Source organism: Heterodontus francisci, chromosome 28, assembly GCF_036365525.1.
Source record: "Heterodontus francisci isolate sHetFra1 chromosome 28, sHetFra1.hap1, whole genome shotgun sequence".
Taxonomy (NCBI): domain Eukaryota; kingdom Metazoa; phylum Chordata; class Chondrichthyes; order Heterodontiformes; family Heterodontidae; genus Heterodontus; species Heterodontus francisci.
In genome coordinates, this window is record NC_090398.1 from 12,917,249 (window position 1) to 13,061,427 (window position 144,179).

At 49.3% G+C, this 144,179-nt stretch overlaps 1 protein-coding gene across 1 annotated transcript; it reads left to right on the top strand.

Annotated features, from left to right (window-relative positions):
- Window positions 1–771: 771 nt before the first annotated feature.
- LOC137385098 (AMP deaminase 3-like) lies at window positions 772–116,269 on the top strand. The gene is made up of 14 exons (XM_068059863.1): window positions 772–1,034; window positions 13,762–13,837; window positions 74,311–74,476; window positions 86,936–87,149; window positions 88,112–88,241; window positions 89,198–89,392; window positions 90,089–90,220; window positions 91,626–91,789; window positions 102,039–102,165; window positions 104,851–105,011; window positions 106,246–106,366; window positions 107,367–107,540; window positions 108,356–108,466; window positions 114,328–116,269. The coding sequence occupies exons 2-14, from the start codon at window positions 13,784–13,786 to the stop codon at window positions 114,478–114,480; spliced, it is 1,902 nt and encodes a 633-aa protein (XP_067915964.1). The 5' UTR covers window positions 772–1,034; window positions 13,762–13,783; the 3' UTR covers window positions 114,481–116,269.
- The last annotated feature ends 27,910 nt before the right edge of the window (window positions 116,270–144,179 follow it).

Below are 144,179 nucleotides of genomic sequence, written 5' to 3' on the forward strand. Positions count from 1 at the left end.
CTCGCGACATGCAGGGATTGCCGCAGTAAAGTTCAGCTGGCCCTCGGCCGGTGGTCGAGTTTGTCGCTGATCATCCAGTCCGTCTGTGATGCCCTCAAGAAGGGAGGGCAGGGCGCGGGCATGAAACTGGTTGAGAGGCACCGGTTTAAAGCATTCCTCTGTGGGTTGCTGGGGGAGTGGAGGGCCAGGTGCACTTCCGCTCCCTCCTCACAGTGAGGTGTTGGTGCTGGGTTTCAAAGTACCTTTGAAATGAAGATAACCATAGCCAGCCTCAACATCAACGGCAGCGGGGGGTCTCACCGCAGATTTCACAATCTCTCAGTCCTCAGGGAAGGGAGATACGCGGTGAGCTTTCTGCAGGAAACCCACACCATTCCGGGAGATGAAGCCACCTGGCTCCTGGAGTGGCAGGGTGGGGTCGACATGAGTCACCTGGAGTGCATCATCGATGCCGAGAATGGCATTTTAGTTTGAGTTTTTGCTTTATTAATTTGAATTTAATAAATATATTTTACAAAATGCTCATAAGGGAGGCCTGAGGAATAAAGGCCGCCTTGACGAATGGGGGGAAAAACAGTGTAAATCTCCCTCTACACTGTCCCATCAAACTCTCAATGTTTGGAGAATTGTTTGTATTTCTAAGACAGTTCAGGCATGACAAGTGCGGGGCCTCTTCGCTCATTTGTAAGTCAGCTTTCTTACAATGATCCTTCAGTTCTGTCTGAGTGCCAGCTTAATGCTTTATTTGGACTGCATGTCATAAACAGCTCAGACCCAGCCCTGCTCGCGACTCTCTCTCTTCCTGGTCAGGTTGTGGCTATTTGATCAGTGCTGCCGGTGACTCCCCCTGCTTCTTTTGTGTGTGGTTCCAGAGACTGGGCAAACCTGTGGGGTTTCCGCAGAATAAGTGACTGTCTGGAGGACGACACTTCTCCCCTTCCCAGGACGGAGTGAGCGAGAAAGAAAAACCCATCACCACCAGCAGCAGCTTCTCGGCTATCCTCAATTCACTTCCCTACAGAATCAGCTCACCGGTGAGTTCAGGCAATGACAGAGTGACAGAGAGACAGACAGATAGACAGAATGAGGCAGAGGGTGTGTGTGTGTGTGTCAGTGCATGTGAGATAGAGTCAGAGAGAGAGGGAAAGACAGAGAAATGAGGATTTCCTTGTCACATGGGGTTCAAGTGATCCCCGAAAGCCCATTGAAAATCCTCACTGATAAACCCTTGTGAACCCCATTCAAAAACCTCCCCGTCATCAGTCGTTATGTGAATAGCAGGGACTGAGGGAGAGGGGAAGGGCAGGGGAGGGGGCGGAGATTCCCAAACTCATCGCCAGTTTTCAATATTCTCTTGCAAACATGTCTGACTAAATTTGTTTGGAATTTCTGGAGAGGTTCCTGTTAATGAAGCAAGTCCTTCGAAATCGAAGGAATGACTGGATATTAATGTCAGGAATTTCAAGAATTCTTCCCACATTGAATGCAGGAACAGGAAGAGGCCCATTCACACCCCTAGAGCCTGTTACACAGGAACAGGAGGAGGCCATTCACACCCCTAGAGCCTGTTACACAGGAACAGGAGGAGGCCCATTCACACCCCTCGAGCCTGTTACACAGGAACAGGAGGAGGCTCATTCAGCCCCCTCGAGCCTGTTACACAGGAACAGGAGGAGGCCCATTCACACCCCTCGAGCCTGTTACACAGGAACAGGAGGAGGCCATTCAGCCCCTCGAGCCTGTTACCCAGGAACAGGAGGAGGCCCATTCAGCCCCCTCGAGCCTGTTACACAGAAACAGGAGGAGGCCATTCACACCCCTACAGCCTGTTACACAGGAATAGGAAGTAGGCCATTCTGCCCTTGGAACACACAGCAGGAAATGCCTAGGCCCAATCCCGGCCTGTGCTGAGGCATCTGCTTGCAGGTGATCGAGGGGGAGTTGGTCTCAGTACCCAGAAAATAGGGGCAGGATTAAAAGCCACAGGCAAGGTTTCTGGTCCTGACAGCAACAGTAAATCTTGGCTTGTAAGTGTGTCACTGAGTGAGCAGAGGATCGCAATGGGCTTTCATTCATCCCTGGCTTGAAAACTGCATGAATCTTCAGTGCTAGCATCATGAGAGGGCTGCCTGGTGACTCAGATCCTCAGCTTGACTGTTCCAATAATCACCTGGCTGGCTTCACATCTTACAGCCCTCCCTAACTTTCAGCTGATCCAAAATACTGTGTCCCGTGCCCTAACACTCATCATGACTTGTTCATCCTTTACATTGGCTCATGGTGAAGCAGTGCCTCGACTTGAAAATTTACATCCTCGCTCTCAATTCCCTCCAATGGCCTCGCCCCTCCCTATCTCCCTACCTCCATCCCCTACAACCCTCCCTATCTCTGCAACCTCCTCCAGTCCCAACAACCCTCCCGATCTCTGTAACCTCCTCCAGATCCTACAACCATCCCGATCTCTGTAACCTCCTCCAGCCCCTACAAACCTCCCGATCTCTGTAACTTCCTCCAGCCCCTTCAACCCTCCCTATCTCTGTAACCTCCTCCAGCTCCGACAACCCTCCCAACCGATGTAACAACCTCCAGTCCCTAGAACCCTCCCTATCTCTGTAACCTCCTCCAGCTCCTACAACCCTCCCTATCTATGTAACATCCTCCATTCCTTACAAACCTCCCTTTCTATGTAACATCCTCCATTCCCTACAAACCTCCCTATCTCTGTTACCACCTCCAGCCCCTACAACCCTCCCTATCTCTGGAACCTCCTCCAGCTCCTACAACCCTCCCTATCTATGTTACCACCTCCAGCCCCTACAACCCTCCCTATCTCTGGAACCTCCTCCAGTCCCGACAACCCTCCCTATCTATGAAACATCCTCCAGTCCCTCCAATCCCTCCAACCCTCCCTATCTCTGTCACCTCCTCCAGCTCCTACAACCCTCCCTATCTATGTAACCTCCTCCAACCACTTCAACCATCCCTATCTCTGTAACCTCCTCCAGCTCCCACAACCCTCCCTATCTCTGTAACCTCCTCCAGCTCCTACAACCCTCCCTATCTCTGTAACCTCCTCCAGCCCCTACAACACTCCCTATCTCTGTAACCTCCTCCAGCCCCTTCAACCCTCCCTATCTCTGTAACCTCCTCCAGCTCCCACAACCCTCCCTATCTCTGTAACCTCCTCCAGCCCCGACAACCCTCCCTATCTCTGTAACCTCCTCCAGCCCCTTCAACCCTCCCTATCTCTGTAACCTCCTCCAGCTCCCACAGCCCTCCCTATCTCTGTAACCTCCTCCAGCCCCGACAACCCTCCCTATCTCTGTAACCTCCTCCAGCCCCGACAACCCTCCCTATCTCTGTAACCTCCTCCAGCTCCCACAACCCTCCCTATATCTGTAACCTCCTCCAGCCCCGACAACCCTCCCTATCTCTGTAACCTCCTCCAGCTCCCACAACCCTCCCTATCTCTGTAACCTCCTCCAGCCCCTTCAACCCTCCCTATCTCTGTAACCTCCTCCAGCCCCGACAACACTCCCTATCTCTGCAACCTCCTCCAGCCCCTTCAACCCTCCCTATCTCTGTAACCTCCTCCAGCTCCCACAACCCTCCCTATCTCTGTAACCTCCTCCAGCCCCTTCAACCCTCCCTATCTCTGTGACCTCCTCCAGCCCCTACAACCCTCCCTATATCTGTAACCTCCTCCAGCCCCGACAACCCTCTCCATCTCAGTAACCTCCTTCAGCCGCTACAACCCTCCCTATCTCTGTAGCCTCCTCCAGCCCCTACAACCCTCCCTATCTCTGCAAACTCCTCCAGCCCCGACAACACTCACTATCTCTGTAACCTCCTCTAGACCCTATAACCCTCCCTAACTCTGTAACCTCCACCAGCCCTTCAACCCTCCCTATTTCTGTAAACTCCTCCAGCCCCTTCAACACTCCCTATCTCTGTAATCTCCTCCAGCCCCTACAACACTCCCTATCTCTGTAACCTCCTCCAGCCCCTACAACACTCCTTGTCTCTGTATCCTCCTCCAGCCCCTGAAACCCTCCCTATCTCTGTAACCTCCTCCAGCTCCTACAACCCTCCCTATCTATGTAACATCCTCCATTCCCTACAAACCTCCCTATCTCTGTAACATCCTCCATCCCCTTCAACACTCTCTATCTTTGTAACGTCCACCAGCCCCTACAACACTCCCTATCTCTGTAACCTCCTCCAGCTCCTACAACCCTCCCTATCTCTGTAACATCCTCCATCCCCTTCAACCCTCCCTATCTTTGTAACGTCCACCAGCCCCTACATCACTCCCTATCTCTGTAACCTCCTCCAGTCCCTACAACACTCCCTATCTCTGTAACCTCCTCCAGCCCCTAAAACCCTCCCTATCTCAGTAAACTCCTCTAGTCCCTACAACCCTCCCTATCTCTGTAACCTCCTCCAGCCCCTTCAACACTCCCTATCTCTGTAACCTCCTCCAGCCCCTACAACCCTCCCTATCTCTGTAACCTCCCCCTGCCCCACCAACCCTCCCTATCTCTGTAACCTCCTCCAGTCTTCACAACCCTCCCGATCTCCATAACCTCCTCCAGCTCCCACAACCCTCCCTATCTCTGTAACCTCCTCCAGCCCCGACAACCCTCTCCATCTCAGTAACCTCCTCCAGCCCCTACAGCCCTCCCTATCTCTGTGACCTCCTCCAGCCCCTACAACCCTCCCTATATCTGTAACCTCCTCCAGCCCCTACAACCGTCCCTATCTCTGCAACCTCCTCCAGCCCCGACAACACTCCCCATATCTGTAACCTCCTTCAGCCGCTACAACCCTCCCTATCTGTGTCGCCTCCTCCAGCCCCTACAACCCTCCCTATCTCTGCAAACTCCTCCAGCCCCGACAACACTCCCTATCTCTGTGACCTCCTCTAGACCCTATAACCCTCCCTATCTCTGTAACCTCCTCCAGCCCCTACAACCCTCCCTCTATATGTAACCTCCTCCAGCCCCTACAACTCTCCCTATCTCTGTAACCTCCTACAGCCCCTACAACCCACCCTATCTATGTAACATCCTCCAGCCCCTACAACCCTCCCTATCTCTGTAACCTCCTCCAGCCCCTTCAACACTCCCTATCTCTGTAATCTCCTCCAGCCCCTACAACACTCCCTATCTCTGTAACCTCCTCCAGCCCCTACAACACTCCTTATCTCTGTAACCTCCTCCAACCACTTCAACCCTCCCTATCTCTGTCACCTCCTCCAGCTGCTACAACCCTCCCTGTCTATGTAACATCCTCCATTCCCTACAAACCTCCCTATCTATGTAACATCAACCATTCCCTACAAACCTCCCTATCTCTGTAACCTCCTCCAGCCCCTACAACACTCCCTATCTCTGTAACTTCCACCAGCCCCTACAACACTCTGTATCTCTGTAACCTCCTCCAGCCCCTAAAACCCTCCTTATCTCAGTAAACTCCTCTAGTCCCTACAACCCTCCCTATCTCTGTAACCTCCTCCAGCCCCTTCAACACTCCCTATATCTGTAACATCCTCCAGTCTATACAACCCTCCCTATCTCTGCAACGTCCTCCAGCCCCTACAACCCTCCCTATCTCTGTAACCTCCCCCAGCCCCACCAACCCTCCCTATCTCTGTAACCTCCTCCAGTCTTCACAACCCTCCCGATCTCCATAACCTCCTCCAGCTCCCACAACCCTCCCTCTCTCTGTAACCTCCTCCAGCCCCGACAACCCTCTCCATCTCAGTAACCTCCTCCAGCCCCTACAGTCCTCCCTATCTCTGTGACCTCCTCCAGCCCCGACAACCCTCCCTATATCTGTAACCTCCTCCAGTCCCTACAACCCTCCCTATCTCTGTAACCTCCTCCAGTCCCTATAACCCTCCCTATCTCTGTAACCTCCTCCAGCCCCTTCAACACTCACTATCTCTGTAACCTCCTCCAGCCCCTACAACCCTCCCTATCTCTGTAACCTCCTCCATCCCCTGCAACCCTCCCTATCTCTGTACCCTTCTCCAGCCCCTTCAACACTCCCTATCTCTGTAACCTCCTCCAGCCCCTACAACCCTCCCTATCTCTGTAACCTCCTCTAGTCCCTAAAACCCTCCCTATCTCTGTAACCTCCTCTAGTCCCTACAACCCTCCCTATCACTGTACCCTCCTCCAGCCCCTGCAACCCTCCCTATCTCTGTAACCTCCTCCAGCCCCTAAAACCCTCCCTATCTCTGTAACCTCCTCTAGTCCCTACAACCCTCCCTATCACTGTACCCTCCTCCAGCCCCTGCAACCCTCCCTATCTCTGTAACCTCCTCCAGCCCCTACAACCCTCCCTATCTCTGCAAACTCCTCCAGCCCTGACAACACTCACTATCTCTGTAACCTCCTCCAGCCTCTACAAACCTCCCTATTTCTGTAAACTCCTCCAGCCCCTACAACACTCGCTTCTCTGTAACCTCCTCTAGACCCTTTAACCCTCCCTATTTCTGTAAACTCCTCCAGCCCCTACAACCCTCCCTATCTCTGCAACCTCCTCCAGCCCTTGCAACCCTCCCTATTTCTGTTATCTCCTCCAGCCCCTACACTCCTCCCTATCTCTGTAACCTCCTCCAGTCGCTGCAACCCTCCCTATCTCTGTAACCTCCTCCAGCTCCGACAACACTCCCTATCTCTGTAACCTCCTCCAGCCCCTGAAACCCCACCTATCTCTGTAATCTCCTCCAGCCCCTACAACCCTCCCTATCTCTGTAATCTCCTCCAGCCCCGACAACCCTCACTATCTCTGCAAACACCTCCAGCCGTCACAATACTCACTATCTCTGTAACTCCTCCAGCCTTTACAATCGTCTCGATCTCTGTAACTGCCTCCAGTCCTTACAGTTCTCCCTATCCCTGCAACCTCCTCCAGCCCCAGAATATTCCCTATCTCTGTAACCTCCTCCAGCCCCGACAACACTCACTATCTCTGTAACCTCCTCCAGCCCCTGCAACAATTACTATCTCTGCAACGACCTCGGGCCTCCACAACCCTCCCTATCTCTGTAACCTCCTCCTGACCCTTCAACCCTCCCTATCTCTGTAACCTCCTCCAGCCCCTACAACCCTCGCTATCTCTGTAACCTCCACCAGCCCCTACAACTCTCCCTATCTCTGCAACCTCCTCCAGCCCCTACAACCCTCCCTATCTCTGTAATCTCCTCCAGCCCCTACAACCCTCCCTATCTCTGTAATCTCCTCCAGCCCCTACAACCCTCCCTATCTCTGTAATCTCCTCCAGCCCCTACAACTCTCCCTATCTCTGTAACCTCCTCTAGACCCTTTAACCCTCCCTATTTCTGCAACCTCCTCCAGCCCCTACAACCCTCCCTATCTCTGTAGCCTCCTCCAGCCCCTACAACCCGCCCTATCTCTGCAAACTCCTCCAGCCCCGACAACACTCACTATCTCTGTAACCTCCTCTAGAACCTATAACCCTCCCTATTTCTGTAACCTCCTCCAGCTCCCACAACCCTCCCTATCTCTGTAGCCTCCTCCAGCCCCTACAACCCGCCCTATCTCTGCAAACTCCTCCAGCCCCGACAACACTCCCTATCTCTGTAACCTCCTCCAGCCCCTTCAACGCTCCCTATCTCTGTAACCTCCTCCAGCTCCCACAACCCTCGCTATCTCTGTAACCTCCTCCAGCCCCGACAACCCTCTCCATCTCAGTAAGCTCCTCCAGCCCCTACAACCCTCCCTATCTCTGTAACCTCCTCTAGACCGTTTAACCCTCCCTATTTCTGTAACCTCCTCCAGCCCCTACAACCCTCCCTATCTCTGTAACCTCCTCCAGCCCCTACAACCCTCCCTATTTCTGTAAACTTCTCCAGCCCCTACAACACTCGCTTCTCTGTAACCTCCTCCAGCCCCGACAACCGTCCCTATCTCTGTAACCTCCTCCAGCCCCTACAAACCCTCCCTATCTCTGCAACCTCCTCCAGCCCTTGCAACCCTCCCTATTTCTGTCATCTCCTCCAGCCCCTACAACCCACCCTATCTCTGTAGCCTCCTCCAGCCCCTACAACCCTCCTGATTTCTGCAAACACCTCCAGCCCCGACAACACTCACTATCTCTGTAATTTCCTCCAGCCCCTACAACCCTCACTATCTCTGCAAACACCTCCAGCCCTCACAATACTCACTATCTCTGTAACTCCTCCAGCCTTTACAATCGTCCTGATCTCTGTAACTGCCTCCAGTCCTTACAACTCTCCCTATCCCTGCAACCTCCTCCAGCCCCAGAACATTCCCTATCTCTGTAACCTCCTCCAGCCCCTACAACACTCACTATCTCTGTAACCTCCTCCAGCCCCTGCAACAATTACTATCTCTGCAACGACCTCGAGCCTCTACAACCCTCCCTATCTCTGTAACCTCCTCCAGACCCTTCAACTCTCCCTATCTCTGTAACCTCCTCCAGCCCCTACAACCCTCCCTATCTCTGTAACCTCCACCAGCCCCTACAACTCTCCCTATCTCTGTAACCTCCTCCAGCCCCGACAACCCTCCCTATCTCTGTAACCTCCTCCAGCCCCGACAACCCTCCCTATTTCTGTAATCTCCTCCAGCCCCTACAACCCTCCCTATCTCTGCAACCTCCTCCAGCCCCTACAACCCTCCCCATCTCTGAATCTCCTCCAGCCCCTACAACCCTCCCTATCTCTGTAATCTCCTCCAGCCCCGACAACCATCCCTATATCTGCAACCTCCTCCAGCCCCTACAACCCTCCCTATCTCTGTAATCTCCTCCAGCCCCTACAACCCTCCCTATCTCTGTAATCTCCTCCAGCCACTACAACCCTCCCTATCTCTGTAATCTCCTCCAGCCCCTACAACCCTCCCTATCTCTGTAATCTCCTCCAGCCCCGACAACCATCCCTATATCTGCAACCTCTTCCAGCCCCTACAACACTCCCTATCTCTGTAATCTCCTCCAGCCCCGACAACCCTCCCTATCTCTGCAACCTCCTCCAGCCCCTACAATCCTCTGAGATCTCTGCACTCCTCCAATTCTGGCCTCTTGCCCATCCCCCGGATTTTAATCGCTCCACCATTGGCGGCCGTGCATTCAGCTGCCTGGGCCCAAAGATCTGGAATTGACTCCCTAAACCTCTCCACCTCTTCCTTTTGAAGCTCTTTTAAAAACCTCCATCTTTAAACAGGCTTTTGTTCACCGGCCCTAAGATCTACTTTTATGGCTCGGGTTGTATTTTGTGTTTTGATAATAGTTCCTGTGAAGCAGATTGGGACATTTTACTGTGTTGAAGGCATTTTACAAATGCAAGTATTTGTTGCTGTTCGAGAGATAATTGACCTGAGCTTCCTCCCCTGGGTTGAGTACAAATACGTGACAAAGCAAGAACCAAATGATTTGGGACATGATCTGAGAAGCTGTGTCCCTTTAAGGAGATTGGCAGCCTGGGGCAGCAACTTTTATGTTTCTGCAGCAACCGTTTCCTGAATTGCCAAACTGTGACTTTCGGAGTATGATGCTGTGGAGATAAGCTCACTGCTTATAGTTGCAGGAACCGCTGAATATTTTAAATAGGCGGGGCTAATTGCGGGGAGAGAACTGGGCACCAAAATACAGCTGACACTCCCCGATGTCTGTGCAGAGGGAGCGCTTGCTGTCGGAGGGTCAGTAGTGAGGGAGTGCCGCACTATTGGAGTGTCAGTACTGAGGGAGTGCTGCACTGTTGGAGGGTCAGTCCTGAAGTAGTGCTGCACTGTTGAAGGGTCAGTACTGAGGGAGTGCTGCACTGTCGAAGGGTCAGTACTGAGGGAGTGCTGCACTGTCGAAGGGTCAGTACTGAGGGAGCGCTGCATTGTCGGAGGGTCAATACTGAGGGAGCGCTGCATTGTCGGAGGGTCAATACTGAGGGAGCGCTGCATTGTCGGAGGGTCAATACTGAGGGAGCGCTGCATTGTCGGAGGGTCAATACTGAGGGAGCGCTGCACTGTCAGAGGGTCAGTACTGAAGGAGTGCTGCTCTGTCGAAGGGTCAGTACTGAGGGAGTGCTGCACTGTTGGAGGGTCAGTCCTGAAGTAGTGCTGCACTGTTGAAGGGTCAGTACTGAGGGAGTGCTGCACTGTTGAAGGGTCAGTACTGAGGGAGCGCTGCATTGTCGGAGGGTCAATACTGAGGGAGCGCTGCATTGTCGGAGGGTCAATACTGAGGGAGCGCTGCATTGTCGGAGGGTCAATACTGAGGGAGCGCTGCACTGTCAGAGGGTTAGTACTGAGGGAGTGCTGCTCTGTTGAAGGGTCAGTACTGAGGGAGTGCTGCTCTGTCGAAGGGTCAGTACTGAGGGAGTGCTGCACTGTTGGAGGGTCAGTACTGAAGTAGTGCTGCACTGTTGAAGGGTCAGTACTGAGGGCGTGCTGCACTGTTGAAGGGTCAGTACTGAGGGAGTGCTGCATTGTCGGATGGTCAGTACTGAGGGAGCGCTGCATTGTCGGAGGGTCAATACTGAGGGAGCGCTGCACTGTCAGAGGATCAGTACTGAGGGAGTGCTGCTCTGTTGAAGGGTTAGTACTGAGGGAGTGCTGCACTGTCGGAGGGTCAGTACTGAGGGAGTGCTGCTCTGTCGAAGGGTCAGTCCTGAGGGAGTGCTGCACTGTCGGAGGGTCAGTACTGAGGAAGCATTGCACTGTCAGAGGATCAGTACTGAGGGAGTGCTGCACTGTCAGAGCATCAGTACTGAGGGAGTGCTGCACTATCGAAGTGTCAGTGCTGAGGGAGTGCTGCACTGCACTGTCAGAGGATCAGTACTGAGGGAGTGCTGCTCTGTTGAAGGGTTAGTACTGAGGGAGTGCTGCACTGTCGGAGGGTCAGTACTGAGGGAGTGCTGCTCTGTCGAAGGGTCAGTACTGAGGGAGTGCTGCACTGTCGGAGGGTCAGTACTGAGGGACCCCCAACATCATCAAAAGCCTGTCCAGCTGGGAGAAATTCAGCAAAACCTGAAGAAGGAGTTCTGCTGTGAATTCCACACTTCAAGTTGTTGCAGTAATGAATTGAAAGTGACCACTGCCTCCAGTCTGAAATCTCAACCACCAGAAAACTACAAAGGCCCAGGCCTGCAACTTCAAAAGAAAAATTGACCTCGGAGAAAATCCAACAGATTTACCGTGAAGCTCAAAGATCTACCTTATTTCAGACCACTTACCCTGTTCCTCTGTCTGTCTCTTCTTGGGTGTTTGTGTGAGAGAGTGAATGTGTGCATGGCTGCAGTTGTGACAATTTTGGGAATGAATATTGCTCAATAAATTGTTAATCTTTTGTTTAACACCTGCAAGGAAACCTGTCGCTCTTTATTTGACAAATAAAACACAAAGGGGTTGAAAAGTAAATAACAAAAGCACTTGCTGCAATCAGTAGGGGGTTATACAGTGGGAACAACCGACAGCCGTCATCACTAGGCTGTAAACAGTCTGGAAACTAACTGAGGAATATGGGAGCTGAACATCTAGATTACCAGATAACCGGGAGAGAGTAACAGGCTGGAATCTAATCGAGTGGTTCGGGGGGTTCTGATACAGAATAACAGATACCCAGGAGTGAATTACAGACTGGAATCTAACAGAGGGGTTCGGGGGGTTTATATATAGAATGACAGATACCCGGGAGTGAATTACAGACTGGAATACAATAAAGGGGTTCGGGGGGTTTATATATAGAATGACAGATACCCGGGAGTGAGTTACAGACAGGAATCTAATAGAGGGGTTCGGGGGGTTTATATATAGAATGACAGATACCCAGGAGTGAATTACAGACTGGAATCTAACAGAGGGGTTCGGGGGGTTTATATATAGAATGACAGATACCCGGGAGTGAGTTACAGACAGGAATCTAATAGAGGGGTTCGGGGGGTTTATATATAGAATGACAGATACCCGGGAGTGAGTTACAGACAGGAATCTAATAGAGGGGTTCGGGGGGTTTATATATAGAATGACAGATACCCGGGAGTGAATTACAGACAGGAATCTAACAGAGGGGTTCGGGGGGTTTATATATAGAATGACAGATACCCGGGAGTGAGTTACAGACTGGAATGTAATAGAGGGGTTCGGGAGGTTTATATATGGAATGACAGATACCCAGGAGTGAATTACAGACTGGAATCTAATAGAGGGGTTCGGGAGGTTGATATATAGAATGACAGATACCCGGGAGTGAGTTACAGACAGGAATCTAATAGAGGGGTTCGGGGGGTTTATATATAGAATGACAGATACCCGGGAGTGAGTTACAGACAGGAATCTAATAGAGGGGTTCGGGGGGTTTATATATAGAATGACAGATACCCGGGAGTGAGTTACAGACAGGAATCTAATAGAGGGGTTCGGGTGGTTTATATATAGAATGACAGATACCCGGGAGTGAGTTACAGACTGGAATCTAATCGAAGGGTTTGGGAGGGTTACTATATGGAATAACAGATACACGTGAGTGAGTTACAGACTGGAATCTAATCGAGGGGTTCGGGGATTTATATACAGAATAACAGGTACCCAGGAGTGAGTTACAGACTGGAATCTAATAGAGGGGTTCGGAGATTTATATACAGAATAACAGGTACCCAGGAGTGAGTTACAGACTGGAATACAATCGAGGGGTTCTGGGGGTTTATATATAGAATAACAGATACCCGGGAGTGAGTTACAGACTGGAATCTAATCGAAGGGTTCGGGGGGTTTATATATAGAATGACAGATACCCGGGAGTGAGTTACAGACTGGAATCTAATAGAGAGGTTTGGGGGGTTTATATATAGAATAACAGATACCCAGGAGTGAGTTACAGACTGGAATCTAATCGAGTGGTTCGGGGGGTTTATATATAGAATGACAGATACCTGGGAGTGAGTTACAGACTGGAATCTAATCGAGGAGTTCGGGGGGGTTTATATACAGAATAACAGGTACCCGGGAGCGGGTTACAGACTGGAATCTAATCGAGGGGTTCGGGGGGTTTATATATAGAATGACAGATACCCAGGAGTGAGTTACAGACTGGAATCTAATTGAGGGGTTCGGGGATTTATATACAGAATAACAGATACCCGGGAGTGTGTTACAGACTGGAATCTAATCGAGGGGTTCGAGGGGTTTATATATAGAATGACAGATACCCAGGAGTGAGTTACAGACTGGAATCTAATTGAGGGGTTCGGGGATTGATATACAGAATAACAGGTACCCGGGAGTGAGTTACAGACTGGAATCTAATCGAGGGCTTCGGGGGGGTTTATATACAGAATAACAGGTACCCAGGAGTGAATTACAGACTGGAATCTAATAGAGGAGTTCGGGGGATTTATATATAGAATGACAGATACCCAGGAGTGAGTTACAGACTGGAATCTAATAGAGGGGTTCGGGGGGTTTATATATAGAATGACAGATACCCAGGAGTGAGTTACAGACTGGAATCTAATTGAGGGGTTCGGGGATTGATATACAGAATAACAGGTACCCGGGAGTGAGTTACAGACTGGAATCTAATCGAGGGCTTCGGGGGGGTTTATATACAGAATAACAGGTACCCAGGAGTGAATTACAGACTGGAATCTAATAGAGGAGTTCGGGGGATTTATATATAGAATGACAGATACCCAGGAGTGAGTTACAGACTGGAATCTAATCGAGGGTGAAGAATAAGCACAGTGTTGCACTAATTTTAATAATTATTTTTCTATAGGAGCTTAGGACATCAGGCAGCGATGTCAGAAATGGATTATCATCATATAATTGTGACTGACGATACTGCAGCTGGGGTAAGAATATTAATATTTAACAGCAATCTCACAGTAAAAGGTATATTCCTCCAGATTGGAATCTTTCACATTGAAATCACAATTAAAGGAGAGTTCTTTCCCACTCGACCTCACACACACACACTCAAATCACTATTAAAGGAGTGTTCCTTCACACCGGGGCTCACACACACACTGAAATCACTATTAAAGGAGTGTTCCTTCACACCTGGGCTTACACACACACTGAAATCACGATTAAAGGAGTGTTCATTCAAACACGGGCTCAAACAAACACTGAGTTCAAAATAAAACAAGTGTTCTTTCACACTCAGGCTCACAAACACACTGAGATCACTATTAAAGGAGTGTTCCTTCACTCCTGGGCTCACACACACACACTCAAATCACTATTAAAGGAGTGTTCCTTCACACCTGGGCTTACACACACACTGAAATCACGATTAAAGGAGTGTTCCTTCACACCCGGGCTCAAACATACACTGAGTTCAAAATAAAACAAATGTTCTTTCACACTCGGGCTCACACACACACTGAGATCACTATAAATGGAGTGTTCCTTCACACCCAGGCTCTCACACACACACTCAAATCACTATTAAAGGAGTGTTCCTTCACACCCGGGCTCACACACACACTGAAATCACTATAAATGGAGTGTTCCTTCACACCTGGGCTCAGACACACATTGAGATCACCAATAAAGGAGACTCCCTTCACTCCCGGGCTCACACACACTGAAATCACTATAAATGGAGTGTTCCTTCACACCTGGGCTCACATACACATTGAGATCACTATTAAAGGCGTGTTCCATCACACCCGGGCTCACACACATACTGAAATCACTATTAAAGGAGAGTCCCTTCACTCCCGGGCTCACACACACTGAAATCACTATAAATGGAGTGTCCTTACACACCTGGGCTCGCACACACATTGAGATCACTATGAAAGGGGTGTTTCTTCACACCTGGGCTCACAAACACACTGAAATGACTATTAAAGGAGTGTTCCTTCACACCCGGGCTCACACACACACTGAAATCACTATTAAAGGGGTGTTCCTTCTCATCGGGCTCACACACACACTGAAATTACTATTAAAGTCGTGTTCCTTCACACCCGGGCTCACACACACACTGAAATCACTATTAAAGGAGTGTTCCTTCAAACCCGGGCTCACACACACACTGAAATTAATATTAAAGGAGTGTTCCTTCACACCAGGGCTCACACACACACTGAAATCACTATTAAAGGAGTGTTCCTTCACACCCGGGCTCACACACACACTGAAATCACGATTAAAGGAGTGTTCCTTCGCACCCGGGCTCACACACACACTGAAATCACTATTAAAGGAGTGTTCCTTCACACCTGGGCTCACACACACTGAAATCCCGATAAATGGAGTGTCCCTTCACACCTGGGCTCACACACACTGAAATCACTAGAAATGGAGTGTCCCTTCACACCTGGGCTCACACACACATTGAGATCACTATTAAAGGCGTGTTCCTTCACATCCAGGCTCACACACACACTGAAATCACTATTAAAGGAGTGTTCCTTCACACCCGGGCTCACACACACTGAAATCACTATTAAAGGAGTGTTCCTTCACACGCGGGATCAAACACACACTGAAATCACTATAAATAGAGTGTCCCTTCACACCTGGGCTCACACACACATTGAGATCACTATTAAAGGAGTGTCCCTTCACACCCGGGCTCACACACACTGAAATCACTATAAATGGAGTGTCCCTTCACACCTGGGTTAACACACACATTGAGATCACTATTAAAGGCGTGTTCCTTCACACCCGGGCTCACACACACACTGAAATCACTATTAAAGGAGTATTCCTTCACACCCGGGCTCACACACACACTAAATCACTATTAAAGGAGTGTTCCTTCACACCGGGCTCACACACACACTGAAATCACTATTAAAGGAGTGTTCCTTCACATCGGGCTCACACACACAATGAAATCACGATTAAAGGAGTGTTCCTTCACACCCGGGCTCACACACACACTGAAATCATGATGAAAGGAGTGTTCCTTCACACCTGGGCTCACACACACACTGAAATCACTATTAAAGGAGTGTCCCTTCACACCCGGGCTCACACACACACTGAAATCACTATTAAAGGAGTGTTCCTTCACACCCGGGCTCACACACACACTAAATCACTATTAAAGGAGTGTTCCTTCACACCCGGGCTCACACACACTGAAATCCCTATAAATGGAGTGTCCCTTCACACCTGGGCTCACACACACATTGAGATCACTATTAAAGGCATGTTCCTTCACACTGGGGCTCACACACACACTGAAATCACTATTATAGGAGTGTTCCTTCACACCTGGGCTCACACACACACTGAAAACACTATAAATGGAGTGTCCCTTCACACCTGGGCTCACACACACACTGAAATCACTATAAAGGAGTGTTCCTTCACACCCGGGCTCACACACACACTGAAATCACTATTAAAGGAGTGTTCCTTCACATCGGGCTCACACACACACTGAAATCACTATTAGAGGAGTGTTCCTTCACACCCGGGCTCACACACACACTGAAATCACTATTAGAGGAGTGTCCCTTCACACCTGGGCTCGCACACACATTGAGATCACTATTAAAGGAGTGTTCCTTCACACCAGGGCTCACACACACACTGAAATCACTATTAAAGGAGTGTTCCTTCAAACCCGGGCTCACACACACACTGAAATTAATATTAAAGGAGTGTTCCTTCACACCAGGGTTCACACACACACTGAAATCACTATTAAAGGAGTGTTCCTTCACACCCAGGCTCACACACACACTGAAATCACTATTAAAGGAGTGTTCCTTCACACCCGGGCTCACACACACACTGAAATCACTATTAAAGGGGTGTTCCTTCACATCGGGCTCACACACACACTGAAATTACTATTAAAGTCGTGTTCCTTCACACCCGGGCTCACACACACACCAAATCACTATTAAAGGAGTGTTCCTTCAAACCCGGGCTCACACACACACTGAAATTAATATTAAAGGAGTGTTCCTTCACACCAGGGCTCACACACACACTGAAATCACTATTAAAGGAGTATTCCTTCACACCCGGGCTCACACACACACTAAATCACTATTAAAGGAGTGTTCCTTCACACCCGGGCTCACACACACACTGAAATCACTATAAATGGAGTGTTCCTTCACACCTGGGCTCACATACACATTGAGATCACTATTAAAGCCGTGTTCCATCACACCTGGGCTTACACACACACTGAAATCCCTATAAATGGAGTGTCCTTTCACACCCGGGCTGACAAACACTGAAATCCCTATAATTTTAGTGTCCCTTCACACCTGGGATCACACACACACACTCAAATCACTCTTAAAGGAGTGTTCCTTCACACCAGGGCTCACACACACACTGAAATCACTTTTAAAGGAGTGTTCATTCAAACACGGGCTCAAACATACACTGAGTTCAAAATAAAACAAATGTTCTTTCACACTCGGGCTCACACACACACTGAGATCACTATAAATGGAGTGTTCCTTCACACCCAGGCTCTCACACACACACTCAAATCACTATTAAAGGAGTGTTCCTTCACACCCGGGCTCACACACACACTGAAATCACTATAAATGGAGTGTTCCTTCACACCTGGGCTCAGACACACATTGAGATCACTAATAAAGGAGTGTTCCTTCACACCCGGGCTCACACACACTGAAATCACTATAAATGGAGTGTTCCTTCACACCTGGGCTCACATACACATTGAGATCACTATTAAAGGCGTGTTCCATCACACCCGGGCTCACACACATACTGAAATCACTATTAAAGGAGAGTCCCTTCACTCCCGGGCTCACACACACTGAAATCACTATAAATGGAGTGTCCCTTCACACCTGGGCTCGCACACACATTGAGATCACTATTAAAGGGGTGTTTCTTCACACCTGGGCTCACAAACACACTGAAATCACTATTAAAGGAGTGTTCCTTCACACACGGGCTCACACACACACTGAAATCACTATTAAAGGGGTGTTCCTTCACATCGGACTCACACACACACTGAAATTACTATTAAAGTCGTGTTCCTTCACACCCGGGCTCACACACACACCAAATCACTATTAAAGGAGTGTGCCTTCAAACCCGGGCTCACACACACACTGAAATTAATATTAAAGGAGTGTTCCTTCACACCAGGGCTCACACACACACTGAAATCACTATTAAAGGAGTGTTCCTTCACACCCGGGCTCACACACACACTGAAATCACGATTAAAGGAGTGTTCCTTCGCACCCGGGCTCACACACACACTGAAATCACTATTAAAGGAGTGTTCCTTCACACCTGGGCTCACACACACTGAAATCCCGATAAATGGAGTGTCCCTTCACACCTGGGCTCACACACACTGAAATCACTAGAAATGGAGTGTCCCTTCACACCTGGGCTCACACACACATTGAGATCACTATTAAAGGTGTGTTCCTTCACATCCAGGCTCACACACACACTGAAATCACTATTAAAGGAGGGTTCCTTCACACCCGGGCTCACACACACTGAAATCACTATTAAAGGAGTGTTCCTTCACACGCGGGATCAAACACACACTGAAATCACTATAAATGGAGTGTCCCTTCACACCTGGGCTCACACACACATTGAGATCACTATTAAAGGAGTGTCCCTTCACACCCGGGCTCACACACACTGAAATCACTATAAATGGAGTGTCCCTTCACACCTGGGTTAACACACACATTGAGATCACTATTAAAGGCGTGTTCCTTCACACCCGGGCTCACACACACACTGAAATCACTATTAAAGGAGTATTCCTTCACACCCGGGCTCACACACACACTAAATCACTATTAAAGGAGTGTTCCTTCATACCCGGGCTCACACACACACTGAAATCACTATTAAAGGAGTGTTCCTTCACATCGGGCTCACACACACAATGAAATCACGATTAAAGGAGTGTTCCTTCACACCCGGGCTCACACACACACTGAAATCATGATGAAAGGAGTGTTCCTTCACACCTGGGCTCACACACACACTGAAATCACTATTAAAGGAGTGTCCCTTCACACCCGGGCTCACACACACACTGAAATCACTATTAAAGGAGTGTTCCTTCACACCCGGGCTCACACACACACTAAATCACTATTAAAGGAGTGTTCCTTCACACCCGGGCTCACACACACTGAAATTCCTATAAATGGAGTGTCCCTTCACACCTGGGCTCACACACACATTGAGATCACTATTAAAGGCATGTTCCTTCACACTGGGGCTCACACACACACTGAAATCACTATTATAGGAGTGTTCCTTCACACCTGGGCTCACACACACACTAAATCACTATTAAAGTAGTGTTCCTTCACACCCGGGCTCAAACACACACTGAAAACACTATAAATGGAGTGTCCCTTCACACCTGGGCTCACACACACACTGAAATCACTATAAAGGAGTGTTCCTTCACACCCGGGCTCACACACACACTGAAATCACTATTAAAGGAGTGTTCCTTCACATCGGGCTCACACACACACTGAAATCACTATTAGAGGAGTGTTCCTTCACACCCGGGCTCACACACACACTGAAATCACTATTAGAGGAGTGTCCCTTCACACCTGGGCTCGCACACACATTGAGATCACTATTAAAGGAGTGTTCCTTCACACCAGGGCTCACACACACACTGAAATCACTATTAAAGGAGTGTTCCTTCAAACCCGGGCTCACACACACACTGAAATTAATATTAAAGGAGTGTTCCTTCACACCAGGGTTCACACACACACTGAAATCACTATTAAAGGAGTGTTCCTTCACACCCGGGCTCACACACACACTGAAATCACTATTAAAGGAGTGTTCCTTCACACCCGGGCTCACACACACACTGAAATCACTATTAAAGGGGTGTTCCTTCACATCGGGCTCACACACACACTGAAATTACAATTAAAGTCGTGTTCCTTCACACCCGGGCTCACACACACACCAAATCACTATTAAAGGAGTGTTCCTTCAAACCCGGGCTCACACACACACTGAAATTAATATTAAAGGAGTGTTCCTTCACACCAGGGCTCACACACACACTGAAATCACTATTAAAGGAGTATTCCTTCACACCCGGGCTCACACACACACTAAATCACTATTAAAGGAGTGTTCCTTCACACCCGGGCTCACACACACACTGAAATCACTATAAATGGAGTGTTCCTTCACACCTGGGCTCACATACACATTGAGATCACTATTAAAGCCGTGTTCCATCACACCTGGGCTTACACACACACTGAAATCCCTATAAATGGAGTGTCCTTTCACACCCGGGCTGACAAACACTGAAATCCCTATAATTTTAGTGTCCCTTCACACCTGGGATCACACACACACACTCAAATCACTCTTAAAGGAGTGTTCCTTCACACCAGGGCTCACACACACACTGAAATCACTTTTAAAGGAGTGTTCATTCAAACACGGGCTCAAACATACACTGAGTTCAAAATAAAACAAATGTTCTTTCACACTCGGGCTCACACACACACTGAGATCACTATAAATGGAGTTGTCCTTCACACCCAGGCTCTCACACACACACTCAAATCACTATTAAAGGAGTGTTCCTTCACACCCGGGCTCACACACACACTGAAATCACTATAAATGGAGTGTTCCTTCACACCTGGGCTCAGACACACATTGAGATCACTAATAAAGGAGTGTTCCTTCACACCCGGGCTCACACACACTGAAATCACTATAAATGGAGTGTTCCTTCACACCTGGGCTCACATACACATTGAGATCACTATTAAAGGCGTGTTCCATCACACCCGGGCTCACACACATACTGAAATCACTATTAAAGGAGAGTCCCTTCACTCCCGGGCTCACACACATTGAGATCACTATTAAAGGGGTGTTTCTTCACACCTGGGCTCACTAACACACTGAAATCACTATTAAAGGAGTGTTCCTTCACACCCGGGCTCACACACACACTGAAATCACTATTAAAGGGGTGTTCCTTCACATCGGGCTCACACACACACTGAAATTACTATTAAAGTCGTGTTCCTTCACACCCGGGCTCACACACACACCAAATCACTATTAAAGGAGTGTTCCTTCAAACCCGGGCTCACACACACACTGAAATTAATATTAAAGGAGTGTTCCTTCACACCAGGGCTCACACACACACTGAAATCACTATTAAAGGAGTGTTCCTTCACACCCGGGCTCACACACACACTGAAATCACTATTAAAGGAGTGTTCCTTCACACCTGGGCTCACACACACTGAAATCCCGATAAATGGAGTGTCCCTTCACACCTGGGCTCACACACACTGAAATCACTAGAAATGGAGTGTCCCTTCACACCTGGGCTCACACACACATTGAGATCACTATTAAAGGAGTGTTCCTTCACACCCGGGCTCACACACACACTGAAATCACGATTAAAGGAGTGTTCCTTCACACCAGGGCTCACACACACACTGAAATCACTATTAAAGGAGTGTTCCTTCACACCCGGGCTCACACACACACTGAAATCACGATTAAAGGAGTGTTCCTTCGCACCCGGGCTCACACACACACTGAAATCACTATTAAAGGAGTGTTCCTTCACACCTGGGCTCACACACACTGAAATCCCGATAAATGGAGTGTCCCTTCACACCTGGGCTCACACACACTGAAATCACTAGAAATGGAGTGTCCCTTCACACCTGGGCTCACACACACATTGAGATCACTATTAAAGGTGTGTTCCTTCACATCCAGGCTCACACACACACTGAAATCACTATTAAAGGAGTGTTCCTTCACACCCGGGCTCACACACACTGAAATCACTATTAAAGGAGTGTTCCTTCACACGCGGGATCAAACACACACTGAAATCACTATAAATGGAGTGTCCCTTCACACCTGGGCTCACACACACATTGAGATCACTATTAAAGGAGTGTCCCTTCACACCCGGGCTCACACACACTGAAATCACTATAAATGGAGTGTCCCTTCACACCTGGGTTAACACACACATTGAGATCACTATTAAAGGCGTGTTCCTTCACACCCGGGCTCACACACACACTGAAATCACTATTAAAGGAGTATTCCTTCACACCCGGGCTCACACACACACTAAATCACTATTAAAGGAGTGTTCCTTCATACCCGGGCTCACACACACACTGAAATCACTATTAAAGGAGTGTTCCTTCACATCGGGCTCACACACACAATGAAATCACGATTAAAGGAGTGTTCCTTCACACCCGGGCTCACACACACACTGAAATCATGATGAAAGGAGTGTTCCTTCACACCTGGGCTCACACACACACTGAAATCACTATTAAAGGAGTGTCCCTTCACACCTGGGCTCACACACACATTGAGATCACTATTAAAGGTGTGTTCCTTCACATCCAGGCTCACACACACACTGAAATCACTATTAAAGGAGTGTTCCTTCACACCCGGGCTCACACACACTGAAATCACTATTAAAGGAGTGTTCCTTCACACGCGGGATCAAACACACACTGAAATCACTATAAATGGAGTGTCCCTTCACACCTGGGCTCACACACACATTGAGATCACTATTAAAGGAGTGTCCCTTCACACCCGGGCTCACACACACTGAAATCCCTATAAATGGAGTGTCCCTTCACACCTGGGCTCACACACACATTGAGATCACTATTAAAGGCATGTTCCTTCACACTGGGGCTCACACACACACTGAAATCACTATTCTCGAGTGTTCCTTCACACCTGGGCTCACACACACACTAAATCACTATTAAAGTAGTGTTCCTTCACACCCGGGCTCAAACACACACTGAAAACACTATAAATGGAGTGTCCCTTCACACCTGGGCTCACACACACTGAAATCACTATAAAGGAGTGTTCCTTCACACCCGGGCTCACACACACACTGAAATCACTATTAAAGGAGTGTTCCTACACATCGGGCTCACACACACACTGAAATCACTATTAGAGGAGTGTTCCTTCACACCCGGGCTCACACACACACTGAAATCACTATTAAAGGAGTGTTCCTTCACACCCGGGCTCACACACACACTGAAATTACTATTAAAGGAGTGTTCCTTCACACCCGGGCTCACACACACACTAAATCACTATTAAAGGAGTGTTCCTTCACACCCGGGCTCACACACACACTCAAATTACTATTAAAGGAGTGTTCCTTCACACCCAGGCTCACACACACACTGAAATCACGATTAAAGGAGTGTTCCTTCACACCCGGACTCACACACACACTGAAATAACTATTCAAGAAGTGTCCCTCCACACCTGGGCTCACACACACTGAAATCCCTATAAATGGAGTGTTCCTTCACACCCGGGCTCACACACACACTGAAATCACTATTAGAGGAGTGTTCCTTCACACCTGGGCTCACACACACACTGAAATCACTATTAAAGGAGTGTTCCTTCACACCCGGGCTCACACACACACTAAATCACTATTAAAGGAGTGTTCCTTCACACCCGGGCTCACACACACACTGAAATTACTATTAAAGGAGTGTCCCTTCACACCCGGGCTCACACACACACTGAAATCACTATTAAAGGAGTGTTCCTTCACACCCAGGCTCACACACACACTGAAATAACTATTAAAGAAGTGTCCCTCCACACCTGGGCTCACACACACTGAAATCCCTATAAATGGAGTGTTCGTTCACACCCGGGCTCACACACACACTGAAATCACTATTAAAGGAGTGTTCCTTCACATCGGGCTCACACACACACTGAAATCACTATTAGAGGAGTGTTCCTTCACACCCGGGCTCACACACACACTGAAATCACTATTAAAGGAGTGTTCCTTCACACCCGGGCTCACACACACACTGAAATCACTATTAAAGGAGTGTTCCTTCATACCCGGGCTCACACACACACTAAATCACTATTAAAACAGTTTTCCTTCACTCCCGGGCTCACACACACTCTGAAATTACTATTAAAGGAGTGTCCCTTCACACCCGGGCTCACACACACACTGAAATCACTATTAAAGGAGTGTTCCTTCACACCTGGGCTCACACACACAATAAATCACTATTAAAGTAGTGTTCCTTCACACCCGGGCTCACACACACACCGAAATCACTATTAAAGGAGTGTTCCTTCACATCCGGGCTCACACACACTCTGAAATCACTATTAAAGGAGAATTCCTTCACACCCGGGCTCACACACACGCTAAATCACTATTAAAGGAGTGTTCCTTCACACCCGGGCTCACACACACACTGAAATTACTATTAAAGGAGTGTTCCTTCACACCCAGGCTCACACACACACTGAAATCACGATTAAAGGAGTGTTCCTTCACACCCGGTCTCACACACACACTGAAAGAACTATTAAAGAGGTGTCCCTCCACACCTGGGTTGAACACACACTGAAATCCCGATAAATGGAGTGTCCCTTCACACCTGGGCTCACACACACTGAAATCACTATAAATGGAGAGTCCCTTCACACCTGGGCTCACACACACATTGAGATCACTATTAAAGGCATGTTCCTTCACACTGGGGCTCACACACACACTGAAATCACTATTCTGGAGTGTTCCTTCACACCTGGGCTCACACACACACTAAATCACTATTCAAGTAGTGTTCCTTCACACCCGGGCTCAAACACACACTGAAAACACTATAAATGGAGTGTCCCTTCACACCTGGGCTCACGCACACTGAAATCACTATAAAGGAGTGTTCCTTCACACCCGGGCTCACACACACACTGAAATCACTATTAAAGGAGTGTTCCTACACATCGGGCTCACACACACACTGAAATCACTATTAGAGGAGTGTTCCTTCACACCCGGGCTCACACACACACTGAAATCACTATTAAAGGAGTCTTCCTTCACACCCGGGCTCACACACACACTGAAATTACTATTAAAGGAGTGTTCCTTCACACCAGGGCTCACACACACACTAAATCACTATTAAAGGAGTGTTCCTTCACACCGGGGCTCACACACACACTCAAATTACTATTAAAGGAGTGTTCCTTCACACCCAGGCTCACACACACACTGAAATCACGATTAAAGGAGTGTTCCTTCACACCCGGACTCACACACACACTGAAATAACTATTCAAGAAGTGTCCCTCCACACCTGGGCTCACACACACTGAAATCCCTATAAATGGAGTGTTCCTTCACACCCGGGCTCACACACACACTGAAATCACTATTAGAGGAGTGTTCCTTCACACCTGGGCTCACACACACACTGAAATCACTATTAAAGGAGTGTTCCTTCATACCCGGGCTCACACACACACTAAATCACTATTAAAGGAGTGTTCCTTCACACCCGGGCTCACACACACACTGAAATTACTATTAAAGGAGTGTCCCTTCACACCCGGGCTCACACACACACTGAAATCACTATTAAAGGAGTGTTCCTTCACACCCAGGCTCACACACACACTGAAATAACTATTAGAGGAGTGTCCCTCCACACCTGGGCTCACACACACTGAAATCCCTATAAATGGAGTGTTCCTTCACACCCGGGCTCACACACACACTGAAATCACTATTAAAGGAGTGTTCCTTCACATCGGGCTCACACACACACTGAAATCACTATTAGAGGAGTGTTCCTTCACACCCGGGCTCACACACACACTGAAATCACTATTAAAGGAGTGTTCCTTCACACCCGGGCTCACACACACACTGAAATCACTATTAAAGGAGTGTTCCTTCATACCCGGGCTCACACACACACTAAATCACTATTAAAGGAGTGTTCCTTCACTCCCGGGCTCACACACACTCTGAAATTACTATTAAAGGAGTGTCCCTTCACACCCGGGCTCACACACACACTGAAATCACTATTAAAGGAGTGTTCCTTCACACCTGGGCTCACACACACACTAAATCACTATTAAAGTAGTGTTCCTTCACACCCGGGCTCACACACACACTGAAAACACTATAAATGGAGTGTCCCTTCACACCTGGGCTCACACACACTGAAATCACTATAAAGGAGTGTTCCTTCACACCCGGGCTCACACACACACCGAAATCACTATTAAAGGAGTGTTCCTTCACATCCGGGCTCACACACACTCTGAAATCACTATTAAAGGAGAATTCCTTCACACCCGGGCTCACACACACACTAAATCACTATTAAAGGAGTGTTCCTTCACACCCGGGCTCACACACACACTGAAATTACTATTAAAGGAGTGTTCCTTCACACCCAGGCTCACACACACACTGAAATCACGATTAAAGGAGTGTTCCTTCACACCCGGTCTCACACACACACTGAAATAACTATTAAAGAGGTGTCCCTCCACACCTGGGTTGAACACACACTGAAATCACTATAAATGGAGAGTCCCTTCACACCTGGGCTCACACACACATTGAGATCACTATTAAAGGCGTGTTCCTTCACACCCGGGCTCACACACACACTGAAATCACGATTAAAGGAGTGTTCCATCACACCCGGGCTCTCACACACAATGAAATCACTATAAATGGAGTGTTCCTTCACACCCGGGCTCACACACACACTAAATCACTATTAAAGGAGTGTTCCTTCACACCCGGGCTCTCACACACACTGAAATCACTATAAATGGAGTGTTCCTTCACACCCGGGCTCACACACACACTAAATCACTATTAAAGGAGTGTTCCTTCACACCCGGGCTCTCACACACACTGAAATCACTATTAAAGGAGTGTTCCTTCACACCCGGGCTCACACACACAATGAAATCACTATTAAACGGGTGTTCCTTCACACCCGGGCTCACACACACACTGAAATCACGATTAAAGGAGTGTTCCTTCTCACCCGGGCTCACACACATACTGAAATCACTATTAAAGGAGTATTCCTCCACACCCAGGCTCACACACACACTGAAATCACGATTAAAGGAGTGTTCCTTCACACCCGGTCTCACACACACACTGAAATAACTATTAAAGAGGTGTCCCTCCACACCTGGGTTCACACACACTGAAATCCCTATAAATGGAGTGTCCCTTCACACCTGGGCTCACACACACTGAAATCACTATAAATGGAGAGTCCCTTCACACCTGGGCTCACACACACATTGAGATCACTATTAAAGGCGTGTTCCTTCACACCCGGGCTCACACACACTGATATCACTATAAATGGAGTGTTCCTTCACACCCGGGCTCACACACACACTAAATCACTATTAAAGGAGTGTTCCTTCACACCCGGGCTCTCACACACACTGAAATCACTATTAAAGGAGTGTTCCTTCACACCCGGGCTCACACACACAATGAAATCACTATTAAACGGGTGTTCCTTCACACCCGGGCTCACACACACACACTGAAATCACGATTAAAGGAGTGTTCCTTCTCACCCGGGCTCACACACATACTGAAATCACTATTAAAGGAGTATTCCTCCACACCCGGGCTCACACACATACTGAAATCACTATTAAAGGAGTGTTCCTTCACACCCGGGCTCTCACACACACTGAAATCACTATTAAAGGAGTGTTCCTTCACACCCGGGCTCACACACATACTGAAATCACTATTAAAGGAGTGTTCCTTCACACCCGTGCTCACACACATACTGAAATCACTATTTAAGGAGTATTCCTCCACACCCGGGCTCACACACATACTGAAATCACTATTTAAGGAGTATTCCTCCACACCCGGGCTCTCACACATACTGAAATCACTATTAAAGGAGTTTTCCATCACACCCGTGCTCATACACACACTGAAATCACTATTAAAGGGGTGTTCCTTCACACCCGGGCTCACACACATACTGAAATCACGATTAAAGGAGTGTTCCTTCACACCCGGGCTCACACACACACTGAAATCACTATTAAACGGGTGTTCCTTCACACCCGGGCTCATACACACACTGAAATCACTATTAAAGGGGTGTTCCTTCACACCCGGGCTCACACACATACTGAAATCACTATTAAAGGGGTGTTCCTTCACACTCGGGCTCACACACATACTGAAATCACTATTAAAGTGGTGTTCCTTCACACCCGGGCTCACACACACACTGAAATCACTATTAAAGGAGTGTTCCTTCACACCCGGGCTCTCACACACACTGAAATCACTATTAAAGGAGTGTTCCTTCACCCCCGGGCTCACACACACAATGAAATCACTATTAAAGGGGTGTTCCTTCACACCCGGGCTCACACACACACTGAAATCACGATTAAAGGAGTGTTCCTTCACACCCAGGCTCACACACATACTGAAATCACTATTAAAGGAGTATTCCTTCACATCCGGGCTCACACACGCAGTGAAATCACTATTAAAGGAGAGTTCCTCCACACCCGGGCTCACACACATACTGAAATCACTATTAAAGGAGTTTTCCATCACACCCGTGCTCAGACACACACTGAAATCACTATGAAAGGGGTGTTCCTTCACACCCGGGCTCACACACATACTGAAATCACTATTAAAGTGGTGTTCCTTCACAACCGGGCTCTCACACACACTGAAATCACTATTACAGGAGTGTTCCTTCACAACCAGGCTCTCACACACACTGAAATCACTATTACAGGAGTGTTCCTTCACACCGGGGCTCACACACACAATGAAATCACTATTAAAGATGTGTTCCTTCACACCCGGGATCACACACACACTGAAATCACGATTAAAGGAGTATTCCTTCACACCCGGGCTCACACACACTGAAATCACTAATTAAGGTGTTTTCCATCACACCCGTGCTCATACACACATTGTAGTCACTATTAAAGGACTGTTCCTTCACACCCGGGCTCACACACACACAGAAATCACTATTAAAGGAGTGTTCCTTCACACCCGATCTCACACACACTGAAATCACTTTTAATGGAGTGTTCCTTAACACCCGGGCTCGCACACACACTGAAATCACTATTAAAGGAGTGTTCCTTCACACCCGGGCTCACACACACTCTGAAATCACTATTAAAGAAGTGTTCCTTCACACCCGGGCTCACACACACTGAAATCTCTATTAAAGGAGTGTTCCTTCACACCCGGGCTCTCAGACACACTGAAATTGTTTTAAAGGAGTGTTCCTTCACACCCGGGCTTACACACACACTGAAATCACTATTGAAGGAGTGTTCCTTCACACCCGGGCTCACACACACACTGAAATCACGATTAAAGGAGTGTTCCTTCACACCCGGGCTCTCACACACACTGAAATTGCTATTAAAGGAGTGTTCCTTCACACCCGGGCTCTCACACACACTGAAATCACCATTAAAGGACTGTTCCTTCACACCCGGGCTCACACACTCACTGAAATCCCTATAAATGGACTGTCCCTTCACACGCGGGCTCTCAGACACACTGAAATCACTATTAAAGGAGTGTTCCTTCACACCCGGGCTCACACACACACACTGAAATCCCTATAAATGGAGTGTCCCTTCACACCCGGGCTCTCACACACACTGAAATCACTATTAAAGGAGTGTTCCTTCACACCCGGGCTCTCACACACACTGAAATCACGATTAAAGGAGTGTTCCTTCACACCCGGGCTCACAAACACACTGAAATAACTATTAAAGGGGTGTTCCTTCACACCTGGGCTCACACACAAACACTGCAATTGCTATTAAAGGAGTGTTCCTTCACACCCGGGCTCACATACTCACTGAAATCACGATTAAAGGAGTATTCCGTCACACCAGGACTCTCACACACACTGAAATCACTATTAAAGGAGTGTTCCTTCACACCCGGGCTCTCAGACACACCGAGATCACTATTAAAGGATTGTTCCTTCACACCCGGGCTCACACACACACTGAAATCCCTATAAATGGACTGTCCCTTCACACCCGGGCTCTCACACACACTGAAATTGCTATTAAAGGAGTGTTCCTTCACACCCGGGCTCACACACACACTGAAATCACTTTTAATGGAGTGTTCCTTAACACCCGGGCTCGCACACACACTGAAATCACTATTAAAGGAGTGTTCCTTCACACCCGGGCTCACACACACTCTGAAATCACTATTAAAGAAGTGTTCCTTCACACCCGGGCTCACACACACTGAAATCTCTATTAAAGGAGTGTTCCTTCACACCCGGGCTCTCAGACACACTGAAATTGTTTTAAAGGAGTGTTCCTTCACACCCGGGCTTACACACACACTGAAATCACTATTAAAGGAGTGTTCCTTCACACCCGTGCTCACACACACACTGAAATCACGATTAAAGGAGTGTTCCTTCACACCCGGGCTCTCACACACACTGAAATTGCTATTAAAGGAGTGTTCCTTCACACCCGGGCTCTCACACACACTGAAATCACCATTAAAGGACTGTTCCTTCACACCCGGGCTCACACACTCACTGAAATCCCTATAAATGGACTGTCCCTTCACACGCGGGCTCTCAGACACACTGAAATCACTATTAAAGGAGTGTTCCTTCACACCCGGGCTCACACACACACACTGAAATCCCTATAAATGGAGTGTCCCTTCACACCCGGGCTCTCACACACACTGAAATCACTATTAAAGGAGTGTTCCTTCACACCCGGGCTCTCACACACACTGAAATCACGATTAAAGGAGTGTTCCTTCACACCCGGGCTCACAAACACACTGAAATAACTATTAAAGGGGTGTTCCTTCACACCTGGGCTCACACACAAACACTGCAATTGCTATTAAAGGAGTGTTCCTTCACACCCGGGCTCACATACTCACTGAAATCACGATTAAAGGAGTATTCCGTCACACCAGGACTCTCACACACACTGAAATCACTATTAAAGGAGTGTTCCTTCACACCCGGGCTCTCAGACACACCGAGATCACTATTAAAGGATTGTTCCTTCACACCCGGGCTCACACACACACTGAAATCCCTATAAATGGACTGTCCCTTCACACCCGGGCTCTCACACACACTGAAATTGCTATTAAAGGAGTGTTCCTTCACACCCGGGCTCACACACACACTAAAATCACTATGAAAGGAGTATTCCTTCACACCCGGGCTCACACACACACTGAAATTGCTATTAAAGGAGTGTTCCTTCACACCCGATCTCACACACACTGAAATCACTTTTAATGGAGTGTTCCTTAACACCCGGGCTCGCACACACACTGAAATCACTATTAAAGGAGTGTTCCTTCACACCCGGGCTCACACACACTCTGAAATCACTATTAAAGAAGTGTTTCTTCACACCCGGGCTCACACACACTGAAATCTCTATTAAAGGAGTGTTCCTTCACACCCGGGCTCTCAGACACACTGAAATTGTTTTAAAGGAGTGTTCCTTCACACCCGGGCTTACACACACACTGAAATCACTATTAAAGGAGTGTTCCTTCACACCCGGGCTCACACACACACTGAAATCACGATTAAAGGAGTGTTCCTTCACACCCGGGCTCTCACACACACTGAAATTGCTATTAAAGGAGTGTTCCTTCACACCCGGGCTCTCACACACACTGAAATCACCATTAAAGGACTGTTCCTTCACACCCGGGCTCACACACTCACTGAAATCCCTATAAATGGACTGTCCCTTCACACGCGGGCTCTCAGACACACTGAAATCACTATTAAAGGAGTGTTCCTTCACACCCGGGCTCACACACACACACTGAAATCCCTATAAATGGAGTGTCCTTCACACCCGGGCTCTCACACACACTGAAATCACTATTAAAGGAGTGTTCCTTCACACCCGGGCTCTCACACACACTGAAATCACGATTAAAGGAGTGTTCCTTCACACCCGGGCTCACAAACACACTGAAATAACTATTAAAGGGGTGTTCCTTCACACCTGGGCTCACACACAAACACTGCAATTGCTATTAAAGGAGTGTTCCTTCACACCCGGGCTCACATACTCACTGAAATCACGATTAAAGGAGTATTCCGTCACACCAGGACTCTCACACACACTGAAATCACTATTAAAGGAGTGTTCCTTCACACCCGGGCTCTCAGACACACCGAGATCACTATTAAAGGATTGTTCCTTCACACCCGGGCTCACACACACACTGAAATCCCTATAAATGGACTGTCCCTTCACACCCGGGCTCTCACACACACTGAAATTGCTATTAAAGGAGTGTTCCTTCACACCCGGGCTCACACACACACTGAAATCACGATTAAAGGAGTGTTCCTTCACACCTGGGATCACACACACACTGAAATCACGATTAAAGGAGTGTTCCTTCACACCCGGGCTCACATACTCACTGAAATCACGATTAAAGGAGTATTCCGTCACACCCGGGCTCCCACACACGCTGAAATCACTATTAAAGGAGTGTTCCTTCACACCCGGGCTCTCACACACACTGAAATTGCTATTAAAGGAGTGTTCCTTCACACCTGGGCTCTCACACACACTGAAATCACTATTAAAGGAGTGTTCCTTCACACCCGGGCTCACACACACACTGAAATCACTATAAATGGACTGTCCCTTCACACCCGGGCTCTCACACACACTGAAATTGCTATTAAAGGAGTGTTCCTTCACACCCGGGCTCACACACACACTGAAATCACTATGAAAGGAGTATTCCTTCACACCCGGGCTCACACACACACTGAAATTGCTATTAAAGGAGTGTTCCTTCACACCCGGGCTCACACACACACTGAAATCACTATTAAAGGAGTGTTCCTTCACACCTGGGCTCACACACACACTGAAATCACGATTAAAGGAGTGTTCCTTCACACCCGGGCTCTCACACACACTGAAATTGCTATTAAAGGAGTGTTCCTTCACACCCGGGCTCTCTCACACACTGCAATCATAATTAAAGGAGTATTCCTTCACACCCGGGCTCACACACACACTGAAATCACTATTTAAGGAGTATTCCTTCACATCCGGGCTCACACACACACTGAAATCACTATTAAAGGAGTTTTCCATCACACCCGGGCTCACACACACTGAAATCCCTATAAATGGACTGTCCCTTCACACGCGGGCTCTCAGACTCACTGAAATCACTATTAAAGGAGTGTTCCTTCACACCCGGGCTCACACACACATTGAAATCCCTATAAATGGAGTGTCCCTTCACACCCGGGCTCTCACACACACTGAAATCACTATGAAAGGAGTGTTCCTTCACACCCGGGCTCCCACACACACTGAAATCACGATTAAAGGAGTGTTCCTTCACACCAGGGCTCTCACACACACTGAAATCACCATTAAAGGACTGTTCCTTCACACCCGGGCTCACACACACACTGAAATCACTATTAAAGGAGTATTCCTTCACACCCGGGCTCACACACACACTGAAATCACTATTTAAGGAGTATTCCTTCACATCCGGGCTCACACACACACTGAAATCACTATTAAAGGAGTGTTCCTTCACACCCGGGCTCACACACACACTGAAATTGCTATTAAAGGAGTGTTCCTTCACACCCGGGCTCACACACACACTGAAATCACTATTAAAGGACTGTTCCTTCACACCCGGGCTCACACACACACTGAAATCACCATTAAAGGACTGTTCCTTCACACCCGGGCTCACACACACACTGAAATCCCTATAAATGGACTGTCCCTTCACACGCGGGCTCTCACACATACTGAAATCACTATTAAAGTGGTGTTCCTTCACACCCGGGCTCTCACACACACTGAAATCACTATTAAAGGAGTGTTCCTTCACACCCGGGCTCTCACACACAATGAAATCACTATAAATGTAGTGTTCCTTCACACCCGGGCTCACACACACACTAAATCCCTATAAATGGAGTGTCCCTTCACACGCGGGCTCTCAGACACACTGAAATCACGATTAAAGGAGTGTTCCTTCTCAACCGGGCTCACACACACACTGAAATCACTATTAAAGGAGTATTCCTCCACACCCGGGCTCACACACATACTGAAATCACTATTAAAGGAGTGTTCCTTCACACCCGGGCTCTCACACACAATGAAATCACTATAAATGTAGTGTTCCTTCACACCCGGGCTCACACACACACTAAATCCCTATAAATGGAGTGTCCCTTCACACGCGGGCTCTCAGACACACTGAAATCACGATTAAAGGAGTGTTCCTTCTCAACCGGGCTCACACACACACTGAAATCACTATTAAAGGGGTGTTCCTTCACACCCGGGCTCACACACATACTGAAATCACTATTAAAGGGGTGTTCCTTCACACCCGGGCTCACACACATACTGAAATCACTATTAAAGTGGTGTTCCTTCACACCCGGGCTCTCACACACACTGAAATCACTATTAAAGGGGTGTTCCTTCACACCCGGGCTCACACACATACTGAAATCACTATTAAAGTGGTGTTCCTTCACACCCGGGCTCTCACACACAATGAAATCACTATAAATGGAGTGTTCCTTCACACCCGGGCTCACACACACACTGAAATCCCTATAAATGGAGTGTCCCTTCACACGCGGGCTCTCACACACACTGAAATCACCATTAAAGGACTGTTCCTTCACACCCGGGCTCACACACACACTGAAATCCCTATAAATGGACTGTCACTTCACACGCGGGCTCTCAGACACACTGAAATCACGATTAAAGGAGTGTTCCTTCTCACCCGGGCTCACACACATACTGAAATCACTATTAAAGGAGTATTCCTCCACACCCGAGCTCACACACATACTGAAATCACTATTAAAGGAGTTTTCCATCACACCCGGGCTCTCACACACACTGAAATCACTATTAAAGGAGTGTTCCTTCACACCCGGGCTCACACACATACTGAAATCACTATTAAAGGGGTGTTCCTTCACACCCGGGCTCTCACACACACTGAAATTGCTATTAAAGGAGTGTTCCTTCACACCCGGGCTCTCACACACACTGAAATCATAATTCAAGGAGTATTCCTTCACACCCGGGCTCACACACACACTGAAATCCCTATAAATGGAGTTTCCCTTCACACCCGGGCTCTCACACACACTGAAATCACTATTAAAGGAGTGTTCCTTCACACCCGGGCTCCCACACACACTGAAATCACGATTAAAGGAGTGTTCCTTCACACCCGGGCTCACATACTCACTGAAATCACGATTAAAGGAGTATTCCGTCACACCCGGGCTCTCACACACACTGAAATTGCTATTAAAGGAGTGTTCCTTCACACCCGGGCTCACACACACGCTGAAATCACTATTAAAGGAGTGTTCCTTCACACCCGGGCTCTCACACACACTGAAATCACTATTAAAGGAGTGTTCCTTCACACCCGGTCTCACATACTCACTGAAATCACAATTAAAAGAGTATTCCGTCACACCCGGGCTCTCACACACACTGAAATTGCTATTAAAGGAGTGTTCCTTCACACCCGGGCTCACATACACAGTGAAATCACTATTAAAGGAGTGTTCCTTCACACCAGGGCTCTCACACACACTGAAATCACTATTAAAGGAGTGTTCCTTCACACCCGGGCTCACACACACACTGAAATCACTATTAAAGGAGTATTCCTACACACCCGGGCTCACACACACACTGAAATCACTATTAAAGGAGTATTCCTTCACATCCGGGCTCACACACACACTGAAATCACTATTAAAGGAGTTTTCCATCACACCCGGGCTCACACACACTGAAATCACTATTAAAGAAGTGTTCCTTCACACCCGATCTCACACACACTGAAATCACTATAAATGGAGTGTTCCTTCACACCTGGGCTCACACACACACTGAAATCACTATTAAAGGAGTGTTCCTTCACACCCAATCTCACACACACTGAAATCACTTTTAATGGTGTGTTCCTTCACACCTGGGCTCACACACACACTGAAATCACTATTAAAGGAGTGTTCCTTCACACCCGGGCTCACACACACACTGAAATCGCTATTAAAGGAGTGTTCCTTCAGACCTGGGCTCACACACACACTGAAATCACTATTAAAGGAGTGTTCCTTCACACCCGGGCTCACACACACTGAAATCACTATTAAAGGAGAGTTCCTTCACCTCCGGGCTCACACACACTGAAATCACTATTACAGGAGTGTTCCTTCACACCCGATCTCACACACACACACTGAAATCACTATTAAAGGAGTGTTCCTTCACCTCCGGGCTCACACACACACTGAAATCACTATTAAAGGAGTGTTCCTTCACACCTGGGCTCACACACACACTGAAATCACTATTAAAGGCGTGTTCCTTCACACCTGGGCTCACACACACACTGAAATCACGATTAAAGGAGTGTTCCTTCACCTCCGGGCTCACACACACTGAAATCACTATTAAAGGAGTGTTCCTTCACACCCAGGCTCACACACACTGAAATCACTATTAAATGAGTATTCCTTCCCACCCGGGCTCACACACACTGAAATCACTATTAAAGGAGTATTCCTTCACACCCAGGCTCACACATACACTGAAATCCCTATTAAAGGAGTTTTCCTTCACACCCGGGCTCACACACACATTGAAATCACTATTAAACGGGTGTTCCTTCACACCCGGGCTCACACACACACTGAAATCACGATTAAAGGAGTGTTCCTTCACACCCGGGCTCACACACATACTGAAATCACTATTAAAGGAGTATTCCTTCACATCCGGGCTCACACACACACTGAAATCACTATTAAAGGAGAGTTCCTCCACACCCGGGCTCACACACACACTGAAATCACTATTAAAGGAGTGTTCCTTCAGACCTGGGCTCACACACACACTGAAATCACTATTAAAGGAGTGTTCCTTCACACCCGGGCTCACACACACTGAAATCACTATTAAAGGAGAGTTCCTTCACCTCCGGGCTCACACACACTGAAATCACTATTACAGGAGTGTTCCTTCACACCCGATCTCACACACACACACTGAAATCTCTATTAAAGGAGTGTTCCTTCACCTTCGGGCTCACACACACACTGAAATCACTATTAAAGGAGTGTTCCTTCACACCTGGGCTCACACACACACTGAAATCACTATTAAAGGCGTGTTCCTTCACACCTGGGCTCACACACACACTGAAATCACGATTAAAGGAGTGTTCCTTCACCTCCGGGCTCACATACACACTGAAATCACTATTAAAGGAGTGTTCCTTCACACCCAGGCTCACACACACTGAAATCACTATTAAAGGGGTATTCCTTCCCACCCGGGCTCACACACACTGAAATCACTATTAAAGGAGTATTCCTTCACACCCAGGCTCACACATACACTGAAATCCCTATTAAAGGAGTTTTCCTTCACACCCGGGCTCACACACACAATGAAATCACTATTAAACGGGTGTTCCTTCACACCCGGGCTCACACACACACTGAAATCACGATTAAAGGAGTGTTCCTTCACACCCGGGCTCACACACACACTGAAATCACTATTAAAGGAGAGTTCCTCCACACCCGGGCTCACACACACACTGAAATCACAATTAAAGGAGTGTTCCTTCACAACCGGGCTCACACACACACTGAAATCCCTATAAATGGACTGTCCCTTCACACGCGGGCTCTCACACACACTGAAATCACCATTAAAGGACTGTTCCTTCACACCCGGGCTCACACACACACTGAAATCCCTATAAATGGACTGTCCCTTCACACGCGGGCTCTCAGACACACTGAAATCACGATTAAAGGAGTGTTCCTTCTCACCCGGGCTCACACACATACTGAAATCACTATTAAAGGAGTATTCCTCCACACCCGGGCTCACACACATACTGAAATCACTATTAAAGGAGTTTTCCATCACACCCGGGCTCTCACACACACTGAAATTGCTATTAAAGGAGTGTTCCTTCACACCCGGGCTCTCACACACACTGAAATCACCATTAAAGGACTGTTCCTTCACACCCGGGCTAACACACACACTGAAATCCCTATAAATGGACTGTCCCTTCACACGCGGGCTCTCAGACACACTGGAATCACTATTAAAGGAGTGTTCCTTCACATCCGGGCTCACACACACACACTGAAATCCCTATAAATGGAGTGTCCCTTCACACGCGGGCTCTCACACACACTGAAATCACTATTAAAGGGGTGTTCCTTCACCCCCGGGCTCACACACATACTGAAATCACTATTAAAGGGGTGTTCCTTCACACCCGGGCTCACACACATACTGAAATCACTATTAAAGTGGTGTTCCTTCACACCCGGGCTCTCACACACACTGAAATCACTATTAAAGGAGTGTTCCTTCACACCCGGGCTCTCACACACACTGAAATAACTATTAAAGAGGTGTCCCTCCACACCCGGGCTCTCACACACACTGAAATCACGATTAAAGGAGTATTCCGTCACACCCGGGCTCTCACACACACTGAAATTGCTATTAATGGAGTGTCCCTTCACACCTGGGCTCACACACACTGAAATCACTATAAATGGAGAGTCCCTTCACACCTGGGCTCACACACACATTGAGATCACTATTAAAGGCGTGTTCCTTCACACCTGGGCTCACACACACACTGAAATCACGACTAAAGGAGTGTTCCTTCACACCCGGGCTCTCACACACAATGAAATCACTATAAATGGAGTGTTCCTTCACACCCGGGCTCACACACACACTGAAATCCCTATAAATGGAGTGTCCCTTCACACGCGGGCTCTCACACACACTGAAATCACCATTAAAGGACTGTTCCTTCACACCCGGGCTCACACACACACTGAAATCCCTATAAATGGACTGTCCCTTCACACGCGGGCTCTCAGACACACTGAAATCACGATTAAAGGAGTGTTCCTTCTCACCCGGGCTCACACACATACTGAAATCACTATTAAAGGAGTTTTCCATCACACCCGTGCTCATACACACACTGAAATCACTATTAAAGGGGTGTTCCTTCACACCCGGGCTCACACACATACTGAAATCACTAGTAAAGGGGTGTTCCTTCACACCCGGGCTCACACACATACTGAAATCACTATTAAAGGGGTGTTCCTTCACACCCGGGCTCACACACATACTGAAATCACTATTAAAGGGGTGTTCCTTCACACCCGAGCTCACACACACACTGAAATCACTATTAAAGGGGTGTTCCTTCACACCCGGGCTCACACACATACTGAAATCACTATTAAAGGGGTGTTCCTTCACACCCGGGCTCTCACACACACTGAAATTGCTATTAAAGGAGTGTTCCTTCACACCCGGGCTGTCACACACACTGAAATCATAATTCAAGGAGTATTCCTTCACACCCGGGCTCACACACATACTGAAATCCCTATAAATGGAGTTTCCCTTCACACCCGGGCTCTCACACACACTGAAATCACTATTAAAGGAGTGTTCCTTCACACCCGGGCTCCCACACACATTGAAATCACGATTAAAGGAGTGTTCCTTCACACCCGGGCTCACATACTCACTGAAATCACGATTAAAGGAGTATTCCGTCACACCCGGGCTCTCACACACACTGAAATTGCTATTAAAGGAGTGTTCCTTCACACCCGGGCTCACACACACGCTGAAATCACTATTAAAGGAGTGTTCCTTCACACCCGGGCTCTCACACACACTGAAATTGCTATTAAAGGAGTGTTCCTTCACACCCGGGCTCTCACACACACTGAAATGACTATTAAAGGAGTGTTCCTTCACACCCGGTCTCACATACTCACTGAAATCACAATTAAAAGAGTATTCCGTCACACCCGGGCTCTCACACACACTGAAATTGCTATTAAAGGAGTGTTCCTTCACACCCGGGCTCACATACACAGTGAAATCACTATTAAAGGAGTGTTCCTTCACACCCGGGCTCACACACACACTGAAATCACTATTAAAGGAGTATTCCTTCACACCCGGGCTCACACACACACTGAAATCACTATTAAAGGAGTATTCCTTCACATCCGGGCTCACACACACACTGAAATCACTATTAAAGGAGTTTTCCATCACACCCGGGCTCACACACACTGAAATCACTATTAAAGAAGTGTTCCTTCACACCCGATCTCACACACACTGAAATCACTATAAATGGAGTGTTCCTTCACACCTGGGCTCACACACACACTGAAATCACTATTAAAGGAGTGTTCCTTCACACCCGATCTCACACACACTGAAATCACTTTTAATGGTGTGTTCCTTCACACCTGGGCTCACACACACACTGAAATCACTATTAAAGGAGTGTTCCTTCACACCCGGGCTCACACACACACTGAAATCGCTATTAAAGGAGTGTTCCTTCAGACCTGGGCTCACACACACACTGAAATCACTATTAAAGGAGTGTTCCTTCACACCCGGGCTCACACACACTGAAATCACTATTAAAGGAGAGTTCCTTCACCTCCGGGCTCACACACACTGAAATCACTATTACAGGAGTGTTCCTTCACACCCGATCTCACACACACACACTGAAATCACTATTAAAGGAGTGTTCCTTCACCTCCGGGCTCACACACACACTGAAATCACTATTAAAGGAGTGTTCCTTCACACCTGGGCTCACACACACACTGAAATCACTATTAAAGGCGTGTTCCTTCACACCTGGGCTCACACACACACTGAAATCACGATTGAAGGAGTGTTCCTTCACCTCCGGGCTCACACACACTGAAATCACTATTAAAGGAGTGTTCCTTCACACCCAGGCTCACACACACTGAAATCACTATTAAATGAGTATTCCTTCCCACCAGGGCTCACACACACTGAAATCACTATTAAATGAGTATTCCTTCACACCCAGGCTCACACATACACTGAAATCCCTATTAAAGGAGTTTTCCTTCACACCCGGGCTCACACACACATTGAAATCACTATTAAACGGGTGTTCCTTCACACCCGGGCTCACACACACACTGAAATCACGATTAAAGGAGTGTTCCTTCACACCCGGGCTCACACACATACTGAAATCACTATTAAAGGAGTATTCCTTCACATCCGGGCTCACACACACACTGAAATCACTATTAAAGGAGAGTTCCTCCACACCCGGGCTCACACACACACTGAAATCACTATTAAAGGAGTGTTCCTTCAGACCTGGGCTCACACACACACTGAAATCACTATTAAAGGAGTGTTCCTTCACACCCGGGCTCACACACACTGAAATCACTATTAAAGGAGAGTTCCTTCACCTCCGGGCTCACACACACTGAAATCACTATTACAGGAGTGTTCCTTCACACCCGATCTCACACACACACACTGAAATCACTATTAAAGGAGTGTTCCTTCACCTTCGGGCTCACACACACACTGAAATCACTATTAAAGGAGTGTTCCTTCACACCTGGGCTCACACACACACTGAAATCACTATTAAAGGCGTGTTCCTTCACACCTGGGCTCACACACACACTGAAATCACGATTAAAGGAGTGTTCCTTCACCTCCGGGCTCACACACACTGAAATCACTATTAAAGGAGTGTTCCTTCACACCCAGGCTCACACACACTGAAATCACTATTAAATGAGTATTCCTTCCCACCCGGGCTCACACACACTGAAATCACTATTAAAGGAGTATTCCTTCACACCCAGGCTCACACATACACTGAAATCACTATTAAAGGAGTTTTCCTTCACACCCGGGCTCACACACACAATGAAATCACTATTAAACGGGTGTTCCTTCACACCCGGGCTCACACACACACTGAAATCACGATTAAAGGAGTGTTCCTTCACACCCGGGCTCACACACATACTGAAATCACTATTAAAGGAGTATTCCTTCACATCCGGGCTCACACACACACTGAAATCACTATTAAAGGAGAGTTCCTCCACACCCGGGCTCACACACACACTGAAATCACTATTAAAGGAGTGTTCCTTCACAACCGGGCTCACACACACTGAAATCACTAATAAGGGAGTTTTCCATCACACCCGTGCTAATACACACATTGAAGTCACTATTAAAGGACTGTTCCTTCACACCCGGGCTCACACACGCACTGAAATCACTATTAAAGGAGTGTTCCTTCACACCCGATCTCACACACACTGAAATCACTTTTAATGGAGTGTTCCTTCACACCCGGGCTCACACACACTCTGAAATCACTATTAAAGAAGTGTTCCTTCACACCCGGGCTCACATACACTGAAATCACTACTAAAGGAGTGTTCCTTCACACCCGGGCTCTCAGACACACCGAGATCACTATTAAAGGAGTGTTCCTTCACACCCGGGCTCACACACACACTGAAATCCCTATAAATGGACTGTCCCTTCACACCCGGGCTCTCACACACACTGACATTGCTATTAAAGGAGTGTTCCTTCACACCCGGGCTCACACACACACTGAAATCACTATGAAAGGAGTATTCCTTCACACCCGGGCTCACACACACACTGAAATTGCTATTAAAGGAGTGTTCCTTCACACCCGGGCTCACACACACACTGAAATCACTATTAAAGGAGTGTTCCTTCACACCTGGGCTCTCACACACACTGAAATCACGATTAAAGGAGTGTTCCTTCACACCCGGGCTCTCACACACACTGAAATTGCTATTAAAGGAGTGTTCCTTCACACCCGGGCTCACACACACACTGAAATCCCTATAAATGGAGTGTCCCTTCACACCCGGGCTCTCACACACACTGAAATCACTATTAAAGGAGTGTTCCTTCACACCCGGGCTCCCACACACACTGAAATCACGATTAAAGGAGTGTTCCTTCACACCCGGGCTCACACACACACTGAAATCACTATTAATGGAGTGTTCCGTCACACCCGGGCTCACATACACACTGAAATCACTATTAAAGGAGTGTTCCTTCACACCCGGGCTCACACACAAACTGAAATTGCTATTAAAGGAGTGTTCCTTCACACCCGGGCTCACACACACGCTGAAATAACTATTAAAGGAGTGTTCCTTCACACCCGGGCTCACACACACACTGAAATCACTATTAAAGGAGTGTTCCTTCACACCCGGGCTCTCACACACACTGAAATTGCTATTAAAGGAGTGTTCCTTCACACCAGGGCTCTCACACACACTGAAATCACTATTAAAGGAGTGTTCCTTCACACCCGGGCTCACACACACACTGAAATCACGATTAAAGGAGTATTCCTTCACACCCGGGCTCACACACACACTGAAATCACTATTCAAGGAGTATTCCTTCACATCCGGGCTCACACACACACACTGAAATCACTATTAAAGGAGTTTTCCATCACACCCGGGCTCACACACACTGAAATCACTATTAAAGGAGTGTTCCTTCACACCCGATCTCACACACACTGAAATCACTATAAATGGAGTGTTCCTTCACACCTGGGCTCACACACACTGAAATCACTATTAAAGGAGTGTTCCTTCACACCCGATCTCACACACACTGAAATCACTTTTAATGGTGTGTTCCTTCACACCTGGGCTCACACACACACTGAAATCACTATTAAAGGAGTGTTCCTTCACACCCGGGCTCACACACACACTGAAATCACTATTAAAGGAGTGTTCCTTCACACCCGGGCTCACACACACTGAAATCACTATTACAGGAGTGTTCCTTCACACCCGATCTCACACACACACACTGAAATCACTATTAAAGGAGTGTTCCTTCACCTCCAGGCTCACACACACACTGAAATCACTATTAAAGGAGTGTTCCTTCACACCTGGGCTCACACACACACTGAAATCACTATTAAAGACGTGTTCCTTCACACCCGGGCTCACACACATACTGAAATCACTATTAAAGGAGTATTCCTTCACATCCGGGCTCACACACACACTGAAATCACTATTCAAGGAGAGTTCCTCCACACCCGGGCTCACACACACACTGAAATCACTATTAAAGGAGTGTTCCTTCACACCCGGGCTCACACACACTGAAATCACTCTTACAGGAGTGTTCCTTCACACCCGATCTCACACACACACACTGAAATCACTATTAAAGGAGTGTTCCTTCACCTCCAGGCTCACACACACACTGAAATCACTATTAAAGGAGTGTTCCTTCACACCTGGGCTCACACACACACTGAAATCACTATTAAAGACGTGTTCCTTCACACCCGGGCTCACACACATACTGAAATCACTATTAAAGGAGTATTCCTTCACATCCGGGCTCACACACACACTGAAATCACTATTAAAGGAGAGTTCCTCCACACCCGGGCTCACACACACACTGAAATCACTATTAAAGGAGTGTTCCTTCACAACCGGGCTCACACACACTGAAATCACTAATAAAGGAGTTTTCCATCACACCCGTGCTCATACACACATTGAAGTCACTATTAAAGGACTGTTCCTTCACACCCGGGCTCACACACGCACTGAAATCACTATTAAAGGAGTGTTCCTTCACACCCGATCTCACACACACTGAAATCACTTTTAATGGAGTGTTCCTTCACACCCGGGCTCACACACACTCTGAAATCACTATTAAAGAAGTGTTCCTTCACACCCGGGCTCACATACACTGAAATCACTACTAAAGGAGTGTTCCTTCACACCCGGGCTCTCAGACACACCGAGATCACGATTAAAGGAGTGTTCCTTCACACCCGGGCTCACACACACACTGAAATCCCTATAAATGGACTGTCCCTTCACACCCGGGCTCTCACACACACTGAAATTGCTATTAAAGGAGTGTTCCTTCACACCCGGGCTCACACACACACTGAAATCACAATGAAAGCAGTATTCCTTCACACCCGGGCTCACACACACACTGAAATTGCTATTAAAGGAGTGTTCCTTCACACCCGGGCTCACACACACACTGAAATCACTATTAAAGGAGTGTTCCTTCACACCTGGGCTCTCACACACACTGAAATCACGATTAAAGGAGTGTTCCTTCACACCCGGGCTCTCACACACACTGAAATTGCTATTAAAGGAGTGTTCCTTCACACCCGGGCTCACACACACACTGAAATCCCTATAAATGGAGTGTCCCTTCACACCCGGGTTTTCACACACACTGAAATCACTATTAAAGGAGTGTTCCTTCACACCCGGGCTCCCACACACACTGAAATCACGATTAAAGGAGTGTTCCTTCACACCCGGGCTCACACACACACTGAAATCACTATTAAAGGAGTGTTCCTTCACACCCGGGCTCACATACACACTGAAATCACTATTAAAGGAGTGTTCCTTCACACCCGGGCTCACACACAAACTGAAATTGCTATTAAAGGAGTGTTCCTTCACACCCGGGCTCACACACACGCTGAAATAACTATTAAAGGAGTGTTCCTTCACACCCGGGCTCACACACACACTGAAATCACTATTAAAGGAGTGTTCCTTCACACCCGGGCTCTCACACACACTGAAATTGCTATTAAAGGAGTGTTCCTTCACACCAGGGCTCTCACACACACTGAAATCACTATTAAAGGAGTGTTCCTTCACACCCGGGCTCACACACACACTGAAATCACGATTAAAGGAGTATTCCTTCACACCCGGGCCAACACACACACTGAAATCACTATTCAAGGAGTATTCCTTCACATCCGGGCTCACACACACACACTGAAATCACTATTAAAGGAGTTTTCCATCACACCCGGGCTCACACACACTGAAATCACTATGAAAGGAGTGTTCCTTCACACCCGATCTCACACACACTGAAATCACTATAAATGGAGTGTTCCTTCACACCTGGGCTCACACACACTGAAATCACTATTAAAGGAGTGTTCCTTCACACCCGGGCTCTCAGACACACCGAGATCACTATTAAAGGAGTGTTCCTTCACACCCGGGCTCACACACACACTGAAATCCCTATAAATGGACTGTCCCTTCACACCCGGGCTCTCACACACACTGACATTGCTATTAAAGGAGTGTTCCTTCACACCCGGGCTCACACACACACTGAAATCACTATGAAAGGAGTATTCCTTCACACCCGGGCTCACACACACACTGAAATTGCTATTAAAGGAGTGTTCCTTCACACCCGGGCTCACACACACACTGAAATCACTATTAAAGGAGTGTTCCTTCACACCTGGGCTCTCACACACACTGAAATCACGATTAAAGGAGTGTTCCTTCACACCCGGGCTCTCACACACACTGAAATTGCTATTAAAGGAGTGTTCCTTCACACCCGGGCTCACACACACACTGAAATCCCTATAAATGGAGTGTCCCTTCACACCCGGGCTCTCACACACACTGAAATCACTATTAAAGGAGTGTTCCTTCACACCCGGGCTCCCACACACACTGAAATCACGATTAAAGGAGTGTTCCTTCACACCCGGGCTCACACACACACTGAAATCACTATTAAAGGAGTGTTCCTTCACACCCGGGCTCACATACACACTGAAATCACTATTAAAGGAGTGTTCCTTCACACCCGGGCTCACACACAAACTGAAATTGCTATTAAAGGAGTGTTCCTTCACACCCGGGCTCACACACACGCTGAAATAACTATTAAAGGAGTGTTCCTTCACACCCGGGCTCACACACACACTGAAATCACTATTAAAGGAGTGTTCCTTCACACCCGGGCTCTCACACACACTGAAATTGCTATTAAAGGAGTGTTCCTTCACACCAGGGCTCTCACACACACTGAAATCACTATTAAAGGAGTGTTCCTTCACACCCGGGCTCACACACACACTGAAATCACGATTAAAGGAGTATTCCTTCACACCCGGGCTCACACACACACTGAAATCACTATTCAAGGAGTATTCCTTCACATCCGGGCTCACACACACACACTGAAATCACTATTAAAGGAGTTTTCCATCACACCCGGGCTCACACACACTGAAATCACTATTAAAGGAGTGTTCCTTCACACCCGATCTCACACACACTGAAATCACTATAAATGGAGTGTTCCTTCACACCTGGGCTCACACACACTGAAATCACTATTAAAGGAGTGTTCCTTCACACCCGATCTCACACACACTGAAATCACTTTTAATGGTGTGTTCCTTCACACCTGGGCTCACACACACACTGAAATCACTATTAAAGGAGTGTTCCTTCACACCCGGGCTCACACACACACTGAAATCACTATTAAAGGAGTGTTCCTTCACACCCGGGCTCACACACACTGAAATCACTATTACAGGAGTGTTCCTTCACACCCGATCTCACACACACACACTGAAATCACTATTAAAGGAGTGTTCCTTCACCTCCAGGCTCACACACACACTGAAATCACTATTAAAGGAGTGTTCCTTCACACCTGGGCTCACACACACACTGAAATCACTATTAAAGACGTGTTCCTTCACACCCGGGCTCACACACATACTGAAATCACTATTAAAGGAGTATTCCTTCACATCCGGGCTCACACACACACTGAAATCACTATTCAAGGAGAGTTCCTCCACACCCGGGCTCACACACACACTGAAATCACTATTAAAGGAGTGTTCCTTCACACCCGGGCTCACACACACTGAAATCACTATTACAGGAGTGTTCCTTCACACCCGATCTCACACACACACACTGAAATCACTATTAAAGGAGTGTTCCTTCACCTCCAGGCTCACACACACACTGAAATCACTATTAAAGGAGTGTTCCTTCACACCTGGGCTCACACACACACTGAAATCACTATTAAAGACGTGTTCCTTCACACCCGGGCTCACACACATACTGAAATCACTATTAAAGGAGTATTCCTTCACATCCGGGCTCACACACACACTGAAATCACTATTAAAGGAGAGTTCCTCCACACCCGGGCTCACACACACACTGAAATCACTATTAAAGGAGTGTTCCTTCACAACCTGGCTCACACACACTGAAATCACTAATAAAGGAGTTTTCCATCACACCCGTGCTCATACACACATTGAAGTCACTATTAAAGGACTGTTCCTTCACACCCGGGCTCACACACGCACTGAAATCACTATTAAAGGAGTGTTCCTTCACACCCGATCTCACACACACTGAAATCACTTTTAATGGAGTGTTCCTTCACACCCGGGCTCACACACACTCTGAAATCACTATTAAAGAAGTGTTCCTTCACACCCGGGCTCACATACACTGAAATCACTACTAAAGGAGTGTTCCTTCACACCCGGGCTCTCAGACACACCGAGATCACGATTAAAGGAGTGTTCCTTCACACCCGGGCTCACACACACACTGAAATCCCTATAAATGGACTGTCCCTTCACACCCGAGCTCTCACACACACTGAAATTGCTATTAAAGGAGTGTTCCTTCACACCAGGGCTCTCACACACACTGAAATCACTATTAAAGGAGTGTTCCTTCACACCCGGGCTCACACACACACTGAAATCACGATTAAAGGAGTATTCCTTCACACCCGGGCCAACACACACACTGAAATCACTATTCAAGGAGTATTCCTTCACATCCGGGCTCACACACACACACTGAAATCACTATTAAAGGAGTTTTCCATCACACCCGGGCTCACACACACTGAAATCACTATGAAAGGAGTGTTCCTTCACACCCGATCTCACACACACTGAAATCACTATAAATGGAGTGTTCCTTCACACCTGGGCTCACACACACTGAAATCACTATTAAAGGAGTGTTCCTTCACACCCGGGCTCTCAGACACACCGAGATCACTATTAAAGGAGTGTTCCTTCACACCCGGGCTCACACACACACTGAAATCCCTATAAATGGACTGTCCCTTCACACCCGGGCTCTCACACACACTGACATTGCTATTAAAGGAGTGTTCCTTCACACCCGGGCTCACACACACACTGAAATCACTATGAAAGGAGTATTCCTTCACACCCGGGCTCACACACACACTGAAATTGCTATTAAAGGAGTGTTCCTTCACACCCGGGCTCACACACACACTGAAATCACTATTAAAGGAGTGTTCCTTCACACCTGGGCTCTCACACACACTGAAATCACGATTAAAGGAGTGTTCCTTCACACCCGGGCTCTCACACACACTGAAATTGCTATTAAAGGAGTGTTCCTTCACACCCGGGCTCACACACACACTGAAATCCCTATAAATGGAGTGTCCCTTCACACCCGGGCTCTCACACACACTGAAATCACTATTAAAGGAGTGTTCCTTCACACCCGGGCTCCCACACACACTGAAATCACGATTAAAGGAGTGTTCCTTCACACCCGGGCTCACACACACACTGAAATCACTATTAAAGGAGTGTTCCTTCACACCCGGGCTCACATACACACTGAAATCACTATTAAAGGAGTGTTCCTTCACACCCGGGCTCACACACAAACTGAAATTGCTATTAAAGGAGTGTTCCTTCACACCCGGGCTCACACACACGCTGAAATAACTATTAAAGGAGTGTTCCTTCACACCCGGGCTCACACACACACTGAAATCACTATTAAAGGAGTGTTCCTTCACACCCGGGCTCTCACACACACTGAAATTGCTATTAAAGGAGTGTTCCTTCACACCAGGGCTCTCACACACACTGAAATCACTATTAAAGGAGTGTTCCTTCACACCCGGGCTCACACACACACTGAAATCACGATTAAAGGAGTATTCCTTCACACCCGGGCTCACACACACACTGAAATCACTATTCAAGGAGTATTCCTTCACATCCGGGCTCACACACACACACTGAAATCACTATTAAAGGAGTTTTCCATCACACCCGGGCTCACACACACTGAAATCACTATTAAAGGAGTGTTCCTTCACACCCGATCTCACACACACTGAAATCACTATAAATGGAGTGTTCCTTCACACCTGGGCTCACACACACTGAAATCACTATTAAAGGAGTGTTCCTTCACACCCGATCTCACACACACTGAAATCACTTTTAATGGTGTGTTCCTTCACACCTGGGCTCACACACACACTGAAATCACTATTAAAGGAGTGTTCCTTCACACCCGGGCTCACACACACACTGAAATCACTATTAAAGGAGTGTTCCTTCACACCCGGGCTCACACACACTGAAATCACTATTACAGGAGTGTTCCTTCACACCCGATCTCACACACACACACTGAAATCACTATTAAAGGAGTGTTCCTTCACCTCCAGGCTCACACACACACTGAAATCACTATTAAAGGAGTGTTCCTTCACACCTGGGCTCACACACACACTGAAATCACTATTAAAGACGTGTTCCTTCACACCCGGGCTCACACACATACTGAAATCACTATTAAAGGAGTATTCCTTCACATCCGGGCTCACACACACACTGAAATCACTATTCAAGGAGAGTTCCTCCACACCCGGGCTCACACACACACTGAAATCACTATTAAAGGAGTGTTCCTTCACACCCGGGCTCACACACACTGAAATCACTATTACAGGAGTGTTCCTTCACACCCGATCTCACACACACACACTGAAATCACTATTAAAGGAGTGTTCCTTCACCTCCAGGCTCACACACACACTGAAATCACTATTAAAGGAGTGTTCCTTCACACCTGGGCTCACACACACACTGAAATCACTATTAAAGACGTGTTCCTTCACACCCGGGCTCACACACATACTGAAATCACTATTAAAGGAGTATTCCTTCACATCCGGGCTCACACACACACTGAAATCACTATTAAAGGAGAGTTCCTCCACACCCGGGCTCACACACACACTGAAATCACTATTAAAGGAGTGTTCCTTCACAACCTGGCTCACACACACTGAAATCACTAATAAAGGAGTTTTCCATCACACCCGTGCTCATACACACATTGAAGTCACTATTAAAGGACTGTTCCTTCACACCCGGGCTCACACACGCACTGAAATCACTATTAAAGGAGTGTTCCTTCACACCCGATCTCACACACACTGAAATCACTTTTAATGGAGTGTTCCTTCACACCCGGGCTCACACACACTCTGAAATCACTATTAAAGAAGTGTTCCTTCACACCCGGGCTCACATACACTGAAATCACTACTAAAGGAGTGTTCCTTCACACCCGGGCTCTCAGACACACCGAGATCACGATTAAAGGAGTGTTCCTTCACACCCGGGCTCACACACACACTGAAATCCCTATAAATGGACTGTCCCTTCACACCCGAGCTCTCACACACACTGAAATTGCTATTAAAGGAGTGTTCCTTCACACCCGGGCTCACACACACACTGAAATCACAATGAAAGGAGTATTCCTTCACACCCGGGCTCACACACACACTGAAATTGCTATTAAAGGAGTGTTCCTTCACACCCGGGCTCACACACACACTGAAATCACTATTAAAGGAGTGTTCCTTCACACCTGGGCTCTCACACACACTGAAATCACGATTAAAGGAGTGTTCCTTCACACCCGGGCTCTCACACACACTGAAATTGCTATTAATGGAGTGTTCCTTCACACCCGGGCTCACACACACACTGAAATCCCTATAAATGGAGTGTCCCTTCACACCCGGGCTCTCACACACACTGAAATCACTATTAAAGGAGTGTTCCTTCACACCCGGGCTCCCACACACACTGAAATCATGATTGAAGGAGAGTTCCTTCACACCCGGGCTCACACACACACTGAAATCACTATTAAAGGAGTGTTCCTTCACACCCGGGCTCACATACACACTGAAATCACTCTTAAAGGAGTGTTCCTTCACACCCGGGCTCACACACAAACTGAAATTGCTATTAAAGGAGTGTTCCTTCACACCCGGGCTCACACACATGCTGAAATAACTATTAAAGGAGTGTTCCTTCACACCCGGGCTCACACACACACTGAAATCACTATTAAAGGAGTGTTCCTTCACACCCGGGCTCTCACACACACTGAAATTGCTATTAAAGGAGTGTTCCTTCACACCAGGGCTCTCACACACACTGAAATCACTATTAAAGGAGTGTTCCTTCACACCCGGGCTCACACACACACTGAAATCACGATGAAAGGAGTATTCCTTCACACCCGGGCTCACACACACACTGAAATCTCTATTCAAGGAGTATTCCTTCACATCCGGGCTCACACACACACACTGAAATCACTATTAAAGGAGTTTTCCATCACACCCGGGCTCACACACACTGAAATCACTATGAAAGGAGTGTTCCTTCACACCCGATCTCACACACACTGAAATCACTATAAATGGAGTGTTCCTTCACACCTGGGCTCACACACACTGAAATCACTATTAAAGGAGTGTTCCTTCACACCCGATCTCACACACACTGAAATCACTTTTAATGGTGTGTTCCTTCACACCTGGGCTCACACACATACTGAAATCACTATTAAAGGAGTGTTCCTTCACACCCGGGCTCACACACACACTGAAATCACTATTAAAGGAGTGTTCCTTCAGATTTGGGCTCACACACACACTGAAATCACTATTAAAGGAGTGTTCCTTCACACCCGGGCTCACACACACTGAAATCACGATTACAGGAGTGTTCCTTCACACCCGATCTCACACACACACACTGAAATCACTATTAAAGGAGTGTTCCTTCACCTCCAGGCTCACACACACACTGAAATCACTATTAAAGGAGTGTTCCTTCACACCTGGGCTCACACACACACTGAAATCACTATTAAAGAAGTGTTCCTTCACACCTGGGCTCACACACACACTGAAATCACGATTAAAGGAGTGTTCCTTCACCTCCGGGCTCACACACACTGAAATCACTATTAAAGGAGTGTTCCTTCACACCCAGGCTCACACACACTGAAATCACTATTAAATGAGTATTCCTTCCCACCCGGGCTCACACACACTGAAATCACTATTAAAGGAGTATTCCTTCACACCCAGGCTCACACATACACTGAAATCCCTATTAAAGGAGTTTTCCTTCACACCCGGGCTCACACACACAATGAAATCACTATTAAACGGGTGTTCCTTCACACCCGGGCTCACACACACACTGAAATCACGATTAAAGGAGTGTTCCTTCACACCCGGGCTCACACACATACTGAAATCACTATTAAAGGAGTATTCCTTCACATCCGGGCTCACACACACACTGAAATCACTATTAAAGGAGAGTTCCTCCACACCCGGGCTCACACACACACTGAAATCACTATTAAAGGAGTGTTCCTTCACAACCGGGCTCGCACACACTGAAATCACTAATAAAGGAGTTTTCCATCACACCCGTGCTCATACACACATTGAAGTCACTATTAAAGGACTGTTCCTTCACACCCGGGCTCACACACACACTGAAATCACTATTAAAGGAGTGTTCCTTCACACCCGATCTCACACACACTGAAATCACTTTTAATGGAGTGTTCCTTCACACCCGGGCTCACACACACTCTGAAATCACTATTAAAGAAGTGTTCCTTCACACCCGGGCTCACACACACTGAAATCACTATTAAAGGAGTGTTCCTTCACACCCGGGCTCTCAGACACACCGAGATCACTATTAAAGGAGTGTTCCTTCACATGCGGGCTCGCACACACACTGAAATCCCTATAAATGGACTGTCCCTTCACACCCGGGCTCTCACACACATTGAAATTGCTATTAAAGGAGTGTTCCTTCACACCCGGGCTCACACACACACTGAAATCACTATGAAAGGAGTATTCCTTCACACCCGGGCTCACACACACACTGAAATTGCTATTAAAGGAGTGTTCCTTCACACCCGGGCTCACACACACACTGAAATCACTATTAAAGGAGTGTTCCTTCACACCCGGGCTCACATACACACTGAAATCACTATTAAAGGAGTGTTCCTTCACACCCGGGCTCACACACAAACTGAAATTGCTATTAAAGGAGTGTTCCTTCACACCCGGGCTCACACACACGCTGAAATAACTATTAAAGGAGTGTTCCTTCACACCCGGGCTCACACACACACTGAAATCACTATTAAAGGAGTGTTCCTTCACACCCGGGCTCTCACACACACTGAAATTGCTATTAAAGGAGTGTTCCTTCACACCAGGGCTCTCACACACACTGAAATCACTATTAAAGGAGTGTTCCTTCACACCCGGGCTCACACACACACTGAAATCACGATTAAAGGAGTATTCCTTCACACCCGGGCTCACACACACACTGAAATCACTATTCAAGGAGTATTCCTTCACATCCGGGCTCACACACACACACTGAAATCACTATTAAAGGAGTTTTCCATCACACCCGGGCTCACACACACTGAAATCACTATTAAAGGAGTGTTCCTTCACACCCGATCTCACACACACTGAAATCACTATAAATGGAGTGTTCCTTCACACCTGGGCTCACACACACTGAAATCACTATTAAAGGAGTGTTCCTTCACACCCGATCTCACACACACTGAAATCACTTTTAATGGTGTGTTCCTTCACACCTGGGCTCACACACACACTGAAATCACTATTAAAGGAGTGTTCCTTCACACCCGGGCTCACACACACACTGAAATCACTATTAAAGGAGTGTTCCTTCACACCCGGGCTCACACACACTGAAATCACTATTACAGGAGTGTTCCTTCACACCCGATCTCACACACACACACTGAAATCACTATTAAAGGAGTGTTCCTTCACCTCCAGGCTCACACACACACTGAAATCACTATTAAAGGAGTGTTCCTTCACACCTGGGCTCACACACACACTGAAATCACTATTAAAGACGTGTTCCTTCACACCCGGGCTCACACACATACTGAAATCACTATTAAAGGAGTATTCCTTCACATCCGGGCTCACACACACACTGAAATCACTATTCAAGGAGAGTTCCTCCACACCCGGGCTCACACACACACTGAAATCACTATTAAAGGAGTGTTCCTTCACACCCGGGCTCACACACACTGAAATCACTATTACAGGAGTGTTCCTTCACACCCGATCTCACACACACACACTGAAATCACTATTAAAGGAGTGTTCCTTCACCTCCAGGCTCACACACACACTGAAATCACTATTAAAGGAGTGTTCCTTCACACCTGGGCTCACACACACACTGAAATCACTATTAAAGACGTGTTCCTTCACACCCGGGCTCACACACATACTGAAATCACTATTAAAGGAGTATTCCTTCACATCCGGGCTCACACACACACTGAAATCACTATTAAAGGAGAGTTCCTCCACACCCGGGCTCACACACACACTGAAATCACTATTAAAGGAGTGTTCCTTCACAACCTGGCTCACACACACTGAAATCACTAATAAAGGAGTTTTCCATCACACCCGTGCTCATACACACATTGAAGTCACTATTAAAGGACTGTTCCTTCACACCCGGGCTCACACACGCACTGAAATCACTATTAAAGGAGTGTTCCTTCACACCCGATCTCACACACACTGAAATCACTTTTAATGGAGTGTTCCTTCACACCCGGGCTCACACACACTCTGAAATCACTATTAAAGAAGTGTTCCTTCACACCCGGGCTCACATACACTGAAATCACTACTAAAGGAGTGTTCCTTCACACCCGGGCTCTCAGACACACCGAGATCACGATTAAAGGAGTGTTCCTTCACACCCGGGCTCACACACACACTGAAATCCCTATAAATGGACTGTCCCTTCACACCCGAGCTCTCACACACACTGAAATTGCTATTAAAGGAGTGTTCCTTCACACCCGGGCTCACACACACACTGAAATCACAATGAAAGGAGTATTCCTTCACACCCGGGCTCACACACACACTGAAATTGCTATTAAAGGAGTGTTCCTTCACACCCGGGCTCACACACACACTGAAATCACTATTAAAGGAGTGTTCCTTCACACCTGGGCTCTCACACACACTGAAATCACGATTAAAGGAGTGTTCCTTCACACCCGGGCTCTCACACACACTGAAATTGCTATTAATGGAGTGTTCCTTCACACCCGGGCTCACACACACACTGAAATCCCTATAAATGGAGTGTCCCTTCACACCCGGGCTCTCACACACACTGAAATCACTATTAAAGGAGTGTTCCTTCACACCCGGGCTCCCACACACACTGAAATCATGATTGAAGGAGAGTTCCTTCACACCCGGGCTCACACACACACTGAAATCACTATTAAAGGAGTGTTCCTTCACACCCGGGCTCACATACACACTGAAATCACTCTTAAAGGAGTGTTCCTTCACACCCGGGCTCACACACAAACTGAAATTGCTATTAAAGGAGTGTTCCTTCACACCCGGGCTCACACACATGCTGAAATAACTATTAAAGGAGTGTTCCTTCACACCCGGGCTCACACACACACTGAAATCACTATTAAAGGAGTGTTCCTTCACACCCGGGCTCTCACACACACTGAAATTGCTATTAAAGGAGTGTTCCTTCACACCAGGGCTCTCACACACACTGAAATCACTATTAAAGGAGTGTTCCTTCACACCCGGGCTCACACACACACTGAAATCACGATGAAAGGAGTATTCCTTCACACCCGGGCTCACACACACACTGAAATCTCTATTCAAGGAGTATTCCTTCACATCCGGGCTCACACACACACACTGAAATCACTATTAAAGGAGTTTTCCATCACACCCGGGCTCACACACACTGAAATCACTATGAAAGGAGTGTTCCTTCACACCCGATCTCACACACACTGAAATCACTATAAATGGAGTGTTCCTTCACACCTGGGCTCACACACACTGAAATCACTATTAAAGGAGTGTTCCTTCACACCCGATCTCACACACACTGAAATCACTTTTAATGGTGTGTTCCTTCACACCTGGGCTCACACACATACTGAAATCACTATTAAAGGAGTGTTCCTTCACACCCGGGCTCACACACACACTGAAATCACTATTAAAGGAGTGTTCCTTCAGATTTGGGCTCACACACACACTGAAATCACTATTAAAGGAGTGTTCCTTCACACCCGGGCTCACACACACTGAAATCACGATTACAGGAGTGTTCCTTCACACCCGATCTCACACACACACACTGAAATCACTATTAAAGGAGTGTTCCTTCACCTCCAGGCTCACACACACACTGAAATCACTATTAAAGGAGTGTTCCTTCACACCTGGGCTCACACACACACTGAAATCACTATTAAAGAAGTGTTCCTTCACACCTGGGCTCACACACACACTGAAATCACGATTAAAGGAGTGTTCCTTCACCTCCGGGCTCACACACACTGAAATCACTATTAAAGGAGTGTTCCTTCACACCCAGGCTCACACACACTGAAATCACTATTAAATGAGTATTCCTTCCCACCCGGGCTCACACACACTGAAATCACTATTAAAGGAGTATTCCTTCACACCCAGGCTCACACATACACTGAAATCCCTATTAAAGGAGTTTTCCTTCACACCCGGGCTCACACACACAATGAAATCACTATTAAACGGGTGTTCCTTCACACCCGGGCTCACACACACACTGAAATCACGATTAAAGGAGTGTTCCTTCACACCCGGGCTCACACACATACTGAAATCACTATTAAAGGAGTATTCCTTCACATCCGGGCTCACACACACACTGAAATCACTATTAAAGGAGAGTTCCTCCACACCCGGGCTCACACACACACTGAAATCACTATTAAAGGAGTGTTCCTTCACAACCGGGCTCGCACACACTGAAATCACTAATAAAGGAGTTTTCCATCACACCCGTGCTCATACACACATTGAAGTCACTATTAAAGGACTGTTCCTTCACACCCGGGCTCACACACACACTGAAATCACTATTAAAGGAGTGTTCCTTCACACCCGATCTCACACACACTGAAATCACTTTTAATGGAGTGTTCCTTCACACCCGGGCTCACACACACTCTGAAATCACTATTAAAGAAGTGTTCCTTCACACCCGGGCTCACACACACTGAAATCACTATTAAAGGAGTGTTCCTTCACACCCGGGCTCTCAGACACACCGAGATCACTATTAAAGGAGTGTTCCTTCACATGCGGGCTCGCACACACACTGAAATCCCTATAAATGGACTGTCCCTTCACACCCGGGCTCTCACACACATTGAAATTGCTATTAAAGGAGTGTTCCTTCACACCCGGGCTCACACACACACTGAAATCACTATGAAAGGAGTATTCCTTCACACCCGGGCTCACACACACACTGAAATTGCTATTAAAGGAGTGTTCCTTCACACCCGGGCTCACACACACACTGAAATCACTATTAAAGGAGTGTTCCTTCACACCTGGGCTCTCACACACACTGAAATCACGATTAAAGGAGTGTTCCTTCACACCCGGGCTCCCACACACACTGAAATTGCTATTGAAGGAGTGTTCCTTCACACCCGGGCTCACACACACACTGAAATCCCTATAAATGGACTGTCCCTTCACACCCGGGCTCTCACACACACTGAAATCACGATTAAAGGAGTGTTCCTTCACACCCGGGCTCCCACACACACTGAAATCACGATTAAAGGAGTGTTCCTTCACACCCGGGCTCACACACACACTGAAATCACTATTAAAGGAGTGTTCCTTCACACCCGGGCTCACACACACACTGCAATTGCTATTAAAGGAGTGTTCCTTCACACCCGGTCTCACATACTCACTGAAATCACGATTAAAGGAGTATTCCGTCACACCCGGGCTCTCACACAAACTGAAATTGCTATTAAAGGAGTGTTCCTTCACTCCCGGGCTCACACACACGCTGAAATAACTATTAAAGGAGTGTTCCTTCACACCCGGGCTCACACACACACTGAAATCACTATTAAAGGAGTGTTCCTTCACACCCGGGATCTCACACACACTGAAATTGCTATTAAAGGAGTGTTCCTTCACACCAGGGCTCTCACACACACTGAAATCACTATTAAAGGAGTGTTCCTTCACACCCGGGCTCACACACACACTGAAATCACGATTAAAGGAGTATTCCTTCACACCCGGGCTCACACACACACTGAAATCACTATTCAAGGAGTATTCCTTCACATCCGGGCTCACGCACACACACTGAAATCACTATTAAAGGAGTTTTCCATCACACCCGGGCTCACACACACTGAAATCACTATTAAAGGAGTGTTCCTTCACACCCGATCTCACACACACTGAAATCACTATAAATGGAGTGTTCCTTCACACCTGGGCTCACACACACACTGAAATCACTATTAAAGGAGTGTTCCTTCACACCCGATCTCACACACACTGAAATCACTTTTAATGGTGTGTTCCTTCAGACCTGGGCTCACACACACACTGAAATCACTATTAAAGGAGTGTTCCTTCACACCCGGGCTCACACACACACTGAAATCACTATTAAAGGAGTGTTCCTTCAGACCTGGGCTCACACACACACTGAAATCACTATTAAAGGAGTGTTCCTTCACACCCGGGCTCACACACACACTGAAATCACTATTAAAGGAGTGTTCCTTCAGACCTGGGCTCACACACACACTGAAATCACTATTAAAGGAGTGTTCCTTCACACCCGGGCTCACACACACTGAAATCACTATTAAAGGAGTGTTCCTTCACAACCTGGCTCACACACACTGAAATCACTAATAAAGGAGTTTTCCATCACACCCGTGCTCATACACACATTGAAGTCACTATTAAAGGACTGTTCCTTCACACCCGGGCTCACACACGCACTGAAATCACTATTAAAGGAGTGTTCCTTCACACCCGATCTCACACACACTGAAATCACTTTTAATGGAGTGTTCCTTCACACCCGGGCTCACACACACTCTGAAATCACTATTAAAGAAGTGTTCCTTCACACCCGGGCTCACATACACTGAAATCACTACTAAAGGAGTGTTCCTTCACACCCGGGCTCTCAGACACACCGAGATCACGATTAAAGGAGTGTTCCTTCACACCCGGGCTCACACACACACTGAAATCCCTATAAATGGACTGTCCCTTCACACCCGAGCTCTCACACACACTGAAATTGCTATTAAAGGAGTGTTCCTTCACACCCGGGCTCACACACACACTGAAATCACAATGAAAGGAGTATTCCTTCACACCCGGGCTCACACACACACTGAAATTGCTATTAAAGGAGTGTTCCTTCACACCCGGGCTCACACACACACTGAAATCACTATTAAAGGAGTGTTCCTTCACACCTGGGCTCTCACACACACTGAAATCACGATTAAAGGAGTGTTCCTTCACACCCGGGCTCTCACACACACTGAAATTGCTATTAAAGGAGTGTTCCTTCACACCCGGGCTCACACACACACTGAAATCCCTATAAATGGAGTGTCCCTTCACACCCGGGCTCTCACACACACTGAAATCACTATTAAAGGAGTGTTCCTTCACACCCGGGCTCCCACACACACTGAAATCATGATTGAAGGAGAGTTCCTTCACACCCGGGCTCACACACACACTGAAATCACTATTAAAGGAGTGTTCCTTCACACCCGGGCTCACATACACACTGAAATCACTCTTAAAGGAGTGTTCCTTCACACCCGGGCTCACACACAAACTGAAATTGCTATTAAAGGAGTGTTCCTTCACACCCGGGCTCACACACATGCTGAAATAACTATTAAAGGAGTGTTCCTTCACACCCGGGCTCACACACACACTGAAATCACTATTAAAGGAGTGTTCCTTCACACCCGGGCTCTCACACACACTGAAATTGCTATTAAAGGAGTGTTCCTTCACACCAGGGCTCTCACACACACTGAAATCACTATTAAAGGAGTGTTCCTTCACACCCGGGCTCACACACACACTGAAATCACGATGAAAGGAGTATTCCTTCACACCCGGGCTCACACACACACTGAAATCTCTATTCAAGGAGTATTCCTTCACATCCGGGCTCACACACACACACTGAAATCACTATTAAAGGAGTTTTCCATCACACCCGGGCTCACACACACTGAAATCACTATGAAAGGAGTGTTCCTTCACACCCGATCTCACACACACTGAAATCACTATAAATGGAGTGTTCCTTCACACCTGGGCTCACACACACTGAAATCACTATTAAAGGAGTGTTCCTTCACACCCGATCTCACACACACTGAAATCACTTTTAATGGTGTGTTCCTTCACACCTGGGCTCACACACACACTGAAATCACTATTAAAGGAGTGTTCCTTCACACCCGGGCTCACACACACACTGAAATCACTATTAAAGGAGTGTTCCTTCAGATTTGGGCTCACACACACACTGAAATCACTATTAAAGGAGTGTTCCTTCACACCCGGGCTCACACACACTGAAATCACGATTACAGGAGTGTTCCTTCACACCCGATCTCACACACACACACTGAAATCACTATTAAAGGAGTGTTCCTTCACCTCCAGGCTCACACACACACTGAAATCACTATTAAAGGAGTGTTCCTTCACACCTGGGCTCACACACACACTGAAATCACTATTAAAGAAGTGTTCCTTCACACCTGGGCTCACACACACACTGAAATCACGATTAAAGGAGTGTTCCTTCACCTCCGGGCTCACACACACTGAAATCACTATTAAAGGAGTGTTCCTTCACACCCAGGCTCACACACACTGAAATCACTATTAAATGAGTATTCCTTCCCACCCGGGCTCACACACACTGAAATCACTATTAAAGGAGTATTCCTTCACACCCAGGCTCACACATACACTGAAATCCCTATTAAAGGAGTTTTCCTTCACACCCGGGCTCACACACACAATGAAATCACTATTAAACGGGTGTTCCTTCACACCCGGGCTCACACACACACTGAAATCACGATTAAAGGAGTGTTCCTTCACACCCGGGCTCACACACATACTGAAATCACTATTAAAGGAGTATTCCTTCACATCCGGGCTCACACACACACTGAAATCACTATTAAAGGAGAGTTCCTCCACACCCGGGCTCACACACACACTGAAATCACTATTAAAGGAGTGTTCCTTCACAACCGGGCTCGCACACACTGAAATCACTAATAAAGGAGTTTTCCATCACACCCGTGCTCATACACACATTGAAGTCACTATTAAAGGACTGTTCCTTCACACCCGGGCTCACACACACACTGAAATCACTATTAAAGGAGTGTTCCTTCACACCCGATCTCACACACACTGAAATCACTTTTAATGGAGTGTTCCTTCACACCCGGGCTCACACACACTCTGAAATCACTATTAAAGAAGTGTTCCTTCACACCCGGGCTCACACACACTGAAATCACTATTAAAGGAGTGTTCCTTCACACCCGGGCTCTCAGACACACCGAGATCACTATTAAAGGAGTGTTCCTTCACATGCGGGCTCACACACACACTGAAATCCCTATAAATGGACTGTCCCTTCACACCCGGGCTCTCACACACATTGAAATTGCTATTAAAGGAGTGTTCCTTCACACCCGGGCTCACACACACACTGAAATCACTATGAAAGGAGTATTCCTTCACACCCGGGCTCACACACACACTGAAATTGCTATTAAAGGAGTGTTCCTTCACACCCGGGCTCACACACACACTGAAATCACTATTAAAGGAGTGTTCCTTCACACCTGGGCTCTCACACACACTGAAATCACGATTAAAGGAGTGTTCCTTCACACCCGGGCTCCCACACACACTGAAATTGCTATTAAAGGAGTGTTCCTTCACACCCGGGCTCACACACACACTGAAATCCCTATAAATGGACTGTCCCTTCACACCCGGGCTCTCACACACACTGAAATCACGATTAAAGGAGTGTTCCTTCACACCCGGGCTCACACACACACTGAAATCACTATTAAAGGAGTGTTCCTTCACACCCGGGCTCACACACACACTGCAATTGCTATTAAAGGAGTGTTCCTTCACACCCGGGCTCACACACACACTGCAATTGCTATTAAAGGAGTGTGCCTTCACACCCGGTCTCACATACTCACTGAAATCACGATTAAAGGAGTATTCCGTCACACCCGGGCTCTCACACAAACTGAAATTGCTATTAAAGGAGTGTTCCTTCACTCCCGGGCTCACACACACGCTGAAATAACTATTAAAGGAGTGTTCCTTCACACCCGGGCTCACACACACACTGAAATCACTATTAAAGGAGTGTTCCTTCACACCCGGGATCTCACACACACTGAAATTGCTATTAAAGGAGTGTTCCTTCACACCAGGGCTCTCACACACACTGAAATCACTATTAAAGGAGTGTTCCTTCACACCCGGGCTCACACACACACTGAAATCACGATTAAAGGAGTATTCCTTCACACCCGGGCTCACACACACACTGAAATCACTATTCAAGGAGTATTCCTTCACATCCGGGCTCACGCACACACACTGAAATCACTATTAAAGGAGTTTTCCATCACACCCGGGCTCACACACACTGAAATCACTATTAAAGGAGTGTTCCTTCACACCCGATCTCACACACACTGAAATCACTATAAATGGAGTGTTCCTTCACACCTGGGCTCACACACACACTGAAATCACTATTAAAGGAGTGTTCCTTCACACCCGATCTCACACACACTGAAATCACTTTTAATGGTGTGTTCCTTCAGACCTGGGCTCACACACACACTGAAATCACTATTAAAGGAGTGTTCCTTCACACCCGGGCTCACACACACACTGAAATCACTATTAAAGGAGTGTTCCTTCAGACCTGGGCTCACACACACACTGAAATCACTATTAAAGGAGTGTTCCTTCACACCCGGGCTCACACACACACTGAAATCACTATTAAAGGAGTGTTCCTTCAGACCTGGGCTCACACACACACTGAAATCACTATTAAAGGAGTGTTCCTTCACACCCGGGCTCACACACACTGAAATCACTATTAAAAGAGAGTTCCTTCACCTCCGGGCTCACACACACTGAAATCACTATTACAGGAGTGTTCCTTCACACCCGATCTCACACACACACACTGAAATCACTATTAAAGGAGTGTTCCTTCACCTCCGGGCTCACACACACACTGAAATCACTATTAAAGGAGTGTTCCTTCACACCCGGGCTCACACACACACTGAAATCACTATTAAAGGCGTGTTCCTTCACACCTGGGCTCACACACACACTGAAATCACGATTAAAGGAGTGTTCCTTCACCACCGGGCTCACACACACTGAAATCACTATTAAAGGAGTGTTCCTTCACACCCAGGCTCACACACACTGAAATCACTATTAAATGAGTATTCCTTCCCACCCGGGCTCACACACACTGAAATCACTATTGAAGGAGTGTTCCTTCACACCCAGGCTCACACATACACTGAAATCCCTATTAAAGGAGTTTTCCTTCACACCCGGGCTCACACACACTGAAATCACTATTAAAGGAGTGTTCCTTCACACCCGGGCTCACACACACACTGAAATCACTATTACAGGGGTGTTCCTTCACACCCCATCTCACACACACACTGAAATCACTATAAATGGAGTGTTCCTTCACCTCCGAGCTCACACACACACTGAAATCACTATTGAAGGAGTGTTCCTTCACACCCGGGCTCACACACACACTGAAATCACGATTAAAGGCGTGTTCCTTCACACCTGGTCTCACACACACACTGAAATCACTATAAAAGTAGTGTTCCTTCACCTCCGGGCTCACACACACTGAAATCACTATTAAAGGAGTGTTCCTTCACACCCAGGCTCACACACACTGAAATCCCTATTCAAGGAGTTTTCCTTCACCTCCGGGCTCACACACACTGAAATCACTATTAAAGGAGTGTTCCTTCACACCCGGGCTCACACACACACTGAAATCACTATTAAAGGAGTGTTCCTTCACACCCGATCTCACACACATACTGAGATCACTATTAAAGGAGTGTTCCTTCACACCCGGGCTCACACACACACTTAAAGACCTATAAATGGACTGTCCCTTCACACCCGGGCTCTCACACACACTGAAATTGCTATTAAAGGAGTGTTCCTTCACACCCGGGCTCACACACACACTGAAATCACTATGAAAGGAGTATTCCTTCACACCCGGGCTCACACACACACTGAAATCGCTATTAAAGGAGTGTTCCTTCACACCCGGGCTCTCACACACACTGAAATTGCTATTAAAGGAGTGTTCCTTCACACCAGGGCTCTCACACACACTGAAATCACTATTAAAGGAGTGTTCCTTCACACCCGGGCTCACACACACACACTGAAATCACTATTCAAGGAGTATTCCTTCACATCCGGGCTCACACACACACACTGAAATCACTATTAAAGGAGTTTTCCATCACACCCGGGCTCACACACACTGAAATCACTATTAAAGGAGTGTTCCTTCACACCCGATCTCACACACACTGAAATCACTATAAATGGAGTGTTCCTTCACACCTGGGCTCACACACACACTGAAATCACTATTAAAGGAGTGTTCCTCCACACCCGATCTCACACACACTGAAATCACTTTTAATGGTGTGTTCCTTCACACCTGGCCTCACACACACACTGAAATCACTATTAAAGGAGTGATCCTTCACACCCGGGCTCACACACACACTGAAATCACTATTAAAGGAGTGTTCCTTCACACCTGGCCTCACACACACACTGAAATCACTATTAAAGGAGTGTTCCTTCACGCCCGGGCTCACACACACACTGAAATCACTATTAAAGGAGTGTTCCTTCAGACCTGGGCTCACACACACACTGAAATCACTATTAAAGGAGTGTTCCTTCACACCCGGGCTCACACACACTGAAATCACTATTAAAAGAGAGTTCCTTCACCTCCGGGCTCACACACACTGAAATCACTATTACAGGAGTGTTCCTTCACACCCGATCTCACACACACACACTGAAATCACTATTAAAGGAGTGTTCCTTCACCTCCGGGCTCACACACACACTGAAATCACTATTAAAGGAGTGTTCCTTCACACCCGGGCTCACACACACACTGAAATCACTATTAAAGGCGTGTTCCTTCACACCTGGGCTCACACACACACTGAAATCACGATTAAAGGAGTGTTCCTTCACCTCCGGGCTCACACACACTGAAATCACTATTAAATGAGTATTCCTTCCCACCTGGGCTCACACACACTGAAATCACTATTAAAGGAGTGTTCCTTCACACCCAGGCTCACACATACACTGAAATCCCTATTAAAGGAGTTTTCCTTCACACCCGGGCTCACACACACTGAAATCACTATTAAAGGAGTGTTCCCTCACACCCGGGCTCACACACACACTGAAATCACTATTACAGGAGTGTTCCTTCACACCCCATCTCACACACACACACTGAAATCACTATAAATGGAGTGTTCCTTCACCTCCGAGCTCACACATACACTGAAATCACTATTGAAGGAGTGTTCCTTCACACCCGGGCTCACACACACACTGAAATCACTATTAAAGGCGTGTTCCTTCACACCTGGTCTCACACACACAATTAAATCACTATAAAAGGAGTGTTCCTTCACCTCCAGGCTCACACACACTGAAATCACTATTAAAGGAGTGTTCCTTCACACCCAGGCTCACACACACTGAAATCTCTATTAAAGGAGTGTTCCTTCACACCCTTGCTCACACACACACTGAAATCACTATTAAAGGAGTGTTCCTTCACACCCGATCTCACACACATACTGAGATCACTATTAAAGGAGTGTTCCTTCACACCCGGGCTCACACACACACTTAAATCACTATTAAAGGAGTGTTCCTTCACACCCGATCTCACACACACTGAAATCACTTTTAATCGAGTGTTCCTTCACACCCGGGCTCACACACACACCGAGATCACTATTAAAGAAGTGTTCCTTCACACCCGGGCTCACACACACACTGAAATCACTATTAAAGGAGTGTTCCTTCACACCCGGGCTCACACACACTGAAATCACTTTTAATGGAGTGTTCCTTCACACCTGGGCTCACACACACACTGAAATCACTATTAAAGGAGTGTTCCTTCACACCCGATCTCACACACACTGAAATCACTTTTAATGGAGTGTTCCTTCACACCCGGGCTCACACACACACTGAAATCACTATTAAAGGAGTGTTCCTTCACACCCGGGCTCACACACACACTGAAATCTCTATTAAAGGAGTGTTCCTTCACACCCGGGCTCACACACACACTGAAATCACTATTAAAGGAGTGTTCCTTCACACCCGGGCTCACACACACTGAAATCCCTATTAAAGGAGAGTTCCTTCACCTCCGGGCTCACACACACTGAAATCACTATTACAGGAGTGTTCCTTCACACCCGATCTCACACACACACACTCAAATCACTATTAAAGGAGTGTTCCTTCACACCCGGGCTCACACACACACTGAAATCACTATTAAAGGCGTGTTCCATCACACCTGGGCTCACACACACACTGAAATCACTATAAAAGGGGTGTTCCTTCACCTCCGGGCTCACACACACTGAAATCACTATTAAAGGAGTGTTCCTTCACACCCAGGCGCACACACACTGAAATCACTATTAAAGGAGTGTTCCTTCACACCCGATCTCACACACACTGAAATCACGATTAAAGGAGTGTTCCTTCACACCCGGGCTCACACACATACTGAAATCACTATTAAAGGAGTATTCCTTCACACCCGGGCTCACACACACACACTGAAATCACTATTAAAGGAGTATTCCTTCACATCCGGGCTCACACACACACTGAAATCACTATTAAAGGAGTTTTCCATCACACCCGGGCTCACAGACACTGAAATCCCTATTAAAGGAGAGTTCCTTCACCTCCGGGCTCACACACACTGAAATCACTATTACCGGAGTGTTCCTTCACACCCGATCTCACACACACACACTCAAATCACTATTAAAGGAGTGTTCCTTCACACCCGGGCTCACACACACACTGAAATCACTATTAAAGGCGTGTTCCATCACACCTGGGCTCACACACACACTGAAATCACTATAAAAGGGGTGTTCCTTCACCTCCGGGCTCACACACACTGAAATCACTATTACAGGAGTGTTCCTTCACACCCAGGCGCGCACACACTGAAATCACTATTAAAGGAGTGTTCCTACACACCCGATCTCACACACACTGAAATCACGATTAAAGGAGTGTTCCTTCACACCCGGGCTCACACACATACTGAAATCACTATTAAAGGAGTCTTCCTTCACATCCGGGCTCACACACACACTGAAATCACTATTAAAGGAGTTTTCAATCACACCCGGGCTCACACACACTGAAATCACTATTAAAGGAGTGTTCCTTCACACCCGATCTCACACACACTGAAATCACGATTAAAGGAGTGTTCCTTCACACCCGGGCTCACACACATACTGAAATCACTATTAAAGGAGTATTCCTTCACATCCGGGCTCACACACACACTGAAATCACTATTAAAGGAGTTTTCCATCACACCCGGGCTCACAGACACTGAAATCCCTATTAAAGGAGAGTTCCTTCACCTCCGGGCTCACACACACTGAAATCACTATTACCGGAGTGTTCCTTCACACCCGATCTCACACACACACACTCAAATCACTATTAAAGGAGTGTTCCTTCACACCCGGGCTCACACACACACTGAAATCACTATTAAAGGCGTGTTCCATCACACCTGGGCTCACACACACACTGAAATCACTATAAAAGGGGTGTTCCTTCACCTCCGGGCTCACACACACTGAAATCACTATTACAGGAGTGTTCCTTCACACCCAGGCGCACACACACTGAAATCACTATTAAAGGAGTGTTCCTTCACACCCGATCTCACACACACTGAAATCACGATTAAAGGAGTGTTCCTTCACACCCGGGCTCACACACATACTGAAATCACTATTAAAGGAGTATTCCTTCACATCCGGGCTCACACACACACTGAAATCACTATTAAAGGAGTTTTCAATCACACCCGGGCTCACACACACTGAAATCACTATTAAAGGAGTGTTCCTTCACACCCGATCTCACACACACTGAAATCACTTTTAATGGTGTGTTCCTTCACACCTGGGCTCACACACACACTGAAATCACTATTAAAGGAGTGTTCCTTCACACCCGGGCTCACACACACACTGAAATCACTATTAAAGGAGCGTTCCTTCAGACCTGGGCTCACACACACACTGAAATCACTATTAAAGGAGTGTTCCTTCACACCCGGGCTCACACACACTGAAATCACTATTAAAGGAGAGTTCCTTCACCTTCGGGCTCACACACACTGAAATCACTATTAAAGGAGTGTTCCTTCACACCCGGGCTCACACACACTGAAATCACTATTAAAGGAGAGTTCCTTCACCTCCGGGCTCACACACACTGAAATCACTATTACAGGAGTGTTCCTTCACCTCCGGGCTCACACACACACTGAAATCACTATTAAAGGAGTGTTCCTTCACACCCGGGCTCACACACACACTGAAATCACTATTAAAGGCGTGTTCCTTCACCTCCGGGCTCACACACACACTGAAATCACTATTAAAGGAGTGTTCCTTCACACCCGGGCTCACACACACACTGAAATCACGATTAAAGGAGTGTTCCTTCACCTCCGGGCTCACACACACTGAAATCACTATTAAAGGAGTGTTCCTTCACACCCAGGCTCACACACACTGAAATCACTATTAAATGAGTATTCCTTCCCACCCGGGCTCACACACACTGAAATCACTATTAAAGGAGTGTTCCTTCACACCCAGGCTCACACATACACTGAAATCCCTATTAAAGGAGTTTTCCTTCACACCCGGGCTCACACACACTGAAATCACTATTAAAGGAGTGTTCCTTCACACCCGGGCTCACACACACACTGAAATCACTATTACAGGAGTGTTCCTTCACACCCCATCTCACACACACACACTGAAATCACTATAAATGGAGTGTTCCTTCACCTCCGAGCTCACACATACACTGAAATCACTATTGAAGGAGTGTTCCTTCACACCCGGGCTCACACACACACTGAAATCACTATTAAAGGCGTGTTCCTTCACACCTGGTCTCACACACACAATTAAATCACTATAAAAGGAGTGTTCCTTCACCTCCAGGCTCACACACACTGAAATCACTATTAAAGGAGTGTTCCTTCACACCCAGGCTCACACACACTGAAATCTCTATTAAAGGAGTGTTCCTTCACACCCGGGCTCACACACACACTGAAATCACTATTAAAGGAGTGTTCCTTCACACCCGATCTCACACACATACTGAGATCACTATTAAAGGAGTGTTCCTTCACACCCGGGCTCACACACACACTTAAATCACTATTAAAGGAGTGTTCCTTCACACCCGATCTCACACACACTGAAATCACTTTTAATCGAGTGTTCCTTCACACCCGGGCTCACACACACACCGAGATCACTATTAAAGAAGTGTTCCTTCACACCCGGGCTCACACACACACTGAAATCACTATTAAAGGAGTGTTCCTTCACACCCGGGCTCACACACACTGAAATCACTTTTAATGGAGTGTTCCTTCACACCTGGGCTCACACACACACTGAAATCACTATTAAAGGAGTGTTCCTTCACACCCGATCTCACACACACTGAAATCACTTTTAATGGAGTGTTCCTTCACACCCGGGCTCACACACACACTGAAATCACTATTAAAGGAGTGTTCCTTCACACCCGGGCTCACACACACACTGAAATCTCTATTAAAGGAGTGTTCCTTCACACCCGGGCTCACACACACACTGAAATCACTATTAAAGGAGTGTTCCTTCACACCCGGGCTCACACACACTGAAATCCCTATTAAAGGAGAGTTCCTTCACCTCCGGGCTCACACACACTGAAATCACTATTACAGGAGTGTTCCTTCACACCCGATCTCACACACACACACTCAAATCACTATTAAAGGAGTGTTCCTTCACACCCGGGCTCACACACACACTGAAATCACTATTAAAGGCGTGTTCCATCACACCTGGGCTCACACACACACTGAAATCACTATAAAAGGGGTGTTCCTTCACCTCCGGGCTCACACACACTGAAATCACTATTACAGGAGTGTTCCTTCACACCCAGGCGCACACACACTGAAATCACTATTAAAGGAGTGTTCCTACACACCCGATCTCACACACACTGAAATCACGATTAAAGGAGTGTTCCTTCACACCCGGGCTCACACACATACTGAAATCACTATTAAAGGAGTCTTCCTTCACATCCGGGCTCACACACACACTGAAATCACTATTAAAGGAGTTTTCAATCACACCCGGGCTCACACACACTGAAATCACTATTAAAGGAGTGTTCCTTCACACCCGATCTCACACACACTGAAATCACGATTAAAGGAGTGTTCCTTCACACCCGGGCTCACACACATACTGAAATCGCTATTAAAGGAGTATTCCTTCACATCCGGGCTCACACACACACTGAAATCACTATTAAAGGAGTTTTCCATCACACCCGGGCTCACAGACACTGAAATCCCTATTAAAGGAGAGTTCCTTCACCTCCGGGCTCACACACACTGAAATCACTATTACCGGAGTGTTCCTTCACACCCGATCTCACACACACACACTCAAATCACTATTAAAGGAGTGTTCCTTCACACCCGGGCTCACACACACACTGAAATCACTATTAAAGGCGTGTTCCATCACACCTGGGCTCACACACACACTGAAATCACTATAAAAGGGGTGTTCCTTCACCTCCGGGCTCACACACACTGAAATCACTATTACAGGAGTGTTCCTTCACACCCAGGCGCACACACACTGAAATCACTATTAAAGGAGTGTTCCTTCACACCCGATCTCACACACACTGAAATCACGATTAAAGGAGTGTTCCTTCACACCCGGGCTCACACACATACTGAAATCACTATTAAAGGAGTATTCCTTCACATCCGGGCTCACACACACACTGAAATCACTATTAAAGGAGTTTTCAATCACACCCGGGCTCACACACACTGAAATCACTATTAAAGGAGTGTTCCTTCACACCCGATCTCACACACACTGAAATCACTTTTAATGGTGTGTTCCTTCACACCTGGGCTCACACACACACTGAAATCACTATTAAAGGAGTGTTCCTTCACACCCGGGCTCACACACACACTGAAATCACTATTAAAGGAGCGTTCCTTCAGACCTGGGCTCACACACACACTGAAATCACTATTAAAGGAGTGTTCCTTCACACCCGGGCTCACACACACTGAAATCACTATTAAAGGAGAGTTCCTTCACCTTCGGGCTCACACACACTGAAATCACTATTAAAGGAGTGTTCCTTCACACCCGGGCTCACACACACTGAAATCACTATTAAAGGAGAGTTCCTTCACCTCCGGGCTCACACACACTGAAATCACTATTACAGGAGTGTTCCTTCACCTCCGGGCTCACACACACACTGAAATCACTATTAAAGGAGTGTTCCTTCACACCCGGGCTCACACACACACTGAAATCACTATTAAAGGCGTGTTCCTTCACCTCCGGGCTCACACACACACTGAAATCACTATTAAAGGAGTGTTCCTTCACACCCGGGCTCACACACACACTGAAATCACTATTAAAGGCGTGTTCCTTCACACCTGGGCTCACACACACACTGAAATCACGATTAAAGGAGTGTTCCTTCACCTCCGGGCTCACACACACTGAAATCACTATTAAAGGAGTGTTCCTTCACACCCAGGCTCACACACACTGAAATCACTATTAAATGAGTATTCCTTCCCACCCGGGCTCACTCACACTGAAATCACTATTAAAGGAGTGTTCCTTCACACCCAGGCTCACACATACACTGAAATCCCTATTAAAGGAGTTTTCCTTCACACCCGGGCTCACACACACTGAAATCACTATTAAAGGAGTGTTCCTTCACACCCGGGCTCACGCACACAATGAAATCACTATTACAGGAGTGTTCCTTCACACCCCATCTCACACACACACACTGAAATCACTATAAATGGAGTGTTCCTTCACCTCCGGGCTCACACACACACTGAAATCACTATAAATGGAATGTTCCTTCACACCCGGGCTCACACACACACTGAAATCACTATTAAAGGAGTGTTCCTTCACACCTGGTCTCACACACACACTGAAATCACTATAAAAGGAGTGTTCCTTCACACCCAGGCTCACACACACTGAAATCCCTATTCAAGGAGTTTTCCTTCACCTCCGGGCTCACACACACTGAAATCACTATTAAAGGAGTGTTCCTTCACACCCAGGCTCACACACACTGAAATCCCTATTCAAGGAGTTTTCCTTCACCTCCGGGCTCACACACACTGAAATCACTATTAAAGGAGTGTTCCTTCACACCCGGGCTCACACACACACTTAAATCACTATTAAAGGAGTGTTCCTTCACACTCATCCTTCCGTGCACTTAATTTCTCTTTATCTATCTGTGATTCTCTCTCCCCCTTTTTCGCTTCACTATCTCTCCTTTCTTCTGTCTGGTGATCGCATTCTCTCCCCTGCTCTTCCCCTTCTTCTCCCCTCTTTCATTCCTTCCTCTTCTCCCTCACTCTTTTTCCCCTCACTTTCTCTTTCCCTTTCTCTCCCATTCTCAATGTCCGCTCTTTGACCATCTGTCTCTCTCTGCACCCTCTCTCTTTCCCTACGCTCCTCTCTCTGCCTGACTGTCCCTGCACTCTCTCTGTCCGCCTTCAACACACTCTCTTTACTGCTCTCTCCTCTTTTCTCTGTGTCTGTCCACCTCCGTTCTCTCTGTAACTCTCTCTCACCCTCCCTCCCTCACTCACCTCCGACTCTCCGCCTGTCTCTCCTTTTTATGTCTCTCTCTCCCCACCACCCCCCCCCAACCACTTGCTCTCTCTCCCCTCTGTCTATATCTCTGTCTCTCTTTCTCCCCACCTTCTCTCTGTACTTCTCTCCCTCTCTGACCGTCCCATTCACCCCCACTTTCCCAGGTGGCCTCCTCTGAGTTGAAACCCATCCTGCAGAAGTTGCTGACGGCTTTGGAGATCCGAGAAAAGTATATGCACCGTTCCCTGCAGAGATTTCCCCGCAACACGGCACAGATTCTCAGATCAGTGAATGGGCAGCGGTGGACGGAACAGGAGGACGTACAGCCAGGTAGGAAGGGAGTGTGCTGGACTGAAGCCTCAGTAAACGATGAACTTTTTTTCCCCAGAAATATGCTTTATTCATAAAAATCTGTCAAAATTGCATTACAAAACAGTTCAAAACAGCACCAAGTTGACATTCCAAAAAGTGCAAAAGGAATCAGTTTTCTTGGATACAGGAGTGAGTTGCCTCACAACCCTTCCATTCCATTTTACATGCCATGTACATTTGACAGCAAACCCATATCTGGTGTATACAGCCCGAGGGGTTTCCCATGGATCCAGCCCCTCAGTTCAGCATGGTGGGGGGACCTTACACAGTGGTCTTTCCCCATTGAGCCTTTGCTGCGGCTGCCCCAAGCTTTAGTGCGTCCCTCAGCACATAGTCCTGGACCTTGGAATGTGCCAGTCTGCAACATTCGGTGGTGGACAACTCTTTGCGCTGGAAGACCAGCAAGTTTCGGGCAGACCAAAGAGTGTCTTTCACCGAATTGATAGTCCTCCAGCAGCAGTTGATGTTTGTCTCGGTGTGTGTCCCTGGGAACAGCCCGTAGAGCACAGACTCCTGTGTTACAGAGCTGCTTGGGATGAACCTCGACAAAAACCACTGCATCTCTTTCCACACCTGCTTTGCGAAGGCACATTCCAGAAGGAGGTGGGAAACCGTCTCTTCCCCACCACAGCCACCGCGGGGGCATTGCGCGGAGGGGGTGAGACTTCGGGCGTGCAGGAAGGATCTGACGGGGAGGGCTCTTCTCACCACCAGCCAAGCTACATCTTGGTGCTTGTTTGAAAGTTCTGGTGATGAGGCATTCCGCCAAATGACTTAGGCAGTCTGCTCGGGGAACCATCCGACAGGATCCACCGTCTCCTTTTCCTGTAGGGCCTTGAGGACATTCCGTGCAGACCACTGCCTGATGGACCGGTGGTCAAAGGTGTTTTCCCGTAGAAACTTCCCATGAAGGATAGGTGGTACGGCACGGCCCAACTGTATGGAGCGTTCCGCGGCAATGTGCCCAGGCCCATCCTTCGCAACACCGGGGACAGATAGAACCTCAGCATGTAGTGACACTTGGAGTTTGCATACTGGAGCTCTACACACAGCTTGATGCAGCCGCACACGAAGGTGGTCATCAGGATGAGGATGACGTTGGGTACATTTTTCCCGCCCTTGTCCAGGGATTTGAACATCGTGTCCCTCCGGACCCGATCGATTTTAAATCTCCAGATGAAGCGGAAAAAGGCTCGGGTGACTGCCACAGCACAGGAGTGGGGTATGGGCCAGACCTGCGCCACGTAGAGCAACAACGTGAGTGCCTCGCACCTGATGACCAGGTTCTTACCCACAATGGAGAGAGATCGCTGCCCCCACATGCCCAACTTTTGTTGTACCTTGGATACTCGCTCCTCCCATGTTTTGGTGCACGCCCCGGCCCTTCCGAACCATATCCCCAGCACCTTCAGGTAATCTGACCTGACTGTGAAGGGGACAAAGGATCGGTCAGCCCAGTTCCCAAAGAACATGGCCTCACTCTTACTGTGGTTAACTTTGGCTCCCGAGGCCAGTTCGAACTTGTCGCAGATGCTCATCTGTCTGCGCACGGACAGCGGATCCGAGCAGAAGACGGTGACGTCATCCATGTACAGGGAGGTTTTAACCTGAGTGCCTCCACTGCCTGGGATTGTCACCCCTCTTATGCTCGCATCCTTCCTAATAGACTCAGCAAAGGGTTCAATACAGCAAACAAACAAGACCGGGGAGAGAGGACAGCCCTGTCTGACTCCAGATTTGATCGGGAAACTTTCCGATTCCCACCCGTTGATTGAGACTGCGCTACTGATGTTTGTGTAGAGCAGTTGGATCCAATTGCAGATTCCCTCCCCAAACCCCATTTTGGAAAGCACGTCCATCATGTAGGTGTGCAATATCCTGTCAAAAGCCTTCTCCTGGTCCAGGCTGATGAGGCAGGTGTCCACCCTCCTGTCCCATACATAGGCGATCGTATCCCTGAGTAGTGCGAGACTTTCAGAGATCTTTCTGCCGGGTACAGTGCAGGTCTGGTCAGGGTGAATCGCCAACTCCAGAGCAGACTTGACCCGACTGGCGATGACTTTGGACAGAATCTTGTGGTCAACATTGAGCAGTGAGACGGGCCGCCAATTTCTGATTTCCACCCTCTCCCCCTTCCGTTTCTGATGAGGGCGATGATGCAGGTCTGGGCCGACCCAGTCCCGCAGAGCCGAATATAACTCAACCGGTAAGCCGTCGCTTCTGGGACCTCTCCTCGTCTCAAAGGACCTGACGGCGTTTGTCAGCTCATCCAGAGCTGGCGTTTGTCCAGTCTCTATCGGTGAACTGTCGCCACAGCAGACAGATCCAAACTAAAGCTGAGCTGCGATCGCTCGATGCTGATACTTAGTATAAAGTGGGGACATCCTGTCAAGGTAATGTAGAGGGAGCTTTACTCTGTATCTAAACCCATGCTGTACCTGCCCTGAGAGTGTTTGATGGAGACAGTGCAGAGGGAGCTTTACTCTGTATCTAAACCCTTTTTTTTTTTTCTTTTCTTCTTTATTAAAAACAGAAATAAACAAAAACTCAAATTAAAATGCCATTCTCGGCGTCGACAATGCACTCCAGTCCATGCGGTGCCCACCGGTCACGGAAGGCCTCAAGCGTACCGACGGACACCGCATGCTCCTTCTCCAGGGACACCCGGGCACGAACGTAACCGCGGAAGAGGGGCAGGCAATCGGGGAGGACGGAACCCCCGACGGCCCGCAGCCTGGACCTGTGAATTGCCACCTTGGCCAGGCCCAGGAGCAGACCGACGAGGAGATCCTCCTCCCGGCCCAAGCCCCTCCGCACCGGGTGCCCAAAGATCAGGAGCGTGGGACCGAAGTGCAGCCAGAATCTGAGGAGCAGCCCCTTCAAATACTCAAAGAGGGGCTGCAACCTCGCACACTCCGTGTAAACGTGGAACACGGACTCGTCCAGGCCGCAGAAAGTACAGGCGGCCTGGGAGTCCGTGAACCTACTTAAAAGTCTATTGCACGGGACTGCTCTGTGCAGCACCCTCCACCCCAGGTCCCCGATGGAAAGGGGGAAGACTCCCGCGTAGAGAGACCTCCATCGGGGTTTCCCCTCGCCGCCAGATGGCAACGCGGACCGCCAGGGCGTGTCCGGCCGGCTGACGAGGGCGAGGAAGTGGAGAGTGTGCAGGAGCAGCCCGTACAGGAAACCCCTCCACGCCGATTGGAATGGCACGGAGGGCATTTCCGAGAGGCGGCTCAGGTTGTGCGGGACCGGCTCCCGAGGAGGGTTTCGGGGCCTGGGTCCGATGAGCAGTTCCGGCCGAGCGGGGGTCAGCTCGGCCGGGATCGCTCCGCACTCCCGAGCCCCCTCGCCACCCGCAGTGAGGGGCGTCCCGGGGGTTTCGGCTACTCCTCCGCCCGCCGGACCATCCCCGGAGTCGGCCGCCCGGACAGCCGAGGCGCTCTCCTCCGCCGGCGGGGGAGCGCCCTGACTGGAGGCGACCATGTTCCAGACTCGGAAAAGATCCCGGTAAAAGACAGGCAACTCCCTCAGAGAGGCACGGCTAACGGACTCCACCGGGAGCTGCGTGTCGTCTTGAAGGCAGTGACACTGGCGGAAAAAATACGTCGCCAGCGCACACCATCTGGGAGGACGCTCGACGTACAGGTATCTCTGCAGGGTCCGACGGCGGAGAGTCGCAGCCTGGGTGCGGACGCACACCAGCGATTGACCGCCCTCCTCAATCGGGAGACTCAGGACCGCGGCAGAGACCCAGTGTTTCCTCTTGCCCCAGAAGAAATCGACGAGTTTCTTCTGGATCTTGGTGACAAATACAGGGGGCGGGGAAAAGTGACCAACCGGTACCACAACATGGAGGCCACCAGTTGGTTTATGACCAACGCTCGGCCCCTGTAGGAAAGCACTCGGAGCAGTCCTGTCCAGCGCCCCAGCCGAGCGGTGACTTTCGCCTCCAACTCCTGCCAGTTTGCCGGCCAGGCTTCCTCAGCGGGGCTAAAGTGGACTCCCAGATAGAGGAGGTGCGTGGTGCTCCACGCAAAAGGTGTCATCTCCTCCGGCAGGGAGTCCACCTGCCACTGACCAACCAGGAGTCCGGAACATTTCTCCCAATTGATCCTCGCGGAGGACACGGCAGAAAAAGTCTGCTGGCAGTCGCGCATCCTCCGCAAGTCAACGGGATCTGTGATTGCGAGGAGCACGTCGTCGGCGTAAGCCGAGAGGACGACCCGCATGGCTGGCTCGCGCAGGGCCAATCCCGTCAACCTCCTGCGAAGCAGGCACAGGAAGGGCTCCACGCAGATGGTATACAATTGGCCGGACATGGGGCATCCCTGACGCACTCCTCTCCCAAAGCGAAGGGGCGCCATCAAGGACCCGTTAACTTTGACTAGACACTCTGCGGCGGCGTATAAAAGTCGGACCCGGGCCACAAAGGTAATCGTGATCCACCCTGTCGAACGCCTTCTCCTGATCGAGGGAGAGAAAGGCGACCGACTGACCAGTCCTCTGGGAAAGATGGATCAGGTCCTGGACCAGGTGGATGTTGTCCTGGATGGACCGGCCCGTGACCGTGTAGGACTGGTCGGAGTGGATCATGTGGGCCAGCACGGAGCCCAGGCGGGTAGACATAGCCCGGGCAAAGATCTTTTAATCTGTGCTGAGGAGGGAGACCGGACGCCAGTATTTAAGCAGGCAGAGATTGCCCCTCTTCGGCAGCAGGACGATGACCGCCCTGCGCCACGAGAGGGGCATCTCCCCGGTCGCCAGGCTTTCCCCCAGGACCCGCGCGTAATCGTCCCCCAGGACGTGCCAGAACGCCCTGAGGAACTCCACGGTCAACCCATCCAGCCCTGGGGATTTGCCCCTCGAAAGCTGGTGGAGGGCGCCAGTCAGCTCCGCCAACGTGAGCGGAGCCTCCAATCCTTCGACGCCCTCCGGGCTGACCTGCGGCAGGTCCTCCCACAAAACTCTGCGCGCATCCTCGCTGTACGGATCCGGAGAGAACAACGCACTGTAATACGTCCGGACCAGGAGGCCCATTCCCTCCGGATCCGTGATGGAGGATCCGTCGTCAGCTAGCAGCTCAACGAACGTCTTACAGACCCCCCGCCATTTTTCCAGCGAGTAGAAGAAGGGTGAGGCGCGATCCAAATCTTCCAGGATCTGGATCAGCGACCTCACGTACGCGCCTCGGGACCCTATGAGCTGCAGGTCGCTCAGCGCGCCATTCTTCTCTTTGTACGCCTGCCACAGGGCCGGGTCCACGACGGCATGACCGAGGCGGGACTCCAAGTCGAGCACCTCCCTCTCAAGGCGCCCGATCTCGGCTTCCCGCCTCTTGGTCGACCCCTTCGCGTACTCCTGACAGAGGACGCGGATGTGAGTCTTGCCCACATCCCACCATAGCCTCAAGGAGGGGAAGCCCCCCTGCTTCCTTCTCCAGTCGGCCCAGAATCGACAGAACGAGTCCCGGAATCGCTCGTCCTCCAGCGGCCGGTTGTTAAAGTGCCAGTATGCAGACCCCGCCCGCGTGCGGAGCGGAGTGAACTCCGCCCACACCAGGTGGTGGTCCGAGCACGGCACCAGCCGCATGGAGGCCGCCGAGACGCGGGAGATGTACGCCTGCGAAATGTAGAGGCGGTCGATTCGCGACCCCCCTCCTCCAGACCTCCACGTGAAGGCGCTGGAGTCGGGATGGAGATTCCGCCAGACGTCCACCAAGTTAAGGGAGCTGATCAGTCCCCTCAACTTCTCTACCGACGCTTGGCCGCGCTGGGGACCGGAGCGATCCCCCACCTCGAGGGTGCAGTTAAAATCCCCCCCGAGGATGATGCACTCGCCGTTATTGATGGAGCTCAAGAGAGCGGACACTTCTTCAAAGAATCGCGCTTGCAACGCGCCGGGCCTGGGCGCGTACACGTTCACAAAGTGGAGCGGCACGCTACCCAGGCGAACGGCGAGGTGGAGCAAGCGGCCCGGCACTAGCTCCTTGACCCCCAAGATCTCCGGCTGAAAAGTCGGGGCCAACAAGATAGCCACCCCACTAGAAATAGGGGTGAGGTGACTCATGTAGACCCCACCCTGCCAATCCAGGAGCCAGGTGGCTTCGTCTCCTGGAACGGTGTGGGTTTCCTGCAGAAAGCTCACCACATATCTCCCTTCCCTGAGGACTGAGAGATTGTGAAATCTGCGGTGAGCCCCTTTGCTGCCATTGATGTTGAGGCTGGCTATGGTTATCTTCATGTCAAAGGTACTTAAAACCCGTCACAAACACCTCACTGTGAGGAGGGAGTGGAAGTGCACCTGGCCTTCCACTCCCCCAGCAACCCATTGAGGAACACATTAAAACGGCGCCTCTCAACCAGTTTCATGTCCGCGCGCTTGCCCGCTATCTTAAGGGCGGCACGGACGGACTGTATGATCAGCGCCAGATTCGACCAACGGCCGAGGGCTAGCTGAACTTTATTGCGGCAACCCCTGCAAGCCGCGAGGAAATCCCGGAGTTCCGCCGTGGGGATGAGAGGAGATTCGGTGGGAGGCACGAGGGACTCCACCACCTCACTGGCGATGGAATCAAGATCATCCTCCGTGCCCCGCACCGAATCCCCATCCTCCTCCGGGTCGTCACCACCAGCGGCCGACACATCCACCACACACTGTGGGGCGGACGTCCCGGCCGCGCCAGCTGGTCCCACCTCCGTCACGATCCCACCCCCAGGATCGATGGCGGAGGAGTCCTCTCTGGGTTCTATTGTGAAACTGGAGCCTGTCGGCACCAGCGGTTCAGGACCCCCCTCCACCTCCGTCCCCAGGCCAATGAGTGGTCCAGGGGAGACAGATGTTCCGGACTCCGGGAAACCAGCCGGAGCCGAGACTGGAGGCGGAGGGAGGAGGCTATCTCCCGCTCCGCCAGCACCCACAGGCCCAGCAGATGGGGCAGCATTCTCAGTTATAACTGGGTCGGGTGTCTCCTGGTTGGTGGTGGACTCCGGCTGGGAGGCCCGACCCTCTGGGGCCTCGCCCTCCCCTTCATTCAGGGCACCCGACCCAGTAGCAGTGGCAGAATGGGCGGCGTCCCCAGGCTCCCCCACAAGCAGGGCCCCACTTGCTCCTTCAGGAGTCCTTCAGGAGGGCCTTGCCCTCCCCTCCATCCTGAGGAATAGAGTGCTCCTGCCCGGACTTTGGTGGCGATAGGGGAAACCTGGGGACCCAAAAGAGGAGACAGCTCCCCTCCAACAGATGGGCCCTGCGCCTCAGGGCCCCTTGTTACCTCTGTGGAGGGGTGCCTTCTCCTCTTTTTCCCAGTTGTGTGCGGTGGCTCAGAGACTTCCATATCATCAGAGGCCTCCACCTCCACACTCTCCTTTTTTTTATTCACCCTGGGCCTGAGCCCAGCCCTGGGGCAAGTTGACTTCCCTAGATCGGGCCTTGGGCTGAGCTCAGACTCGGGTAGTGTCACGGTGTCCAGGGGACGCGCCTCTCGATGTTTATTTCTCCTCCGTGCCTTCCTTCCACTTGGACGGTCACCCCACTCCCTGCCGGAGGCCGTGAAAACCACAGCCTCCGGTACCGACTGAATGGTATCTGGTGGTGGTGTAGGGGGGGTGGGAGGAGGTGCAGCGTCGCCACCCTGGGCTGCCGAGTTGGAGTTGGCAGCCGGGAGGTTGGGGCAGTTCTTACAAACATGCCCCACCCCCTTACAGACATGGCACCGCACCCCGTCCAAGGTCCAGAAGACGCGGTAGGCCGTCCCCTGGAATTCTACATTAAAGTGGCCCTCTGTCACCTCGTCCCGCGCCAGCTGCATGAATAACTGGCGGCGGAAGGAGTACACGTGTCGGAGGCTGTTCTCCCGAAGACCGAGCGGGACTGGGGTGAGCCCCGTCTTTACCTCCCCCAGATGGTGCAGGGCAGGTGGGGAAGGAGGAGCTCACCAGGAATGAAGGGCGGGACATTGGATAGAATGAGCCTTTGCGCAGTGGCCTCCAGGGGGTCCACTGGCAGAAAGGTCCCGCCCACGGTGAGCCCCTTGCTCAGAGCCAGGGACACCGCCCGCTCGGTCCTCAGGAACAACACTGCCTTCCCATACATTTTAGAGGCAGCAACAATGGCCGAAGGGCCGACAACCTCGGCCGTTGCTTTCACGCATGCCTCGATAGTCATGTTCGGGTGGACGTAGCTCTTGACCCCATGCTTCGATGTTAATAAAGCAAACGGTGACGGGGCAACAGGTGCAGCTGCAGCAGCCGCAGCAGCATATGAACGGGAAGGCCCCGCCACCGGCGAAGAGGGGCTTGCCATGGGGTCGCAGAGCTACGCCCACCCCCAAGAAACAAAGCACACAACAGTTTTCTTTAACACAAACAATATGATGGGGGAGGTGGGGATGGGAGTACAGGAGGATAGGGTTGAAAAGGACAAGGAGAGGAGAGGATAGGTGGCCGAGTGATGGAATAGAGAGAACAGCTGCGAGGATGTTACAGTTCACTTGGTGGTCACTTGGTGGTTGGAGCACCTTCCTGCAGAGTCTACAGTTCAATCTTCCAGTTAGGGGAGGGCTCTTCGCCCGGGTCGGCTAGAGCCGCCCGGTTCTCTCCCTTTTCTGTTGTTGTATTAAGCTAGTCTTCAGCCGGGCAGCTCCAGCCGTCCCGAGCCACACAGTTGGGGGTGGGGAGGGAGCCCCTTCTGTGCAGGATGGCAGATAAACACAAGACCAAATACAAGGGCTCCCTATAGAATTTGGCAGCCCCACCCCTGGATCTTCCGGTGCCTCCTCCCTCCCCCAACAGTCCAAACAACCAACAGTTCTCTGGTGCTCCAACACCCACCTCTCCAAAATGACTTGCAGGTCTTCTTAATCGTTGAAAAAGTGCAACAGTTCCTCAGTAAATGCAGCTGTCTCCACTCTATAGTCACCTCTTTGCAGTTATTCCACTCTCCACTCTGCAATTGCTGCAACACAGGTGCAGCTGCTCCCCCTGATTGCTGGCAGGAAGTGCTCCAAATTGACCAGCCAATCCCCGTTTTTTTTTTTAAATAACTTTATTAAAACCAGATAAATAAACAAAAAACTCAAATTAAAATGCCATTCTCGGCGTCGACAATGCACTCCAGTCCCTGCGGTGCCCACCGGTCGCGGAAGGCCTCAAGCGTACCGGCGGACACCGCATGCTCCTTTTCCAGGGACACCCGGGCGCGAACGTAACCGCGGAAGAGGGGCAGGCAATTGGGGAGGACGGACCCCCCGACGGCCCGCAACCTGGACCTGTGAATTGCCACCTTGGCCAGGCCCAGGAGCAGACCGACGAGGAGATCCTCCTCCCGGCCCAAGCCCCTCCGCACCGGGTGCCCAAAGATCAGGAGCGTGGGACTGAAGTGCAGCCAGAATTTGAGGAGCAGCCCCTTCAGATACTCAAATAGGGGCTGCAACCTCGCACACTCCATATAAATGTGGAACACGGACTCGTGCAGGCTGCAGAAAGTACAGGTGGCCTGGGAGTCCGTGAACCTACTTAAAAGCCTATTGCACGGGACTGCTCTGTGCAGCACCCTCCACCCCAGGTCCCCGATGTAAAGGGGGAAGACTCCCGCGTAGAGAGACCTCCATCGGGGTTTCCCCTCGCCGCCAGATCGCAACGCGGACCGTCAGGGCGTGTCCGGCCGGCTGACGAGGGCGAGGAAGTGGAGAGTGTGCAGGAGCAGCCCGTACAGGAAACCCCTCCGCGCCGATTGGAATGGCACGGAGGGCATTTCCGAGAGGCGGCTCGGGTTGTGTGGGACCGGCTCCCGAGGAGGGTTTCGGGGCCTGGGTCCGATGAGCAGTTCCGGCCGAGCGGGGGTCAGCTCGGCCGGGATCGCTCCGCACTCCCCGTGCTGTACCTGCCCTCGGAGTGTTTGATGGGGACAGTGTCGAGGGAGCTTTACTCTGTATCTAACCCCGTTTTTTTTTTTTTGTTTTTTTTTTCTTATTTCTATTTTTTTTTTTCATTTTCTTTTTTTTTAGTTTTTTTTTCTTATTTCTATTTTTTTTTTCATTTTCTTTTTTTCCCCTTTTTTTTTGCTTTACTCTGTGTCTATCCCGTGCTGTACCTGCCCTGGGAGTATTTGATGGGACAGTGTAGAGGGAGCTTTACTCTGTGTCTATCCCGTGCTGTACCTGCCCTGGGAGTATTTGATGGGGACAGTGTATAGGGAGTTTTACTCTGTATCTAACCCGTGCTGTACCTGTCCTGGGAGTATTTGATGGGGACAGTGTCGAGGGAGCTTTACTCTGTATCTAACCCCATGCTGTACCTGTCCTGGGAGTGTTTGATGGGACAGTGTAGAGGGAGCTTTACTCTGTGTCTATCCCGTGCTGTACCTGCCCTGGGAGTATTTGATGGGGACAGTGTATAGGGAGTTTTACTCTGTATCTAACCCGTGCTGTACCTGTCCTGGGAGTATTTGATGGGGACAGTGTCGAGGGAGCTTTACTCTGTATCTAACCCCATGCTGTACCTGTCCTGGGAGTGTTTGATGGGGACAGTGTGGAGGGAGATTTACTCTGTATCTAACCCCGTTTTTTTTTTTCTTTCTTTTTTTTTTAGGTGGCCTTTATACCCCAGGCCCCTTTTATATAATCTATGTCGAGGGGGCCTTTATTCCTCAGGCCCCCTTTATATACATAATTTTAAAATAACTTTGTTAAAACCAGATAAATAAACAAAACTCAAATTAAAATGCCATTCTCGGCGTCGACGATGCACTCCAGTCCTTGCGGTGCCCACCGGTCGCGGAAGGCCTCAAGCGTACCGGCGGACACCGCAATGTATCTAACCCCGTTTTTTTTTTTGTTTTTTTCTTTTCTTTTTTTTTTGTTTCAAAATCTTCGTCTGTCTCCGTCTCCCTGCAGCAGTTTCACAGCCTCCAACTCACAGTCCACAATCAGTAGTCAGCTTAGACTCGTTGTGCACCCAACAGTCAGTGATCCCAATTAGACAGCAGTCAACCCCCGTGCTGTACCCCCCCTGGGAGTGTTTGATGGGGACAGTGTAGAGGGAGCTTTCTTCTTTGGCCTCCTTGTCTCGAGAGACAATGGGTAAGCGCCTGGAGGTGGTCAGTGGTTTGTGAAACAGTGCCTGGAGTGGCTATAAAGGCCAATTCTAGAGTGACAGACTCTTCCACAGGTGCTGCAGATAAAATTGGTTGTCGGGGCTGTTGCACAGTTGGCTCTCCCCTTGCACTTCTGTCTTTTTTCCTCCCGACTGCTAAGTCTCTTCGACTCGCCACTCTTTAGCCCCGCCTTTATGGCTGCCCGCCAGCTCTGGCGATCGCTGGCAACTGACTCCCACGACTTGTGATCAATGTCACAGGACTTCATGTCGCGTTTGCAGATGTCTTTAAAGCGGAGACATGGACGGCCGGTGGGTCTTATACCAGTGGCGAGCTCGCTGTACAATGTGTCCTTGGGGATCCTGCCATCTTCCATGCAGCTTTACTCTGTATCTAACCCGGTTTTTTTTTTGTTTTTACACTTTGCAAACAGCTGCTATGTTGCTGCAGCCCTGTTGATGTCGCTGGTGAGCTATTAGACTCAGCACTGCCACCAGCAGGATCCATGTGGTATTGTAACCTTGATTCCATTGAAAGCCACAAACCACCCCTCCCCTCACCTCCCATTCATCCTGCATTGTAAGATAGGCTGTTATTCCCTGTGTCAAGAGGAATAAAATGTAATAACCATATGCCAAGGTGGCATGCAACCTGGACATGAACCCAGGCTCAAAAGTCTTCTCCCTCTGCTGGCTTTACTCTGTATCAAACTTGTGCTGTACCTGCCCTGGGAGTGTTGGATGGGGACAGTGTAGAGTGAGCTTTACTCTGTAGCTAACCCCCTTTGTTTTGAAGGTGGCCTTTATACCCCAGGCCCCTTTTATGTATGTTATGTCAAGGGGGCCTTTATTCATCAGGCCCCCTTTTTTTTTAAAAGAAAGGTTCTCCGCAGTGTCCTGGGCCGAATATTTATCCCTCAGCCAACATTTGTTCGATAAAAAAGGAAGCTCCACATGATTTGCATCACTATCACGTTGCTTTCTTGTGGGATCTTGCTGTGCGAAAATTGGACTTTGGCGTTTCCTAAATTACAAAAGTGGCTACCCTTTTTGAAAAGAAGTCATTAATTGGCCGTGAAGAGTTTTGGGGATGAGTTCTTGAAAGGTGCTTTGCGAATGGGAGTGGGTTTTCTTCATTCTCTGTGTCAGAGGGGTTGTGAAGCCTCTGCAGGGGAATAGCCCGGTGTTGATCGCTGCATGGCAGGGCCACCAACAGCTATGAGGCCCGGGCCTTGGGGAGTGAAGGGGCCTCCGCGCGAGACCTTAAGAAGGTTTCCGTCAGCCCAGCCTCGATCTGATCTGCTGCTTTCCCTTCTCTTCTTAGATTTCACTTGCTATCCTGCAGACATGTCCCAGGCCCTGAGTGAGGAGGGCATCCCTGCGGACCTCCCCTCCAGGCTAGAGATGAGGAACGGCATCCTCACCCTGCTGGACTGTGCTGGGAATCTCTACACCCCGGAGTCCCTCCGCTACCCCGATCATTCGGAGTACACAGAGGACCTGAAGACTGTCCTACAGATTATCTCAAACGGACCATTGTAAGCAGCTCCTGAACGGCACTGGATGCACGAAGAGGATTAATCCTCACTGCCAGATCCTAACTGTCCAGTGTAATTCACACAACAGCTGTATTATTCTCTATCTCTTCTTCTGCATGCTATTTATCTCTCCCTCTTCCTCTCCCTCCTCACTCTTCCCCTCTCACTCTCCACTCCATCTCTCTTTCTTTCCACCCTTTCCCTATTTCTCTCCCTCCTCACTCTCTTTCTTTCCACCCTTTCCCTCTTTCTCTCCCTCCTCACTCTCTTTTTCCACTCTGTATCTCCCCCTCTCTCTCTCCATCCTCACTCTCACTCCACTCTGTATCTCCCCCCTCTTTCTCTCCCTCCTCACTCTCTCTCTCTCACTCTCTTTCCACTCTGTATCTCCCCCTCTCTCTTTCTCTCCCTCCTCACTCTCTTTCCACTCTGTATCTCACCTATCTCCCTCTTTCTCTCCCTCCTCACTCTCTCTCTCTCACTCTCTTTCCACTCTGTATCTCCCCCTCTCTCTCTCCATCCTCACTCTCACTCCACTCTGTATCTCCCCTCTCCCTCTTTCTCTCCCTCCTCACCCTCGCTCTCTGCTCTCTCTCTCTTTCCACTCTGTATCTCCCTCTCTCCCTCTTTCTCTTTTACCTCATTCTTCCTCTGTCTCTCCACTATCTCTCTCTGACTCCCTTTTGCCCTTCTCTCCCTCCTCCTCTCACTGTCTATCATTCACTCGCTTCTCTCCCCCACTGTCTCTCACTCCCACTGTCTCTTCCTCTCCCTTTCCTTCCCATTTAACGCCCTCTTGAATGTGGATTTCTTTCCCAATTGCAAGAGCTATTGTAACCAGAGCTGCAGATTCTCTCTCTCGCTCTTCCTTCTCTTTCTCCCTCTTTATTCCTCTGTCTCCTTCTCTCCCTCTCCTTCCCATGTAATACCCTGTCTAATGTGGATTTCATTTTCAATTCCAGGAAGACCTATTGTAACATGAGACTGAAGATTCTCAACTCGAAGTTCCACCTCCATCTGCTGGTCAATGAGAAGAAGGAGTTTGTTGATCTGCAGGCTGCCTCGCACAGTGACTTTTACAATGTGGGCAAGGTGGGGGCATGAGCAGCGGGGTCAAGGGTGGTGGAGTCAAAGGTCGGGCAAGAGTGGGGGACCCATGGTGCTGAAGAAAGGTTGATGGCTCGAGGTTGGGGATCAAGGCTGGGGGCCAAGGATGGTGTAGTCGAAGTTGGGGATCGAGGTTGGGATCAAGGCTGCGGGTCAAGTTTGGGGGTCAAGGTTGGTGGGTCTAGGTCGAGGGCCAAGCTTGGGGGTCAAGGTTGGTGGGTCGAGGTTGGTGGGTCAAGGTTGGTGGGTCCAGGTTGGGGGGTCCAGGTTGGTGGGTCGAGGTTGGTGGGTCGAGGTTGGTGGGTCGAGGTTGGTGGGTCGAGGTTGGTGGGTCGAGGTTGGGGATCAAAGTTGGCGGTAAAGGAAATAAAACACTGGAGAGATGTAAAACGGATTATTCTCGGTCTGCCTGTCTCTCTCTCTCTCCCTGTCTCTATCCCTCTGTCTCTGTCTGTCTGTCTGACTCTGGCTTTCTCTCTCTGTCTCCTACTCTTGCTTTCTGCCCCTGACTCTCTCTTTCTCTGGCCCTGTCTCTCTCTCCCTCTCTTTGTCTCAGTCTCATTGACTCTCTCAGTATCTCTCTCTCTCTGCCTTCCCTCTCTCTCTGTCCCTTTCTCTCTCTCTCCGTCTCCCTCTTCTCTTTCTGTCTCTTTGTCCCTGTCTCAGTGACTCTCTCTGTCTCTCTCTCATTGACTCTCCCTCTCTCTGTCCCTAGCACTCTCTCTCGCCAACTCTCTCTCTCTTTCTGTCGCTGTCTCACTGTCTCTCTCGTTCTCACTAACACTCTCAGTCTTGTATCTCTCTCTATCTCTCTCAGTCTCATTGACTCTCTGTCTCATTGACTCTCTCTCAGTCTGTCTCTGTCTCAGTCTCAGACTCACTTGTTCTCTCTCACTTTCTCTGTGCCCCACTGCTAATGCTCCTTCTCCTGTACTGTACAGGTAGACACACACATCCATGCCGCAGCCTGCATGAACCAGAACATGCTCCTGCAGTTCATTCGCAAGACGTACAAACGGGATTCGGAGCGCGTGGTGCGGGAGAACGGCGGCAAGAAGTTAACACTCCGCGAGCTCTTTCAATGCCTCAATCTTAATCCAGACAACATGGATATTGATGCCCTCAACGTGCACGCAGTAAGTGTGGGGGTGAAATATCAACCTGAGCTAACCATCATAGGCCAGGAAAGGCCCAGGCTCCAATCCCGGCCTAGTGCTGGATTAGCCTGATCACTCCTTGTGTGGTACTGAGCCCCATATACATAGAGCAAGAAAGGCCCAGGCTTCAATCCCGGCCGAGTGCTGGATTAGCCTGATCACTCCTTGTGTGGTACTGAGCCCCACATACGTAGAGCAGGAAAGGCCCAGGCTCCAATCCCGGCCTAGTGCTGGATTAGCCTGATCACTCCTTATGTGGTACTGAGCCCCACATACATAGAGCAGGAAAGGCCCAGGCTCCAATCCAGGCCTAGTGCTGGATTAGCCTGATCACTCCTTGTGTGGTACTGAGCCCCACATACATAGAGCAGGAAAGGCCCAGGCTTCAATCCCGGCCTAGTGCTGGATTAGCCTGATCACTCCTTGTGTGGTACTGAGCCCCACATACATAGAGCAGGAAAGGCCCAGGCTTCAATCCCGGCCTAGTGCTGGATTAGCCTGATCACTCCTTGTGTGGTACTGAGCCCCATATACATAGAGCAGGAAAGGCCCAGGATCCAATCCCGGCCTGTGCTGTGCTGGTGACGAACTGTAGTTTCGATGTAAAGCTTCCTGGTTTTGATCTTTGATTGCTTCTTTATTGTGACTAACAAGTTTCTGATTTCCTTCTTCTAGGACCGTGAAACCTTTCAGAGATTTGACAGGTTCAATGAGAAGTACAATCCAGTTGGAGCCAATGAACTTCGAATCTTGTATCTCAAAACCAACAACTTCATCAGGGGTGAATACTTCGCAGCATTGGTAAAGGTAGGACTGGGGGTCAGAAACAAAAGTTAGTGTACAGATATCTCCCTGAGAGAGAGGGACTGAGAGACACCAGTCAGTGTACAGATATCACCCTGAGAGAGAGGGGACTGAGAGACACCAGTCAGTGTACAGATATCTCCCTGAGAGAGAGGGGACTTAGAGACACCAGTCAGTGTACAGATATCTCCCTGAGAGACAGGGGACTGAGAGACACTAGTCAGTGTACAGACATCTCCCTGAGAGAGAGGGGACTGAGAGACACCAGTCAGTGTACAGATATCTCCCTGAGAGAGAGGGGACTGAGAGACACCAGTCAGTGTACAGATATCACCCTGAGAGAGAGAGAGTGAGAGACACCAGTCAGTGTACAGATATCACCCTGAGAGAGAGAGACTGAGAGACACCAGTCAGTGTACAGATAGCTCCCTGAGAGAGAGGGGACTGAGAGACACCAGTCAGTGTACAGATATCTCCCTGAGAGAGAGGGGACTGAGAGACACCAGTCAGTGTACAGATATCACCCTGAGAGAGAGGGGACTGAGAGACACCAGTCAGTGTACAGATATCACCCTGAGAGAGAGGGGACTGAGAGACACCAGTCAGTGTACAGATATCTCCCTGAGAGAGAGGGGACTGAGAGACACCAGTCAGTGTACAGATATCACCCTGAGAGAGAGGGGACTGAGAGACACCAGTCAGTGTACAGGTATCTCCCTGAGAGAGAGGGGACTGAGAGACACCAGTCAGTGTGCAGGTATCTCCCTGAGAGAGAGGGGACTGAGAGACACCAGTCAGTGTATAGACATCTCCCTGAGAGAGAGGGGACTTAGAGACACCAGTCAGTGTACAGATATCTCCCTGAGAGAGAGGGGACTGAGAGACACGAGTCAGTGTACAGATATCTCCCTGAGAGAGAGGGGACTGAGAGACACCAGTCAGTGTACAGATATCTCCCTGAGAGAGAGGGGACTGAGAGACATGAGTCAGTGTACAGATATCACCCTGAGAGAGAGGGGACTTAGAGACACCAGTCAGTGTACAGATATCTCCCTGAGAGAGAGGGGACAGAGAGACACCAGTCAGTGTACAGATATCTCCCTGAGAGAGAGGGGACTGAGAGACACCAGTCAGTGTACAGGTATCTCCCTGAGAGAGAGGGGACTGAGAGACACCAGTCAGTGTGCAGGTATCTCCCTGAGAGAGAGGGGACTGAGAGACACCAGTCAGTGTATAGACATCTCCCTGAGAGAGAGGGGACTTAGAGACACCAGTCAGTGTACAGGTATCTCCCTGAGAGAGAGGGGACTGAGAGACACCAGTCAGTGTACAGATATCTCCCTGAGGGGACTCTGGGGCTCTGCTATGTGAACAACTCTATGATTTAAACTGTTTCTTGTGCCGCCAGGAATTCGTCGTTTCCCTCGACGATGCGTCCAATCAGTTTGCAGAGTTGCGGCTGTCAATTTATGGCAGCGGGCCCAATGAATGGAAGGATCTTGCCGACTGGTTCTTTGATCACAAAGTCTGCTCTCCAAAGGTCCGCTGGATGATTCAAGTGCCCCGGATCTAGTGAGTGAAACTTTGGAATGACAGGTTAGGGAAAAGCATCCAGCTGGTCAGAGAGAGACAACTCAAGATAGATAGGCAGGAAGAGGAGGGAGGGAGAGACAGAGGGAGAGAGAGCGAGAGAAAGTGAGTTCGCTAGAGTGGGGCATGCAAAAAGATAGGAATTGGGAAATACTGATAGAGACGGGAATTGATAGAGGGATAGAGAGTGAGACAGGTTTGGGAGAAATGAGGATCGGGCAGGAGAGAGAGAGACCGAGGGAAGGCGAACGAGGAGGTCGAGCTATTTTGTCATTGAGACACTGAGAGTGAGTGAAATAAAAAGCGACAGAGAGACAGTAGGAGAGAGTCAAATAGGGACAGACAACAGGTGAAAGAGACAGAGAGAGATAGAGAGAGAAATAGATGAAGATACACAAGAGAGAGACAATCAGCGAGACTCAGGAAGAGATACAAAGAGAGTCAGAGAAAGAGAGAGAGAGACAGGGAGAGAGTCAAAGAGAGCGAAAGAGACAAATAGGAGGACTTAGACAGATAGAAAGAGAGAGAGGAAGATACAGAGAGAGAGGGGGAGGCATAGAGAGAAAGAGACAGAGAGGAAGATATGGAGAGAAAGAGACAGAGAGAGTAAGAGGGAAGGATAGGCAGAGAGCGAGAGAGTCAGAGAGAGAGGAAGATACAGAGAGGGAGACAGAAAGAGCTAGAGTGACAGAGAGAGAAGGAGGCACAAGCAGAGAGAAACAGAGAAAGAGAAACAGAGAGAAAGACACAAACGGAGGCAAGAAAGAGAGAGACAGAAAAGAGAGAGACACAAAGAAAAAGAGAGACCCAGAGACAGAGGGAGAGACTGAGAGACAGAGACAGAGAGAAACAGTGAGTGAAAGAGGGAAAAACAGAGAGAGACAGTCTCTGTCTATGTCCCCCTCTTTATCTCTCTGTCTCTCTTTGACTCTATCTCTGTCTGTCGCTCTCTCTTTCTCTGACTCTCTCTGTCCCTCTTCCTGAGTCTCTCTGGTTGTCTCTCTCTTGTGTATCTTCAGACAGAGACAGAGAGAGAGAGAGACAGGGAGAGAAACAGGAAGAGACAAAGCGAGACAGAGAGGCAGACATTGATCGCAAAATTGACTGATAGAGAGGGAGAGAGAGACAGAGAAACAGAGAGAGAGAGATACACAGAGATACAGAGAGACAGACACATACAGAGAGAGAGAGACAGAGAGACAGACACATACAGAGACAGAGAGAGAGACAGAGAGACCGAGAGAGAGAGAGAGACAGAGAAAGATTGATACACAGAGATACAGAGAGATAGACAGAGAGAGAGAGAGAGAGAGACAGATACATACAGAGACAGAGAGAGAGACATACAGAGAGAGACATACAGAGAGAGAGGCAGAGACAGAGAGAGAGGCAGCGAGAGACATACACAGAGACAGAGAGACACAGAGACAGAGAGACAGAGAGAGAGAGAGAGACAGACACATACAGACACAGACACATACAGAGACATAGAGAGAGAGACAGAGAGAGAGACATACAGAGACAGAGACAGAGAGAGGGACATACAGAGAGAGAGACAGAGAGAGGGACATACAGAGAGAGAGACATACAGAGAGAGACACATACAGAGAGGCAGAGAGAGAGAGAGGCAGCGAGAGACACATACACAGAGAGAGAGCGAGAGACAGAGAGAGATAGAGAGAGAGAGAGAGAGAGAGAGACAGAAAGAGAGAGAGACATACAGAGAGAGAGAGAGAGAGAGACAGAGAGAGAGAGAGACAGAGAGAGCGAGAGAGATTGATTGCAAAATTGACAGATTGAGAGAGACCGAGAGAGACACAGAGAGAGAGACAGAGAGAGAGAGAGACAGAGACATAGAGAGAGAGGGAGACAGAGAGAGTGAGAGAGTGAGAGAGGCAGAGAGGGAGAGAGGCAGAGAGGGAGAGAGAGAGGCAGAGGCAGAGAGGGAGAGAGACAGAGAGAGAGAAAAGGACATTGTTGCAAAATTAACCGATTGCGAGAAAGGCAGTGACGGAAAGTGACAGAGAGTGACAGAGAGAGAGAGACATAGCAAGAGAGAGACATAGCGAGAGAGAGAGACATAGATATAGATAGATCACAAAACTGGCAGATTGAGAGAGAAGTAGTGATGGAGAAAGAGAGACAGAGAGAGAGACATCGACAGATTGCAAACTTGACAGATTGGGAGAAGGGCGGGCAGCGATGGAGAGAAAGAGAGAGAGAAAGAGAATACACAAGGAAAAGAGAGCACATGAGGATCAGCGATAGTGCGGGAGAGGGACAGAAAGGTAGAAAGTAACAAAGCCTGAGAGGGCGAAAAGGAAATGCACGAAAACAAAGAGAATAGTGAAAATACAAACAACAGACAGACAGAAGAAGAAATATTCAAAGAATAGCAAAGAGAGACAGAGATGTGTGAGCACGAGGCAGAGAAAACAAAACATTTGCATGTGTTAAAGACAGAGTGGGGAGACTGAATGTAAACTGAAGCTAGTATCAAGAGAATTTTACTCTGTATCTAACCCCGTTTTTTAAAAAATAACTTTACTAAGACGAGAAATAAACAAAAACTCAAATTAAAATGCCATTCTCGGCGTCGACAATGCACTCCAGTCCCTGTGGTGCCCACCGGTCGCGGAAGGCCTCAAGCGTACCGGCGGACACCGCATGCTCCTTCTCCAGGGACACCCGGGCGCGAACGTAACCGCGGAAGAGGGGCAGGCAATCGGGGAGGACGGAACCCCCGACGGTCTGCAACCTGGACCTGTGAATTGCCACCTTGGCCAGGCCCAGGAGCAGACCGACGAGGAGATCCTCCTCCCGGCCCAAGCCCCTCCGCACCGGGTGCCCAAAGATCAGGAGCGTGGGACTGAAGTGCAGCCAGAATTTGAGGAGCAGCCCCTTCAGATACTCAAATAGGGGCTGCAACCTCGCACACTCCGTGTAAACGTGGAACACGGACTCGTCCAGGCCGCAGAAAGTACAGGCGGCCTGGGAGTCCGTGAACCTACTTAAAAGTCTATTGCACGGGACTGCTCTGTGCAGCACCCTCCACCCCAGGTCCCCGATGGAAAGGGGGAAGACTCCCGCGTAGAGAGACCTCCATCGGGGTTTCCCCTCGCCGCCAGATGGCAACGCGGACCGCCAGGGCGTGTCCGGCCGGCCGACGAGGGCGAGGAAGTGGAGAGTGTGCAGGAGCAGCCCGTACAGGAAACCCCTCTGCGCCGATTGGAATGGCACGGAGGGCATTTCCGAGAGGCAGCTCGGGTTGTGCGTGACCGGCTCCTGAGGAGGGTTTCAGGGCCTGGGTCCGATGAGCAGTTCCGGCCGAGCAGGGGTCAGCTCCGCCGGGATCGCTCCGCACTCCCGAGCCCCCTCGCCACCCGCAGTGAGGGGCGTCCCGGGAGGTTCGGCTACTCCTCCGCCCGCCGGACCGTCCCCAGAGAAGGCCGCCCGGGCAGCCGAGGCGCTGTCCTCCGCCGGCGGGGGAACGCCCTGACTGGAGTAACCATGTTCCAGACTCGTAATAGATCCCGGTAAAAGACAGGCAATTCCCTCAGAGAGGCGCATCTAACGGACTCCATCGGGAGCTGTGTGTCGTCTTGAAGGCAGTGACACTGGCGGAAAAAATACGTCGCCAGCGCACACCATCAAGGAGGACGCTCGACGTACAGGTATCTCTGCAGGGTCCGAAGGCGGAGAGTCGCAGCCTGGGTGCGGACGCACACCAGCGACTGGCCGCCCTCCTCAATTGGGAGACTCTGGACTGCGGCAGAGACCCAGTGTTTCCTCTTGCCCCAGAAGAAATTGACGAGTCTCTTCTGGATCTTGCTGGCAAATGCAGGGGGCGGGGCCAAAGTGACCAACTGGTTCCACAACATGGAGGCCACCAGTTGGTTTATGACTAGCGTTCGGCCCCTGTAGGAAAGCACTCGGAGCAGTCCTGTCCAGCGCCCCAGTCGAGCGGTGACTTTCGCCTCCAACTCCTGCCAGTTTGCCGGCCAGGCTTCCTCAGTGGCGCTAAGATGGACTCCCAGATAGAGGAGGTGCGTGGTGCTCCACGCAAAAGGTGTTACCTCCTCCGGCAGGGAGTCCACCCGCCACTGACCCAGTAGGAGACCGGAACATTTCTCCCAATTGATCCTCACGGAGGACACGGCAGAAAAAGTCTGCTGGTAGTCGCGCATCATCCGCAAGTCAACGGGATCTGTGACCGCAAGGAGCACGTTATCGGCGTCAGCCGAGAGGACGACCCGCATGGCCGGCTCGTGCAGAGCCAATCCCGTCAACCTCCTGCGAAGCAGGCACAGGAAGGGCTCCACACAGATGATATACAATTGGCCGGACATGGGGCATCGCTGACGCATTCCTCTCCCAAAGCAAAGGGGCGCCGTCAAGGACCTGCTAACTTTGACCAGACACTCTGCGGCGGCGTATAAAAGTCAGACCTGGGCCACAAAATGCGGCCCGAGTCCGAAAGCGCGCAGAGTCCCGAAAAGGTATTCGTCATCCATCCTGTCCAACGCCTTCTCCTGATCGAGGGAGAGAAAGGTGACCGACAGACCAGTCCTCTGGGAAAGATGGATCAGGTCCCAGACCACGTGGATGTTGTCCTCGATGGACTGACCTGGGATTGTGTTGGACTGGTCGGGGTGGATAATGTGGGCCAGCAGGAAGCCCAGGTTGGTAGTCATAGCCCGGGCAAAAATCTTGTAATCTGTGCTGAGGAGGGAGAACGGATGACAGTTTTTAAGCAGGTGGAGATCGCCCCTCTTCGGCAACAGGACGATGACTGCCCTATGCCACGAGAGGGGCATCTCTCCGGCCACCAGGTTTTCCCCCAGGACCCACGCGTAATTGTCCCCCAGGACGTCCCAGAATGCCCTGAGGAACTCCACGGTCAGCTCGTCCAGCCCTGGGGATTTGCCCCTCGAGAGCTACTGGAGGGTGCTGGTCAGCTCCTCCAACGTGAGCGGAGCCTCCAATCCTTCGGCGCCCACCGGGCTGTACTTCGGCAAGTCCTCCCACAAAACTCTGCGCGCGTCCTCGCTGGATGGATCCGGAAAGAATAACGCACTGTAATAGGTACGGACCAAGAGGCCCATTCCCTCCGGATCCGTGATGGAGGATCCGTCGTCGGCCAGCAGCTCGACGAGCTGCTTACCCCGCCATTTTTCCAGTGAGTAGAAGAAGGGTGAGCCGCGGTCCAAATCTTCCAGGATCTGGATCCGTGACCTCACGTCTGCGCCTCGGGACCCTATGAGCTGCAGGTCCCTCAGCGCGCCCTTCTCTTTATACGCCTGCCACAGGGCCGGGTCCGTGACGGCATGACCAAGGTAGGACTCCAAGTCGAGCACCTCCCTCTCTCGGCGCCCGATCTTGGCTTCCCACCTCTTGGTCGACCCCTTCGCGCACTCCTGACAGAAGACGCGGATGTGAGTCTTGCCCACATCCCACCATAGCCTCAAGGAGGGGTAGCCCCCCTGCTTCCTTCTCCAGTCGGCCCAGAATCGACAGAACGAGTCCCGGAATCGCTCGTCCTCCAGCGGCCGGTTGTTAAAGTGCCAGTACGCGGACCCTGCCCGCCTGCGGAGCGCAATAAACTCCGCCCACACCAGGTGGTGGTCCGAGCACGGCACCAGCCGCATGTAGGCCGCCGAGATGCGGGAAATGTATGCCTGCGAAAAGTAGAGGCGGTCGATTCGGGACCCTCCTCCTCCAGACTTCCACGTGAAGGTGCTGGATTCAGGATGGAGATTCCGCCAGACGCCCACCAGGTTGAGGGAGCTGATCAGTTCCCTCAACTTCTCCACCGACGCTTGGCTGCGCTGGAGACCGGAGCGATCCTCCACCTCGAGGGCACAGTTAAAATCCGCCCCCCGAGGATGCACTCGCCGCTATCGATGGAGCTCAAGAGAGCGGACACTTCTTCAAAGAAGCGCGCTTGCATTGCGCTGGGCCTGGGTGCGTACACGTTCACAAAGTGCAACGGCACGTTACCCAGGCGAACAACGAGATGGAGCAAGCGGCCCGGCACAAGCTCTTTGACCCCCCCCCGCCCAAGATCTCCGACTGAAAAGCCGGGGCCAACAAGATAGCCACCCCACTAGAAAGAGGGGTGAGGTGACTCATGTAGACCCACCATGCCACTCCAGGAGCCAGGTGGCTTCATCTCCCAGAATGGTGTGGGTTTCCTGCAGAAAGCTCACCGCATATCTCCCTTCCCTGAGGACTGAGAGATTGTGAAATCTGCGGTGAGACCCCCTGCTGCCATTGATGTTTTGGCTGGCTATGGTTATCTTCATGTCAAAGGTACTTAAAACCCGTCACCAACACCTCACTGTGAGGAGGGAGTGGAAGTGCACCTGGCCTTCCACTCCCCCAGCAACCCATTGAGGAACGCATTAAATTGGTGCCTCTCAACCAGTTTAACACCCGCACCCTTGCCCGCTTTCTTGAGGGTGGCACGGATGGACTGGATGATCAGCGCCAGATTCGACCAACGGCCAAGGGCCAGCTGAACTTTATTGCAGCAACCCCCGCAAGCTGCGAGGAAATCCCAGAGTTCCACTGTGGGGATGAGAGGAGACTCGGTGGGAGGCACGAGGAACTCCACCACCTCACTGGCGATGGAATCAAGATCGTCCTCTGTGCCCCACACCGAGCCCCATCCTCCTTCGGGTCGTCACCGCCAGCGGCCGACACACCCACCACACACTGTGGGGCGGACGTCCTGGCCATGCCAGCTGGTCCCGCCTCCGTCACGATCCCACCCCCAGGATCGATGGCAGAGGAGTCCTCTCTGGGTTCTAAGATGGAACTGGAGCCTGTGGGCGCCAGCAGTTCAGGACCCCCCTCCACCTCCGTCCCCAGGCCAATGAGCGGTCCAGGGGAGACGGACGTTCCCGGCTCCGGAAATCCAGCCGGAGCCGAGACGGGAGGCTGGGAGATGAGGCCATCTCCTGCCCCGCCAGCACCCACAGACCCAGCAGATGGGGCAGCACTTTCAGTTATAACTGGATCTGCTGTCTCCTGGTTGGTGGTGGATTTTGGCTGGGAGGGCAAACCCTTTGGGGCCTCACCCTCCCCTCCAGTCAGGGCACCCAACCCAGTGGCAGAATGGGAGGCATCTCCAGGCTCCCCCACCTCAAGCAGGGCTCCACCTGCTCCCCCAGGAAGGGCCACATGTACAGGGGCCTCCCCCTCCCCTCCATCCTGAGGGGTAGGGAGCTCCTGCCCAGACTTTGCAGCCTTGATGGTGGTGGTGGCAGTGGGAACCTGGGAACCCGAACCAGGAGACAGCTCCCCTCCAACAGATGGACCCTGCAACTCAGGGCCCTGTGTTACCTCTGTGAAGGGGTGCCTTCTCCTCTTTTCCCAGTTGGGCGCGGAGGCTCTGAGACCTCCATGTCATCAGAGGCTTCCGCCTCCGCACCCTCCTTTTTTTTTAGTTAACCTGGGCCTGAGCCCAACCCTGGGGCAGATGGGTTCCTTGGGATTGGGCCTTGGGCTGAGCTTAGGCTCGGGTTTGACATGGTGTCCAGGGGATGCGCCTCTTGGTGTTAATTTGTTCCCCACTTGGACGGGCACTCCCCTCTCCGCTGGAGGCCGTGAAAACCACAGCCTCCAGAACCGACTAAGCGTCGTCTGTAGGAATTATAGGGGGAGTGGGAGAAGGTGCAGTGGCACCACCCTGGGCCGCCAAGGCGGCCAGAGGGTCCACTGGCAGGAAAGTCCCACCCACTGTGAGCCCCGTAATGAGGGCGAGGGACACCGCCCGCTCGGTCGTCAGGAACGACACAGCCTTCCCATACACCTTTGAGGCTGCAACAATAGCCGAGGGGCCGACAACCTCGGCCATTGCCTTAACGCATTCCTCAATAGTCATGGTTGGATGGGTGTAACTCTTCACCTCATGCTTTGATGTCAAGATTTTAAATGGTGACGAGGCCACAAGAGCAGCTACTGCAGCATAGGAAGGCCCCGCCACCAGAGAGGACTGTGAAGCCGGGGGGTAGAAGAGTCACACCCACTGTTGAGAAAAAAAATAGAAATCGCGAAAAAGGAATAACAAGTAACAGCAGCTAATTATCCAAAAAACACAAAATGGAGGTCATGGCCGGGGAGAGAGGCTGAACGAGAGGAGGGTCAGGAGGAATCAGTCTCTTTGCAGATCTTATTTCAGGCAGTCCATTTGCTGGTCTTCCAGTTGGTGGTGGGGGGTACAATATCTTCACCTGGGACAGCTCTCGCTGCCCAGACACACTCTGCTTCCGGTGTGGTTTAAAACAGTTAAGAGAAAATCTCTTCACCTGGGCAGTTCCAGCTATCCCAGGCTAGGTCGTTGGGGTGGAGAGGGAGCTCCTATTTGATGCTGTTAAACACACAGGAGCTCCCTGTTCAAACAAACAGCCCCACCCAAGGTCGTCCAGTCTCTTCCTTCCCCCTCCCCACATCAATCAATGAAAGGGCTTCAAAAACTCAAACTTACAAGAGCTATCGGTTCTTCTGGCCTCCTGTTTTCTTGTTTCAGAATAAAGACAGATGGAAAACCTTCCTTTCAAACTCAGTCTCTCTCCTTGCAGCAGTCACACAGCCTGCAGCCTCCAGCACACAGTAACAGTCAGCTGCACCTCGTTGATGCACTCAGCACCTCCAATTAGGCAGCAGCCAACCCCATTTTTTTTTTCTTTTTTTACAGTGTAGAGGGAGCTTTACTCTGCATCTAACCCCGTGCTGTACCTATCCTGGGAGTGTTTGATGTGGACAGTGTAGAGGGAGCTTTACTCTGCATCTAACCCCGTGCTGTACCTATCCTGGGAGTGTTTGATGTGGACAGTGTAGAGGGAGTTTTACTCTGTATCTAACCCCGTTTTTTTTTTTTTTCTTTTTTTTTACAGTGTAGAGGGAGCTTTACTCTGCATCTAACCCCGTGCTGTACCTGTCCTGGGAGTGTTTGATGTTGACAGTGTAGAGGGAGCTTTACTCTGTATCTAACCCCGTGCTGTACCTATCCTGGGAGTGTTTGATGTGGACAGTGTAGAGGGAGCTTTACTCTGTATCTAACCCCGTGCTGTACCTATCCTGGGAGTGTTTGATGTGGACAGTGTAGAGGGAGTTTTACTCTGTATCTAACCCCGTGCTGTACCTGTCCTGGGAGTGTTTGATGTGGACAGTGTCGAGGGAGCTTTACTCTGCATCTAACCCCGTGCTGTACCTATCCTGGGAGTGTTTGATGTGGACAGTGTAGAGGGAGTTTTACTCTGTATCTAACCCCATGTTGTACCTGTCCTGAGAGTGATGGCTGCTGACACTTGGTATGAAGTGGGGGATAAACTTTCAGGGTAGTATAGAAGGAGCTCTGTACTGTGTCCAAACTGTGATTTGACTAATATTTTATTCCTGATTCGTAATAATGTTAAAAAACAGAATGTTAACGGAACTACTTTTTCTCCATCTCTCTATCTCATTCCTTCTGTTCTGCCCTCTCCATCATGCTCGCCCTTTCTCTCATTCTTTCATCCATTTTCTCTTTCGCTCTGTCTCTCACATGTGGTCTATCTCTCACTGTTTCTCTGTCACTCGCTCTCTCTCACATTCTTTCTCTCGCTCTCCCTCTCTGTCTCCTCGCTCTTTTCCTATCTCACACACATCCTCTGCGTCTTACGGCCACTCACTTTGTCTTTTTTCCTCTCTCTCTGTCTATCTGTCTTTCTCACTCTCTCTCGCCTTCTCCCCCTGTATTTTTCTGTCTCAATCTCACTCACACAATGAATTAATTGTCCTTTCACTGTCAATCGTTCCATGTCTCATGGTCTCTCTATCGCTCTCTCTCACTCTCTCCATCTCTTCTCCCTTGTTCTTGCCATCTCACTCTCCCTTGATTTCCCCATCTTCCTCTCTGTCTCTCCACTTCATCTCCATCTCTCTCCCTTTCTCACCATCTCTCACCCTCTTGCTCCTTCTCTATCGCACTCTACCTCTGCCCATCTCCGTCTCTCCCTCTGTGTCTTTGTCTCTCTGTGTCTTTCCCTCTCTATCTCTGTCTGTGTTTCTCTATGTGTCTATCCCTCTCTGTCTGTCGTCTGTGTCTCTTTCTCTCTCTGTCTCTGTTTCCCTCTCATTCTCTCTCTTTGACTATTTCTTGCTCTCTGTCTCTCTCTGTCTCACTATCTCTCTCTCTCTCTCCCTCTCCATCTCTGTCACCATCTCTCACTCTATTTCTCCACAGCAATGTGTTCCATAAATTAAACAAAGTTAAAAGCTTTGAGGAAATGCTGGACAATCTCTTCAGGCCGATATTTGAGGCGACACTTTGCCCACAGAAGAACAAGTCACTGCACCTCTTCCTGAAATACGTGAGTGTGTAAAACCTGTGCAGCTCAACTCAGAGTGGGCAGAATGGTCATGTCAAAATTAGCTGATCGGTGAGCACATGTACATGAAAAGGCCATTCAGTCCCTCGAGCCTGTTACACAGGAACAGGAGGAGGCCATTCAGCCCCTCGAGCCTGTTACAGAGAAAAAGTGTGAGGCCATTCAGCCCTCAAGACTGTTCTGGCATTCAAGAGCACTCCCACCAGAGGAAGTAGTGTTTATCAACACCTTTAGTCATCTTAAACACCTCGATTAGATCACCCCTTCACCTTCTATACTCAAGGGAATACAAGCCTCTTCTATGCAAACTGTCCTCATAATTGAACCCTTCCAACCTTGGTATCATTCTGGTGAATCTGGGCGACACCGCCGACCAGGTCGACATAAAAAGTGTATCGCCCATTGCACAACATGGTTAATCCAGACAGGGTATAACCAGTGCCTATAATGTCTGCAGGTTATTGGGATGAGAGCCTCGAATTTTTGTAGGTTATTGGGACCAGGGCCTAGAATGTTTGTAGGTTATTGGGAGCAGGGCCTAGAATTTTAGTGGGTTATTGGGAGCAGGGCCTAGAATGTTTGTAGGTTATTGGGAGCAGGGCCTAGAATTTTAGTGGGTTATTGGGACCAGGGCCTAGAATGTTTGTAGGTTATTGGGACCAGGGCCTAGATTTTTAGTGGGTTATTGGGAGCAGGGCCTAGAATGTTTGTAGGTTATTGGGACCAGGGCCTAGAATTTTTGTAGGTTATTGGGACCAGGGCCTAGAATGTTTGTAGGTTATTGGGAGCAGGGCCTAGAATTTTAGTGGGTTATTGGGACCAGGGCCTAGAATGTTTGTAGGTTATTGGGACCAGGGCCTAGATTTTTAGTGGGTTATTGGGAGCAGGGCCTAGAATGTTTGTAGGTTATTGGGACCAGGGCCTAGAATTTTTGTAGGTTATTGGGACCAGGGCCTAGAATGTTTGTAGGTTATTGGGACCAGGGCCTAGAATGTTTGTAGGTTATTGGGACCAGGGCCTAGATTTTTAGTGGGTTATTGGGAGCAGGGCCTAGAATGTTTGTAGGTTATTGGGAGCAGGGCCTAGAATTTTTGCAGGTTATTGTGACCAGGGCCTAGAATGTTTGTAGGTTATTGGGACCAGGGCCTAGAATTTTTGTAGGTTCATTGGGACCAGGGCCTAGAATGTTTGTAGGTTATTGGGAGCAGGGCCTAGAATTTTAGTGGGTTATTGGGAGCAGGGCCTAGAATGTTTGTAGGTTATTGGGACCGAGGCCTAGAATTTTTGCAGGTTATTGGGACCAGGGCCTAGAATGTTTGTAGGTTATTGGGAACAGGGCCTAGAATTTTTGTAGGTTATTGGGAGCAGGGCCTAGAATGTTTGTAGGTTATTGGGACCAGGGCCTAGATTTTTAGTGGGTTATTGGGAGCAGGGCCTAGAATGTTTGTAGGTTATTGGGAGCAGGGCCTAGAATTTTTGCAGGTTATTGTGACCAGGGCCTAGAATGTTTGTAGGTTATTGGGAGCAGGGCCTAGAATTTTTGTAGGTTTATTGGGACCAGGGCCTAGAATGCTTGTAGGTTATTGGGAGCAGGGCCTAGAATTTTAGTGGGTTATTGGGAGCAGGGCCTAGAATGTTTGTAGGTTATTGGGACCGAGGCCTAGAATTTTTGCAGGTTATTGGGACCAGGGCCTAGAATGTTTGTAGGTTATTGGGAACAGGGCCTAGAATTTTTGTAGGTTATTGGGACCAGGGCCTAGAATGTTTGTAGGTTATTGGTACCAGGGCCTAGATTTTTAGTGCGTTATTGGGAGCAGGGCCTAGAATGTTTGTAGGTTATTGGGAGCAGGGCCTAGAATTTTTGCAGGTTATTGGGACCAGGGCCTAGAATGTTTGTAGGTTATTGGGACCAGGGCCTAGAATTTTTGTAGGTTATTGGGACCAGGGCCTAGAATGTTTGTAGGATATTGGGACCGAGGCCTAGAATTTTTGCAGGTTATTGGGAGCAGGGCCTAGAATTTTTGTAGGTTATTGGGACCAGGGCCTAGAATGTTTGTAGGTTATTGGGAGCAGGGCCTAGATTTTAGTGGGTTATTGGGAGCAGGGCCTAGAATGTTTGTAGGTTATTGGGAGCAGGGCCTAGAATTTTAGTGGGTTATTGGGAGCAGGGCCTAGAATGTTTGTAGGTTATTGGGAGCAGGGCCTAGAATGTTTTCAGATTATTGGGACCAGGGCCTAAAATTTTTCCAGGTTATTGGGACCAGGGCCTAGAACCTTTGTAGGTTATTGGGACCAGGGCCTAGACCTTTTGTAGGTTATTGGGGCCAGGGTCTGGAACATTTGTAGGTTATTGGGAGAACGGCCTAGAATTTTTGCAGGTTATTGGGATCAGGGCCTAGAACCTTTGTAGGTTATTGGGACCAGGGCCGAGAACATTTGTAGGTTATTGGGAGAAAGGCCTAGAATTTTAGTGGGCTATTGGCACCAGAGCCTAGATGTTTGCGGGTTTTTGGCACCAGGGTCTAGAACATTTGTATTGGGACCAGGGCCTAGTATTTTTTGCGAGTTATTTGGACCAGCAACTAGAATTTTGTGGGTTATTGGGACCATAGCCTAGATTTTCTCCCTCATGGAATGACTGACCCAGTGTATATTCTACCTTGCCAGGTGACAGCGTTTGACAGCGTTGATGACGAGTCCAAAACTGATGAGGGATTCTTCCCCCAGCTCCCTCTCCCGGCAAACTGGACCTCAAAGAAGAACCCGCCATACAGTTACTATCAGTACTACATGTACAGTAACATCACTGTGCTGAATCATCTCCGCAGGTAATGGGATTTCCTACAGCTGGGGGGAATCTGCTGTGACACTGAGCCCCACACACACATACACACACAGCAGGAAAGGCCCGGGCTCCAATCCCGGCCTAGTGTTGAATTTTCCTGATCATACCCGGTGTGGTACTGAACCCCACATGCACATGGAGCAGGAAAGGCCCAGGCTTTTTGTCTGGCTTGTGCTGTGTTAGCTGGTATTTGTATATCTGCACACATGAGCATGCACATATGTGCGTGTGCTTGTGTGGGGACCTGAGACTATGTGTAAACGTTCACCACTCCCGCCACCCCGTGCCCCAATAGCCTACCAATATTCATCAGCTGGGTGCACAATCGAAGAACATCCAGTGACTGGCTCTGAAGCCAGTTCCCCACAGGAACTCAGTGTCTTCAGGGATGAGAGAGAGTCGGGAGAGGGAATATCGGAACTCACTGGCTGGAATTTAAAGTCCAGGCGGTGACCCCGCCCACCAGCTGAAAGGTCGGGTGCGAGCCTGCCTCTGCCAGGCCTGGAAGCCATGCTGCTATTTTGCGTGGGCCAGGCCCTGAATTGGCTTCGTTCAGGACATCCGCCCCTCTGAGGCAGGAGGTCCCGCCTCCGAGAGCTGCCGGCCAATCAGAGGGTCGGCAGCTCTTCAGTCCCAGCGACGCCACCACGAGCGGTCGCCACTCACGGGACTGCACCCAGCCAGAAGGATGTTGGACATTGCCCTTCAAAGACGTAACTTGGGGCCTCACCAGGGACAATTGGCTAGGTCCCGGCAAAGTGGGAGGAGGGGTGGTAGTTTTAGGAGTGTAGGGCAGGGGTGGTAGTTTTAGCGGGCCCCCCCCCCACCATGCTGCTGCAGTGGGCGGGGGGGGGGGGGTTCCTCCATGGGGCACAAGGTGCCCGATCAGTAGGACCCTCCAATCGCCCAGCCTGCAAGGAGGCTGCCAAGTCATACTGGGGAAAAGGCCCTTTAGTGGCAATTAATAGGCTACTTAAGGACCTCAAATGGCCTGGGACGGGTGGGCCATTTGCCATCTCTCCCGCCGCTGGTAAAATAGCAGCCGGGGCGGTGGGGGGCACGTGGGCGACGGGCACGACACCCCCACTGCCTCCCACACGATGTTACACCCCCCCCCAACCTACCACATAGCCCGCTCCCGGTGGGGGTGGGGCGTTAAATTCCAGCCACTATCTCAGTGATGTGTAGAATTTGACTGTCCAGTGTTGTCTGTGCAGGGAGCGGGGGATGAACACATTCCTGTACCGGCCGCACTGCGGAGAGGCTGGGTCACACACACATCTGGTCGATGGATTCCTGACGGCGGACAACATTTCGCACGGCCTGCGTCTCAAAAAGGTGAGTGGCCGAGCACAAGACACAGGCTTTACTGCAAAACAGGCGACAGTTGGAATAATGAAGGAGGAGGGAAGACAAAGAAATAGCGGATCAATCCAGTGCTGGGTCAAGGCACTGTCGGAGCTTTACTCTGTATCTATCCCCGTGCTACACCTGCCCTGGGAGTGTTTGATGGGACAATGTAGAGGGAGCTTTACTCTGTATCTAACTACGTACTGTACCTGCCCTGGGAGTGTTTGATGGGACAGTGTAGAGGGAGCTTTACTCTGTATCTAATCCCGTGCTACACCTGCCCTGGGAGTGTTTGATGGGACAGTGTCGAGGGAGCTTTACTCTGTATCTAATCCCGTGCTACACCTGCCCTGGGAGTGTTTGATGGGACAGTGTCGAGGGAGCTTTACTCTGTATCTAATCCCGTGCTACACCTGCCCTGGGAGTGTTTGATGGGACAGTGTCGAGGGAGCTTTACTCTGTATCTAATCCCGTGCTACACCTGCCCTGGGAGTGTTTGATGGGACAATGTAGAGGGAGCTTTACTCTGTATCTATCCCCGTGCTACACCTGCCCTGGGAGTGTTTGATGGGACAATGTAGAGGGAGCTTTACTCTGTATCTAATCCCGTGCTACACCTGCCCTGGGAGTGTTTGATGGGACAGTGTCGAGGGAGCTTTACTCTGTATCTAATCCCGTGCTACACCTGCCCTGGGAGTGTTTGATGGGACAATGTAGAGGGAGCTTTACTCTGTATCTAACTACGTACTGTACCTGTCCTGGGAGTGTTTGATGGGACAGTGTCGAGGGAGCTTTACTCTGTATCTAATCCCGTGCTACACCTGCCCTGGGAGTGTTTGATGGGACAATGTAGAGGGAGCTTTACTCTGTATCTAACTACGTACTGTACCTGTCCTGGGAGTGCTCCATGCTAACACTGGGTATAAAGTGTATAAAGATGAATGTTTTTACTGTTCTCTCTCTCACTCTCTCTCTCCCACTCTCTCAGGACCCAGCTCTCCAATACCTGTATTATTTGGCTCAGATCCCAATTGCGATGTCACCATTGAGCAACAACAGCTTGTTCCTGGAGTATGGGCAGAGTCCCTTTTACCAGCTCTTTCAGTCGGGCCTGGTTGTCTCCCTCTCCACTGATGACCCTCTACTCTTCCACTTCACTAAGGTGTGTGCCAATTGGATCAGCGACAGGAGAAGGGAATTGCAAGTCAAACTCCTGACTGAGCGCCTTGGTGGCGAATTGTGTGGTACAAGACTCCACCAGCAGGCACACCCACACACAGAGCAGGAAAGGCCCAGGCTCCAATCCCGGCCTAGTGCTGAAATAGCCTGATCACACCCAGTGTGATACTGAGCCCCATACACAAACACACAGCAGGAAAGGCCCAGGCTCCAATCCCGGCCTAGTGCTGAGATAGCCTGATCACACCCGGTGTGGTACTGAGCCCCATACACAAACACACAGCAGGAAAGGCCCAGGCTCCAATCCCGGCCTAGTGCTGAGATAGCCTGATCACACCCGGTGTGGTACTGAGCCCCATTCACAAACACACAGCAGGAAGTGTGCAGGCTCTAATCCCGGCCTAGTTCTGAGTTAGCCCTGATCACACCCAGTATGGTACTGATCCCCACACACACACAGAGCAGGAAACGCCCAGACTCCAATCTCGGCCTGGCGATGAGTTCACTGAAATCTGCCAGGGCCCCTGCTCCTGATCACTGTCCAGTGACTCTCCGCCAGAGAGTCTCAGTGGGTTTGTGGGTGTTGGGCATGGATCAGACTCAGCTGCGATGCTTTTGCAGTTGAATGTCTGGCCAAAAATGGATTTCTGGGTCCGCAAGTAGGGGGCTTGTGTGAGATAACAGTGGAAGTGGGGGGACATCTACTACCCAAGGGTCACATACCCCAGCAGTGAGTAGAAGGGATGAATTATCCCCTGTATTCCCCTGCAGTCTCTAGCCTTGTCTTTACTTCCACAGGAGGCTCTGATTGAGGAATATGCAGTGGCTGCTCAGTTCTGGAAGCTCACGACTTGTGACATGTGTGAGATCGCACGGAACAGTGTCAAGCAGAGTGGCCTGTCACATCAGGTCAGAAGATGTTTCAGTCCCAGCAATGGGCATCCCTCTCTCTCTCTCTCTCTCTCCCTCTCTCCCAGTCTCCCAACCTCCTCTCTCTCTTTCTCTTAATCGCAACCTCTCTCCTGCCCCCATCCCTCTATTTCTCTCAATCCCCCTTTTCTCTCTCCCTCCCCTTTTCTCTCTCCCTCCCATTCTCACTCTCGCTCTCTCTCTCCCCCCCAACCTCAATCCCATCTTTCTCTCAAACCCCTCACTCTCTGCCCCTCCCATTTACTCTCTCTCTCTTCCCCCTAACCCTAACCCTCTCTCTCTCTCAACGCCCCCCTTTCCATATTTCTTTTCTCCCTTGCTCGCCCCCTCTATGTCTCTCTCTCTCTCTATATATATATATATATATCTGCCTCTTTCTCTGTCTCTCTCTCTATCTTTCACTAACCCTCTGTCTCTCACTCTCTGTCGCTTTCTCTCTGGGCTGAATTTTCGGCTCGCCCCTGAAGTCGGGGACGGAGTCGTTGGCAGTGGGGTGGGGATGGAAATACTGGTGCCGGGGGGCATGTCAGCGATAGGATGCCATTTACGGTGCCGGCAATGTTAACCAGGGTGGGGGGGGGGGGTGGTGGGGAGGCAAGACGGGGAAGGCAAGACAGTTAAAAAGCTTACTAAGAGCTTGTTGAAGGGGAGGGTGGAATATTTAAAGGGCAAACAGATTTTGGAAGGTCAGTTTCTGATTGTATTATTACTTGATCCTTCGATATGTGAATTATTCTCAGATTCACAGGACTACAAGTAATATACGAAGAATACGTGGGATTTTATTATAACTTGACTGGAACATTACATATATATATATATATATATATACATAATATATATAATATATACAGCTACCACATCTCACTCTGTCAGACTACACCCACAACTTCCTAGTCATGTGTGACGTGACATCCCTTCCTCACTTACAGCCTCTTGAGGTGGTCCCACAACATCCCCTTTTTTTTCCAAAGATAAAAACAACAACTATACATGATTAAAACAAAATGTTATTTACAAGTAAGCAAGTTTACCGCTCTCTAAAATGTAGAAGAGGCTTGCTTATTTGTCCCGACCTTGTTATTGTAAACCTCTTCCCAGAGCTCTGCTCGTCCTGGTGACTCCTCTCCGACACTGGTGAATCGGAACTCTGGTTAACATGTTGCTCCTCGGTGCTCGTAGCCTCTGTACATTCATCTTCAGACTTGTCTTTGAACGTGTCCGCGATGCCACGGGGTTGTCACGTGTAGTATTGTGCTGCAGCTCTCTGAGTTGTCTTTGGTTCCGTCTGAGAATCGCACCATTGGATGTCTGGACCTGGTACTGGTCACATATCCCAGCAACCTCTGCAGGATACCAAGTTCCTGATGCATGATTGAGGACTCTGGCCTTGTATCCTACTCACAATCGAGCTAATTCTGGTCCTGTTTGCCTGTCATACATAGTCTTCATCTTCCCTTATTTAGAAAGCTTAGAAAAATTACAACTGGCAACATCACCAGCAATCCCTCTGCCCTGCAGGTACTTGCTGCAAATGAACTGAAGCCCCAGGAGGGACACCCGGTCTTATCACCGCTTTGTGTCAAGACTCCTAGCATTTGTGTTATCCTTTACATGGACTGACTCAATACACTCGACCTGGGTATTTCCTACCATCTTCGGTGTGTTACTGACTTCATGTATTGTGACAATTTGTAGACCTCGGCATGCTGGAAGTCCTGTGACAGCTGGTCCAGTCGTGTCTACAATATAAAACGTCTGTGGTAGCCATTCAGCGCTCCCATAGCTGCTCTGTAAGGTTATCGCTCCAATGCAGTTGATTGGAGAACCATTGTCGGCAGTCAGCCTAGCCGTGGTGGGTTGTACCATAGATTCCCATTTCTTTAAGTACATGTCCTTCGTTATATGGATGGGCAAAGTATTTGCACTTGCTCCAATGTCAGTTTTTACTCTGAGCTTCTGCTTCCCACTCTTCTGTGGACATATAATCCGGATCATGGCGAATGCCTCAGATTGCGTAATAGCATTGGCTTGCTGATCCAGATTAACTGTGTGGCATGCTTGCTCACTGTTCACACAAGTGCATTCTTCATCAGTGTCCTCCTGGCAACCTGTCTCTCTGCCAACCTGATATACCTGCTTGGGCTTTTGTTGTGTGGTGGGATAGCTTTTGTCGTGTTTGCCATCCCGTCTTCCAGACGTTCTCTCTGCCTGTGTGCAGATTCTGAGATCGGCCTTCTGCACGGCCTTGCCCAATGTTCTCGCATGCCACAAGCTTTACACTGGTCCTGGTACGCTGGGCAACTGCAAATTGGGTGAGTCAGGCCACATTTGCCACAAGGTTTAGCAGACTTCTGAGCCTTGGTTACCCATACCAATTGTCGTAGCCGCCCCCCAACACTTGTAACTGTTGGCGCCCAGCCACAATGGCTTCAAATTTCCTTCCATCATTGAGTAGTGCGTCTATGGTGTGTCCTTTCATCTTTTCTAGCAGGTCTTTTTGAAATGGCTCTATTGAGGAAGACATAATTACTAGTTCTATAACCCTTATCAACAATTCAATATCTGCAAAGTGGCATTCTTGAGCTTTATCTCAGTGCCTGACAACAAACTGGTCAATGGACTCATTTTGCCTTTGCTTGGTAGGTCATAAGCTCAAGGCTATGTACAGGGAAATTGAACTTTACCTTGAGTTGATCTTCCAGGAATGTCCATTCGCTTGTTAGCATCCTTCTGATCCTCGGCTGACAATCCTGATCCATTGCAGGTCCTCATTGCCCAGAGCGATCTTGATTTTCATAGCTTGTTCCTCTGGTATGCTCACTTCTTGATCCAAGAACACAGTTCTATCCATTGGTGAAACAGTTTAAACTCAGACACTCTGTCCGACACCTTCCAATCCATAACTGGATACTTGAATGCCATTTTCTGGGTGATCGTGCTGTTTCACAAATATAGACTTTTCACAGGTTTTCTTTTACACAGGCACACATCTTTTACAGGCTCTCTGCTTTACAGGTTTTCTGTCTCACTGGTACGGCTTTCTGTTTCCTTTTCTTTTAGAAAGGTTCGTTTTTGCAGGCCTCCCCCTTCTAAGAGAGAGAGACGACAGTGCTTTCTTTGTTGACACAGCTCTTTCATTTTTTTGAAGCCGAAGGAGCAGTTTATTTTGCCCTGCAGAGAGGTGCAGCTTTCAGTACTGGCAGCTGTCATAACCAGCCTTTTACTTTTTGCTGGACCTCCAGTGGTGCTGTTGAGCACTTCCTGTTCTTTTTGGCTTAGGCCCCAACCATATTGAGCTCTTCCTGTTCTTTTTGGCTTAGGCCCCAACCACAAAGCAAAAGTAAAAACAGGAAAACTAAGCAGTAATGACTCCAGGTACTCTTTTTCAAATTTTTCGACACACTGCCAGATTAGTTGAAAGCTCTGGTCCCCTGGCAATTTAAGGTCATAAGAACTAGGAGCAGGAATAGGCAATTCAGCCCCTCAAGCCTGCTCCGCCATTCAATACGATCAATACAATGGCCTGTATATTCAAACTGTCTCACTGTCTGTTAAGGACAAAAGGATATAATCCAGGCTAGGAGGTGTCAATTACACCCATCCTGAACCCATCAAGAGACATCCCTGAATTAAATGGCTGATCTCAACTCAGCCTCAATTCCTCTTTCCTGCCTGTTCTCCACAACCCTTCAACCCTTTACTAATTAAAAATCTCCTCCTTAAATTTACTCAATGTCCCGGCATCCACCGCACTCTGGGGTAGTGAATTTCACAGACTCACGACCCTTTGAGAGAAGTAATTTCTCCTCATCTCTGTTGTCTGCTGTACTCAGAGTGTTAACACCACCAGGGTCCTGTCTGCTGTCCTAGCTCACTGCATTGTTACGGGGTCTTCTGCCAACTGGATTCCTGGTAAGCAACCTGCTGTTCCTTGTTCTCTCTTGATGTGTTCTTCAGGAAAAAAGCAAACATTGCCACGATGTAATATTTGGTGGTATTTGGAAAAATATATCCCAAATGTTGCCACCATGCAATATTACTTGTTCCTTTAGTCTGTGAATTATTGTAAGATTCACAGGATTCCAAGCAATATCTGAAGAATGCATTGGTTTTTATTATAACTTAACTGGAACACTTGTATATATATATATGTAGTCACCCTCATGAGAAATGCAATGATGAAAATACAGAACCAAACTGAAGTTATAAAAATTAATTTTTCCTTTAAAAAAAAGTGGACAATGTGCTGCTGAATGGCCTGTATATTCAAACTGTCTCACAGTCTGTAAAGGACAAAAGGATATATTCCAGGTTAGGAGGTGTCAATTTCACCCATCCTGAGCCCATCAAGAGACATTCCTGAATTGAATGGGTGTTTCTGAAACAAAGAAGGTGTGAAGTAGCAACATCCTGGTCCATTGTGTGCTCACAAATGGGAGGGGGCCATGCATCTCCTAACAGAGTCTAATGCGAGAGATTTTTTTTACCTCAAAAAGTAGCTCTCTGGAGAGAGAAAGAGAGCTAGATCACAAGAACACAAAGAAAGTCCAGCCAGTGGCTGTGGAATGGCCAGCCAAAACACGACAGGAGCCCTGCTATGCATTCTACACTTCAACTTGATGCAGCAGAGAACTGAAAGTGACCACCACCTCCAGTCTGAAGTCTTAACCACCAGAAAACTATAAACACCCAGGCCTGCAACTTTAAAGAAACTATCCTCCGAGAAGATACAACAGTAAAGATGTAGTTGTTCAATTGTATAAAGCATTGGTGAGACCACACCTGGAGTACTGTGTGCAGTTTTGGTCTCCTTATCTAAGGAAGAATGTATTTGCCATAGAGGGAGTGCAACACAGGTTCACCCGACTAATCCCTGGGATGTCTTGTGAGGAGACATTGCAGAAACTGGGCCTGTATTCTCTAGAGTTTCGAAGAATGAGAGGTGATCTCATTGAAACCTACAAAATACTTAAAGGGATAGACAGCATAGTTACAGGTAAGCTGTTTTCCCTGGTTGGGGAGTCGAAAACCAGGGGACACAATTTCAAAATAAGCCACTTAGGACCGAGAAAAGGAGAAATGTATTTACTCAGAGGGTTTTGAATCTTTGGAATTCTCTACCCAAGAGGGCTGTGGAAGCTCAGTCATTGAGTGTGTTTAAAGCAGAAATTGACAGATTTCTAAATACAAATGACATAAAGGGATATAAGGATAGTGTGGGAAAAAAGGCATTTAAGTGGATGATCAGCCATGATTGTATTGAATGTTGGAGCAGGCTCGATGGGCTGAATGGCCTACTCCTGCTCCTATGTTTACCATGAACCCCGAACACCTACCTCACTTCAAACCACTTACCCTTTTCCTCTTTATCTATCTATTCTTGTGTGTGTGTGTATGTATGTTTGTGTGTGTGGGTGCGCATGCGCACTTGAGTGAATGTGTGCGTGGGTGCAGTTGCAAACATTTCGGGAATGAACAATGTTCAATAAATAGTTAACCTTCTGTTTTAAACCAATAAGATAATCTGTCACTGTCTGTTCAGTTGACAAATAAAAGACAAGGGATTAAAACCCGAGTAGCAAAAACACTTGCTGTGGCCAGTTGGGAGGTGAACAGTGGGAACAAGCCACGCCATCACCCACCTGGCCATATATACAGCTACTACACGAGCGCATCTACACATGTCTTACTCTGTCAGGCTGCAGCCACAACCCCCTGATCATGTGTGATGCGCTATCACTTCCTCCGGTGACCATCACTTACAGCCTCTTAAGGTGGTCCTCTCTTGAGGTGGTCCCACCTGTATTAACTCTTGTTTCTTTACTCTGTTCCACAAGGAGAAGCAGACATTCCTGGGAACCAACTACCTGAAGGACGGGCCTGAAGGGAATGACATGCAACGGTCCAACGTGTCCCAGATCCGCATTGCGTTTCGTTTCGAAACCTGGAACCACGAGCTCAAGATCCTGGTGCAAGCTGGCAAACCCTGAACATACCCAGACTCTCCCAGTTGTCCCTTCATCCCTCTCATCTCCCTCCCTCCCTCTCATCTCCCTCCCTCCTCCCCTCCACTCCTCCTCCATTCCGCGTTTGCAAAACTCTGAACATAGTAGATCTCTACTCAGAACCCTGTATCTCTGCAAAGCCCTGCATGGCCTCCTTTGGCCCTCCTACACCTTCTGTCAATGAACCTCCCCTCTTCCCTCTCCATTTCCAAATTCTCTACCCAGATCTGCATATCTTTGCAATCCCCTCCTCCTCCCTCCCTCTCCACCTCTGCCTGCCCCTTCCTCTCCTCTACTCCTCCATCACCAGCCCTCCTCCTCCAACCCTGTACCTCAACCCTCCCTCCTGCCCTGCTCCTTCCCTTCCTCCTGCTCCCATCCCTTCTTCTGTCCCATCTCACCCACTTTCTCCTCCTGCCCTCCCTCCTTTAGCTACCTGGGCTCTAAGCTCTGGAATTCTCTCTCTAAACCTCTCCATCTCTCTCTCCACCTTTCAGACGCTCCTTAAAACCTACCTCTTTGACCAAGCTTTTGGTCACCTGCCACAATATCTCCTTATGTAGCTCAGTATTGAATTCTATTTAATAATCGCTCTTGCGAAGCTGCTTGGGATGTTTTAGTGTGCTAAATGAGCTAAATCAATGCAAGATTCTGTTTTCCTCCCAGCACATTAAAAGACAGATTTGGGATGTATCATTTAAATTCTGGGGGAACGAACAGATCAAAGCAGAACGCACAATCAGTTTGGAATGTATCCCGGCTGGGGAGATAATCCTGAATTTCACGTGTTACAGTTCCACTCCGGCATTAGGTGAGGTCTTGACCCTTCAACAGGCACTGCATCCCAACATTGGCCTGGTGGAGTGGCTCAGTTACTGGGCTCGCAATCCAGAGAACGTGAGTTCAAATCCCGCTGTGGGCAATTTGAGAATCCGAATTCAGCCTAAAAGAGAAACTACCAATAAATTGGTGAGGACAGTAAAAGTCATTAAAAATCCAACTGGTTCAGCTTTGTTGGGGGTGTCGGCCATGTTTTGTTGGGAAGCACTGTCTCCTTTGAATCAGGTCATGGGTCTGAGCCCCAGAGACTCGAGTCCCGTGGTTCAGGCTGACATCTCACCCCATTGACCTACGGATGAGGTGTACAACAGGTGCAGGTCCAATATTATTCCACTTACTGACAAGGTGCCCCAGTGGAACTGGCTTGCATTGTAGTTGGTTTTTGGAAGAGTTTCTTCATGTCTATCGCTGTTGCTCTCTGCTTGACTTTGTCTTCCTCTTTTATTCTCTGTCTCCTTCCCTCACTGTCTGCTTCCCTCTGTCTCTCCCTTTATTTCTGTCTCCCTGTCTGCCTCTATCTCTAACCCTCTCTCTGTCTGCTCCTCTGATTCATCCTTTCTTTCCCGCCATTTGTCCCTCTCTCTGTCTCTTTCTCTCTCAACTGCTCTGTCCCTCTCTCTTTCTCTGTTTCTCGCTCTCTGCCTCTTTCACTCTCTTGCTCTGTCTCTCTTTCTGTATTTCTCTTTATCTGTATATCAGGAAGTTCAATAATTTGAATGTTTACATTTCTGACTATATGTAAAGCACAGTTGATATTCAGGGATAATTCGGGTTTTTCCCCCCAAAAGATTAGGAAGAAATAGACTGTCTTTCTGTCTGCCTTTCTCTGTTTCTGACTCTGTTTCTGTCTTTGTGTCCAGAATGAGCAAAGCATAGATTATAATCTTTACTCTTTTAAAATTCAGCTGATCGGTTTTAATAAATACAATTAGGATGAGCAAAGACACTGTTTGTTTCTCTTTATCCCTCAGTTTAATGCACTTTCTGAAGTTTATTGAGCAGAATTTGAACATCAGTCAAAGCCACAACAGATGTGACGTTAGTATAATTAATCATTGGTTTCGCTTTCATAGACACACATTACCGTTGTGGGGGTGTTCTGACGTTAATATGAATTTTGCCTGAGGAAACCTTTTCTTCCAAGTAATTTTGAAAAATAATGGAACGCTTTTAGTGTTCAATCTGGACAGCACACTTTAAGAAGGATGTCAGAGGGAGAGGGATGGAGAGGGAGCAGAGGAGATTGACCAGAATGGTCCCAGGGATGAGGGACTTCAGTCAATGTGGAGAGACTGGAGAAGCTGGGATTGTTCTCCTTAGAGCAGAGAAGGTCAAGAGGCGACTTAATATAGAGGTGGTCAAAATCATGAAGGGTTCAGACAAGGGCAAATAATGAGAAACCGTTTCCAGTTGCAGGATGGTCGGTAACCAGAGGGACACAGATTTAAGGCGAATGACAAAAGAACCAGGTTGGTGGGAGGAGAGTGAAGAGAATCTGTTTTTACACAGTGAGTTGTTGTGATCTGGAATGCGCTGCCTGAAAGGACGATGGAAGCAGATTCAATAGGAACTTTTAAAAGGAGAAGTGGAGAAATATCTGAAGGGAAACAATTTGCCGAGCTGAGGGGAAATAGCAGGGAGAGTAGATAGCACAGGCAGGATGGGCAGAGTGGCCTCCTCCTGTGCTCTAAGATTGAATGATCCTCTAACAGTTCATGTATAAGGCATTGAAGTGAGGAGATGTGTTATTGTTTAAACTTTTACAAGCTAATCGAGCACTACATAGTGCAAAGGTAAGAGACATGGCAATGTATGAACAACCCTGCAGAAAGAACCATAATAAATCCAAGTCCCAGTTTACAGGAGTTACTTACCAGGAATGCTGACAACTGCCAGAACACAGGAGCAGGAGGAGGCTATTCAACCCCTTTGAGCCTGTTTTACAGGAACAGGAGGCCATTCAGCCCCTCGAACCTGTTACACAGGAACAGAGGAGGCCATTCAGCCCCTTCAGCCTGTTATACAGGAACAGGTGGAGACCATTCAGCTCCTCGGTCCTGTTACACAGGAATAGGAGGTCATTCAACCCTCTCGAGGTGGCCCGACACCAGCAGTCGACCCTGATTCCAAGGGCTGGGTTGGTGTCACCAGAGGGGGCGACAGATAGGCCTCTGGTGAAGGATGTGCAAACAGCAGCTGGTGGAGCTTGTTGTGGGGGAACCAGTCGCATTCAGGCACTGGGAGGCACAGACACCTGGAAGCCGTTCACCAGAGGAGTGAGAACTCTTTGCTCTTCACCCCAGGAGGCCTCGGTGGAAGCTGGTGGTGGGAATTCACCCAATAACATGGACAGCGATGGCAGGAATTGGTTGGCTGGTGGCTTAACCCAACACCATCCCACTCTAATCTGTTCAGTTCCACAGTGGACCGCTGGTTCAGAGACTCTGTGGGCTGGACCAGTGCCGTGAACTTACCTCCTGATCCCCAAAGCCTGTCCACCATCTACAACGCACAAGTCAGGAGTGTGATGGAATACTCTCCACTTGCCTGGATGGGTGCAGCTCCAACAACACTCAAGAAGCTCAACGCCATCCAGGACAAAGCAACGCACTTGATTGGCACCCCATCCACAAACATCCACTCCCTCCACCACCGATGCACAATGGCAGCAGTGTGTACCATCTACAAGATACACTGCAGCAATGCACCAAGGCTCCTTAGGCAGCACCTTCCAAACCCGCAACCTCTACCAACTAGAAGGACAAGGGCAGCAGATGCATGGGAACATCACCACCTGCTAATTCCCCTCCAATTCGTTCCTTCACTATCACTGGGTCAAGATCTTGGAACTCCCTTCCTAACAACACTGTGGATGTACCTACACCCCAAGGACTGCAGCGGTTCAAGAAGGCAGCTCACCACCACCTTCTCAGGGGCAATTTGGGATGGGCAATAAATGCTGGTCTAGCCAGCGATGCCCATTTTATGTTCTGTTGAGATTTTTGGTTTCAAGTATATGTGATGACAAATTATACTGTTGTTCGTATTGCTTGCTTTGCTGAACTCTTGTACAGCAAAGGTTTTTGTTTAAAACATGAAATCTTGTGACCTAATTATTTGAGTAATAACTGGGAGTTCAAATTTCTTTTCTACAAAGTTACTGGTCTCTACTGATATGGACAGATGAGAGATGACAGGGGTGGCTAACCTTTTCCACCTCTCGACTGACTGTTTTTAAAAAGTGTTTTAACTCCTGAGTGCTTAATTGTCAAGACAATTAAGACAATGACAGGTTTTCTCGTTAAGTTTTAAAAGATAAATGTTTATTGCTTAACACCCGCTCTCACAGTCATACAGATGCATACATACTCAAGAAAAGATAGCTATTATAAAAGTAGCATGTATTTAGGTCCACTGTGGGTGTGCGTAGACCCCAAGGACTGCAGCAGTTCATGAAGGCAGCTCACCACCACCTTCTCAAGGGCAATTAGGGATGGGCAATAAATGCTGGCCCAGCCAGCGGTGCCCACATCCCACGAATGAAAAAAGGTCTTGTGATTTCAAGAGTTCTCTGTCACACATGCTTTTCCCCAGGGTGAAGACTTGAAACGGTGCAGGCCTGTAATCTTTTCCTTGTTCACTGAAGAAAAAACTTGGGAGGCTTAGGAGGACCAATAGGGTGTTGCAGGTTTCTGTTATTATATTCCTGTCATGGTTCCATGGCAGAACTCTGGTATGATTTCTCGTGGATGAGTTCAAGGCCAACTCCAATCACTGCCGTAAAGCTTATGGTGTTAACGTGATAGTGATAGTCAGAGTAGAAATGAAAGAATAGTCAGGATGAATGTGTGGCTTGAGAGATGTTGCAGGAGGGAAAGGTTCAGATTTTTGGGACATTGGGACCGGTTCTGGGGGAGGTGGAACTATTACAAATTGGACGGTCTACACCTGGGCCGGACTGGAACCAATGTTCTTGGGGGTGCTTTTGCTAACGCTGTTGGGGAGGGTTTAAACTAATGTGGCAGAGGGATGGGAACCAAATGAGGAGTTCAGTGGACAGTAAGGAGGTAGTAACTAAAGCCTGTAAGGAACTAGATAATGAAGTCAGCGTGACTAAGGGAAAGAGTAGACAGGGAGCAGGTGATGAACGCAAAGGGACTGGTGGTCTGAGGTGCATTTGTTTTAATGCAAGAAGTGTAGTAGGTAAGGCAGATGAATTTAGGGCTTGGATTAGTACCTGGGAGTATGATGTTATTGCTATTACTGAGACTTGGTTGAGGGAAGGGCATGATTGGCAACTAAATATCCCAGGATATTGATGCTTCAGGAGGGATAAAGAGGGAGGTAAAAGGGGTGGAGGAGTTGCATTACTGGTCAAAGAGGATATCACAGCTGTGCTGAAGGAGGGCACTATGGAGGATTCGAGCAGTGAGGCAATATGAGCAGAACTCAGAAATAGGAAGGGTGCGGTAACAATGTTGGGGTTGTACTACAGGCCTCCCAACAGCGAGCGTGAGATAGAGGTACAAATATGTAAACAGATTATGGAAAGATGTAGGAGCAACAGGGTGGTGGTGATAGGAGATTTTAATTTTCCCAACATTGACTGGGATTCACTTAGTGTTAGAGGTCTAGATGGAGCAGAATTTGTAAGGAGCATCCAGGAGGGTTTTCTAGAGCAGTATGTAAATAGTCCAACTCGGGAAGGGGCCATACTGGACCTGGTGTTGGGGAATGAGCCCGGCCAGGTGGTTGAAGTTTCAGTAGGGGACTACTTTGGGAATAGTGATCACAGTTCCGTAAGTTTTAGAATACTCATGGACAAAGACGAGAGTGGTCCTAAAGGAAGAGTGCTAAATTGGGGGAAGGCCAACAATACCAAAATTCGGCACGAGCTGGGGAATGTAGATTGGGAGCAGCTGTTTGAAGGTAAATCCACATGTGATATGTGGGAGGCTTTTAAAGAGAGGTTGATTAGCGTGCAGGAGAGACATGTTCCTGTGAAAATGAGGGATAGAAATGGCAAGATTAGGGAAACATGGATGACAGGTGAAATTGTGAGACTAGCAAAGAGGAAAAAGGAAGCATGCATAAGGTCTAGGAGGCTGAAGAAAGACAAAGCTTTGAAAGAATATCGGGAATGTAGGACCAATCTGAAACGAGGAATTAAGAGGGCTAAAAGGGGTCATGAAATATCTTTAGCAAACAGGGTTAAGGAAAATCCCAAAGCCTTTTATTCATATATAAGGAGCAAGAGGGTAACTAGAGAAAAGATTGGCCCACTCAAGGACAAAGGAGGAAAGTTATGCGTGGAGTCAGAGAAAATGGGTGAGATTCTAAACGAGTACTTTGCATTGGTATTCACCAAGGAGAGGGACATGACGGATGTTGAGGTTAGGGATAGATGTTTGATTACTCGAGGTCAAGTCGGCATAAGGAGGGAGGAAGTGTTGGGTATTCTAAAAGGCATTAAGGTGGACAAGTCCCCAGTTCCAGATGGGATCTATCCCAGGTTACTGTGGGAAGCGAGAGAGGAAATAGCTGGGGCTTTAACAGATATCTTTGCAGCATCCTTAAACACGGGTGAGGTCCCAGAGGTCTGGAGAATTGCTAATGTTGTCCCCTTGTTTAAGAAGGGTAGCAGGGATAATCCAGGTAATTATAGACCGGTGAGCCTGATGTCAGTGGTAGGGAAGCTGCTGGAGAAGATTAGATTAGATTAGATTAGAGATACAGCACTGAAACAGGCCCTTCGGCCCACCGAGTCTGTGCCGACCATCAACCACCCATTTATACTAATCCTATATTCCTACCAAACATCCCAACCTGTCCCTATATTTCCCTACCACCTACCTATACAAGTGACAATTTATAATGGCCAATTTACCTACCAACCTGCAAGTCTTTTGGATTGTGGGAGGAAACCAGAGCACCCGGAGAAAACCCACGCAGACACAGGGAGAACTTGCAAACTCCACACAGGCAGTACCCAGAATCGAACCCGGGTCCCTGCAGCTGTGAGGCTGCAGTGCTAACCACTGCGCCACTGTGCCACCCGATACTGATACTGAGGGATAGGATCTATTCCCATTTGGAAGAAAATGGGCTTATCAGTGATAGGCAACATGGTTTTGTGCAGGGAAGGTCATGGCTTACCAACTTAATAGAATTCTTTGAGGAAGTGACAAAGTTGATTGATGAGGGAAGGGCTGTAGATGTCATATACACGGACTTCAGTAAGGCGTTTGATAAGGTTCCCCATGGTAGGCTGATGGAGAAAGTGAAGTCGCATGGGGTTCAGGGTGTACTCGCTAGATGGATAAAGAACTGGCTGGGCAACAGGAGACAGAGAGTAGTAGTGGAAGGGAGTTTCTCAAAATGGAGACGTGTGACCAGTGGTGTTCCACAGGGATCCGTGCTGGGACCACTGTTGTTTGTGATATACATAAATGATTTGGAGGAAAGTATAGGTGGTCTGATTAGCAAGTTTGCAGACGACACTAAGATTGGTGGAGTAGCAGATAGTGAAGGGGACTGTCAAGAGAATACAGCAGAATATAGATAGACTGGAGAGTTGGGCAGAGAAATGGCAGATGGAGTTCAATCAGGGCAAATGCGAGGTGATGCATTTTGGAAGATCCAATTCAAGAGTGAACTATACTGTAAATGGAAAGGTCCTGGGGAAAATTGATGTGTAGAGAGATTTGGGTGTTCAGGTCCATTGTTCCCTGAAGGTGGCAACACAGGTCAATAGAGTGGTCAAGAAGGCATACTGCATGCTTTCCTTCATCGGACAGGGTATTGAGTACAAGGGTTGGCAGGTCATGTTACAGTTGTATAAGACTTTGGTTCGGCCACATTTGGAATACTGCGTGCAGTTCTGGTCGCCAAATTACCAAAAGGATGTGGATGCTTTGGAGAGGGTGCAGAGGAGGTTCACCAGGATGTTGCCTGGTATGGAGGGCGCTAGCTATGAAGAGAGGTTGAGTAGATTAGGATTATTTTCATTAGAAAGACGGAGGTTGAGGGGGGACCTGATTGAGGTGTACAAAATCATGAGAGGTATAGACAGGGTGGATAGCAAGAAGCTTTTTCTCAGAGTGGGGGATTCAATTACTAGGGGTCACGAGTTCAAAGTGAGAGGGGAAAAGTTTAGGGGGGATATGCGTGGAAAGTTCTTTACGCAGAGGGTGGTGGGTGCCTGGAACGCGTTGCCAGCGGAGGTGGTAGACACGGGCACTATGGTGTCTTTTAAGATGTATCTAGACAGATACATGAATGGGCAGGAAGCAAAGAGATACAGACCCTTAGAAAATAGGCGACATGTTTAGATAGAGGATCTGGATTGGCGCAGGCTTGGAGGGCCGAAGGGCCTGTTCCTGTGCTGTAATTTTCTTTGTTCTTTGTGTTAGGCAGGGTTCTTTCTCTTTGATGGCATAGAGGTTTCTCTCTGTCTTTCTCTGCCCAGAATATACCTTTATTAAAACTCCTTATCAGAAACCTGGTTTCTCTCATGTGACCAGAGGTTCCCTTCCATCGAATTCATAAATAGCTTCTGATGGTTAGGCGATTGTCAGATAATGGAGTTCTGGTGTCAAGCGATCACATACCATCTTGATAAAGTAGAGCTTTTCACACCCATTCTCTGGAGTTCAAGCTTGGAGTCAAAAAGTGTGCCACACTACTGTTAACCCAATTGGTTGCAGCTTTCTTTCTTTGGCCTCCAGGTCTTGGGAGACAATGGGTAAGCGCCTGGAGGTGGCCAGCAGTTTGTGAAGCAGTGCCTGGAGTGGCTATAAAGGCCAATTCTGGAGTGACAGACTCTTCCACAGGCACTGCAGATAAAATTGGATGTCGGGGCTGTTACACAGTTGGCTCTCCCCTTGCGCTTCTGTCTTTTTTCCTGCCAACTGCGAAGTCTCTTTGACTCGCCACACTTCAGCCCCGCCTTTATGGCTGCCCGCCAGCTCTGGCAATCACTGGCAACTGACTCCCACGACTTGTGATCAATGTCACAGGACTTCATGTCGCGTTTGCAGATGTCTTTAAAGCGGAGACATGAACAGCCAGTGGGTCTGATACCAGTGACAAGCTCACTGTACAATTTGTCCTTGGGGATCCTGCCATCTTCCATGCAGCTCACATGGCCAAGGCATCGCAAGGGCCGCTGACTCAGTAGGCTGTATAAGCTGGGGATGTTGGCCGCCTCGAGGCCTTCTGCATTGGAGATACGGTCCTGCCACCTGATGCCAAGGATTCTCCGGAGGCAGCGATAATGGAATGAGTTGAGACGTTGCTCTTTGCTGACATACATTGTCCAGGCCTCGCTGCCATAGAGCAAGGTACTGAGCACACAGGCTTGATACACTCGGATTTTTGTGTTCCGTGTCAGTGCGCCATTTTCCCACACTCTCTTGGCCAGTCTGGACATAGCAGTGGAAGCCTTTCCCACGCGCTTGTTGATTTCTGCATCGAGAGACAGGTTACAGGTGATAGTTGACCCTAGGTAGGTGAACTCTTGAACCACTTCCAGAACGTGGTTTGCCAATATTAATGAATGGAGCGTTTCTGACAGGAAAGGGGTCTGATGAGGCGCCGCTATGCTGAATTGTGCCTTTCATATTGTCATGGAATGAGGTGATGATACTTAGTAGCTTTGGTGGACATCCGATCTTTGCTGGTAGTCTGAAGAGAACACGTCTGCTGACGAGGTCAAAGGCTTTGGTGAGATCAATGAAAGCAACGTAGAGGGGCATCTGTTGTTAGCGGCATTTCTCCTGTAGCTGGAGAAGGGAGAACAGCATGTCAATGGTGGAACTCTCTGCTCGAAAGTCACACTGTGCCTCAGGGTAGACACGCTCATCCAGCTTCTGGAGCCTGTTTAAAGCGACTTGAGCGAAGACTTTCCCCACTATGCTGAGCAGGGAGATTCCACTATGGTTGTTGCAGTCACCGCGGTCACCCTTGTTCTTGTAGAGGGTGATGATATTGGAATTGCTCATGTCCTGTGGTACTGCTCCCTCGTCCCATACAGGCAAAGCAGTTCGTAGAGTGCTGAAAGTATAGCAGGCTTGGCACTCTTGATTATTTCAGGGGTAATGCTGTCCTTCCCAGGGGCTTTTCCACTGGCTAGAGAATCAACGGCATCACTGAGTTCCGATTTTGTTGGCTGTTCGTCCAGCTCATCCATGACAGGCAGAGACTGGGCTGCATTGAGAGTGGTCTCAGTGACAATATTTTCCCTGGAGTACAGTTCTAGGTAGTGCTCCACCCAGCGGTCCATTTGCTTGTGTTGGTCAGTGATTGTGTCCTCTGATTTAGACTCGAGGGGGGCGATCTTCCTGATGGTTGGCCCAAAAGCTCTCTTAATGCCATCATACATTCCTCTGATGTTTCCGATGTCGGAGGCCAGCTGAATACGACTGCATAGGTGTTGCAAGTAGTCATTTGCGCAGCACCTGGCTATTCTTTGTGCAGCGCTTCTGGCTGCTTTAAGTGCTACAGATGTTAACTCGCTGGGAGCTTTCTTGTAATTCAACAGTGCAATGCGCTTAGCGGCTATGACAGGTTCCAGCTCTTCAAAGTGAGATTGAAACCAATCTGCGTTCTGCTTCACACAATTGCCATAGGTGGTCAAAGCTGAATCATAGATGGCGCCTCTGATGTGGGCCCACTTGGTCCCTGCATCCCCTTTGGGAGTGTTTTGGAGGGCTTTTTCAAGTGAATTTAGAAACTTGCGTAACAGCTGTGGATGAGAAATTCTGTTAGTGTTGATGCGCGGGCGGCCCTTCTGCTTGGAGTGATGTAGCTTCTTTGGTTTGAGTCTAACCTTGCTGCACACCAGGGAGTGGTCGGTGTCGCAGTCCGCACTGTGGAAGCTGCGTGTGATTTGAACACTGTTTAAAGAGGCTTGCCTTGTGACGATGAGGTCCAGCTGGTGCCAACAACGTGATCTTGGGTGTCTCCAAGAAACCTAGTGACAGGGTTTAGTGTGAAAGAACGAGTTGGTGATGCAGCAGTTATGATAGGTACACAACTCAAGCAGTCTCTGTCCATTCTCATTCATCCTTCCAACGCCATAGCGCCCAAGGCAGGAGGGCCATGAGTCATGGTCAGCCCCAACCCTGGCATTAAAGTCCCCCAGCAGGAACAGATGTTCGGTATTGGGGATGCTAATGAGATTATGGAGTTCCTCATAGAACTGATCTTTAGCTTCAGGTGGGGAGCAGAGTGTTGGAGCATAGATGCTGAGTAGGTGTACTAGACCAGAGGTGGTGTACAGTCGGATGGACAGTATGCGTTCTGAGCCATTTGAGGGTGGCTCTATCATACTGAGCAAGGAGTTTCTGATGGCGAAGCCCACTCCATGCTGTCTTGGTTCTTCAGGATCCCTACCCTGCCAGAAGAAGGTGTAGTCTTGCTCTCTTAGAGATCCGCTCGCAGGGAGGAGTGTCTCCTGAAGTGCTGCAATGTCCACATTGAGTCTACTGAGCACGTTGTTGACGATGGCCGTCTTCCGAGTATCGTTGATTTGTGTAAGGTCTTCCGACAGGCCAGGAGACATAGTTCTGACGTTCCAGCTTGCAAAACGAAGGGCTGGTACCTTCTTTCCTTTTTTTGTCGTGCTGTTTGGTGCGGTGTTACAGTCCACTTGTCGGGCAGTGACCCTGAGCTCAAAGCACCCATTGAAGCAGGTGGACTGTGGCGGAACAGAACCTTACTGACCGGGGGCTGCCCGGTTTGAGGCAGGCGGTAGCTGTCCAGTGAGATGCGATGACCTCTCCCACCGACAAAGGCAACCCGTGGCGCCCAATCTCTACGCCAATTGAGCTGGACTTATAACCCGTAACTGCTGCCTTCTGTCTTGTTTTGGTCTCTGTGAGGCGACTATGGAGTGACCACTCCATGCTGCATTCCTGGGCAGATGTTTGGAGGTTGTGAGTTGTCCAAGCGCCAAAACCCCCCTCTCGGCCTTCCTGGTGGGGTCCAAAGGAGTGCAGAGCATGACGTTTGGCACCGGTATGGCTGCAGGAACTGCCGGAAACATGCCAAAAGTGACACATGACCACCTTCGGGATTCCGCTCCGGATTTTCTGTTAGGGTTTACTCCAAAAGCCTTGGTCTCTCCCGAGACACCCACAAGGCAGCGGGGTTGTTAGGGCCCCTGCTCAGGGATAGGTGGACGCCAGTGGGGGGAAGGGGCTGCGAGGGGGGCTGCAGGGGGGTAGGGGAGTGGGTGCAGGGAAAGGGGGTGCGAGGGGGAGGGGGTGGAGGGGAGGGAGATGCAAGGGGGGAGCTGGGAAGTGGTATCTAGGAGCTCGGGAGCTCTGGTCTCGATATGCGCGGCTGAGCCTCCGCCCGATGGCTCCAGAGAAGATGGAGCTGGTGCTCCTGGCTCCGAGAAATGGTGGCAGCGGCCTGCGGAGATCCAACAGCGCGCCCATGATCAAGGGCTTGAGTGACAACACTCAAGCTTTTCAGCCAGATGCCCGATTTCTGGAATTCACCCAGCCAGGCTGAGGCCCGCTCTTTACCTTGTGGATCTGGATGATGGTACAAAGCTTGATAAACCGAATCTAAACTGACTTCCCCTTCCATCCTGCGACCTCCTCGGCTCCCCCTCTCCGTCCATAAAGCAAGGTACATCTTACTCCTGTTATATACTATAGGATATACCTCACTCTATTAACTGTTTAATCCACTGGGGCCATCTGCATAGATACAGCCATAACCATAGAAAGGACTGTCTGCATCTTAATGACTTCTCAAAGGTACGGCCTGAAAGATCATTTGTATTTTAATGACTTTGTCAAGACTTGTCCAGACATAAAAATTACCTCAGGGTTCTTGCAGTTCCCTGTGCATTGGCATGAAAGGAAAATTCACCTGACCCCCCCTCAACTCCATTTTGTTTTATAGGAAAAGTGTCCATTCGGGTTTATTTCAGAAGCTCATTTTGTAGTTCATAAGTTTGTATTATGTGAGCATGGCCCTACCGAGATCGTGACACACTTTGTCCTGGGAGCACGCAAAGTCAAACCCTTGAACCTCGCCAAAACTGGGTGTCAGGGACGGGAAAGAAATGCATCAGAATGGAAGAGAGAGTGGCTTTAACACAATCGCCGTCGCATCGGCGGTGCGGGTCGGTGGGTTTTGATTGTCAGACGCCAATTAAAAGACAAATTAAAGTATGTAGATTGACACTGAGAAATGGATGGGACACAGAGGGTTGACGTCACACTGCTCCCTTGCTTGTGGTATCTCGACCGGCATTAATTCCATTTCGGGTCAGGCCGCAGCCTCTCATTGTAGATCCACGTCTTTGTGGGTTTTGTTCCTCACGACTTCAGTCTAGTGGATAGTTTTATAAAAGCCTCCATTTCCTCTCGCTCCCCCGATACCATCCATGACTCTGTGACAGAAGAAGAAATTACAGACAAAAACCACTGGATTGCAATGAGGGTGAGGACAGACAGTTTACAGCTCCCTTTATACAGCAAACCCTTCAATCTGGAAATAGATTCTGGATGCAAATACTTATCGACTTGCTTCTTTTCTTGTGACGTTACTGGTTCTATTCCTGCTGGCAGGGGAGTCGAGTTCTCGGGGACATAGTCTAAAAATTCGAGCCAAACCCTCCTGGAGAGAAATTAGGAAACACCTCGACACACAAAGGATGGTGGAAGTTTGGAACTTTCTTCCGCAAACAGCAATTGATGGATTTCTGTTAACTAAATGGGGTTTTAAGGGATATGGAGTTAGCTCACAGATCAGCCCAGATCTCGCTCAAAGGCAGAACAGGTTTGAGGGGCTGAATGGCCTTCTCCTGTTCCTATGTTCACAGTTTCTGATGCCATCTAAATATTAAACGGTAGAGGACTACATCGGTTCTGGAGATAGAGGTTGACACTTTTCAGAATCAGAGCAAAATCCCGAAGGGCTGCAATACCATCAGGTGAACCAGGATCATGGGCACAGGAGGAGCTCGTCTGACACGACTGCCGAGCAGTACCTGAGCTCGCTGACCTAGCAGGAGGCCCTTGGCAAGGGACTGACAAGGTCAAACAACATTGACGAATAGGGACATCGGGTACAGAAGCACAGGACATTCGGCTAAACCATTACAAATCACTGGTCAGGTCTTCCCCTGACTGGAGAGTCTAAAACACGGGGTCACTGTTTCAGGATAAGGGCTCGGCCATTTCGGACTGAGATGAGGAGAAGTGTCCTCACTCAGAGGGTTGTGAATCTTTGGAATTCTCGACCTCAGAGAGCCGTGGATGATCAGTTGTTGAGTGTATTCAAGACGGAGAGCGAGAGATTTTTCAACACTGATGGAATCGATGGATATGGGGAGACGGCAGGAAAGTGGAGTTGAGGTGGAAGGTCAGTCATGTTCTTACTGAATGGCGGAGCAGGCTCAAGGGGCCGAATAGCCGTCTCCTGGTCCTATTTCTGATGCATTGCGCACAATCCTGGGCACCGCACTCTCGCAAGGGTGACCAGGCCGTGCGACAGCCACCGCGCTTGGGTCAGGGGTCTCCCCGCTCCTCCTTGAGCATCACTGTCTCGGGGTAACACCAACTCCACATATTTAACTGACTGAGATGGAGAGAGGTAATGCACCGAGTTCAGTCGAGGAATAAACTTTTCCAGCACGGAATAATTCAGCAGCTGCGCTTCCACGTTCTGTTCAAAGCAGGCACTTTATTTCTCGCCTCAGCGTTTAGTATTTGCTGTCTTTCAGACGTCGACACCAGCTCAGAAGGGCAGGACATATTGGTGCAGAGGATATTTGCTACAATGCTGCCAGTCTCAGCACGACCCATGTCCTCTTTGTCATGTGGCCTCACAGTCATGCGCCGTTGGGCTTTGGTCGCTCCGCCCCTCCCCCACGCGCTCCCTCACTCTCCAGTCACAGCTTCTTTCCGGTTCCCGCTCCTCCAATCACAGCTCGACTGTCCCACCGCGCTCGATGGCCTCTTGCGCTTCCTGCCATGGGGGTAAGGTGGGGGGGGGGGGAGGGATAGGTGCCACTGCTCCTGCTCTCCTCTCCTCCAATCACAACGTCCCGCATTTCCCTCCCCTCCTCCAATTATAGCTTCCCTCCATGCCGGGTCCTCACTTTCCACCCCACCAGCCTCCGCATCCAAAGGATCATCCTCCGCCACCTCCGCCGTGATGCCGCCACCAAACGCAGCTTCCCCTCGCCTCCCCCGTCAGCATTCCGAAGGGATCGTTCCCACTGCGACACCCTGGTCCATTCCTCATCCCCTTCCCACAGCACCTTCCCATGCAATCGCAGGAGTTGTAATACCTGCCCATTTACCTCCTCTCTCCTCACTATCCCAGGCCCCAAACACTCCTTTCAGGTGAAGCAGCGATTTACTTGTACTGCTTTCAACGTAGTATACTGTGGTCTCCTCTACAATGTGGTCTCCTCTACACTGGGGAGACCGTATGCAGATTGGCTGATCGCTTTGCGGAACATCTCCGCTCAGTCAGAAAGCATGATCCCGAGCTTCCGGTTGCTGGCCATTTCAACACCCCCCCCACCCCCCCCCCCCCGGTCTCATGCTCTCATGCTCACATCTCTGTCCTGGGATTGCTGCAGTGTTCCAGTGAACATCAACGCAAGCTCGAGGAACAGCATCTCATTTACCGATTAGGCACACTGCAGCCTGCCGGACTGAACACTGAGTTCAATAATTTCGGAGCCCCCCCTTTATATGTTTAGTTATTTTTTATTTGTTTATTTTATTTTAGTTTGTTTCTACTGTGCCTTCCCACTTTTTTTTTAATGTTTGTGCTTGTGGCTGTTCATTTTTCTGTCCATTGACACCCTCTCTGTACTAACGCTTTGTCTTTCAGCACACCATTAACATACCTGGTTATGTGGTTAGCACTGCAGCCTCACAGCTCCAACGACCCGGGTTCAATTCCGGGTACTTCCTGTGTGGAGTTTGCAAGTTCTCCCTGTGTCTGCGTGGGTTTCCTCCGGGTGCTCCGGTTTTCTCCCACAGCCAAAAGACTAGCAGGTTGACAGGTAAATTGGCCATTATAAATAGTCACTAGTATAGGTAGGTGGCAGGGGAATATAGGGACAGGTCAGAATGTGGTAGGAATATGGGATTAGTGTAGGATTAGTATAAATGGGTGGTTAATGGTCGGCACAGACTCGGTGTGCCGAAGGGCCTGTTTCAGTGCTGTATCTCTAAATCTAAATCTAAAAAAAAATACCGTTTGCCTTTGCTCCATGACCTTCAGGTCAGTTATTCTCTGAGATCTTATCCTATCAACAACTTCTCTTTTGCTATCTCTTGCCCCATCCCCGCTTTACTTGCTTAAAAGCTTTTACATTTGCCAGTTCTGATGAAGGGTCACTGACCTGAAACGTTAACTCTGCTTCTCTCTTGCTGTAGAGGGAGTGCGGCGAAGGTTCACCAGGCTGATTCCCGGGATGGCGGGACTGACGTTTGAGGAGAGATTGAGTCGGTTTAGGATTATATTCGCTGGAGTTCAGAAGAGTGAGGGGGGGGATCTCATAGAAACCTATAAAAGTCTAACAGGACTTGACAGGGTAGATGCAGGAAGGATGTTCCCGTTGGTGGGGGAGTCCAGAACCAGGGGTCATAGTCTAAGGATACGGGGTAAACCTTTCAGGACTGAGATGAGGAGAAATTTCTTCACCCAGAGAGTGGTGAGCCTGTGGAATTCACCACCACAGACAGCAGTTGAGGCCAAAACATTGTATGTTTTACAGAAGGAGTTAGATATAGCTCTTGGGTCTCATGGGATCAAAGGGTATGGGGCGAAAGCGAGAATCACTCCTGCCGTCCACCCAATCACTGACCTTCCCCTTTGTTCTTTCCTCCCCTATATCTCACTTTTCACTGTTTCTGTCATTGTCTTAAAACTGTTAATCTCGAATGTCTTCCAGTTCTGATATAAACCTATCGGCCTGAAACATTAACTCTGTTTCTCTCTCGTACACCAGTCGCTGAAGGTAAGCATGCAGGTGCAACAGGCGGGGAAAAAAAAGGCAAACGGTATGTCGGCCTTCATAGCGAGAGGATTCCAGTGCAGGAGCAGGGATGTCCTGCTGCAATTATACAGGGCCTTGGTGAGGCCACACCTGGAATATTGTGTGCCGTTTTGGTCTTCTTATCGGAGGAAGGATGTTCTTGCTGTAGAGCGAGTGCAGCGAAGGTTCACCAGACTGATTCCTGGGATGGCGGGACTGACCTCTGAGGAGAGATTGAGTCGGTTAGGATTATATTCGCTGGAGATCAGAAGAGTGAAGGGGGGGAGATTTCATAGAAACCAAAAACTTCTAAGGACTTGAGAGGGTCGATGCACGAAGGATGTTCCCGATGGTGGGGGGAGTCCAGAACCAGGGGTCATGGTCTCAGGATACGGGGTAAACCTTTCAGGACTGAGATGAGGAGAAATTTCTTCACCCAGAGAGTGGTGAGCCTGTGGAATTCATTACCACAGAAAGCAGTTGACGCCAAAATATTGCACGTTTGCAAGAAGGAGTTAGATACAGCTCCAGGGTCGAAAGGGGATGGCGTCCTCCTGCTCCTACTTTCTGTTTCTCCAAAAATGCTGCCAGACCAGCTGAGTATTTCCTGAAATTCCTCCAATCACCGGTTCCCTTCCCCCCTCCTCCAATCACGGGTTCGCTTTCCCAGGCTCCTCCAATCACTGTTTCCCTTCCCCCCCCTCCTCCAATCACGGGCTCCCTTCCCCCTGCTCCTCCAATCACGACTTCACGTCCCCCCCCCCCACCTCCGGCACCTCCAATCACGGGTTCGCTTTCCCCGGTTCCTCCAATCACGACTTCGCTTTCGCCAGCCTCCTCCAATCACGGGTTCGCTTTACTCCTCCAATCACGGGTTCCCTTCCCCCCCGCTCCTCCAATCAAGAGTTCGCTTTCCCCGGCTCCTCCAATCACGAGTTCGCTTTCCCCGCCTCGGCCAATCACGGAACAAAAACAAGAAATGCTGGAAATATTCAGAAATGCTGGAATACCCGTGAAGGGTCACTGATCCGAAACGTTAACTCTGCTTCTCTCTCCACCGATGCTGCCAGATCTGCTGAGTCTTTCCAGCATTTCTTGTTTTCATTTCTGATTTCCAGCATCCGCAGTATTTTGTTTTAATTTCCTCCAATCACGAGGTCGCTTTCCCCGGCTCCTCCAATCACTGCTTCGCTTTCCCCGGTTCCTCCAATCACGGGTTCGCTTTCCCAGGCTCCTCCAATCACGGGTTCCCTTCCCCCGCTCCTCCAATCACGAGCTTGCTTTCCCCGGCTCCTCCAATCACGAGTTCGCTTTCCCCGCCTCGGCCAATCACGGAACAAAAACAAGAAATGCTGGAAATATTCAGAAATGCTGGAATACCCGTGAAGGGTCACTGATCCGAAACGTTAACTCTGCTTCTCTCTCCACCGATGCTGCCAGATCTGCTGAGTCTTTCCAGCATTTCTTGTTTTCATTTCTGATTTCCAGCATCCGCAGTATTTTGTTTTAATTTCCTCCAATCACGAGGTCGCTTTCCCCGGCTCCTCCAATCACTGGTTCGCTTTCCCCGGTTCCTCCAATCACTGGTTCGCTTTCCCCGGTTCCTTCAACCAGGGGTTCCCTTCCCCGCCTTCTCCAATCACGTGGTCACTTTCCCCGCTCCTCCAATCACAGCTCCGCATTCACTCCCCACCCCCCCGCCGCTCCTCCAGTCACAACCTGCCCTCCGCCCCTCCAATCATAACTCGCCCTCCGCTCACCAGCACCGGACCCGCCCCCTGCCTCCCCCCCTCCCTCGGCCCCATTCCCCGTGCCCTCCAACCACTCGAGGTTCGTCAGTTGGGGTTTGAACGCTCAGCTTCCCTATTCCCACAGCTCGCGCGGCGACGATCCGGACACCGCCTTCTCCCCGCTCCTCCAATCACAGATCCCCTCCCTCACAATCGTCACTTCCCGCTCCTCCAATCACAGCACGCCTTTCGCCCGTCTCCGCCAATCGGAGCTTCCCTCTTTTCCCGGCCCTCCCCGATCCTCCAATCACGGTTTCCCGCTTTTCCCCGCGCCCAACCAGCCACTCGCGTGCTTGGTCGGTTTGCGTTTGAACGCTCAGCTCGCGCTCCGCGCACGCCCCTCCCCCCCCCCCCAAACTTTCTCCGGCCGCGCGGTTGCGATGCGAACACCGCCCTCTCCCGGCTCCTCCAATCACAGCGCACCTCTCTCCCTGCTCCACCATTCGCGACACCTGAATCCACGCTCCTCCAATCACAGCTCGGCTCGTTCTCCAGTCCTCCAATCACAGCTCGGCTCGTTCTCCAGTCCTCCAATCACAGCTTCCTTCCCTCGCCGCCCCTCCAATCACAGCTGTCCGCTCTCCCCACCCCCCTGAGACGTTAACTCTCCGCAGGGGCTGACCGACCGGCTGAGTATTTCGAGCATTTTCTGTTTTTCTTCCTGGCGGATTCTTTCCACTCGGGCAGAGGATAATGGAGAATGACAGGGCAGAGACGCGACGTCCAGCGGAAGAAACGCTTCAGCTCATGTCAAATGCAACAAACAGAGGGAGAGGAAGACAGAGAGAAACTCAGGGAGCGGGTTCAACCCCAAACCCTCATCCCCCAAAACCCCAAACCCTAATCCCCAATAACCCCAAACCCTCATCCCCCAAAACCCCAAACCCTCATCCCCAATAACCCCAAACCCTAATCCCCAATAACCCCAAACCCTCATCCCCAATAACCCCAAACCCTCATCCCCCAAAACCCCAAACCCTCATCCCCCAAAACCCCAAACCCTCATCCCCCAAAACCCCAAACCCTCATCCCCCAAAACCCCAAACCCTCATCCCCCAAAACCCCAAACCCTCATCCCCAAAAAACCCCAAACCCTCATCCCCAAAAACCCCAAACCCTCATCCCCAAAAAACCCCAAACCCTCATCCCCAATAACCCCAAACCCTCATCCCCCAAAACCCCAAACCCTCATCCCCAATAACCCCAAACCCTCATCCCCAATAACCCCAAACCCTCATCCCCAATAACCCCAAACCCTCATCCCCAATAACCCCAAACCCTCATCCCCAATAACCCCAAACCCTCATCCCCAATAACCCCAAACCCTCATCCCCCAATAACCCCAAAGCCTCATCCCCCAATAACCCCAAACCCTCATCCCCAATAACCCCAAACCCTCATCCCCAATAACCCCAAACCCTCATCCCCCAATAACCCCAAACCCTCATCCCCCAAAACCCCAAACCCTCATCCCCCAAAACCACAAACCCTCATCCCCAATAACCCCAAACCCTCATCCCCCAATAACCCCAAACCCTCATCCCCCAATAACCCCAAACCCTCATCCCCCAAAACCCCAAACCCTCATCCCCCAAAACCCCAAACCCTCATCCCCCAAAACCCCAAACCCTCATCCCCAATAACCCCAAACCCTCATCCCCAATAACCCCAAACCCTCATCCCCAATAACCCCAAACCCTCATCCCCAATAACCCCAAACCCTCATCCCCAATAACCCCAAACCCTCATCCCCAATAACCCCAAACCCTCATCCCCCAAAACCCCAAACCCTCATCCCCAAAACCCCAAACCCTCATCCCCAAAAACCCCAAACCCTCATCCCCAAAAACCCCAAACCCTCATCCCCAATAACCCCAAACCCTCATCCCCAAAAACCCCAAACCCTCATCCCCAAAAACCCCAAACCCTCATCCCCCAAAACCCCAAACCCTCATCCCCCAAAACCCCAAACCCTCATCCCCAATAACCCCAAACCCTCATCCCCCAAAACCCCAAACCCTCATCCCCAAAAACCCGAAACCCTCATCCCCAATAACCCCAAACCCTCATCCCCAAAAACCCCAAACCCTCATCCCCAAAAACCCCAAACCCTCATCCCCAATAACCCCAAACCCTCATCCCCAATAACCCCAAACCCTCATCCCCAAAAACCCCAAACCCTCATCCCCAAAAACCCCAAACCCTCATCCCCAATAACCCCAAACCCTCATCCCCCAAAACCCCAAACCCTCATCCCCAAAAACCCCAAACCCTCATCCCCAAAAACCCCAAACCCTCATCCCCAATAACCCCAAACCCTCATCCCCCAAAACCCCAAACCCTCATCCCCCAAAACCCCAAACCCTCATCCCCAATAACACCAAACCCTCATCCCCCAAAACCCCAAACCCTCATCCCCAAAAACCCCAAACCCTCATCCCCAAAAACCCCAAACCCTCATCCCCAAAAACCCCAAACACTCATCCCCAAAAACCCCAAACCCTCATCCCCAATAACCCCAAACCCTCATCCCCAAAAACCCCAAACCCTCATCCCCAAAAACCCCAAACCCTCATCCCCAATAACCCCAAACCCTCATCCCCAATAACCCCAAACCCTCATCCCCAATAACCCTGACAACCTAACCCCAAACCCTCATCCCCAATAACCCCAAACCCTCATCCCCAATAACCCCAAACCCTCATCCCCAATCACCCTGACAACCGAACCCCAAACCCTCATCCCCAATAACCCCAAACCCTCATCCCCAATAACCCCAAACCCTCATCCCCAATAACCCTGACAACCTAACCCCAAACCCTCATCCCCAAAAACCCTGACAACCTAACCCCAAACCCTCATCCCCAATAACCCTGACAACCTAACCCCAAACCCTCATCCCCAATAACCCCAAACCCTCATCCCCAATAACCCCAAACCCTCATCCCCAATAACCCTGACAACCTAACCCCAAACCCTCATCCCCAATAAACCCAAACCCTCATCCCCAATAACCCCAAACCCTCATCCCCAATAACCCCAAACCCTCATCCCAAATCACCCTGACAACCTAACCCCAAACCCTCATCCCCAATAACCCCAAACCCTCATCCCCAATAACCCCAAACCCTCATCCCCAATAACCCCAAACCCTCATCCCCAATAACCCTGACAACCTAACCCCAAACCCTCATCCCCAAAAACCCTGACAACCTAACCCCAAACCCTCATCCCCAATAACCCTGACAACCTAACCCCAAACCCTCATCCCCAATAACCCCAAACCCTCATCCCCAATAACCCCAAACCCTCATCCCCAATAACCCCAAACCCTCATCCCCAATAACACCAAACCCTCATGCCCAATAACACCAATCCCTCATCCCCAATAACCCCAAACCCTCATCCCCAATAACCCTGACAACCTAACCCCAAACCCTCATCCCCAATAACCCCAAACCCTCATCCCCAATAACCCCAAACCCTCATCCCCAATAACCCTGACAACCTAACCCCAAACTCTCATCCCCAATAACCCCAAACCCTCATCCCCAATAACCCCAAACCCTCATCCCCTAATAACCCTGACAACCTAACCCCAAACCCTCATCCCCAATAACCCCAAACCCTCATCCCCAATAACCCTGACAACCTAACCCCAAACCAACATCCCCAATAACCCCAAACCCTCATCCCCAATAACCCTCATCCCCAATAACCCCAAAACCTCATCCCCAATAACCCCAAAGCCTCATCCCCAATAACCCTGACAACCTGACCCCAAACCCTCATCCCCAATAACCCCAAACCCTCATCCCCAATAACCCCAAACCCTCATCCCCAATAACCCTGACAACCTGACCCCAAACCCTCATCCCCAATAACCCCAAACCCTCATCCCCAATAACCCCAAACCCTCATCCCCAATAACCCCAAACCCTCATCCCCAATAACCCCAAACCTTCATCGCCAATAACCCTGACAACCGAACCTGAAAGCGCAAACCCTCATCCCCAATAACCCCAAACCCTCATCCCCAATAACCCCAAACCCTCATCCCCAATAACCCTGACAACCTAACCCCAAACCCTCATCCCCAATAACCCCAAAACCTCATCCCCAATAACCCCAAACCTTCATCCCCAATAACCCTAACACCCTTACCTGAAACCCCAAACCCTCATCCCCAATAACCCCAAAACCTCATTCCCAATAACCCCAAACCTCCATCCCCAATAACCCCAAACCCTCATCCCCAATAAACCCAAACCCTCATCCCGAATAACCCCAATCCCTCATCCGCAATAACTCTGACAACCTAACCCCAAACCCTCATCCCCAATAACCCCAATCCCACATCCGCAATAACCCTGACAACCTAACCCCAAACCCTCATTCCCAATAAACCCAAACCCTCATCCCCAATAAACCCAAACCCTCATCCCCAAAAAACCCAAACCCTCATCCTGAATAACCCCAATCCCTCATCCGCAATAACCCTGACAACCTAACCCCAAACCCTCATCCCCAATAACCCCAAACCCTCATCCCCAATAACCCCAAACCCTCATCCCCAATAACCCCAAACCCTCATCCCCAATAACCCTGACAACCTAACCTGAAACCCCAAACCCTCATCCCCAATAAACCTGACAACCTGTCCTGAAACCCCAAACCCTCATCCCCAATAACCCTGACAACCTAACCTGAAACCCCAAACCCTCATCCCCAATAACCCTGACAACCTAACCTGAAACCCCAAACCCTCATTCCCAATAACCCTGACAACCTAACCTGAAACCCCAAACCCTCATTCCCAATTGCCCTGACAACCTAACCCCAAACCCTCATCCCCAATAACCCCAAACCCTCATCCCCAATAACCCCAAACCCTCATCCCCAATAACCCCAAACCCTCATCCCCAATAAACCCACCCCTCATCCCCAATAACCCCAATCCCTCATCCGCAATAACCCTGACAACCTAACCCCAAACCCTCATCCCCAATAACCCCAAACCCTCATCCCCAATAACCCTGACAACCTAACCCCAAACCCTCATCCCCAATAACCCTAACACCCTAACCTGAAACCCCAAACCCTCATCCCCAATAACCCTGACAACCTAACCTGAAACCCCAAACCCTCATCCCCAATAAACCTGACAACCTGTCCTGAAACCCCAAACCCTCATCCCCAATAACCCTGACAACCTAACCTGAAACCCCAAACCCTCATCCCCAATAACCCTGACAACCTAACCTGAAACCCCAAACCCTCAACCCCAATAACCCTGACAACCTAACCTGAAACCCCAAACCCTCATTCCCAATTGCCCTGACAACCTAACCTGAAACCCCAAACCCTCATCCCCAATAACCCTGACGACCTAACCTGAAACCCCAAACCCTCATTCCCAATTGCCCTGACAACCTAACCTGAAACCCCAAACCCTCATCCCCAAGAACCCTGACAACCTAACCTGAAACCCCAAACCCTCATCCCCAATAACCCTGACACCCTAACCTGAAACCCCAAACCCTCATCCCCAATAACCCTGACAACCTAACCTGAAACCCCAAACCCTCATCCCCAATAACCCTGACACCCTAACCTGAAACCCCAAACCCTCATCCCCAATAACCCCAAACCTTCATCCCAAATAACCCTGACAACCGAACCCCAAACCCTCATCCCCAATAACCCCAAACCCTCATCCCCAATAACCCTGACAACCTAACCCCAAACCCTCATCCCCAATAACCCCGACAACTTAACCCCAAACCCTCATCCCCAATAACCCCAAACCCTCATCCCCAATAACCCCAAACCCTCATCCCCAATAAACCCAAACCCTCATCCCCAATAACCCCAATCCCTCATCCGCAATAACCCTGACAACCTAACCCCAAACCCTCATCCCCAATAACCCCAAACCCTCATCCCCAATAACCCCAAACCCTCATCCCCAATAAACCCAAACCCTCATCCCCAATAACCCTCATCCCCAATAACCCCAAACTCTCATCCCCAATAACCCCAAACCCTGATCCCCAATAACCCTGACAACCTAACCCCAAACCCTCATCCCCAATAACCCCAAACCCTCATCCCCAATAACCCCAAACCCTCATCCCCAATAACCCTCATCCCCAATAACCCCAAACCCTCATCCCCAATAACCCCAAACCCTCATCCCCAATAACCCTCACAACCTAACCCCAAACCCTCATCCCCAATAACCCCAAACCCTCATCCCCAATAACCCCAAACCCTCATCCTCAATAACCCCAAACCCTCATCCCCAATAACCCCAAACCCTCATCCCCAACAACCCCAAACCCTCATCCCCAATAAACCCAAACCCTCATCCCCAATAAACCCAAACCCTCATCCCCAATAAACCCAAACCCTCATCCCCAATAACCCCAAACCCTCATCCCCAATAACCCCAAACCTTCATCCCCAATAACCCTCATCCCCAATAACCCCAAACCCTCATCCCCAATAACCCCAAACCCACATCCCCAATAACCCTGACAACCTAACCTGAAACCGCAAACCCTCATCCCCAATAACCCTAAACCCTCATCCCCAATAACTCCAAACCCTCATCCCCAATAACCCCAAACCCACATCCCCAATAACCCTGACAACCTAACCTGAAACCCCAAACCCTCATCCCCAATAACCCTGACAACCTAACCTGAAACCCCAAACCCTCATCCCCAATAACCCTAACACCCTAACCTGAAACCCCAAACCCTCATCCCCAATAACCCTGACAACCTAACCTGAAACCCCAAACCCTCATCCCCAATAACCCTAACACCCTAACCTGAAACCCCAAACCCTCATCCCCAATAACCCTAACACCCTAACCTGAAACCGCAAACTCTCATCCCCAATAACCCTAACAACCTAACCTGAAACCCCAAACCCTCATCCCCAATAACCCTGACAACCTAACCCCAAACCCTCATCCCCAATAACCCTGACAACCTAACCTAAAACCCCAAACCCTCATCCCCAATAACCCTGACAACTTAACCTGAAACCCCAAACCCTCATCCCCAGTAACCCTGACAACTTAACCTGAAACCCCAAACCCTCACTCCCAATAACCCTGACAACCTAACCTGAAACCCCAAACCCTCATCCCCAGTAACCCTGACAACTTAACCTGAAACCCCAAATCCTCATCCCCAATAACCCCAAACCCTCATTCCCAATAACCCTGACAACCTAACCTGAAACCCCAAACCCTCATCCCCAATAACCCTGACATCCTAACCTGAAACCCCAAACCCTCATCCCCAATAACCCCAAACCCTAATCCGCAATAACCCTGACAACCTAACCTGAAACCCCAAACCCTCATCCCCAATAACCCCAAACCCTCATCCCCAATAACCCTGACAACCTAACCCCAAACCCTCATCCGCAAAAACCCTGACAACCTAACCCCAAACCCTCATCTCCAATAACCCCAAACCCTCATCCCCAATAACCCTGACAACCTAACCCCAAACCCTCATCCCCAACAACCCCAAACCCTCATCCCCAATAACCCCAAACCCTCATCCCCAATAACCCCAAACCCTCATCCCCAATAACCCTGACAACCTAACCCCAAACCCTCATCCCCAACAACCCCAAACCCTCATCCCCAACAACCCCAAACCCTCATCCCCAACAACCCCAAACCCTCATCCCCAACAACCCCAAACCCTCATCTCCAATAACCCCAAACCCTCATCCGCAAAAACCCTGACAACCTAACCCCAAACCCTCATCCCCAATAACCCCAAACCCTCATCCCCAATAACCCTGACAACCTAACCTGAAACCCCAAACCCTCATCCCCAATAACCCTGACAACCTAACCTGAAACCCCAAACCCTCATCCCCAATAACCCCAAACCTTCATCCCCAATAACCCTCATCCCCAATAACCCCAAACCCTCATCCCCAATAACCCCAAACCCACATCCCCAATAACCCTGACAACCTAACCTGAAACCGCAAACCCTCATCCCCAATAACCCTAAACCCTCATCCCCAATAACTCCAAACCCTCATCCCCAATAACCCCAAACCCACATCCCCAATAACCCTGACAACCTAACCTGAAACCCCAAACCCTCATCCCCAATAACCCTGACAACCTAACCTGAAACCCCAAACCCTCATCCCCAATAACCCTAACACCCTAACCTGAAACCCCAAACCCTCATCCCCAATAACCCTGACAACCTAACCTGAAACCCCAAACCCTCATCCCCAATAACCCTAACACCCTAACCTGAAACCCCAAACCCTCATCCCCAATAACCCTAACACCCTAACCTGAAACCGCAAACTCTCATCCCCAATAACCCTAACAACCTAACCTGAAACCCCAAACCCTCATCCCCAATAACCCTGACAACCTAACCCCAAACCCTCATCCCCAATAACCCTGACAACCTAACCTAAAACCCCAAACCCTCATCCCCAATAACCCTGACAACTTAACCTGAAACCCCAAACCCTCATCCCCAGTAACCCTGACAACTTAACCTGAAACCCCAAACCCTCATTCCCAATAACCCTGACAACCTAACCTGAAACCCCAAACCCTCATCCCCAGTAACCCTGACAACTTAACCTGAAACCCCAAATCCTCATCCCCAATAACCCCAAACCCTCATTCCCAATAACCCTGACAACCTAACCTGAAACCCCAAACCCTCATCCCCAATAACCCTGACATCCTAACCTGAAACCCCAAACCCTCATCCCCAATAACCCCAAACCCTAATCCGCAATAACCCTGACAACCTAACCTGAAACCCCAAACCCTCATCCCCAATAACCCCAAACCCTCATCCCCAATAACCCTGACAACCTAACCCCAAACCCTCATCCGCAAAAACCCTGACAACCTAACCCCAAACCCTCATCTCCAATAACCCCAAACCCTCATCCCCAATAACCCTGACAACCTAACCCCAAACCCTCATCCCCAACAACCCCAAACCCTCATCCCCAATAACCCCAAACCCTCATCCCCAATAACCCCAAACCCTCATCCCCAATAACCCTGACAACCTAACCCCAAACCCTCATCCCCAACAACCCCAAACCCTCATCCCCAACAACCCCAAACCCTCATCCCCAACAACCCCAAACCCTCATCCCCAACAACCCCAAACCCTCATCTCCAATAACCCCAAACCCTCATCCGCAAAAACCCTGACAACCTAACCCCAAACCCTCATCCCCAATAACCCCAAACCCTCATCCCCAATAACCCTGACAACCTAACCTGAAACCCCAAACCCTCATCCCCAATAACCCTGACAACCTAACCTGAAACCCCAAACCCTCATCCCCAATAACCCTGACAACTTAACCTGAAACCCCAAACCCTCATCCCCAATAACCCTGACAACCTAACCTGAAACCCCAAACCCTCATCCCCAATAACCCTGACAACCTAACCTGAAACCCCAAACCCTCATCCCCAATAACCCTGACAACTTAACCTGAAACCCCAAACCCTCATCCCCAGTAACCCTGACAACTTAACCTGAAACCCCAAACCCTCATCCCCAGTAACCCTGACAACTTAACCTGAAACCCCAAACCCTCATTCCCAATAACCCTGACAACCTAACCTGAAACCCCAAACCCTCATCCCCAGTAACCCTGACAACTTAACCTGAAACCCCAAACCCTCATTCCCAATAACCCTGACAACCTAACCTGAAACCCCAAACCCTCATCCCCAATAACCCTGACAACCTAACCTGAAACCCCAAACCCTCATCCCCAATAACCCCAAACCCTCATCCCCAATAACCCTGACAACCTAACCTGAAACCCCAAACCCTCATCCCCAATAACCCTAACACCCTGACCTGAAACCGCAAACCCTCATCCCCAATAACCCCAAACCCTCATCCCCAATAACCCTGACAACCTAACCTGAAACCCCAAACCCTCATCCCCAATAACCCCAAACCCTCATCCGCAAAAACCCTGACAACCTAACCCCAAACCCTCATCCCCAATAACCCCAAACCCTCATCCCCAATAACCCTGACAACCTAACCCCAAACCCTCATCCCCAACAACCCCAAACCCTCGTCCCCAATAACCCCAAACCCTCATTCCCAATAACCCCAAACCCTCATCCCCAATAACCCTGACAACCTAACCTGAAACCCCAAACCCTCATCCCCAATAACCCCAAACCCTCATCCCCAATAACCCCAAACCCTCATCCCCAATAACCCCAAATCCTCATCCCCAATAACCCCAAACCCTCATTCCCAATAACCCTGACAACCTAACCTGAAACCCCAAACCCTCATCCCCAATAACCCTGACATCCTAACCTGAAACCCCAAACCCTCATCCCCAATAACCCCAAACCCTAATCCGCAATAACCCTGACAACCTAACCTGAAACCCCAAACCCTCATCCCCAATAACCCCAAACCCTCATCCCCAATAACCCTGACAACCTAACCCCAAACCCTCATCCGCAAAAACCCTGACAACCTAACCCCAAACCCTCATCTCCAATAACCCCAAACCCTCATCCCCAATAACCATGACAACCTAACCCCAAACCCTCATCCCCAACAACCCCAAACCCTCATCCCCAATAACCCCAAACCCTCATCCCCAATAACCCCAAACCCTCATCCCCAATAACCCTGACAACCTAACCCCAAACCCTCATCCCCAACAACCCCAAACCCTCATCCCCAACAACCCCAAACCCTCATCTCCAATAACCCCAAACCCTCATCTGTAAAAACCCTGACAACCTAACCCCAAACCCTCATCCCCAATAACCCCAAACCCTTATCCCCAATAACCCTGACAACCTAACCCCAAACCCTCATCCCCAATAACCCCAAACCCTCATCCCCAATAACCCTGACAACTTAACCTGAAACCCCAAACCCTCATCCCCAGTAACCCTGACAACTTAACCTGAAACCCCAAACCCTCATCCCCAGTAACCCTGACAA

Coding starts and splice junctions, on each gene's coding strand:
- LOC137385098 (XM_068059863.1), top strand. CDS start 13,784: ATGTCAGAAATGGATTATCATCATATAATTGTGACTGACGATACTGCA. Junction 106,367..107,366: donor ACGGCCTGCGTCTCAAAAAG/GTGAGTGGCCGA, acceptor CCACTCTCTCAG/GACCCAGCTCTCCAATACCT. Junction 108,467..114,327: donor AGAGTGGCCTGTCACATCAG/GTCAGAAGATGT, acceptor CTGTTCCACAAG/GAGAAGCAGACATTCCTGGG.